This window comes from Hippopotamus amphibius, chromosome 2 (genome assembly GCF_030028045.1).
Source record: "Hippopotamus amphibius kiboko isolate mHipAmp2 chromosome 2, mHipAmp2.hap2, whole genome shotgun sequence".
Lineage (NCBI taxonomy): Eukaryota > Metazoa > Chordata > Mammalia > Artiodactyla > Hippopotamidae > Hippopotamus > Hippopotamus amphibius.
Window position 1 is genome coordinate 188,398,679 of NC_080187.1, and position 121,896 is coordinate 188,520,574.

A 121,896-nucleotide genomic window follows, 5' to 3' on the forward strand; every position below is an offset into this window, starting at 1 on the left:
GGATTCCAGGGAAGAAGCCTATGGGTAGTTGACCTCACTCTCTTTTTGACCTCCAAGGAGCCTTTCTGTACATGTGTAGTCGGAAAGGTCTCCTTGACCTAGAGAATGAGAAATATGTGGTCTCTATCTTTTATCTGATAGGGCTTAGCCTCTCCTATTATCCTCCTGCTGTTACCTTCATCTTGGAGTAGCTGTCCACAGGAGACAAACTCCAGATGCTCAGGCTGGGGCCCATCTATCTCCTGCCTTGGGAAAAGGCAGTAGGAAATAGAGGAAAGCAATACAGGAGGAAATAGCAGAGGAAATAGAGGAAAGAAATTTTCCTCTATTCTTCTGGGTTCTTATGGAGGGTTTAAGAATTAAATTGACATGAGATGGATTAACAGGAGAAAATCACACAGAAGTTTAATTACATGTATATATGGAAGAGACCCAGAAAAACCAAGTAACTTGCCAAAGTAGCCAAAACCTTCACCTTAAATACCATCCTCAGCTAAAGACAAAAGAGGGTGTTGAGGGTTAGTTATGGTATAATAGAGCAAGTGGACTCTGTTGCCCACTGCACAACAGAAAAGATCAAATACCAAGGCAATGGTATTTTGCAGAGGGCAAAAGCTTTTATTGTAGGGCAGCCAAGAAAGGAGACAGGAGGCAATGCTCAGATTTTCTTCCCAATTGGCTTTCTTTCTTTCTTTTCTTTTTTTTTTTTTTAAAGTGAAAGAAGGTTTACCTAGGGAGAAACACACTCCACAGACAGAGTGTGGGCCATCTCAGAAGGTGAGAGAGTCTCCCAATCGACTTTTTGGCTTTTTTAAGATTTTTTGATATGGGCCATTCCCAAAGTTCTTATTGAATTTGTTACAATATTGCTTCTGTTTTTGGTTTTTTGGCCATGAGGCATGTGGGATCCTAGCTCCCTGACCAGGGATTGAACCCTCACCCCCTGCATTGGAAAGCAAAGTTCCAGCCACTGGACTGCCAGGGAAGTCCCATCAAAAATTTGAGTGGGGTATTTCTCTTGAAAGTATGGAGAAAGAGGGAGAGAGAGCTTGGATTATAGTTGACTTTTTAATTCTTATTTTTATTTATTTTTTGGCTGCACTACACGGCTTGTGGGATCTCAGTTCCCTGACCAGGGATTGAACCCTCACCCCCTGCATTGCAAGATGGATTCTCAACAACTGGACCACTAGGGAAGTCCCTCCAATCAACTTTTGAGTGGGGTATTTCTCTTGAAAGTAGTGAGCAAGAGGGAGAGAGTGCTTGGAGATAATTGGTAGAAAGTAAGTATAAGTTTCAGCAAGTGTAATTTCAAGAATTCTCTGCATAGGCTGGACTGCCCTTCATGTCTCATCATGGGTCACATATGCAAACCCTACATGTAATATGCAATGGATTCTCTGCCCCAAATGTCTAAAGTTCACTATCAGTAATCCTGGTGTTACCTAACAGAAGTTTGTGTGCACAGTGAAGCCAAACAGTCCAAAATGTTGGAGTTTGGAGCAGAGAAAGGTTTATTGGAGGGACAAGCAAGGAGAATGTGTGGCTTGTGCTCAAAAAGCCTGGTTTTCAGGAAGAAGTGTTAATAGGCAAAATTTGGAGTGAGGGTTGGAGGGTACATGGCTTTCTTCTGATTGGTTGGTGGTGAGGTAACAGGGAGGTGTTTCAGGAATCTCAGCCATCAACCTTCTGGTTCCAGCCAGTGTGGGGTCTACACACTTGTGGTCTGCTGGTAGTTACCACCCTCCCCCTGTGTGGGGGGCTTAGTTCCTGCAAAACAACTTAAACGTATGTGTCCGATTGTTATGTGTATCCCTTGAGGAGGAATTAGGACTATGTTTAATTAATGTACTATTGTTTCTTGACCGCCTTTCCTTTGTTTCTGCATTCCCTCACTCCCCTAATTAGTAACTGCTTGAATCTGCTCTTTGGGACTCAGGGAAGGTCTAGGAGGCTGAAGACTTTTTCCTACAAACCAGAAATGGGGGACATGGTGGGGCTTTTATAGCCAGGAGAGGCCTGGCTGAGTTTATGGTTAACCTCTCTATCCAAAACTTTATTCCCTTTCTTGTCCTGCTCTCTGCTGCCCTCAGGATTGAGCAGTATCAAAGAAAAGGGGGGAATTGTTGGAATTCCCTGGTTGTCCAGTGGTTAGGACTCTGCATTTCCACTTCAGGGGGCCTGGGTTCGATCCCTGGTCAGGGAACTAAGATCCTGCAAGCCTCAGGCACAGCCAGAAAAAAAAAAAAAAAGATAAAAGAAAAGGGATTGTATTATAACTGAGCACGATCCTTCTGTAGCATGAGGTCTGTGTGCATGTGTGGCCACAGGGGCAGTTCAGGATTTTTGGAGAAAGTTTATGCTTTGGTGAAGAGTTGTGCAGATGACTTCTGAGGCCCTTGCAAATCTGATTTTCTAGAGCAACACTGTGCGACATACTTTCTGCCATGATGGAAAAGTTCTGTATCTTTGCTGTCCATTATGGTAGCCAGTAGCCACATGAAGCTATTGAGTGCTTGAAATGTGGTCAGAATGAGTTAGGAACTGAATTTTAAATTTTATTGAATTTTTTTACTCTTGTTTTTGATTGAGATATAATTGTGTGGATATATTCTTTCATTTTTCTTGTATGTATACCTAGAAATGGAATGACTGGAGCTTATGGTAGGTGTAACTTTACAGTGTTATTTAATTTTAATTAATTTAAATTAAAATTTAAATGACCAAATGTGGCTAATGGCTACCATATTGGACAGCACAGTTCTAGGATGTATTTATTACTCTAGTGATTCTGTACTAGGGAGAGATTGTTACCAAATGCAAGTTCATGTGCCTGGTGCACAGTGAGGCCAAACTGAAACGTTGGCATTTGAAGCAGGGAAAGGTTTATTGCAGGACCAAGCAAGGAGAATGGGTGGCTTGTGCTAAAAAAATCCTGAACTCCCCAATGGTTTTCAGGGAGAAGTTTTTATAGGCAAACTTTGGGGTGAGGACTGCAGGTGTGTGACTTTCTTCTGATTGGTTAGTGGTGAGGTAACAAAGGTGGTGCTCCAGAAACCGGGTGCTCAGCCTGAAGTTACCATTCTCTACCTGGGCAGGGCCTTAGTTTCTGTAGAACAACTCAAAGATATTGTTATATATATTCCTTCTGGAGGAACTAAGACTTTGCTTATTGCTATAGTATTATTTCTTGACTATTCCTCCTTCATTTCTGTATCTCCTCCCTTCCTTGATTAGCAACTATTTGAGTCTTCCCTTTGGAACTCAGGGGAGATCAAGGAGGCTGAATGAAGCCTATTTCCTACAAATAAGAAACAGGAGACACAGGAAGGACTTGTACCCAGGAGGGGCCCGCAGGATCCTTCTCCATTTCAAGACTTCCACTCCTTTAAAATCTAAATTTATTCATTCATCATTTATTTGGCAAAGATCTATTGAGGTGCACTTTGTGCCACTTATCATGCTGGACACTAAGGATGGGATGGGGCAAAATGGATGTGGGCCCTGTGCGCAAGGCACTTACAGTCTAGTGGACTCAGTTTGGTTGGGCTATGGGTTATTCAATGTTGAAATCCATTGAGGAAGGAGAGGAAGAATCCAATGTGATGATAAAGTGAGTAGTTCAAGTCTATTTAGATGCTCCTGACTTGGTCCCAGAAAGGGTGTAGGGTTAGAGAGAACCAGGTATAGGGATGGATGGTATGTTTGGGGGATGGGGGTGTAGTTGGTGAACTTGATGTTTCAGGTAGGGGGACATGTGTTGTGGCAGGGGGCAGAGATGAGGACACATGCTGTCCTAGTGAAACCATGCACCTCAGATTGGGACTTGAACCCATGTGCTGGGACTCGAACCCAGCCTAAATACATATTGGGACTTGAATCCACATGTCCGGGACTCAAACCTGGCCAAAACCCAAGATCTCCCAACTGAGATCACACACCTGGTTTCAGGTTCTTCATGATTCTTCAGGTTCTTCATGAAGCTCAGTTTCTTCATGTCTCATCACAGAAAGAATTCAGTGAGAGACAAAGTGATAGATAAGAAGTTTATTTAGAGATTTGTTTAGAGAGAAACACACTCTGCAGACAGTGTGGACCATCTCAGAAGGTGAGAAAGGCACCAGGGTATGGGGGTTGTCAGTTTTTGTAAGGGTGGGTAATTTCATAGGCTAATGAGTGGGTGGAGTATTCCAGAGTTGGGCCACCGCCCACTTTTGGATCCTCATGGTCAGCCTTGGAACTATCATGGCACCTGGAAGTTGACTTGTCTACCATCTTGGACCCATTTGGGTCTAATCAGTTTGTGTTATGTCCTCGGGCTATGTCATTCTTTCAAAGGTTGTGCCCTGCCCTCTTCCCTCCTGTTTCACTAGTACTAATTGTGCTTGTCCGAGGGACATGGTGGGGCACAGTTGGGGGACAGTCCCCTCATGGGGACTCCCCATAATCTGAGCTCTCATTCTGTCCCTATGATATGATATAGACACATCTCTACTTGGGTCTCCCTCTAGAGAAAAACTATTTTTGGTCCATGAGTTAGAGGGTGTGTGTTTATTGAACCCAGAGGCTTCCTGAGAACTTTTAGGTCCCTGTGCTCATGGCTTATCAGAGTCTGCTCTGGATACTTCCCCCAGAAGCAGCCCCAAGCACAGGATTTTGGTGGGAGGAAGGGGAAGGGTCTGGGATATGTTATCCTTGAGTTGATGGCATGATCTGTGCTGGGATGGTTATGAGTGACTTACTTGTGAAGCAGATCCTGCATCTTAATTGTATATTTAAGTCTGTGACTTTGAACCTGTTTTTAGGGTGTCAGGAAAGCTTTTGTGGGGCCAGGGAAGCTTGAGAAAATGAAATAGGAATAATGACAGCTGCAGCCTCCACTGAGTGAGCACTGAGCATTTGCCAGGCCCTTTGCATGCATCATCTCATTTAATTCTCACAACAGTCCTGTGAGGTCAGGTAATATGACCACCTCTTTACCAGTGAAAAATTGAGCCTGAAGAGGTCAAATAATTTACCTAAGGTCACACTGAGTGAACCTGGATATAAAGTCAGGAACAGTTCTGCCCCAGTTGGGAGAAGCTGGTATGTATGAAATGACCTGATGTAAAACCTCTGATAACAGTTTCTTTCCATCTTGAGATTGATCCCTTGATGAGAGAATCTGCCTGAATTAGACTAAGTTAATTATATGTGTCCAGCAGGGACACTTGCAATTTCTCAACCTGGAGTGGGGAGTGGAGGAAAGAGATGGCATTTTATTGAGAATCAAGCACCATGTAGACATTCTATATACAGTGTTTTAGTTCATCCCTAAAGCAAGCCTGTGAGGCCCAGGGTGTTATCCTCTTCTTAGTCCCTCGCTAAGATCACACAGCTATTAAGTTCGCAGAGCTGAATTTGACTATAGGCTGGATCCAAACCCTCTCCTTTCCACTGCACCACCACACTGTCTCTCCTTAGTGTCTCACTGACAACGTATACAAGAGAAGAGGCAGTAAAGCATAGCCCCTCAGGGTCTTTATTTGCAAAACCTGTTAGAAAGCTTCAGGCAGTCCTGGGAGACATGGGGGCAGAGTTAAGGTAACCTGTCCATCCAGCTGGACATTCACTGATGAAGCAGGCACATTCCTTCTGTGGCCCTGTTCACCCACATCCATCTCACCCACACAGCTGCACACAGGCAGGTTCTTGCTGTGGCCCAGGGTAGCCACCCTGGGCCCTCCAGGCCCTCTAAGAGCATCACGCAATACTGCACTAGATAACCCATGAGGCCAGTCAAAGCTCTAATCACATCATAAAGGGTAACAGCATGGACACTGGAGCCCGACTGCCTGGATTTGAATCCCAGCTCAAGGTTACTCGTCAACCTTAGGCGAGTTTCTTAACCTCTCTCTGCCTCAGCTTCCTTACCTGTAAAACTGGGGTTATAATAACTCATAGGACTATTTGGTAGGATTCTTAAAAACCTGGAAAGCTTTTAGAACAGTTAATTACCCCAAATGAAAAAGCTTTTAGAACAATGCCTGGTGTGTGTACAGCGCTAAGCACTCAATGTTTTTAAAATAATAATAATAATACGTATTATTATTATTAATTTTTTTTTTTGGCTATGCCACACGGCACGTGGGATCTTAGTTCCCCGACCAGGGATCGAACCTGCGCCCCCTGCAGTGGAAGCACGGAGTCCCAACTGCTGGACTGCCAGAGAAGTCATTATTATGATTATGATTATGATTATTATTCAGACAGCCAGACTGAGGTCCAGCAAAACAGAGTAACTTATCCAATGAGACACACATAGCAAAGCTGGGACCAGAACCTGTCCTCCTGCCTCTTAATCCAGTGCACTTGTATATACTTGGCTACATGCTTGAACACTGAGATTACTGATTTAAAATCCATCAAGACTTTCAAAGTAGCCTGAGCTGTTCCCCCATGCTAAAAATAATCACTTTATTAATTCATCTTTCAAAAAGAGTCTTTTATAAAAACAAAGACGCTGTCATCAAGAAGACTAGAATCTCTGCTTCACAGTTGTTCTGCCTTTGAGGGGTAGTGAACTCTTTGCTGTTCACCAGATGTAACGTTTTCGTTCCTCACAAACAGGCGTGGGGGGTGGGGGAGGGCGTGCAAAAACGAACACTGACATTGTGACACAGCAGCAGAGTGAGTGCATTTTAATTTTTGTTCATTGGTGGTGGTTTAAAAAAAAAATCCCCCCATGTAATTATTGTGAACACTTTGCCTTGTGGTCCCTGTAACATTTGGGGGGGGGGGGGACAGGGAGGAAAAGTAACAATAGTCCATGTGTCCCTGCCATCTATTCAGAGCAGTGTGCGGAATGTAATGCTCTTATGTAAGAAACATTTTATGATTTTTCAAATGAACTTAGTGAACCTATTTTTTGGGTGGTCATTTTTTTTTTTTAAGACGGTCATTTTTCAAATGGCTGAATTCCCCCTAACCTGCCCCCAAACGAAACACTAAGTTTAATTTTTGGTCTTCTGTTGGCCATAAATAAATGCATCTCTTCTTGGATTTATGCAGAATATCTTGACACATTCAGTTCCGGTGATTTGAAAGTCCATTGCTTGGGAGGAAGTTCCACCACACATTCATGCTTATAATAAGCTGGGGATTTTTGTTTGTTTTTGCAAATGCTTGCCCTTACTTTGCAATGATTTTCTGTTTGTAATCGTGAAGAACCAAGGTGGGGAGCAGTACAGCAGATGGAGTAGTTGGTATAAGTATATACCAGAAGCCTAATGGCAAGTTTTACCAATCAGAATAGTACTTGGTTATGGAAGTGACTGATGCTAAGTAAATTTCTGATTACTTTTTATTAGATAATTTCTCACCTATAGACTTAAACTGTCAGCTTGGTAGTGTCTATTAGTTAAACTTTGTAAAATATGTATATATATTCTTGTTTTTCCATTGTATGCAAATTGAAAGAAAAAGATACACCATTTCTCTGTTGTATGTTGAATTATGTAGGAAATGTTTGTGAACAATTCAAAAAAAGATGAAAAAAGTTCCTATGGATGTTTTGTGTAGTATCTTGGCATTTGTATTGATAGTTAAAAGTTCACTTCCAAATAAAACTCCCATAATGCTAGATACGATGTGTGCCCAATTTGAACAAGGGTTGATTGACACCTATAAGATTTGTTAAAACACTCCTCTTGTAAGGAAATACAATAATCTTAAATTATAAAAAAAAAAAAAAAAAAGACGAAGAAGACTAGAACTGAAAGGAACCAGCTCAGTCCTACCACTGGGCTCCAAGAGAGATTATCAGGTTCTATAAGTGATAAAAACTGCTGGCTGCTAATACCAATTTAGTTGCAATTAATTGCATACTTGTTTTGGGTGTTTCAGAAAAATGTTTAATTTCTGTTGCAATCTTAAAAAGGTAAAGAAAACCACTAAATACTTGCATAGCTATAGTATAATTACACATATCCTAAGTAGGAAAAAACCAGTTTGTCATTGGGAGATGGCCAATCTGGAACATTTTCCCAGAAGAGTAATTTTACAATAGGGTTTCAGTTACATTACAGGGAAGAGGTTAAGGCATTGACAGTGGGGGTTCTTAGGGCTCCTTAAAAAAATTTCTATTCATAGATATTTAATGACTGTATAGTTTTCAACTGTGGGGAACATTCACGCAGCCCTCCTGTATCTCCTGAATTGGAGATTCAAAGAGCAGACCTAGGTCCCACCCCAGGGGGCCTGTGGGTAATCAGACGGTGGTGGCTCTCCAAGGTGACGGTGATGAAATGAGGGAGGTGGGCACAGAGGAGGGGCTCCTAATTCACTTAGGGAGGCAAGGAAGGCTTCTTGGAGCAGATGATGCCTGAGGAAAGTCTTGAAGGATGAATTGGTTTTTGTGAGGTAAAAAAGTTGGGGAAAAGATCTTCTAGATGAAGAATGGGACAAAGGAGCACAGGATAAGAGTTTGTCTTGTTCCAGGAGCTGCAAGACTGGTAACGCTCAGTTAGTAAAAAAAAAAAAAAAAAAAAAAAAGGAGGGGGGGCATTGGTGAAGAAATTAACTTGTAATAATGACAGTTGACATTTGAGCTTTGTGTGTTCTTAATACTTTGATTATATGGTTCATTTAATCCTCGTAAAAGTCACATTAGGTAAAGACAATTATTATCCCCATTTTGCAAATGGAGAAACTGAGGCACAGAGAAGTTCTGTAACTTTCCCCAGTTCTTAGGGAGAGAGAGACAGGATGGAAACCTAGGCTGCCTGCCAGAGTCCCTGGCTCTGTGTGAGCTCACAATGAAAGCATCTATTTTGTTTGGAGGTATCTAGTAACTAACCCAGATATCAACTAGATTTTACCCACTCCCAACCAAGATGTGATCAACTTTAACCTGTACTTTCATGACTTGTGGGCAGTTCATTGTCTTCCTGGAAATTTCCATGAATTACCAGAGGCTTGTGTTTTGGTTTGTTTTGTTTCCTGTGGGTTCACAATCTCTCTGCAGCATTTCTGAGCTGCTTGTCTCTATCCTGCCTTGGTGATGGCTGAATGGTGAGCACAGCCTCTTCTTAATTTGGTCTTCCTTCCCTCCCCCCCAAACCATGCATGAATTGACTTAAGATCTGGGGGCTGCTGTGACCAGTAGGTGCCATGGTATGTTGACTGGAACATGGATTCTGCCCCACTCCCCTCCCCAAACGAGACCAGGTGTGGACTGGGAAATGCAGTGTCCTGGCCTTAGAGGAATGGCTGGCTGCAGAGCGAAGGCCAGAAGGAGTCCAAGCCCTGCGGCCTGGATCCCAACACTTCCCAGTCATGACTGTGAGGGCTGAGGAATAAGGAGGGGACGGGCCAATGAAGGGAACATGCTGGGACCCAATTAAGTGCCATTCTGGTACCTCAAAGAACAAGAACTCAAGAAACAGAGTAAACTTTTGGCTACTTTATTTTTTTTGCCAATCATGCATGTAATTACATAAGGTTGAATATTCCTAAACTATTATACTCTATTACTTTTATACATCTATTACTAAAATCTGTTGTGATTTTAACTACATTAGTCTACACTGCATCCCTTTTGTACTACATGTTTACTAGTTATAACTATATTCAAGAGTTGTGACTTCTATTCCTGCAGTACTGCTCTACCTATAGGACTTTGGGCAAGTTACTTAAACTTTTCTGATCTCAGTTTCTTCATTTGCAAAATGAAGATTATAATGGTCTTCAAAGTACCATCATGAGGGTTAAATAATATGTAAAAAGTGCACGGCACAGTGTCCAAAGAGCAGTAAAGGCTCAATACATGTTAGCAATTATTTCCCTCGTTAACCAAAAGTTGACTGTGGTTTGGTATGGCTGATGCGTGGGTGGTAGGATGGCTGTCATGGAGAGGATGGAACTGTGGGTGGAAAAGTCAGCAGTTACCAATTAGAAGGATTTTGTGTGTTTTTACCAAGAGGGTGGGCTTTATCCTACAGGCCAGTTTCTCAAGACATCCCTAATGGGATCGTGATCTGTATAGGGGTGACTGTACGGCTCAACATGCTCTCCAAAAACATAATATTGTTTAATTCCCTGTTTAATTTTAAAAGTACGTAAGAGTTTCATGTTCTATTCCATAATATGTTCAGTGGTAGGGAGGTGGCCTTCAAACAGCAATTCTTAGTTGAATGATTATAAAATCAGCATCTGAAAGTAGTCTCAAGCTACTCTAGAAAAAAAATATATTTCCAACCAATTGAACCAACTTTTTGAGATGTCCTGATTTCAATATCATTGTATCTTAAAGTTGGGAATGTTCCTAAAACCAAATATATATCCATGGTTAAAACACTATAAATTCTGTAATACTTTGTCTCAGGGGTTTTAGAAATATTCCGGGCTTTGGAAAATATTCTTACACGAAAAAGCAAAGAGAGGATGGAATAGGCTTGTGTTCTATTTATACTGAAACTCTGGTCAAGCTGTAACTGATTAAAAACCTGCTGGAACTAGGATTTGCCTTGTAGCCTTCATAGTTGAATATGATAATTAGTGAATGGAAGTGCAGGAAACTCTTATCTTCACCCCAGTTCTGAAGTTTGAGGCCAAACATTCAATGTAATCACTGTTCTGAGGTAAATATTACTGTTACCTTTATACGCTGTTAGCAAGTTTCTTCTGGAAAGGAAGGAGGGGAAAGTTGTTAGAAGGTGGGGACAGAGCCTCAATCCTAGGAAAGTCAAGGGAACAGAGGTGGTCTGTCTTGTTCTAGGGCTAGCCTTGTTTCATCGGGTCTCTAAAAGTTTCCTATTTAAAAAATCCTACTCTCCTAACAAGAAATACCTCAGTATATTTTGGAGAAAAACCTATCCTTACACATCTTCTCCATACTGTCAGCATTTTGTTAAAGTGAACAAAAGTGTTAAACAAAACAAAACAAAAAACCAACCCACAACAACCCACAAGCCAATGTGCAGAAACTGGCAAGTGAAATACAGATAATAGGAATTTGAAAGTCAAATGAGAACAAGTCTTTGCAAAGTCCAGGACAGGAGACATGGAAGCTATTTGGTAACTTGCAAAGTTTATCATCTTCATGCTTATTGGGTAATACCCAAAGGCCAAACTTTACAGTTTATGTTCTGTAAAAGTCACATGAGAGCCTTAAACCAGAATGCTGCTTGAAAATGATGAGCTATTCAGTGATATTTCACTGAACCTTATATTCTTAGGAGGTTTAAACATCTTAATCTTAAACACAATTCATGTAGAGGTATTGAGCCATCAGGCTTCATAATTCCTATTTATGCTTAGTTTATTTCATAGCTTATAGCAATTATAATAGATCATAGTTGGAATTGAATTATAACCAAAAAATATTATTCTAATATATTAAATAAAACTGAAAGTTTAGCATAAATTAGAGTTTGTAAGGCTGGTACCCCAAATTGGGATTTATTTTAGCATCTGACATGGACCCAAAAAATAACATATCAAAAATAGAAATAGAGCTAGGTATATTATCACAAGGAGTATGTAGCATATCAGTATTTACTAGTATAACATCTAAAACTGTATTTATTACTATTTTCAAAAATAGTTGTCTTTTATTAGCTAGGTAACTGGAAAACTTTAAAGAAGATACTCTTTTAAAAGCCTTATAAAAAATTTTCAACTTACTTAGCAGATAAAATGTTATTTTTTGTTTGTGAGCTCCCAACTGGCACCAAATACATAGGTATTCAACATACATACATTTTTATTTCCTTCATTTTTTTGGTCATAACTTAAGTAAAAAATTAAAAAATTCAGGTGAATAAGCTTTATGTTGAAAAATAGTCTTTTTTTTTTAAAAAAAGTATTTATTTAGGCTGTGCTGGGTCTTAGTTGCAGCATGTGGGTTTCTTAGTTGCGGCATGCATGTGGGATCTAGTTCCCCGACCAGGGATAGAACCCAGGCCCCCTGCATTGGGAACTTGGAGTCTTACCCATTCGACCACCAAGGAATTCCCGAAAAATATTCTTAAATGATGCTGGTGCTCATGGTGCTCTGGGGAGAAAATGACTTTGCTGCTGGACATTATGTAGAACATATGGTATGTAGATAATATTTAAAATCTTGCTACTCTTTCCTTATATTTTGGCCCCAAACTCCAAGGTGGATAAAGAAAAGAAAAAAAGGTAAAGGGAGGAGAAGACCTTTTGGTGACTCAGGTAGCTGTCATATCAATCAGTCACAGAAACTTCCAAACGGGCTCTATAAGAGCTTATGCTGTTATGGCCCTAAAATGGTACACAGGGTACACCAAAGGCCAGCATACTTTTTCTATAAAGGGACAGATAGTAAATATCTTATATTTGTCACAACTACTCAATTCTGCCACTGCAGCATGAAAGCAGCCATGGTTGAATGAGTGTGGCTGTGTTCGAGTAAGTTTATTTTAGACACTGAGATTTAAGGTTTACATAATTTTCACATCATGAAATATTATTCTGATTTTTTAACCATTAAAATATGAGAAACCACCCTCAGCTTTTTGGGCCATACAAACAGGATGTGGCAGACGAGCCTGTGAGGCGTGCTGTCTGACCTGTGGTCTGCACTGTTGGAGGCTCCTCAGGTCACTACGCTCACTTCCTGCTGGTCCTCACCAAACTTATTCCCGCAAGAGCATCTTTCTTTCCTTTCTGCCATTGTTGCTGGGGCTGCAGGGACATTAAAAGTGACTGATATAAAAAGATAAAGCTTCTTTTAATCTCTTTTTTATCCTATCTAGATTTTTTTTCAGGTTTATTTCTTAAATATCTAAGAGGGCATTACAATTGGAGATTCTAAAACTAGATAGTTTAAAATCTATTTCCCAGTGCTTTTCTAAGAAGATTATGTTTTTTTTAAATTTATTTATTTATTTTTTTTTAAATTTTTTTTGGGGGGGTACATCAGGTTCAATCATCTGTTTTTATACACATATCCCCGTATTCCCTCCCTTCCTTGACTCCCCCCCCTCAAGAGAAGATTATGTTTTAAGGCCTATTATTATTATTTACTCAATTTTAAAAACCTAGAAATTTAATTTAAGGCACTGTACATTTTCATTTTTTAATAAACCACATGGCAAAACAATACTTTATTTAATAAATGTACAGGAAATTACAATTTGAAAATTGCAAATACAGTACATATACATATACTATACTTTGATCTTTAGTTACACGGACAAACTCCAGCTTCAAAATCTTTCTAAAATCAATCATTATGCAAAATATCTGGTTTCTGAAGGTATATATGGAAAAGTATATACAATTTCTTAAACTGTGATATGGCTTACTTATTAACATATATTTATTTAGAGAAGCATAAGCTTTCCAGGCGCAAAGCTGACATACTGGCACATTTCAATTTTGTATTGCAGTTATTTCAGAATATACTTAATCGCAATGTTTAAATTTACACTGTCATAGGTTTAACTTGGAAAGTCTCCATAAATGTTTTCCAATCCTACCAAAAATCAGAAAATATTTGTTGGTCCTTACCATATGACTGGAAGAACGGGTTAAACCTTTTGTAGGCAAGAATTCAATGACAGGCTAGCCCGAATGTATAACCGAGCGGCACACACACAACTCAACACGGAGGAACTCCCACAATTCTTCTCTCCAATTTGCATGCTCCTACCAACACCAGAGCAATATCCCTGACTAGCAATCTGTAACACAATTCGGAAGCCCTGTCTGGTGGGATTCACAGGACACATCTGCAGCCGGGGTTTGCAAATGGTATTTTGGTTAGAGAGACATTAAGCTTCATCAACAATTTGGGGGTCAGGCTGGCCTCCCCTCAACACAGCATATAGTGAGGTGTCACTATTCATCTGTGACTAATACCCAACAGGCTCATAAGTGAAGCTCAGTTCAAAGACAAACTGAACCCAATGAACTAATTTTGTATCTGTGAACACGTTCTGTAACTTTGAATTTACTAGATGTAAGGTAGAGGCAACAGCAAAAGTGCCTAAAACCTTATTGCAAAGGGGCTCAAATTCTGTAAGAACGCCTTATTCATTATAGTGAACAAGTTAATATAAACGCATAAGAAGAAAATAAATTTAGCTAATTGTGCTTGTTTCAGAAGTGAATGCTTCTCTCTCCTAAAGTGTGTTTGAGAAACACAACCCCGAGTCTTATCAGCAGTGATCTTGGCTTTGTGGTTGTACAGTGCATCTCCTTCCACCACACTTATTCCGTAAAGCTCAGCGTGCAGAGAAATCTGGATCGGGAACAATCAGCTGTTTAAAAAAAAGGTTCTTTCCTATCCAGAAATACATTTATAAGTGGTGCTTTGTCTCTGAAAGACGGTTTTTCCTCACATTAAAATGAAAGGGAAGCTCAAGTATCTGATCCTGCCTGAGTCTATTCTGGGAAAATTCTACTAAAGACAAACACTGTCAGTGAGGACACCTGTGTTCAAGAGACAGAACCAGGATACTGAGGCTCCTAAGAGCAGAAAACTAGTTTTAGAAAATGGGAACAAAGCACCCAAAGTTGAAAACAGTAAAATAAGAAATCTAGTTATCTGGCAAATAATACTGATGGGAGCTGCAAGTTGTGAAAATCCGGGCTCACGTTACACAAGAAATAGCTAATGGAAAATGTATGGAGGAATTACAGTTGCTTCTGGGTCTGCATTTCAAAGCCTTCTGAAATATATCTTATTCAACTATATTCCCCACATTATATTTCTAAAGCAGCATGGTCATTAATGAAACAATAGGTCTTTTTCCAAAAATAAATCAAAATGCTGCATCTGGCCAGAGCTGTGAAACACAGGTTATACACACAAGTAACTCTGATTATTTGCAAATGTTAACTGAAATACAGCACAATGAAGAACTGCCCAGTTTTTATATTGTGATGTTTTCCCAGTGCAAAATTAACAATGCTAGGTATTTATACAAACAGCCACTGCCTTTCCCAGGACAATGGAAAGCCCTTTCTGAGGGCGGGCTGAGGAGTGTAACTCGGGGCTGTAACTAAGCGGGTGAAGGACAGACCAGCTGTGCAGTTCCTGGTCATATCTGCTAAGTTCACATCCTTCTCTGTGGTCTTGTGAAGTTATAAAAAGTTAAATCTATCAATCCTCAAATCTTACAGATCCAGTAGAGTACAAGTACAGTCTGTAGCCCTTGCTACAAAAAGCAAAGCACAGGAAACTTTATGTGTACCTCACTTTAAGGAGAACACTATAATTAAGATTTACAAAAGTTTTCAGTGTTTCTGCATTTTACAAAAGGATCCTTTCAATCCTCAAATGGATTTTAGACTGTTTCATCAAATAATTTCCCAAGGAATGGGTCATTATGAAAAGTCAGGTATAGCTATTTAAGATATAGGAAAGTTTACAAGCAACAGGCTCCATAGATATGAGGAACAATTTGCAAATACAGGAAAATCATTAGCATAATTAGCATATATAACGCACATTCTTTTCCTTCCTCTTGCTAGGTACTCAAAAGTCTGTAAATACCCAGATGTCCACTGAAATGCCTCTCATTTATTCTTACTTGCCCTCTATATTTTAATTTTATATTATTTTGATTTAAAGTTTACATGCTACTGAAATTTTTGAAAAATTCAAATCGTTATTTTAAATAGATTCATAAGAATCCCATAAAGTGAATTTTCAATTCAATTCAACAAACACTGAGTTTTATTAGGAGCCATTAATCCTTATCAACCCCTTTATTGGATACCACCAACTCAATAAATTTTTAGGTAAATCTAGGTTTTATCCTAGGTATATTACATAGTGAGGTTCTTAGTGGAAAGATGAAATCTGTTTCCTATTCTTCATTTAGATCAGAAGTCATCTGCATGCCCATCTAGGGTTTCAGTTCACAGCTTGTCTGGTACACTGTTACTCTGATTCTGAGGAGTCAAAGAACCATACCCATTCTTGGCATAAGAGACTTCCTCTTGAAAACGGATTTCTAATGTGCATAAAGATAATCTCAAAACCAACAGTTGCAAAATGAAACATGAATATTCACAGCTGTTTCTTTAACACAACTGTTATCAATTAGTTGCATTCGCTCTGAAAACTTTTATGCTTAGCCTCCCTACAACACAGATTTAATGTCCATCGCCATTCCCCTGCTTTAAAACACACACACACAAGGTCAAAAACCCTTGAAAATTTTGTTTTCTCAGAGTAATATCTTCCCCCAGTCCCTCTGTGGATTTCTGTTATGGTATTATTATTAGAAAAACTTCAAAATTATATCCTAGGGTTTCTGGAGTCCACAGAGAATCCCTAACCCACATCATCCAGCCAAAATTCTCCTGGAGGAACATGGTTAATCTACACATGAGTGGTGAAGGGCACACTGAACTTCAGCTCCCCAGAGTTTTACCCTGAAAGGGCTCATGCAGATTAACTGGTTTGGAAGCAGGAAGCAAGGTACCAAGCAGACTCCTCTGTACAAAAGGCAAGGCAGTTCTTAAAAGGACAGAGGATCACTGTTTACCTTTTGCAGTCTCTTGCTGTTCTTAAAATAATTCCATGAACAGTAAGTGATTTCAGGAAGACTTAAATCTGAAACTCCACACCCCATCCTCACTCCTATATTTTGTTTTAAATTATCATGTAGTAATTTGAGTTTGATTAACTTCTGCTAGTCAGAATAATATTGAAAATATTTCCCAAACAATTTAATGACAGTGACCACAATATGTAAAGATTTGGTTCTGATAAGATTACAAATAACCAAATGTTAACTTTGAGATTCAAAACCTTGTAACATCTGGAAAAAGCTGATTACAAATTATAACAATAGGATTAAGACTTATTTGTGAAATAAAACATTTCTGAAACTCTAGAAATACATGCTTATTCCACTCTCTAGATAATTAGTAGTACTTTCTGAAATCTGTTGAGAAATAATTTTGGTAAAAAGAGAGAGCTGGGTGTCAAATTCCAGAAGCTGGGTTCAAGATTACATATTAAAAAATTCAGTTTTCCCACACTGGCTTGATATAAAATGGTCTTTAAAAAGGATTTTTAAATGCAAATACTGAATTCTTGACGCTTCCTTTAAGACATGTACTGTCATAATTAATGAAGTACGGTCTTGGACTGTCTTCTGTGAGGTATCTGTAGAGTCATGTCTCATTATGTAAACAGTGTTCTAGAAACATTTTCATCTGAAAATCATGGTGAAGTCTCGTTTTACCATTAAACAGAAATTAGCACTGTCAGGCTGGAGTGACTGTTTTGAGAGACCGGTGCTTGATACTGACACAGCTGTCAGGGATTCCATTTCTCATTTAGGTGTGCATTTATTGCTCTTACATCTGTGACTGCAGGATAAATAAGGCAGCAGTCCCCAAAATGTATACAATTAGGGACTGGAACTCTGACAGTTTGCACAAGTTCTGTCCACTTCTTGCCTATAACTCTGAAGCTGAATAGTACATTTATACATGCCAAACGTGTTCAATAATAAATGCTTTGCTTTGGACTGTACTTCCTCCCATTTAGATGAACTTCCAGGAACTGCAATGTCAAGAAAATATCATTACTATTCATTGTATACAGTTACATGTTAGTGAACAAGACAAAGGGCAAAAACAATCTTACTATACTGTGAAGATATTTTTATTAGTTTGATTTCTACCCTCTTGAAGCTATTCTGTTAGAGACGTATTTCAGTTTACAAAGCCAGAATGACTTCTCATTATTCCATTTCTCTCCAGTCCACTCTTGGGTAGAGAAGGAATACTAGACATCAATTACAAGTCTTTCATCTTTAGTAGTTTTTAAAATAAACCATATGCATATATTATTTTGATAAAAAAATAAAAAGCATCAATCTGTGAAGTGATTTAAAGAAATAAAAATATAGTCTAGCTTTTCTTATATAGAAAAAACATGGTAAATACACTTTATGCCTTTCATCTGAAGGCAAAAAGTCAATTTGTAATATCTCATCAAAGAGATCAAAAATTATTGCTCTGCTATCAATATATTGACCTGCAACTCACCTTTTGAAGAGCCTCACCCTTCCCTTAAAACAAATCTTTCCAGCAGGAAAGTCTTCCTATTTAATCATAAGCACAGATGTTTAATGCCAAAGACATAAGTCCACCAACCCCAGCATTTACCGTCAGCAACATACTTAGCTGTATGTGTACTATGGCAGTAGGTTTTCCTGAAGTGAGAGACCAGATATTTAAATCTTCCACTGAATATACATCTTCTATTTTCATCAAAGCTTCTTTGATATAGTCTATATTCAAATGGCTTGGTACACCTATTCAGAATGTATCATTTATAAGTAAAGATTATTTTGAGAAAAAAGTTATATATTACTAATAGGACACCTAAAAAAAAGAAACCAAATGGCTTGACTAAATTCAGTTTAAATGAACATGTTAAAATATATTAAAACTTTAAGATAAACTATGCACACATATAGCAGGATATATACTAGAAGTTAATAAATACTTAAAATATGTTCATTCCCAGTAAAAAGAAATGTCAATCAAATCAGAATACTTCACCTAATAAAGACAAAAAAGAAAAAGGAACATACAATGAAGATAAACCTACTTTTGAGAACTTATAGTTAAATACTTATACTTAGTATCAGTGAGGCAGGGATGTTGGAAATAGAATAGCAAGTTAAATGTGAATTACAGACTTAATAAATAAATTACTAAACATAACTGCATTAAGAATCATGAATTGCATTCTTGTCCTAGGCCCACAGTTTATTAGCAGCATGACCTTAATGAAGTTATGTTACCCCTCTGAGCCTCAATTTTCTTGTTGGTAAATAGAGATAATAATGTCTGCCTTGCCTACTTTTCTTGGCTATTATAAGGATCAAATGGGCAATAGATCGGAGAGTGCATTGACTCATATGTTTTTACATGTGAGGTGGTATTATAGACTAATAGGTATCAGTAAAAAGAAAGGAAAGACATGGCTTCTACCCTAGAGTATTCCCACCCACCATCAACAGCCCCAGTCTGATTTAGGGAAAAAATAAACCCACAGTGGGGATACTAGAGATCTTACCTTCTAGTATTATAACTACTGTGTCCCATATGATTCGAAAGGTTGTAAAAGCCACAAGTAATGAAAACACATATGTACAGATGGGATCAGCAATCTTGTATTCTGGCTGAAAGGTGACAGATCAAAATTGTGATTAAATACAGACAGACATAAAACAGTCTGCAAAGCAAAGCAAGACATACTCTGTCCCCTGTTCTTTAGCAGGACTGGAGCACATCTTTAGAACTTCGATATTGCCAACTGAGAAACTTCTTCACTCTTTCCTAGACTGTTTAAATACCTTTCTTTGTGAAACCTCTTGTATTTCCAGAAGTTTAGTCATTTGTTCCACCATTTTCCTCTGTGCCTTCTCTAAATCTTCCACCCAGAACCACAGAATACCAGAGCTGGAAGGAGTTTTAGAAGCCATACATCTGGTCTAAGCCCCTCACATTAAAGAGGAGGGAACTCAAGTTTAGAGTTGAGGGATTTCCTCAAGGTCAAAGCATTAAAGGCAGAACTAAGACTAGAACTCAGATCTCTGGATTTCCACTCCAGTGCACATTCCTGTACCTAGCAGTTGAGTGACAAGGCTTAGAATTGAGTTCTTCAGTGAAGGCACCACCAAAGCCAACAGATAAGTTACCCCGTGAGATGATACTATTATGTTTGGTGCTAATAAAAGAGCTATACTGATAGTTTAAGTATACTTGCATAATGCAAAATGAATAGCACGGACACTGGTGTCTAGTATACCGATAAAAGACAGTCACCTTTAGTTTTAATGTTGAAATTAAATACTGTATATATTTTAAAATAGAAAAACTAGCAATCATGTTACCTTGAATCGTATGATGTATGCAGCTATCAGCACACCAACACTCTGTACCAGATCCCCCAAGGCATGTACAAATGCAGCTCTCACTGCCAAGCTATCGTGCCCATAGTTGTGTCCACACCTGGAACCTGTGGTAGGAGAATCTGAAGGCAGGGAGTGGGAATGGGCGTGATGGTGACCAGATTGGTTCAACAGAAACCCCATTCTGTTAAAAATAAAAGAAAAGATTATTCTTCTTCAAATAAAAATGTGTTACTAATTATAGACTAATGAGGCAACGTGGAACTCATTCATTTAATAAATATTTGCGCACCTGTTTTGTATCAGGTACTGCTCTAGGGGTTGGGGTTCTAAACAGTGATAAGGCAGACATATCCCTATCCCTATGGAACCTGTGTTCTAGTAGAGAGGGCAGAGAATTAACAAATAGATACATAATGTACTGGGAGGTGATGCAAATGCTTTGCAGAAAAGTAAAGCATTGCAAGGAGGTGGGGAGTGATGAGAAAATGCCTCACCAAGATTCTGAGCAGAGACTTGAAGGAAGTCAGGAAGCAAATGGTGGTGGAAGAGTGTTCTAGACAGAAGGAACCTCAGGGCAAAGGCCCTAAGATGAAAATGTGCTCTATGTGCTTAAAAAAGCAAGACAACCATGTGGCTAGAATAAAGTGAGCAAGAGTGCTAGGAGATGAGTTGGAGAGGTACACAGGATCTTAACAAAATGGCTATGATAAAAACTTTAGATTTTATTCTAAGTATGAATGGAGGCCACTAGCGCAGGCATTGGCAAACCATGGTCTGTAGACCATGTTTTTATACATAAAGGTTTTTGATTTTTTTATTTTTGGTAAATAAAGTTTTACTGGAACACAGCCATGCTCATTTGTTTACATACTGAATATGGCTGCTTTTGTTCTGTAGCAGCAGAGTTAAGTAGCTGCAAAAGAGGCTGCACGGCTCTCAAAGCCTAAAATATTTATTATCTGGGCCTTTACATAAAAAGTTTACTGACCCCTGGTCCAAATGATTAAGTATGTAACTTAAAGATTTTGTAGTTTTTAGGAAAAAAGTTGATAGTTTAAAAAAAATCTTATTAAAATAAAAATATACAAGTTAAAAAAAAACTTTGTCCTACTTAAATTCCTGATTGTTAGTCAAACTTCAGTATACCCGAGCAAACCCATGAGAGATTTATAATTCCAATAGTGTTTTATTAACATTTAGAAGAAAAATTAATGTACCATATAACTTCAAAATATATTAAAATATCACTACACATTACTGAATGCATACATAGTAGTTTCTAAGTTCATAGTACTTGAAAATGTTAATGTGAAAACAATATAGAGTGTATGATACTCTAATGTTGGATACATGCCATTATAAATTTGTCCAAACCGATAGAATGAGTTTAACACCAAGAGTGAACCCTCAAGTGAACCATGGCCTCTATGAGAACAACGTGTCAATGCAGGCTCATCATGTGTTACAATTACCACTCTGGTGGGGGATGTTGATAACAGGGGAGGCTATGCATGCGTTAGGGGCAGGGTATACACGGGAAAGCTCTGTACCTCCCCTCAAGTTTGCTGTGAACCTAAAACTGGTTTAAAAATAAAGCCTATTAAATTTTTTTTTAAAATAGAGCTTACATCATATTAACTGCAACTCCAACAGCTGCGGTAATGAGCATTATATCTCCATTTATTTCATATTTCATATGTATAGTTCTTTGGACAGCTTCATATAGGAGGAATCCCATAAGTATATACACCAACAGCACACTAATCATAGCTGACAAAACCTCTGGAGGGGAAAATATAAAAAATAAATATATTTGCAGAATGGTTATTATACTTCATTAATACTAAATACTGTACAATCTCTTATTTATATTTTCTTTCCTCTAAGGAGATAAAAGCATTATATTATTTTTGTCATGTAATTTTTCTTGAAGAGTGATTAGTAGTTTGCTTTGGATCCTCCACTAATTCACTCCCACCACTCCCCGCCTTCTCCTCATCTCTTTAGGGTCAAATTATGTATATTTACAGACTATACACATGGTTTAAAAAAAAAAAAAAAACTGAGGAAAAAAGTTGTAACACACTTGACCACAGACTAATTTCCCCATAGATGAGTATACTTAGAAATCATTAAAAATGTGAACAACCCATAATAAAAATGGGTAAAAGACACAGATAGTAATACACAAAAAATAAGTAGAAATGGCCAATTTATCAAAATCAATCATAATACAAGAAATTCAAATAAGAATTCCTTTTTGCCCCTTACTAAATTGGCAAAGATTAAAAAGTTTGATAACAGCCATAGTTAGCAAGGATGTACTGGTGGAAGTACAAAATAGAAATATCTTTTTGGAGAGCAGTTAGTAAAACTAATAAAATTTTAAAATGCATACATTCCTTATATTCTAAAAATCTATCCAATAGAAACACATCAAAATGTATGCAAAGATATCTACAGCTTTGTCTGTAGTATAAAAAAAGATCTGGAGACATCTTAAATACCCACCAAGGAGGAACTTAATGGATAAATTATAGTACATATATATGATGGGATACCATACAGTCATTCATATATATATATATATTTGTATTTTTAAAAAATTGAAGTATAGTTGATTTACAATATCATGTTAGTTTCAGGTGTACAGTACAGTGATTCAGGGGGTGATATATATATGTGTGTGTATATATATATATGTGTGTATATATATATATATGTGTGTATATATATATATATATATATATAAAATCTTCTTCAGATTCTCTTCCCTTATAGGTTATTACAAAATACTGAGTATAGTTCCCTGTGCTATACAGTAGGTCATTATTAGTTCATTTATATTTAAAAAAAGGAAAAAAAAAATCAGGCAAATTGATAATCACAAGAAAGACAAGAAAATGTTATACCTCAGAAGTGAAACTAAGAGCTTGGGGAATTCATGTTTCATTTTATTCTTTCTGGTAATGCTTGAAAAGTTTTAAGTTTTTACCATAAACACATTAACCTTTAGACTAAAGAAAAACAAACACATTTTTTAAGGCCTGTAAGTATGCATGAATGCACTTTGACTCAGGAATTCCTCTTCCAGGAATGATATACACACTCATGCCAACTGAGCTGCGCATGTGCAAAATGAGTAGGTTATGGAGCTATTTATCATTGTATATAATAGCAAAAAAGTGAAAACAATTTAAAAAAGTGATTAGTAGGGGCCTTGTAACAAGGAATACTATGCAGCTGAAAAAAAGCATTAGGCTCTTCATGTTCTGATAAGGAATCATCTCCAAAATACAGTGTTATGTGAAAAAAAGAAAAGTACACAACAGTATATACGATATGTTAGCCTTTGTGCAAAAAGAAGAAAGAGAATATATAAATAATGATCTATACATGGAAACTCTGGAAGAATATACAAAATACTGATAAAAACTGATTATGAAGAAAATGGGTGGCTAGGAGACAGTGATGACTTTTCACTATATATGCTTTTATACCATGTGAGTTTTCTACCATGTGAGTATGAAGTAGAAATAATTTTATATCTTCAAAATAACAAAAATGAGCAAAGTACATTTAAAAATAATTATATAAAATTAGTGTTGACACTCAAAACAATAGCAAGAAAACACATAACTTTTTTTTTTTCTTTAAAGAAACCAGATATTAAACCTTTAAGTGTTAAAAGTTAAAACAATCTGGAAAATTATTATCTGGGTCAACTCATTGCTCAAAGGTTCTGGACAGTTCAAGTATATTGGACTTTGATACATTTTCATTCCACCTCATAAATTACAACACAGAAAAACGAGCAGTAAAAAGTTGTTTCCCGGAGACATTTCATTAATGTAGCCAAAACTCTAATAAAATTCTGTGCATCAACAGATGTTGGAATAAGACAAAAAACATACAACTCCCATTCAAAACCATGATTCATCTATTCCGGACATACTAATTATCATACCTCATAGGGGACACAGGCTTGAAGAAGACAGAGGAAAAAAACCAACTGAAATATACAAAGCTGTGGAGAGACTACAGTATGTATCAAGTCTAGACTCTAAGCCCCTTAAGGATATGACCAAATTACATTCCACATCACATTTACTGTAGCACTCAGCAGAAAAAGTGGCATGTAGCATGTACTCACATATTTATGGGTGGATCTGTAGAAAGAATTTAGTTAGGCTGAGCAAGGGAAGATAAAAGGGTATATATACAATTAAGAAGGTTAAGCTAAATATGAACAATAGTTATTTACTAAATCCCCCCAAACAAGAATAGGTTAAAAGAAAAGAATTAAACCATATATAAGACTGAAAACACATGGAATTTCTTGTCTTAAATTATAACTGCTTATGGCAAAATATACATATATAAATAATATAAAGAAAGAAGAAATAATTAAAAAATTTTGAACTATAAAATCTCATGTACTAATGGTAGGCTCCTCATTTTACTCGTGAGGAAACAGAACTTTAATTCTCTTTAATACTGATATTTAAAAAATATCAATCCTTCTCAAATCCTTCCGAAAAAAAAAAGAGAACTTTAATCATGTGTCAGGCTTGACGCTAGCTAGCAATTAGGACACCATAGTTTGAAAGGTGCCTGAATCAGATTTTTAATATGAAATTATAAAGCAATATACTTTATAAATATTAACAGCTATACAAGTTAATGGCACAGAGATGTTACTGCTTATGAAAATCTAAAACCATAATTAAAAATTCTTTCAAAACCCCTTGTAATTAGGTTGACCATACTTTCCAGTTTTCCCAGATAGTCCTGATTTATGCCTGTTATCCTGGCATAATTATTAAAAGTGTCCCATTTCACTTTCAAAAGTGTCCTAGTTTGGATAAGATATATTGTTACCCTAGTAGGTCTGCCAGATAAAACACTGGATGCCCAGTTAAATCTACATTTCAGATAAACAACTAATTTTTCCATGTAAGTATGTCCCATGCAATATTTCAGACATATTGTCATCCTGAGAGAGAGAGCAAGCCAAATCTGCCAACAGCCACATCCCAGTGATAGTTTTCCTAAACACTAAAAATTAACTTTTTGTGAATTCTCAGATAAGGCAAAACCACATTCAAAATAAAGTAAAATGAAAGTCAAACTAAAGCATAAACAAAGTTCTCAACAAGGAGGATTCCCACCCTTAGAAGGCCCTAAGCCCCTGCAGCTGAAAACTCAGTTTTGCACCACACAGTTTTCACCCACATGAGTAGCACAATGGATCCTAATGCCTGCCCATCGTTAAGAGTAATGGAATTCAGCTGATTCCTAGAAATTCCCCAAATGACATATTAGGATACTGTAATCAAAGATATGCCTTATTTAGCAACTAATAGGAATGTGTCTCATATCTAGTTTCCCTGATGAAAAGCAAAGACATTCATCTGTTTTTTTTTTTTAATTATTTATTTATTTATTTGGCTAAGTTGGGTCTTCATTGCTGCGCATGAGCTTTCTCTAGTTGCAGCAAGTGGGGGCTACTCTTTGTTGCTGTGTGTGGGCTTCCCACTGCAGAGCATAGGCTCTAGGCTCACAGGCTTCAGTAGTTGTGGTTCATGGGCTCTAGAGCACAGGCTCAATAGTTGTGGCTCATGGGCTTAGCTGCTCTGCGGCATGTGGGAATCTTCCTGGAGCAGGGCTCGAACCCAGGTCCCCTGCATTGGCAGGCGGATTCTTAAGCACTGTGCCACTGGGGAAGTCCCCATCTGTTATTTTTTTATTCTAATAACCTGTCAAAATGTCTTCTAAACAGAATACTGATAAATGTAAAAGAAAAAAACAAAAAGAAAAAAAATTTAAGTAGATTTTTAGGGCTGAGATTTATAGTTGGGAAATATAAGGCACAGTAATACCATAGAGCTAAAATTCCTAATAGTAGTCATATGATCATCCCGATAAAACGAACAAAAAGCTCTTTCACTGTGAATAAATTAAACTTTGGTGAAATATCATGAATAGAACTAATTAGTGTTTAAATTTTTTTCATAATATTTTAAATATGATGGAATGCAGATAAATATAGGCAAGATATTTTTTTCTCCCACGTTTAAGAGAGAAGGAAGCTTTCAATCAACAACCAAATTATGACTTGCTCCAATCTCCTCATTCTTGCCTTGTTGCCCTGGCTTGGTATCTGGTGACATAACATACAGTAAAGTTTTTCAAGACAAAAGGAGTGTACAACATGGATTTTTCATTTTCTAAAGGAGACCAAGGAACTTTCACAATGGAAATCCTAGATTTCTGTGAAAGTTACTACCATATTCACTTTAGATAAACTTGACTAAATGGAAATTTAGCATAAATGAAAAACTCCTGAAAAGGATTTTTATGGAAATTATAGGAAACCTATTGTTATAGTAGTTCTAATATTTTGCTACTTTATTCTACACACAAATAATTGTATCACTCCACCTGGCTGAACTGCAGTATCGGAGTATAGAGTAAGATGAATATGTATTTTTTGTTATAACAACACTTGGGTCTTTTTATTCAGCTGAAGTATAAACAAACGTTTACGGTCACTGATCTAATAAAGACCAAAATATACTCTGAATTTCACATACAGAGAATAAACACTTTTGACTTGAATGGCTAATAAATAGTAAGAGCAAAAATTAAATGGGAGAGGACTTCCCTGGTGGTCCAGTGGTTAAGACTCCACGCTCCCAATGCAGGGGGCCCGGGTTTGATCCCTGGTTAAGGAACTAGAGCCTACTTGCCGCAACTAAGTGCCTCCACGCCAGCAACTAAAGATCCTGCACGCGGCAACAAACGTCCCACGTGCTGCAATTAAGACCCTGCACAGCCAAGTAAATAAATAGATATTTTTTTAAAAATGGGAGAAAATACAGATGATTATCAAGTCTTGATAGTACTATAAAATATAAAATGTTTACTGCACAGTTTAAAACATCTATAAATTGCCAAAACTAGAGATTTTCAAGGTTTATATGAAAAATATTGAGTCCTTCTCTGATATCCTGTTATTCTCCATCATAGTACCTTATTCTTCCTCTTCATCGCATTTAATACAATTTATGATTATGTTGTGCTTGTGTACATATTTACTGCCTGTCTCCCCACCCTATAATATCACTCATTCATCCAACAGGTAACTTTTGAGCACCTATTCTATGAATGTAACAATCTGCTTCAACTGTGTGAACCACACTCAACTCAAGCTTTTTTATGAGTGCTGCCTAGATGTACTGCCTATCATAACTGTTCTCTCTGCTAATGCTATGATGCCAATAATGCAGATTTCCCTTAAAGTATATAACACTTGTCTTTCTATTGCCTCAAAGAACTTACATAGCAAACATCTAAAGTTCAGGTTTCAGAGGTCTAGAAAAATGAATAGGGAAGGAGTGTGGAGATAATTCTCTCTTCCATTTCCTTTTATGCAATTTCTCTTTTCTACATTCTTCTAAAAACAGACAGGAAGGAAAAAGAAGGAAAATCAGTGGGCTCTACTGGATTTGCCTAGGACTTCCAAATTAGTATTTTTATTTCATCTCATCCACAGATGAGGATGCACCCAGGATAAAGACATGTAGGATTTCAGTGGCCCACTGTTGCCACCAGAAAGCTAAAGTTTGTCTTTGCACATCCTACTCTAAATCACCTCCTATATCCTGTCTTCACACCACTCCCTCTACCCCACACACCCACGGTGCCCAGGGCTCTCATGTTGACTTTTGGCTATTCAATGTTGACCACCTTACTCATGTCTTACTCCCGCCTCAGCAAAAGCTCCCATTTCTAGTACCTATTCTTTTCCTATAGATGTTCATGTGATATGAATTAACTCTAAGATGTGAATATAACTAATAGGCATAACTCTTGTCAGGGGTGGGAGGAAGCTGTTAAAATGAATCACCAGGGATAAGAGTTGTGGGGGTTTTCGTTTTTGGCTGCACGTATGGGGGAAGAGATATTTTAGCTGAATACTTTCTGCTCCTTTAGTAAGTATCAGGGGAAAAATAACAAACTGTGTAGAATGAGCATTATAACCATATACCTACCTCAGGACAGCCATCATCTAGTCAGATCTGCCAAGGTCTTTGCTCAATAGAATGACATGTCACTACAAAAGATTCCTGCACTGTCACTTCACCATTAACCTAGGCTGATGATCTGCATTACCAGAGTAAATCTTGCTTTTTATTTCAGACAGCTCTGCTTACTAAGTAAGTCCTTTCACATGGTCACTATCTTTATCTAATCCATGCAGACTCTTCAGTCCAAAACTGGAACAGCCAGATAAATAAAGTCAATCATACTCATAATCCACAGAGAAGGAAAAAAGTGAAAGCAAGCGAGGGGTTGGGCTGTTCTCTTTCGAATAGCATATTGCCTGAGACATGGTGCTATTCCTCCTAAGGATTTGTGGGATTTCTCCTACAGTGTGGCTTCATTAAGTTCTAAGTTTTAGTAACTTCCAGCATAAGAAGACATACCCAAAGTCAAATAAATTCAGGCATTTAAAAATAACTCACATATGGTTCCTACCCTGCTCTCCCTCTCCCCACAAAAGAGCTGCAACTGTAGCTCACTGTAATGTAATAAAGAAAGAAGAAAAAGGAAAAGAAAAACCTTGAATTATTTTACACAATCTGTGAGTTCACATGAAGGAAAGAAAGTACCAACAGAATGGAACTGATTCCTGGGACAGACAGTTTGGCTTACCCCTCAAATCTAAAACTATCTTTCCCTCATTTTGACTGAAGGATTTTTGCTAAATTTTGTTATATTGCCCCAAATGTTACTAAAGACCTGAGTTAAAAAGCACATCTTTAAAAACTGTTATTTAATCATCAGGATGAATCATCTTACTTTTCTTCTGCTACCTAGCTGAGACAGTTTTGCTAAAAGAACAAGAATTCCGATTAGGGGGAGGGGGGAAGGCAGGCAGTTTTGGAGCATGGAGCATTTTGAGAGATTTAAAACGTCTGGGTAAGACGATAAACTGGCAGGTAGAAGAGGAAAGGAAAAGAAGACTGGAACTTTTAATGAGAACTTACTCTGTGCCAGGTACCATGTTAGGAACTTATACCACATTGTCTTTTTTACAATTCTGCAATACAAGTATTATCATCTGTATTTTACAGTAGAAACCCACACTTAGATTAAATCATTCTCCCAAAGGTCATATAGCTAGTAAAAGTGCAGATCTCAGATGTGAACCAAAGACAATTTAACCACAAAACTCTAAAAGAGGTTAAACACCACAAGAGGGCAGACAGCAGAATCGAGCAGTATCAGCAGTATTTCGTCTTGTGGAACTGAAAACCACAGCCACAGAAAGATAGAGAAAATGAAAAAGCAGAGGACTTTGTACCAGATGAAGGGACAGGATAAAAACTCAGAAAAACAACTAAATGAAGAGGAGATAGGCACCCTTCCAGAAAAAGAATTCAGAATAGTGATAGTGAAGATGATCCAGGACTTTGAAAAAAGACTGGATGCAAAGATGGAAAAGTTTACCAAAGACCTAGAAGAATTAAAGAGCAAACAAACAGAGATATGCAACACAATCACTGAAATGAACAACACACTAGAAGGAACCAATAGCAGATTAACTGAGGCAGAAGGGCAAATAAGTGACCTGGAAGACAGAATGGTGATCATCACTGATGCAGAAAAGAATAAAGAAAAAAGAATGAAAAGAACTGAAGACAGCGTAAGAGACCTCTGGGACAATGTTAAACGCACCAACATTCGCATTATAGGGGTCCCAGAAGAAGAGAGAGAGAAAGGACCTGAGAAGATCCTGGAAGAGATTATAGTTGAAAACTTCCCTAACATGGGAAAGGAAACAGCTACCCAAGTCCAGGAAGTGCAGAGAGTCCCACGCAGGATAAACCCAAGCAGAAACACGCCAAGACATATAGTAGTCAAATTGACAAAAATTAAAGACAGAGAAATGTTATTAAAAGCAACAAGGGAAAAACAACAAATAACATACAAGGGAACTCCTATAAGGTTAACAGCTGATTTCTCAGTAGAAACTCTGCAAGCCAGAAGGGAGTGGCATGATATATTTCAAGTGATGAAAGGGAAGAACCTACAACCAAGAATACTCTACCCAGCAAGGATCTCATTCAGATTTGATGGAGAAATCAAAAGCTTTACAGACAAGCAACAGCTAAGAGAATTCAGCACCACCAAACCAGCCCTACAACAAATGCTAAAGGAACTTCTCTAAGCGGGAAACAAGAGAAGAAAAGGACCTACAAAAACAACAACAAAACAATTAAGAAAATGGTAATAGGAACATACATATTGACAATTACCTTGAATGTAAATGGACTAAATGCACCAACCAGAAGACAGACTGGCTGAATGGATACAAAAACAAGACCCATATATATATGCTGTCTCCAAGAGACCCACTTCAGACCTAGGGACACATACAGACTGAAAGTGAGGGGATGGAAAAAGATATTCCATGCAAATGGAAATCAAAAGAAAGCTGGAGTAGCAATACTCACATCAGATAAAATAGACTTTAAAATAAAAAATGTTACAAGAGACAAGAAAGGACATTACATAAAGATCAAGGGATGAATCCAAGAAGAGGAGATAACAATTATAAATATATATGCACCCAATATAGGAGCACCTCAATACATAAGGCAAATGCTAACAACTATGAAAGAGCAAATGCAAGGCAGAAATAGAGACACAGGTGCAGAGAACAAACACATGGACACCAAGTGGGGAAAGCGGGGAGGGTTGGGGGGGAATGAACTGGGAGACTGGGACACCAAATTGTACACTCTAAATATATGCTGTTTATTGTCTGTTAACTGTATCTCAATAAAAGTTCTTAAAAAAAAAAAAAAAAAAGAGGTTAAACACCAAAACAAATGGGATCAGCCCCTGACTGAGGTAAGGAAGAAGAAATTCCCTTCTGACTAGCTTCTTAATTAGTCCAAAGGACCTATGAGCCAGGCTATACAACCCAGCTATGTTACAGATCAAAGAAATTTTTATAGTTTGTGAGCATAAACAGATTCAGAATTATAGGTAAATGTTTTCAAGTCCCAAATATTTTTTGTCCCCAAATTTCAAATATACTCCTCCTCCCAGTTTGGAAATTGGTTTAATTTACCCCAAGCACAAATGATTTGAGGATCATGAGCTATATTAGATTATCTGTTTCAGTTTTCATAACCATATTTACTTATTAGTGCCAGATTCATGGAGTTTAATATTTTCTGTTCCTGTCCTTACTTAACTCATGGTCTAGAAGGAGACATTGTTTCATAAAAATATCCATAAAAATGTGATAAATGCTATTAGGCATGCATAAAGTGTTATGAGAAAACAAAAAGAAAATTTAGGGTATGGTACTACTAATATCTGACTGTCATTCACAGACACACACCTCCAGTATGCTGCCTCTGCATAAGAAAGGGTGGTGGGGAGCATGATATGAACATATATAATGTATTTTCTTATATTTTCAAAAGGAAATGCTGGAAGGAAATGCCAGAAACTAATTAAAATGGTTGCTAATTAGGAGAGGGGCAGGAGGATGGGTGGGAGGGGACAGAATGAAGGCAATGTTTCTCTGAGTAAAGCTTTTCTTTTAAAAAATAATTTTTGACTTCTGTGACATGTTTTACATATTTACAAAACAAATCAACAAAGAAAAAAACCAACTTCTGTCCTACCACCCATGCCATCAAAACAAAACAAAATTCAACAACACAGTAACAAACCAGAAGTTTCTTCCAGGTGATTCCGTCTACAATGTTCTTTAGGACCTGAATCCACCAGTCTTGGTAGCAGAGGTCATAAGAGGCACCCTATCCAAATATGTCCAATGTAAACATACCTTCCCCTACAGAACTTAGATTACTTGTGAAGCGGTGGAATTTTACAGCATACAAGGACAGCCATTTTGTTTATAGCTTTATTTAATTCCACATATCTTTGTTGTCTTTTTAATCCTCCCCAAATCATACATTTTTCTTCCATTACTTCAAAGAGCAGAATAAATGAAATAAGTCTTATCTTGATATATCCTTATAAGATTTTGGAATATAAAGAAGAAAAAGAAGAGCCCAAAAGGCCCTTCTAGTGTGAGGGTGTGATTCCCTCCTTAACTCTGGAAAATACTCACCTATCTATATCTTAACAATTCTCTTCCTTTTATTTTTTAGATGACTTAAAAAATTTTACATAAAATTCAAATAACAAAATTCACCACTTTAACAATTTTGAAGTGGACAAATTCAGTGACTTTTACTATATGCACAGGTTGTGCAACAATTACCACTATCTAATTCCAGAACACACTCATTGCCTCGGAAAAGAAACCCTATACCCCTTAAGCAGTCACTCCCTTTTATTTTTTAAATCTCTTTTTCTGAGGTTCTTAATAGTACAACTTTGAACCTCCCAGATTATTCTTCTACAGTTTTAAACTTTTTCTTTCTGTTTTTATTTTTTTGTTCTGTATTCTGGGAGACTTTTTTTTTAACTATTTAAAAAAATTTATTGAAGTATAGTCGATTTACAATGTTGTGTTAATTTCCTCTGTAGAGCAAAGTGACTCAGTTATACATATACATATATTCTTTTTCATATTCTTTTCCATTATGGTTTGTTATTGGATATTGAACATAGTTCCCTGTGCTAGAGTAGGACCTTGTTTATCCATCCTATACACAATAGTTTGCCTCTGCTAATCCCAAACTCCCATTCCGTCCCTCCCCTCCCCGCCCCTTGGCAACCACAAGTCTTGTTCTCTATGTCTGTGAGTCTGTTTTTGTTTCATAGATATGTTGATTTGTATCGTATTTTAGATTCCGCATATAAGTGATATCATATGGTATTTGTCTTTCTGGGAGACTTTCTTGATTATATTTTCTAGTCCTATTGAAAAAAACTAAAAAAAATTTAGTAATAATATTTCAATTTCAAAGAGCTTTTTCTGTATGTTTCTTTTTCAAAATATTTTACTGTTTTATTATTCTGAGTATATTAATAAGATAATTTAAAACATTTTCTTCTGTTTCTTAAGTCACCTCTCTTTCCTGTAGGACAAATTTTTGTTTTTTTTTAAACTTTCCTTCATGCTGCTGGTTTTTCCCATTTCCTGACAGATTCTTGGTTGTTTGTTCACATTTAGGGTAGTTGGATAGGGGAACTGTCCTTTGCAAGAAGGAAATGCTGGAGGGATAAGCCATAACTATTTAAAATGGTTACTAATAAGGGGTGTAGAGCAGGGAAGTAAGACAAGTGTATTACTTTAGTGTGAGTATGTGGGGAACCAGACTATAAGGCTGCAGAACCGTGAATTCTAGTATGAAAAAGATTTATTTTGAAACATCAACATTCACACCAAAAGCCTCAGCGTTCTCCAAACATTTGGTTCAATTTCTTTCTGGAAGAACTATCTGGTGACTACAGGGAGGAAATGCAGACTGCCTGAGTGGAGGTGGGGGTGGGAAGAAGGCAGGGACATAGTGGACTAGTAGGAGCAGTTTCCCATTTACAGTCATTCAGTTAATCTTGTTTTCAGCCCCAGTTCTCACTTCTGCCATCTCTGTCCCTGAGTCTCCTTTGGAGTTCTGTTGGGCTGGTCCAGTTCCTACCCAGTGTACTCTAGACTGCGGCTTCTTGGCTTATTTCTTTCTTCAACCAACTCCCATCTACTTTCCAACTTTCAGCAATTTCTGGAAATTTTCTGTTTATTGGTAACCCAACCATTTGCTTCTCTTTGTTGTTTTGGTACTTTTTATTTCAATGGACTCTTAAATGCTGACCTCTAGTTCACCATCTTGAAGCAGTACTTTTAATGAAAGGGAAAAATTTGACTTTCTATAGAAATGTACGGAAATACAGTAGGACTAGTCAGTTCTATTTTCTTTCATCTTTTCATAGTGCGTGTTATCTATGACTACCTAGATAAACTCTAAGTACTTCTCTGATATTTAATCGAATTTTCATGAATATGGGTTCTTATCATTTGTAGAACTTTCTATGTTCCGTTATTGCATGTTTTTGGGGAAGAATTCCACTGCTTTCATTAGAATTCCAAGGGGTCTATAATTTAAAATGAATGCACTCTCTCAAATAGTGTTAGAAGGTAAAAATCCCACTCCATGATGCTGTATTTGAGTTTTGATCTTAAATCGCAGGTGTTTAAATCACACAAAAAAATTAAAGTTTAAGAATAATTTTGAAGCTGTTTAAAAACTCCAAAGCAATCAGTAAACAAATGGATGTATAATATGTCAGCTAGCATCCAAATGCAGGAACACATCCAAATGCATTATGTGTTATAAAGTAGCTTAACAAATAACAGAAAGACCTTACTCAGGGCGTTACCTCTCTTGTACAGCAGCTGAGGGTGCTGAGAAATGGGGATGCCAGATAATTTCCCAGACTTATGACCTGGATAGCTACTTGGAATACAGCTGTTCAGGTACAATGTCAACTTTTACACTAGAAGACGCAGCTACTAAATTAAAGGTGACCTAGATGTTGAATTAAGATTAGGCTAAAAAGAAACAAAGAAGGGGGGGAACTGATTGAAAATTAGCCAAGATTGTCAGTGTCTTTACAAAATAAAACCACAAGATGTTAAATCTGATTCTTTAAGACAGGTTTTGCTGAAGCTACCTAAATGTCAATTTTTGAGCTCTAAGCAAACCCAAAAATTCATCATATGGCACTTCATATATTAATTCAGGTAACTGTTTTATATGTATTTTAAAAATAATTTTTAAAAAATCCACAGTAACATAGGAAGAAGAAGAGTTGTGTGGATAACAATGTATGATTTTAACCTCTCTTAATTAAATATTAATATCTGTTCAAAATAAGAAAATAAAAATGTGTGCCTTGTTAAAGAAAAAAGATTCAATGACACTTGTTAAAACATGGTAAAGAAGACTTTATTAAAGGTGGGGGGAAGCTGTCTAGATTGGTATAGGGAAGCCTTGCTGAAAACAGGCCAGAGTGATGAGACATCACCCGGGGATAACCCAACAAATGTTTAGAATGGAGGTTCTGTTAAGCTGGCTTGGCAAGGTGCTTCCTAAAACTAGGTTTTACAAGGAAGGACACAGATGGGCTTGGGAGATGGCTCAGGAGACGGACCAAAGTCTGGTCAAGCAAAGAATCTTTGTTAGCATTTACAGTTAATGGCCACAATGAAGGTCATCCATACAGTATGTTATACATACTACAGTAGTACCTAAAACCTGGGCTACAAGCAGCTTTGGTTGGAATACCTGAGGTGAAAGAAAGAAGCTAATGCTCATTGATGAATTAAATCCATGTGGTTTTGTTTGGTTCAATAAACTGAAGGTAAACTTTTTTTCTGTTAACACCTTTAGGACACAGGGAACAACATTTGAAGATTAATGATGACCATATATATATATATGTGTGTGTGTGTGTGTGTGTGTGTATATATATATATATTTTTTTTTTTTTTTTTGGCTGCACCATGAGGCATGTGGGATGCGAGATCTTAGTTGCCTGACCAGGGATTGAACCCATGGCTCCTGCAGTGGAAGCATGGAGTCTTAACTGCTGGACTGCCAGGGAAGTCCCTGATTACCATATAATTTTATATGTGTAAACTATTTAGCTGACTGAATTAAATGTACCCTGAAAGATATATATCTGAATGAATCTTGTTTATTTTCATTTGCTTTGTTCAAACCGACTATCACCAGAAAGATTTTAGTTAATCAAAGGTTATAGTTCATTGTAGTTTTACTATAAAATTTTATAAACCAAGGAAACGCCCAATTACCTACCTAAGCGATGAAATCCAAAGGTGAATCTTTTGGTTGGTGATTTTGAAGACAGCCACAAAGCAAGCAGGGTCAGTATGATGGCACTTAGGTCAGTTAACATATGAAGTGCATCTGTCATGATTGCTAGGCTATTTGCAATGTATCCACCTTAGAGCAAGGGTGACAGGAAAGAAAGAAAAAGTTAATTAAAATAATAAACATAAGCAATCAAACCCCAAATATACAGCATCCTACAAATCATGAACTTCTAACTAATGTTAACTAAATTCTTACCCTATTTGTAATTAAGTCAAGGTATCCTGAAATTTTATGCAAAATTTTAACTATGCATATATTTTTTTTGGGTGAGAATGTCCATTTCTATGAACAGATTTTCTGAGGAGTCAATGACCTTAAAAAAGTTAAGGGCCACTAAATGGGGGCTAACACAAAGAAAACTTTTGTGTTTTAGCACTGCAGCTTTTACTCAACCTACTAATTCTACTGTTAGTGAAATTAATAACCACCATATATAAATATTATAATAAAGCTGAATAAAAGGTAGGTATTCACTTTTGGGGGAAGGTTTGAACATAAAACTGAAGAAATTCATAAAATGTTCATAAAACTGAGAGGATGGAAATGTTCTATCTGTGCTGGCCAATGGAGTAGCCACTAGCCACACATGGCTTTTGAGAATTTGAAATATGGCTAGTACAACTGAGAAATTGAATTTACTTAATTTTAGTTAACCTAAAGAGCCACATGTGGTGATCACCAGCACAAACAGCAGAGTAAGGAACTCCGAAAATCATCTCCCTCATAAAGGCCATGAGAACACGGGCAAAAATTGTCCAAATCAGCTTTCTGAAAACTATGGAAATTAAACAAAGGTTGATACAGGTAGCATTTACTCAAGGAAAAAAAATTGAATCTTTGTAAGAAGCTCACCAGTTCTGTAGCATTTTAACTTGCCTTATACCCAATCTCCCCCTCTTCAGTTCTATGGTAGCCTTGAAACCTAACAAACAGCAACCACAGTGAAAACCTCAGTCTGGCAGCCACTGCAAGGAATAGGATGGGGTTATAGCTCCTTAAAAGCCCCACTGCCAGGAAATTGTCATTATTTGACCTGCCTGGTACTTCCCTGGGAGACTATACTTGCAAGGCTCTTTTTATTTGACTTGACTTGGAGCTTGGCCCTGGTGCAAACCCCGGTGAGTGTTTGTTGAAAACAACCAGAGGCAATTGTTTAACACAGCAGCTGCCTGAAGCAATAAATGTGTTTCCTGTGTTCTGAAATTTTACAATGATATACCTTGGTGTGGGATTATTTTCATCCAATTTGGGCTTTTATTGACTCTTTCTACCTGGAACTGTATATCCTTCAGTTCTGGGGAAACTTCTTAAACTACGTTGTTGGTAATTTCTTTCCTTCTGCTTTCTTTATTTCCTAGATTCCTATTATTTGGAATTTGAGCTGATACACTAATTTTCTTGTCTTTTTTCTCCCATTATCTTCTCTTTTTGCTCCATTCTATGAGCTATGACCTTAATTCACCTTCTAATTTGTTTGGAGTTAAAAATTTTTAAAAACATTTTTATTATTCAAAAGCTCTTTTTTCTACTGTGAATTTCTTTTTAAAAGTAGCCTATTCTTGTTTCATGGATTCATGATCTTATTCTATCTCTGTGGATATTTATTCTATTATTATACTATTATATCTGACTGGCTCTTAAACAGGTTTTAATGAGCTTTCCTTATTTTAGCCTTCCTCTTTACCCACACTTATAGGGGTACCTGGTACAACCAATTCTGGGCCTGCTTAGGATTCTCTAGTGCAGTTCTCAATTATAGTCCTCAGGATCAGTAGTATCAGCATCTCCTGGGAACATGTTAGAAAATTCTCAGGCCCTACCCTACCCCAGACCTACTTAATTAGAAACTCTGATCCAGCAATTTGTGTTTTAGTAAGTTATCTCTAGGTGTTTCTGATGCATTAGTGTAAACTGGACCGGTTCTTGGCTTTCCCCACTGCTTGTTTAGGAGTTGACATTTTTGGGTCTATTAAGTCAGTTACCTCTTTTACCTGATTCCTTTCTAGTTTGTGTTGCGAGTGTCTCCTTTCCAGTTTTCCCCGTCTGTGTGGATATATATATATATATTCCATACTTATGTATGTATATATATACATATATATGTATTTTTTAAATCCCTTTATTGTAGTTTAAGAGAGTACAACTAGATGCATGAGTTCATTTGCCATCTTTACCTGGAAGTCTGTTTGCATTCATTCTTTCAGCTTTTTCATTCCCAATAAAATGCAGCTGTTAAAGTAATCAATAACTGTTACTAAATCCAAAGGATATTTTAGTTCTCATCTTATCAGGTCTCTCAGCAGCTTTAACTTCTTATTTCCACTTTGAAATACTCTTTTCTTCAGTTCTAGGATACCTGTTTGACTTCTAAAGTTGTAGTTCCTCAGGACTTGGGCTCTCTAGATAATTTTTTCTATTCCTATGTCATTACATACTGTTTCCCTCTCTACTGTGACCTCCCTTTTGAATGACAGACATATATAACAACTCAGCAGATATCTTTACTTGGCTATTTCATATATATATGATACTTAACATGTCTAAAACAACCCTTGAGCCCATGCTTAAACCCTGCTCTGTATTTTCTCCCTGGTTCATATAACTGGCATACATTTCTATACACTCAGCTGCTTAGGCAAGAAACTTCAGAATCAGTCCTGATACTGCTCTGCCATCAACTCTCACATTCAAACCATTAGCCATTTTGTCACTGTTACCTCTAGAATGTATCTCAATCAGTACATTTTTCTCCATCCACTCTAGTTCAAGCCATAATCATTTCTCGTCTGGACTTCTGCAAAAGTATACTTGCTTCCACTCTTGTACCCTCCAATCCACTCTCCATAAAAGAGTCAAGAGTAATCTTTTAAAAAGGTAAATCCCATCATGTCAATCTTCACTCAAAAGCAGACACTGGCTCCCCACTGTACTTAGAATTAAAGACTAAACTCATTTAATATGGTCTGTCATGACCTCCCTGATCTGGTCCCCCTGCCTCTTTCCCTCTTTCTTACTTACTTCTGGCCAAACTGGTTTTCTTTTTAGGTCTTCTTAAAGAATTGAAGGTTTTAGGACTTCTGAATTTGCTGTTCTCTTTGCTTGAAAAAATCCTTCTCCATTCCCTTTGCTTAAATAACTCCTAATATTCTTTTTTTTTTTTTTTTTTTTGGTTTAATTGTATGTGGCTCACACATAAACCATGTCCTGCTGGTTACTATGTATTATAGTATCTTGTTCTTTTCCTTCACAGCACTTAAGACCATCTGAATTCTAAATTTACTTGTGTGTTTAATATCTGTGTCCTCCATTACAGGAAGATATAATGTTCTCCAAACATTAGTGTTTTAGATAGTAGGGAGCATAACAGTTTTGTTCTCCATTGTATATCTGGAACACCCATAGCACAGTGCCTGGTACATGATAAGTACTCAACTAATACTTGCTGAATGGAAAGAAGAAAAGAATTGATCTTGCCTAAGGTCTCAGAGCAAATCCAAGATTCAAAATCAAGTTTTCTCTTTCAGATCTTTAAAGTACTTCATTTAAAAAATTACTCCATACTTCCTAAATACGATGCTTTATTTCTAAGTGCTTTTGACACACTTTAGTAAATGCTCTACTGTATACAATTTAATTCTATGTAACATTCTGAATAATACTGTTAATGTCTATTTTAAGTACTAGCATCTCTATAGTGTTTAACAAAAGATTTTCATATTTGAAAATAAAGTTAGTATTTGAAAGGAAATACTTGTAGCTTTCACAAAACATCATTTACCAAGTAGGAGATTTAAAAAATGGTAAGTCAAGACAATTATATCTTAGTAATTTTTATAGGTGTTAACTCTAATTTTAAGGGGGAAATTGTGATTAATGTGATTTTAACTTCAAATATTAAATATTAACTTCAAGAATCACTAAGTCTGAATGATTCATATTCTAACTGTGTGAATTTGGGCAAGTCATTGACTCTTAATCTGCTGACCATGGCTTATCTGATCTCAGCGTCACTCCTGTCTTTAATTTCTTTAGAGCTTAAACATTTATAATTCTCTAACAGTAATTATTAATTAATTAAACAAAAGTTTATTGAATATTTACTCTGTGCTAGTCATTGTGCTAGGTGCTGGTAATTCAGCTTATATTTCAGTAGACACTGATATTAAACAAGTGAATATACAAACAAGATAATCTCAGGTGCTAAGGACTTTTAAAGTTGGAGAAGGAACAGGGGAGGAGAGAGGTTTACTTTAGGCAGTGGGAAAGGTCTCTAAGAGGTATTTTTTGAGATGAGACATGAATGACAAGAAGGCAGCCAGGAGAAGGTTTGGGAAAAGGCAGTCGACATAAAGCAGTATTTTCCAAACTGCAGGCCATGACCCATTTGTAGACCATGAAATAATTCAGTGGGCTGGGACCATAATTGAAAAATTAGTAGAACACAGCACATGAGGTAAAACTTTTGTTTCAGTTATACATACATTTATACAAATGTGTATGTGTGTGTACATACATATGTATGCGTGTATGCCTATACGGGTCACAACGTTAAGTTTATTTCTTACTATAGTGAGGTAAAAAATGTTTGAAAGCCAGAGGTAGAGGGACCACTCAGTTTGAAGGTCTTATGGGCAGGAAAAGAGCTTTGTGAGTCATAGGGAGAAAGAAGGCCAGCAGAGCTGAAGTGAGCACTGCAGAGGAGTGGTATGAAATGACGTAGGAGATGTATATAATTTTCCTGCATATAACCTCCAGCCAGCATCTGAAATCTGGACTGCCACCTCTGTTCTCACCATGGTTCATCATTAAGAGAACACAGGAGGGAATTCCCTGGCAGTCCAGCAGTTAGCACCCCGAGTTTTCACTGCTGAGGGGCCAGGTTAAGTCCCTAGTCGGGGAACTAAGATCCCGCAAGCCACACTGCGCAGCCACGAAAAAAAAAGAACACAGGAGAATAATCTCCCTGCTTTAATGTCACTTTATCAATTGTCACTAAAAGAAGTCATCAGTTACACTAATGTGACTCTTAAATTAATCTCTAAACTGAGAATTATTTTATAGTAAGACTGCATTACTTGAATAATTAAAAATGAAAAATAAAAACAAGTTCAGAAAACCCAGGGGAGGAGCCTTCTGGCTTTCAGATCCTCCTTATAATGAAAAACTTTGAGGTTTGTAGTATTTAGCTTCGCAAATTTCTTGGATATAAATACAAAAGGAAATAGTAAGAGACCTCTTAATTCAAATGTAGAGGAAAAAAAATCAAGACAATGGGACTGTAGATGTAGCTCTTCAATTACCCACTTAAGTGTCCTCATAATTTATTAATATTTAACCTCTGGGCCTTCAGATCTCTTAAAAAATAAACAGGTGGAGCAGGTGTTCAGTAAGATCCCTTCATACTGTAAAATTTTATGATTCTAAATAATTTTGGAATCATTTACTATTTTAAACGTTGCAAAAATTAACCTGTTTTATCAGATTTTTTTTTAAAAGAGGAAGTTACATGACATATACTGAAGATAACGTCCTTAGCTTTACAGTAGATGACGCAGTGTTTGGAGAACTAGAAGAAAAAGTCAAAGTTATCTTTAGAAGTTTATGTTGTACCTAGGTTGACCTGCACTTTGGAACCGTGAGGCCTTTTCACATCACCAGATCAGTATCTTGATAAGTAACAAGCTTCCTAAAAAGAAAGTTTAAACCCCAAAGCTTGACAAAGACTCTCCAGGCAAGGTAAATGGAAAGTGAGTTGGCAACACAACTCACCTACTAGTTCTCCAATCATGAAAAGCAAGTAAAGAACGGCAGCAATGGTCAATCTGGTTTTCACCTTTCTCTGCTTCAGCAACTCTCTCTGTTTGCGGCAGCTGTCACAGGGGTCCACCTTCAAACTCAGCTGACTGTTGGTCAAAGGTAAGTCCTGGTCCAGCAAGGAATCATCGTCGGCCTGGAGGGCCGGGTGCGCCCCGTTAACAGGCCTTTCCAGGGTTTCAGAACCGTCATCGGCCACCACAACTCGAAGTTTGTTAAACCGAGAAAGCCCCTCGTCCCCCACCTCGTCGGAGAAGTCAAAGGCGCTGGTGTCATTTAAAAACAGCGGCGCATCATCCTTCCTCAGCAGAGATCTGAGGCGCTTCCACGCGCCGGATCCGGCCATGGCAGAGGCTGAGCTGCCGCGGCGCCGAGCGGCTCGGTGCAGTCGGGCGGCCGGCGGCTCCTACTTCACCCGCGCGCCAGTTCCCGACGGCACTGCCGCGCGTCCCTCCCCATCCTGTGGAAGACGAAACACATTATAAATTCAAGGCGCCCCAACAGAGCCCACAAGTTCTGAAGCCCGGGGCGGCGGGGGCGCCGCGGCTCCGAAAGGGGGCAGCGCTCTACCTGCGGCGCCGCCGCGGGGCCGCCGCTCATCTCCCCGCCCCCGGCCGGCTCGGCGGGGCCGGCTCGCACCGCTCGGCCCGGGGCCGCGGGGGAGCGCGGCCGTCCTCGCGCCCGCGGCGCCCGCAGCTCCAGCCCGGCTCCTGGGGTCTGACAGGTCCGGGGCCGGGCGCCCGCGGCCGCCGCCCCTCCCCGCCCTGCGCGAGGCCGCGCGCGTGCGCCGGAGCGGCCGCCGGCGAGGCGCGCGAGGGAGGGGTCGGCACGAGGACACGCAGGCCTGGCGCGCCGGCCTGGGGCGCCCGCGAGGGGCGGAACGGGGGCTCGCGCCGCGTCCTCCGCCCCTCGCCGCGCTCCTGGACGCGGCTCCCGCGGGCCCGCCTCTGCCCGGGGGACACTCACAGGCGAAGCTCCCGTCTCCTGCGCGGCCCTTCCACTTCCCGAGGCTGGGAGGCACGAGCGGATGGAGCTGGAGTCCGCGGGCTAAGTGGGTAGATTTGAGCGGTCCCGCCCACCCGCGGCTGGGCGTTGCTGCCGGGAGTTCGCTCCACCGGAGGGCCTCGAGAATCTTGGGTTGAGATCTGGGTTTCGGATGCTCGGCAGAAAACGAATAAATTCGCTTTCTTGCCAAGTGGGTTGCTGAGCAGCTTTTCTCTCCTCGAATTGCTGCCCCTCTGGCAAATTGGCAAAATGTGCTGCACAGTCAGGTCAACTTGGAGAGGGCAAGGCTTGTGGTCTCAGCAGTTCTGTCACCTGCTTTATATTTACTATTTTTTTTTTCAGCAAATGTATGTTGTCCCCTGTGTGCACACTGCAACGTTCCTTTTGCCTCTGAGGTTTTTAACAGTATGGACTAAACCCAAGCACAGAAAATCTAGTAGAGGCATCTGTACTGGCCGTTGGTTCTGTTTAACAAGATTTTAAAAGAATTAAGTTTTTAGTAGTAGCTTCTAATTTAGATCTAAATGTTCATGATAAAATGAAGTGACAATAAGCCCCGCCTCCCGCTTCTCCAGCGATTCCCTGGATGGATCTGAGGGGATTCGGAGGCCTTAAAATTATGTGCAAAATTTTGTGGATATATGTATTTTCTTGAGTAAATGTTAGCCTTCTTCATATTCTCAAATGGGGACTCAAGATTTAAAACAACAGTAACACTGTTAGAAGACCTCATAGATCAAGCCCCTAGCTTCTACTTGGAGTTGAATTATAATGCAAAGTCCCATTTATCCAATGTTTATAAATATATTTTGACCACATGAATTACCAAATTTCAAGTTACAAAAAATACGATAGAAAGTTATATGAAACATCATGTTCCTCTGAAGATCCAGATGATACTTTCGAATCTCACATGTCTCTGGCATAAGAGCACCAACTGCTTTTGGAATCCAGGGAAGTCCCTCATTTTTGAATACCCACAATATTCCTATAGAGCTGCAGCCATGGGAGTCAGGTTAGGAAAACTGGATCAGAGATCCCCTACTTCCCTAGACCCAGAATATTCAATAACCAGGGGACCCAGAAGGGAGAATGTTTCCTGAAGTTTGCTTTCTTAATTCCAAATATCTTAATCTACCCAGATTGGGAGTAGTTTATTTGTTGTTTTTACTTTCAGTTTGTCATATTGCCTGAATTTCTACTAATGAGAGATACAAATGAATAAAGCAAGTATTTCAGGAATGTGATCACTTTAGTATACATTTTGCAAATGAGATTCCATTTAAGGAATGGGGATAGGTGTTTTTAAGGCAAGATGAGGCAAGAACATGGATTTTTTTTAGGTATTTACATTAAACTTTGTTGGGAAGGGCTTCAGATCTGCACCCCAATTTATTTTTACTGTTTTGTGTATTGAGTACCTAGAGAGAGTGATGGGAGGACAACAAAAACTATAGGGTGATTTTAAGGTACGTCCACAAATTCTGTGATATGCTTCCCATCAGTAGGTAGAGCTTAATCCCCCCTCCCACTGAGTGTGGGCTGCTCTTAATGAATAACTTGTGGCTCATTATGAACGGAATATGGATGAAGTGACAGTGTGTGACTTATAAGAGTAAATCATAAAAGGCATTGCAGCTACCTTCTTGCTCTCACTCTTGGATCACTTGTACTTAGGGAAGCCAGAGCTGCCATGTCATGAGGGGCTCAAGCCACCCCATGGAAAGGCTCACGTGATGAAGAACCAAAGCCTCCTGCCAACAGCCATATGAGTGAACCATATTGGAAGTGGATCCTGCATCCCCAGTAAAGCCTTCAGGTGACTGCAGCTTGGGTGATGCTGACTGAAACGTCATGAGAGATCCTGAGCAGAATCACCCAGATAAGCCACTCTCAGATGACCCGCAGAGACTATGAGATGATAAATGTTTATTGTTTTAATATGGTAAGTTTTGGGGTAATTTGTTACATAGCAATAGATGACTAATGTAGTCTATATAAATTTTCCTGTGTACCAGGAAAGACATCTTTCTTATTCTTTTATCACATGGGCTCTTGTTCCTAGGCCTGCTTGGGGCTAGTGGCATGATTTCCATCATGGAGGTTTAAAATGGGCTAAATAAATAGACATCTGTGAATAGTCTTGGAATGTAACTACCATTTTCACCCTTATGTCTATGTATTCAGAGTTTATAACAACAGGCAAACCACCTTTTGAAACACAACCCATTTATAAGCTGGGTACTGCCTGCAGTTCTGCTAGCTCTTGGTCAGGATGCCATTCTTTTATAAGAGACTTAATACTTCTTTTTAGTATGAAAAGCTATTTTGCATTGGCAGATGGAAAAAGTTGTCAACCATTTAGCCTATCTCTTAATCAGGTAAACCATAATACACAGATTGTTTAGGTAATAGCAGAGGCCTGTCAGTTCAACTGCAGGACACATATCTTGGGGCAGTTAACTGGAATAGATGCAAAATAACCTATGTCAAAACCTGTTTTCTGGCCCAGACATCTTTTGGAACAAATGACATTGCTGAAAATAATTCTACAGCTAATATTTACTTGAGGCTTGTTTATGTGCCAGGCACTATGCAGTGGACCTGATTTACCTGAGCTCGTTTAATCCTTACAACATCACTGTGAAGAAGGTGGTGATTCAAAGCATGGCTCTTGGAGTCACACTGCTTGTGTTAGAATCCTGGTTTCACCACTTAGAGTCATATAATCTCTGGGGAACTATTTAACCTCTTTGTGCTTCAGTTTTCTTACGTGTGAAGTGGGGATGATGATTGTACCAGCTTCACGGCTGTGGTGAGGATTAACACATGTAAAGCATGTAAAACTTAGCATACATCGTTCCTAGCACATAGTAAATGCTCAATCAATACCAGCTATTGCTGTTTTTTAAGTAGATGGAGACATGGAATCTCAGGGAGATTGAGTAACTTGGCCACAGTTGTGCAGCTAGCAAACAGCAGGAACTCAATTCCAGATCAGGTTGGTTTCAGAGCTCAAGCTCTTAGCCATCACTCTACACTATCCCTTGTGTTTTCTTTCTGCATAAAAATGGAATGATCTACAGAAAAGCATCTAGACTTCTTGGGGTATGTTAGGAGAGATCCCTGTCTCATGTGTCAAAGATTTGCCAGCACCTTAAGACCTCTGCATTGTCCTGTGAAATCCCTCTTGCGAATGGGGAGGGGGGGGGGGGAGTAGAAAAGTTTTTTTTTAAATAAAGTGTGGAAAAGGTGCTTCATCTGCTTAGTTGACAGGTTCAAATGCTGCATATTCCCCATCCTGAGAACTCCTTTCTCCATTGGAGTATGTGGCTATAGGAGGTTCCCATGGGATGTTTTTGGAATGTGTTCCCTTGTCTTTTTCAGGAGGGAATGAAAGCTGTTGGATGGGTATGAAACAAGGGTTAGTGATGTGATACACAACTATGGTGAATGTAATAATTTCTTCTTCTGTGGGTTACTCTACTAACAGAGTGGCTGGAGATTCCATTTAACCCCTCCTCCAGGGAAGAAGAAGAAATACCAGAAATAGATTTGCCTGAGGACAGGGAGTTGCCTTCTTGGACAGGGAGAAGATAAAGGAGGAGATCTGTGGCCCTGGAGACCATCTACCCTGTCACCAACCTGTGAGCCAAAACCTTCACTCAATCAAATTCATTGTTTTCATGTCTTTGTTTTTGTCTTTGCTTAGTTTTTAAATTAAACATTCCTATGGATTTCTCTAACCTGTCTGGCTGAAATGAGAGGGAATACGAGGTCCCAGCTGGGACGGTAATTTAAGAACTAAGCACACCAGTCCTGGAGTCTGGAGGTGGCGACTGGGCTGGGGGAGCTTGATGGTGAGGGTGGAACTTGGGGAACTTGGTTCAGCTTCTAATTTTGTCATCCATTCACCATGATCTCTAGCAGTGTGCTATTGCTGAGCTCATTTTCTTGTGTGTTAACAGTGGAAAATAATATTTGTCCTACCTATTTCACAGGGACGCTGTAAGAATCCAATGAGATTTTGTATGTGAAAGCATCCCCTTACCTACTTCGCTAGTGAGAACTATTAAAGACCGTGCAACCTGAACCAGATTGCAAAGCAAGGGTACAGGCACATGCTGGTCATCAAATATCTTCTACTTGTGCCAGTCCCTTCTTAGGATTGCTGCACTCCATCCTTGGTTTATTAACATCGTGTTTGGACTCACTTAGACCTCTAGATCACCACCACATATGTTTCACTGTTACAGTTACTTTATTTCTATCCTAGGCTCTGTTTGTGTCCATAGTCTAATATCGTGCTTAGAGCAGGAACCCTGTAAATACACTTGGATTCATAGATGAAAATATTTCGGTTGTAGACAGTTCATCCATGACTTTAAATTTGCCTCCAACAAACATTTCTATTTATTTAAGCTGATGTGTAAAGTCATTTGTAAGAAATTCTTATTGGTGAGGTCAATGGGTCTGATAATAATTAGGGATTATGAATACACTAGTAGTCAGTTTGTATTTACACTAGACTTATTTCAAAGACCATTATAACGTTTATGAATTAAGCCGGGACAGAGAAGCAACTGCAGACAAAGTGACTCTTTTGTGGCCTCTGACAACTGGTGGCTTTAAACAATGAATGCTATTGTGTAAGAACTCCCTCCTGGGGTTATTGGGAGGATTAATTAGATTAAAATCTACAAAGTGCTTTGACTTTTTCCCAGAATTCTTTTATAAGTAAAGATGGCATTAATTTTTTTAAAGTGTCTTTATATCTAGAATCAAATGAAACAAGTTCACCTACTATTTAACTCTCTGTATTCCCTGAAGTAAGAAACCAGACTAAGCCAACCTAAATTACCTTTAATGGTTTTAAGCTGGCTACCAGTGCACACATGACTGAGCAGAATTTAGTGCCCGAATCACAAAGATCTTGGTGTATGATTTACATGACACAATAATGCCTCGTAATTACTATGCTACATGATCATTAGATATAAATTACTGTGATTATTACAGCTGTTTCATACTGACCAACAAAGTTTTACTCCCCTGTTTGTTATTTATATTTTAATAAGTCACATTCTGCTCACTTACAAATAGGGTTTCAGGCAGCCTTCCCTTTAGTGGTTCTTCCCTATCTTCAAACATTGTTAATGTTGAAAGTTTCCCCTGATACCAGGTACTGTTCGATCCTCATTGTTTACAAAGAAACACATACAGGCACCAGATAAAAGACAGGAGTCCTAGATCCAATAGTCTAACATTTGAGGTTCCTTGGGAAACCCTCCTCCTCAGTCTCTTGGTCTCCTTTGTCCCTGGTGACCCACCTGGCCCGTGCAGTCCCTTTCCCTGACCCAGAAGGAGCCACTCTGCACATTCTGGGAGATGGGCTTGAGGCAGCAGACTCTCTGGAGCAGGCCCACATGAGGTCTGGGGAACAGTAGGACAAGAGGCCTCTTGGGGGACTACCCTGGCGGTCCAGTGATGAAAACTCCTCACTCCCATGTCAGGGGGCACATGTTCCATCCCTGATCAGGGAACTAAGATCCCACCTGCCACATGGTATGGCCAAAAAAAAGAAAGAAAGAAAGAAAAGAGGCCTGTTGGGTAGACCACCCCAAAATGTGCCTCAATGGCATATTATTTATTTTGAATTAAAGTTATGGCCAACAGAAGAAGGGACCCTCTGAATCTTCTGTCTACCTGAAAGCAGGAAATAAATCTCTCATGTGAAAGGTTCACTCCCTGCGTCTGGAGATAGAAGGACACCTTTATCACCAAAGATAGGGAATTTGGGCTGAGAAGCCTATATAAACAGACCTTACTACTTTAGCTTACTACCCCGAGCCCAAACTCTGTTGATTCTTCACTAATTGGGCACCCAGAACCTAAGTTTCTTTGTCCTGTCAATTCCTCACAAATTTGTCTAAAAAGTATAAAAGCTGCCTGCTTTGGCTACTTCTTAGGTCTCATTCCTATGGATCCTCCATGGGCATGAATTAAAATTTGTTTCTTTTTCTCTGTCAGTTTTATTATTAGTCCAGCCACACGAACTCAAGAAGGATAGGGAGGGAAATTTCCCCCTCGCCAGTAGGCCCGTTGTAAATGAGGAACCCGTCTGTCAGGTGACTAACTGTCCTGGTTTACTTTGGACAGAGGGGATTCCCAGGGCATGGGACTTTGTGTTTACTGGGATGAGTTTACCTCGCAGTGAGAATAGATTCTGGAAACCTGAATATTTAGATTCCTGAATCCTGGCTTTGTCTCTCCTGGTCAGGGAGAGTATCTTACCTGAGAAAGGCACCTTGTTCCTTTCCGGCCGGCAGCACACTGGGCTGGATGTTCTCAGGGAACTCTCCGGATGTGACTCCTGTTACATTGAAAGGGAAGAGATCAGAGGTGTCCAAGAGGGAGGCCAGCCACGCCAGGTAGGGCCCCCAAGGACCCTGTTAGAGCCGCCAAGGTCCCAGGTCAGTTCGATAAGCGTTGCAAGTGTGGAAACTACCCCTGAGGATCAGGCTGAAGAAATCGGTGTACGCCCTACTGCCCAGAGAGACTGAGGAAGTTACTGTGTGGCTGATAACTTAATTATCCTGGAGGTACACCTCTCCTGTTGCCCTGGGTGCCCCCTTCACAGGACCAGTGATATGAGAAACCAGGATAACCTTGGAGCTAGAGCAAAGGTGACAGGGAGTTTTATGGAATAGAGTTTCCAGGCCTCACTGGCTCTGCTGGCCTCTTTTGCTCCTGTTTTCCTGCTGGGGTGTTCTTTCTCATCCTTGGTGGCTGGCCAACTCCTGTTCAGCCTTCAAACCCAATAGATTCTGTCCAGTTTCCTTCTCCTTTCCCTCCTTCCTCCTCTCTCTCCCTGCTGTCTCCTTCCTCCTCTCCCTCCCTCCTTCCTCTTCTTCCTCTTATTCAACAGATATTATTTGAACGCTTGTATGCCAGTCATTAAACTATAAAGTTGAACAAGACAAAGTTTAGATGATAACCCACCCCAAGAGTCCTGTATACACACCACACCTTCTAAATCTTTATCACTAATTTTCCCAAGATTACATGCAGACCGTTGATATCTATATCTATATATAACATTTAAGTGAAAGTGCAAAATAATACAGCCTTTCTTCTCAGTTGAATTTTAGTTTAGTCTTCCTGAAATCACTCCCCAGGCCCCTATCCAAGGAAGTTATCAGATAACCAACTCCATCCATTGTATACTGATTCTTATAGTCTGGGGCAGGAAATTCACACAATATTACTCTTGCTGCCTTCAGTGCTTGCCATTGTGCTTAGTTCTGAGTTGTGACCTCACAGCTCAGAACCCTGTCTTCATTTTATAAATAGTTTGGATATTTTTATCCCAAAGTGCATTACTTTGCACTTGTTCCCACTAAAGCTCGTTTGTCAGTTGTCTGACCACATGCTCAGATTTATAGGCTCTTCTGACTAGCCCAGGGACCGGCAAACTTCTTCTATAACGGGCCAGATAATAAATAATTTTAGCTTCGCAGCAGTGCCCCAGTGTCAGCGGCCATTATCAGCTCTGCCACTGTGTTGTGAAAGCAGCCGTGGACGATAGTAAATGAGTGAGCAGGGTTGTGTTCCCATAAAACTTTGTTTATGGACACTGAAATGTGAATTTCATATAATTTTCATGGGTCACAAAACATTAGTCGTCTTTTGATTTTTTTCCCAGCCATTTAAAAAACGTAAAAACCATTCTTAGCTTGTGGGCTGCCCAGAAATAGATGCTGGTTGGATTTGGCTCTTGGGCTGTCGTTTGCTGCCCTTGATCTAGACCCGTGGCTAGTCAGAAGTGTTGTTAGAGATTTTACTGCATCCTGCCTCCACTTGATCACATACACATGTCAGTGAGCCCCTTCCTAACAAAGATGCTGGAGGATTCAGGCTCTTTTCTCGGGTCCACCATTCCCCGCTTCCCAGTGTTCTATTAAGGCAGCCTAACTGTCCTCGTGTAGGTGGGGTGCAGCTGGGATCTCAGAACCCATCACAGTGCTCTGCTTGTGGCTGCCCAAGCCTCCCACTGGCTCCTGTTAAAATGCATTGGTTGGACTTAACAGAATGGAAATCTGACTGTCTCCCCATCCTCCCCTCTCCCCCCGCTCAGTCACTCTCAACGGAAGACACATTGAACTTGCATTGTTTGAGGCTTTGGCCACAGCCCTTGTAAGTGCAGGTGCCTTATTTGGAATGCTTTTCTTCACCACTCCTTTACCTAATAAATTCTAGGTAAACTGTGGAGCACCCATTGCACCCCACGTCTAGATGAGTCCGTTTGTTACGTGCGCTAACATCTCACTTTGTAATTTTATTTTCATTAGTGGCATTATTTGACTAAGAGCTGCCTCCAACTCCCTTGTTAGACTCTCTGCTCCGTGAGAGTGGGGGGCTGTCTGTCTTTGCTCACGACTGCATCTCTTGCACCTGGCCCTCTGCCTGCCACATAGTAGGTGTTCCACAAGCATTTGTCGAACAGAGGAACCAGAGCCACAGCAGACCTTAGCCTGTCGGCTGGGGCATTGTGGTCTGTGGCAGTCCCCGCACGCCGGCCCCCTTACCAGCAGAGAGAACTGGCATGACCGCTGAGATCTCTCTGAGCCTCCGTTTCCTTCTCTGTAAAATGGAGGTAATAACTATCATCATTGGGTTGTGGTGACTTCAAGAGATAACGTGCCTGGCACGTGGCTTGCCCCAGTCATGGTGAGATTAATGTGAGTCCCCTTCCCCTCTTCCTCTCGTGGATGTCAGCTCCATGATTGCCTGAGCCTAAGTACCACTGGTCCAGATTCCCCAAGCGCACAGGACTCCACCTTCCTGAAAAGGTGTTTCCTCTGAGAAATCCAGAGTTGGAAATGTGAGTACCACGCCCTTCACACGTCTGCTGCCTTCCCAGGAGCTGTCACTGGGAGTCCCCCCCCCCCCCCCACTGGAATTAACACAGCCCACCCATTGTTTTTGCTGCTGAGCTAGTTCCTTATTGCCTCACAAAACATTCCAATCTCAGGCGACCTTTATTTCAGCCTCTCCTTTGGAAACTGTCAAAGGTTTTCTTAAGGTCTCAAAGTGGATAATATTAAGCAATTCCCTTTTAACTACATGCTATTTACGTCTCAAAAATTAACTAAATTTGTCGAGTTTTCCCCTTTAAGATACCATCTTGCCGTTCTTCTCGAAGTTAATTTTATGTGTTTAACCTGCCTATTTCACAAGTAAACCATGACTTCCCGGATTCCCTCCGAGATTTCTTAATGATTTTTTTTTTTTGGTTTTTTGTCATGCCACAGGGCATGTGGGATCTTAGCTCCCTGACAAGGGATCAAACCCGTTCCCCCTGCGTTGGAAGCACGGAGTCTTAACCACTGGACCCCCAGGGATGTCCCGGTGGTAATGAATATTATCAGGTAATAAAAATTACAATATTTTGAGCCCAGTACATGGCCATCACTATGTTAGGAGCCTTACATACCTCATTTAATTGAATCCTAATAACAAATGTACATAGTAGATACTGTTATCCCCATTTTGTATGTGGGATAAATGACATTTTAATTTGTTCAAAGCCTCACAACTAGGTGGAGTCAAGATTTGTCCCAGCCAAGCGTCCATCATCTTTTCACTCTGACATGTTCCTCCCTTCTTATGCTTGGTAGTTGGTGATGGTGATGGGGAAGGTGTGTATGTAACATTCTCACTTTTATAACCTTGTGGGTGAGCAGCCACTTGCTATGACTGGTGAGTGGTCCTTCAATATCATATTAGAGTTCCATCAAAACTCACATAAGTCTTGAAGTATTACCCTTTCATTTAAACCATTCATCACCTGTCTATCCAATCCGTATTTCTTAACAGGTTAGCATAGTCTGTTTGGACTGTTATAACAAAAACCACAAATCAAATGGCGTATAAACAACAGAAATGTATTTCTCACATTTCTGGAGGCGTAGAAGTCCAAGATCAAGGCACCAGCATGGCTGGGTCTGGTGGGGACCCTCTTCCTGGTTCCTAGCTGGCCCGTCCTCGCTGTGTCCTCATGTGGTGGAAGGGGCTAGGGAACTCAGTGGGCTCTCCTTTGTGAGAGTACTAATCCCGTTCATCCACTCCATGACCTAATCACTGCCCAGAGGCCCTACCTTCTTACACCATCACATTGGGCATTAGGATTCCAACATGTGACTTTTGGGGGGACAGAAACATCCAGACCACATCAGAGGTTGTAAACCAGACAGTGTGCTATGTGCTGAACATGCCTTAGGCCAAATAAATGTGTTCCTAGTTTTTAAAATTAAAATGTTGGGGAATTAGTGGAAGAGGCAGTTGTGGGGGAAGTATGGAAGTAGGGAAGTTGGAGAGAAAGGAAAGGAAAGAGAAGGACTTCCTATAAAGTTACTGCCCTGGGGACCTGTGGGTGAGGAGGAGGCCGCTGGGTATGATGGGGAAGGCAAGGGAAGGTTAATGAAAGTCTTAGACACCAAGATAGAAGTGATGAGGTGGAACCAGCAGAATTTTGTCCTGGCATGAAATACTGCTTCTGTTGGTAGTGCTTCACGGTTTTCAGTTCCCTTTCCAACAAACCAGTACTCTCCTAGCTCTCCTATGTTCTCATTTACTCTTTTCCAAGCCAGCATAGATTTTGTGTTCTCTGTGTAGGTAGCATCGCTACTTATCTTGATAGCCTACCAGGATTGCTACAGTAACTGACTATTTTATTGTGTAGAAGGGGTTTACTTTATTTCCTCCTTAGTTGTGTGTGTGTGTGGGCGTGTGCACACAGTTTGTGCATGTGAGCACACGTGTGAATAGACTCGTGCATGTGAGAGGTGAGGGACCTGGATTGTTGTGGTTCAGTCATTAGAGTCGTGTTCAGACAGAGGGGTCCTGGTGACTGGCAGAGTCATTTAGGTAAGGCATTTACCTTAGTGAATTCACTGTGCATCAGAATCAAAAACTTGATTTTGTTGGCATCCTAAGAAAGCATTAATTTCTCATTAACCTGGATCACAAAAACTAATAAATACAAAGCAGAATATTGTGAGTATGTAAGGAATTGTACATAATGTTTTAGAGATCCATAGTGAAGTCAATGGGGATGAAATAAGTTTGGTCTATCTTTGCTTTAAAATATTTTAGTTGTTTTTTTTTTTTTTAAGTTTTTTTTTTGGATGTGGACTGTTTTTAAAGTCTTGAATTTATTACAATATCGCTTCTGTTTTATGTTTTGTTTTTTTGGCTGCAAGGCATGTGGGATCTTAGCTCCCTGACCGGGGATCGAACACTCACTCCCTGCATTGGAAGGCGAAGTCTTAACCACTGGACCACTAGCGAAGTCCCCCTCTTTTTTTTCCTCTTAAAAAAATTTTTTTTTTAGTTTTTAAAAGTGCAGGAAGGATGGGATTTGATAATGATTTAACTTGGTTAATGAGTATTCTACATTATTCGTTATACATTATATAATGTTATACATATTCATTATACTGTTTTCTCTGCTTTGTGTTTGAAATTTCCTTAATATAAGATTTAAAAATATAAAGAAAATGATAATTTACAGAGAGAAATAAGTTACCTGGATGTTCAAGTTACCTTTACCAGAAATATAACATGGAAAGCTAATTTGATTTAAGACTGCTGGGTATACCTGCAGTCCTAGCCAGGGGCATTAGCTGGAGGGTCCCAGCAGATGGTTCCATATTCTGGGGTCATTTCCACCAAGGAGAGCCATCCATTGCGGGGCCCGGCAGGACTCCCATCCCTCAGACTTGCTTGAAAAGACATTGGCTTTCCCTGAGCCGCCCTAGGCCAGATAGAAGCTCAGTTGTCTGACTTGTAGGACTCTATCTGTGTTTAAATCCAGAAAATCACCTCACTACCGTATATCGCTAGAATTTCTATTGTTTGCCGAGACCAGCTCCGCGACTTGCGGCGAGTGACGGGTGCCGCAAGCTTAAAGAAACACAGACACAGATTTAAGAGAAAGATGGGACCGGGGGACTCAAGACCTCTAGGATCAAAAGCCCCTCTGCTTCACCCCACGTTGTTTTTATTGAGCTCTCGGCATTCCAGAAGCAAGATAGTATAAAGTTCTCACACTCCCAGTTTCGTCCCACAGTGAAGGTTTTACTTTGAAATAACCAAACAAAGGCCTCATATAATTGGGGGCAGTGATGTTTTGCAAAAACAGCAGAAGGAGGGCAGCTGCTATTAGCCAGGTCTCTGTTTGCCTCCTGGGTCCCGATCTGAGCTGGGCATGGGAAGCAAAGCAGCCCTGGGGGCAGGAGACCTCTCTCAGAAGTAAGGGTATGTGCCCCACCCCTGTTGGCCCCTCTGTGACTGTGCCTGTCATAGGTTGTTCCTCCCCTGAGGAATCTTACCGGTCTCTGGCTAACCAGCCATCCTCCAGGGCCAAACAGTGTGATATGAGGTGTGCAAGTGAGGAAGGGGCTGGGCCCCCAGAGAGGGTCAGTGTTGTTTCCACGGTAGCCTATGTCCCCATGGCCTCCACGCCCAGCACCCTTAGTTCCTCTGCTGCTCAAGCAGGACATCCTGCATGCAGTTGCTCGGCCCACATACTTTAATTACTTTTAGTAACAGTTTCAAAGTTTCAGAAAAGCTTCTAAATGTTTTCCCACAATTATTTTTTGTAACATGACAATGTGTACCACAGTGTGTACCAGATGACTGCCCTGTTACATACAAAATAACTGAATCATCCATTTCTGTTTTCCACGTCTTCCTCCAAAAATGTTTCTGCTTACTAAGTCACAACTCCTATATAGTCCCATCTCCGTGAGAATACAACCAGAGCATATTTGAGTGTCCCCGAACTCTTTGTTTACTCATTCACAGCTTCCTACTTTACTACAGCAGACAACTGATCCTCTCCTTTGTGCTTAACTTTTGCTAAAACATTTTTAGAGGATGGCTTAGTCTCTCATTTCAAGTCTTGAGGGGCCCCGCCACGTCTCCGATGGAGCTGTCCATTATCCAGCACAGTTAAAGCCTCATCAGCCCAAGACCAGCAAGAGCAAGCCTGTAGTCTGACAAACTCAGCCTCACGGCAGTGGGGCGCACTACAGAGCTGTGACCTGCTGCCCTCCACAAAGGACCTCAAGTGTTCTTTTTTTTTTCCCCACTGTATCATTATTTTTATTTTATTTTTTAATTGAATGAAAGATTCTTTAAATTCTGTAGTGCTTTACAGTTTTCAAGTTTTCACACATCTGATTTCGTGGAATCCCATAGTCATCTCTTTTTCCTATCTCCTGTCCATATATTGTCCCTCCTCCCTTCCCACTCCTCATTGGTAAGCACTGGTTTGTTCTCTGCATCTGTGAGTTAGCAGCGATATTCTTATGGGACGTTTGGATTAATCACAGAATGAACTTTCCTTATGTGTCTACAGATGAATTAGCACCGGAGAGATCATTTTTGCAGAATGACAGCTAGCTTCGAGAGCACAGAGTGAGGGCTCCAGGGGCTTCTGGGTCTGAGCTGTCCCGTATGACTCCGGTACCCTGGGACTGTGGTGGTCGCTCAGGCAGTGATACTGACCTGTCTGCGGCCAGGAGCACCTCTCTCCCCTTCTGCTCTTCTGTCCCAGGGTCAGTTCCAGGGACTCTCTCAGGACATAGACGTCCGACATCTACACTCATTCCACTCCCCATCCCCACGTCAGGCACTTAAATCCTATTCCAGGCTGGGCGGCAGGGGTGGGTGCATGTATTGCTACCCCAGTGGCAGCAGGCATCTATTTCTTCTGCTTCCAGCTTCCAGTTTTGCTTTAAGACCTCTTATTCTTGGGATACATGACAGACCCTGCTAACTCAACTGCTGGTTCAGCTTCTGCTCCTGCTGGCATCCCCATTCCATCAGATGTCTTAGTACCTGAAACCCGAGAAGCCTAAGGGCAAGGTGAGGATTCCTGGCCTTGCAGCCTGACCTGTCTGCCGGACTCTCTGCCTTGTTTGCCCTTCACCAGCTCCAGGAATGACAGAGGTGGCCAAAGAGGCACCCGTGATGCCTCCCTGGTTTACAGTGCATTTTCAGAGGCACGACTTCATTTGATCCTCTTTCAGATCTGTGAGATAGTTATTCCTATTTGAAGAGATAAGAAACTAGGGCACCATGAGGTTAAGTAATGTGTTTACAGTCACAGAGTTTATTGGCAGCAGGGCCATGACGTAAACTGAGGTATTCTGTCTCCTGGGAGAGTTTATCTGTATCTAAATCCAATTTATTACTAGACCACTATATTTCTATAATTAAAATATTATTCGTAGCAACCGAGTTGTATTACCCCAGAAGATGACTCATTATTAGCAGCAGGCTGAGATTGTTCAATAGCCAAATGCCATATTTCATTTTGATCCATGTGGTGAATGTACTATTTTTTCCTAATTTTTCATCACGAGGAGTTCAATGTTAATAAATCAGAAAAAAGAGGGATAAATATATTACGCACAGTTTCAGTGGTAATCAACAGTAGCACTTAAAACAGAAACTGCTAATGAAACCTCTGAGTAATGAATGTGAGAGTGGTGGGGTTGGTGGGGATGGGCGGTGGGAGATTTTTGTTTCTCATTTTAGGCACTTTTTTACAGTCTGAATTTTTAGAACATGTGCAAGTATTACTTCATTAAATTAAAAAGTTTAAAAATGGGAAAAAGAAATAAAAAGAATCCCACCAGTGAGTGATTGCTTAATCATATGTAATACTCGGCAGCCAGGAGAGAAACTGAGGTCCATCTCTACAGACTTTAAGTAAGAAAAACAAACTGCAGAATAGTATGGTTAGGATAATAACATTTATTTCCAGTATTGTGTGTGTGCATGTGCGTGAGTGTACGTGCACCCCAAACTGGGAGGATACATAGCAAAGTGAGAGCAAAGTGTAGGGATACATGGCCAGGTGGGGAGGAGAGAAAGACTTCTAAAATATTCTATACCTTTATATACTTAAAAAAATTTTTTTAAATTTTATATTGGAGTATAGTTGATTGATAATGTTATACTGTTCGCTTTTTCAAGGAGCATGCATTGAATATGAATGTATGGAATGTCCTGCAGGTTCAAAGCTAAAGTGATTCTGAGTGCCTGCCTTTTCTTTTTTGCGACGGAAGAGCCAAGCGCGACTGCATTGTGTTAGGCACGAGGGTCAGGATGTTACCCTGACTTGCTCCTCAGTATTGTTCCCAAAGGGGAGCTTGTGAGTCGAATCCCTCCACTGTCGTGCCTTAGTGTCACCGCAGAGCTGACCAAAAAGTCTGAGCCGTGTTTTTTTTTTTATATAGTCCTCTTTCCTTCCTCTGCTTGGTTTTGAGCAAATGTCACCAAGAGTGTGTGGGATTTAAATCCCCCAGTCTAGTGTCTGATGACTGTGGCAGAGTATCTGTCCTACACTTTGGGGTTCTGGACTTCGGGGTCTTGACTAACCCCAATACTTGTCAGAATCGTTTGGCAATTCAGTTATTTTTGTATTTTATTTTATTGTGGAAGGAGCACTTAACATGAGATTTACCCTCTTAACAAATTTTTAAGTATTCAGTATATTATTGTTGACTATAGGTACAATAGTTGTACAGCCTATCTCTAGAACTTATTCATTTTTTAATTTTATTTTTTTCTTCCAGTTTTATTTAGATAAAATTGACATACAGCATTGTATAAATTTAAGGTATATAGCATAATGATTTGACTCACATACATCATGAAATGGTTACCACAATAAGTTTAGTGAACATTCATCATCTCATATAGTTTAAAAAAATAGAAAAATAAGTTTTTCCTTGTGATGAGACCTCTTAGGATTTACTGTCTTAACAACTTTCATATATGACATACAGCAGTGTTAATTATATTTATCATGTTGTACATTTCATCCCTAGTACTAATTTATCTTATAACTGGAAGTTTGTACCTTTTGACTACCTCCATCCAATTCCCCCTCCTCCCACCTACAACTCTGATAACCTCAAATCTGATCTCTTTTCCCATGAGTTTGTTTTTGAAGTATAATTGATCTACAGTATTATGTTAGTTCCTGTTACACAACATAGTGATTATATTTTGCTATACACTTCAAAATTATTACCACAATAACTCTAATTACCATCTGTCACCATACAAAGATGTTACATAGTTATTGACTGTATTCCCCACCCTGTGCATTTATACCGTGACTCATTTATTTCGCATCTAGAAGTTTGTACCTCTTAATCTCCCTCACCTGTTTCTATCCTCCGCCCACCCCCTCCCCTCTGGCAACCACCCTTTTGTTCTCTGTATCTATAACTCTGTTTCTGTTTTATCTTGTTTGTTCATTTGTTTTGTTTTTTAGATTCCGCATATAAGTGAAATCATACAGTATTTGTCTTTGTCCTGTCAGACTTATTTCACTTAGCATAATACCCTCTAGGTCCATCCACATTGTTGCAAATGGCAAGATTTCATTCTTTTTTTATGGCTGGGTAGTATTCCACTGCATGGGTGGGGCTGAATCCCTGCCTAGCTAGCTGCTCGGCCTGAGGCATCCTGGTACTGGTGCCAAGAGGCTGGTAGGTGGGTCCAGTCCTGGTGCTAATAAGCTAGAGGGAGGATTCCAAAATGGCACTTGCCAGCACCAATGTCCTTTTGGTAGGTGATTCTCCAAAGTGGATGCTGCCAGCATCTGGTCCCCAGGGTGAGCTCCAGTTGCCTCCTGCCTCTCCAGGAGGCTCTCCAAGATCAGTAGGTGAGTCTGACCCAGGATCCTTTTAAATTACTGCTTCTGTCCTGAGTCTCAGTGTGTGTGAGATTTTGTGTGCACCCTTTAAGAGTAGACTCTATTTCCCACAGCCCTCTGGGTCTCCCGAAAGTAAGCCCCACTGGCCTTCAAAGGCAAATGTTTTGGCGACTCATCTTCCTGATGTAGAACTCCCCCTAATGGGGGGGGGGGATGGGCGGTGATGTGGGCTCAGACCCTGTGTTCCTTGGGGAGAGCCTCTGCAATTACAATTATTTGTGGGTCACCCACCCCCGGGGTATGAGTCCTGGCTACACCATGTCTCCGCCCCTCCTACCCTCTCATTGTGGTTCCTTCTTTATGTCTTTAGTTGTAGGAGATCCTTTCTGCTAGTCTTCAGGTCTTTCTCATCAGTAGTTTCTCTGTAAGAAGTTGTAATTTTGGTGTGCCTGTGGAAGGAGGTGAGCTTAGAGTCTTCCTACTTCACTATCTTGGCCACATTACCCCATTTTTCTTTTAAATAAAAGAGGTTACATTTATAAACACTTTAAGATAACTTGGGAAATATGCAATAAAAAAGAATGAATCCTTCAAATTACAAAGATTTTGCTAATATGCAAACTGCCAGTGCGTCTAATTTTGGCATATCCAATCCACTTAACTGATTTAAATAGTAATTTTTCTAACAAAATTCAGTTGGAGAACCAGTGATATATTTATGCCTTTGACAAAGATAACAAGTACGGTATTGCTGTGGTTGAGAAAAGAGAATGTAAATCCTGGCTATCTTACTGTTCTGGCTCATCAAACTCAAAAGTCATGTGAGGTTCTGCCGTTTCCAGTGAGGGTAGGCAAATGTAATAGCAGGCATACTGGGTTGACACATGTTTTATCATATAAATGGTCTGGTGGTTCCTCTTCATCTCCATTAGGAAAATATATAGAGAATAATAGGTTTTAATAGAAATCCTTATATGCAGGCAGTTTAGAACCTCTGAGCAACTTTTATGTCCAGGTACAGAGCCATTTACATAGCTTTTATTGTGCTTTTTGTCCACACTTTCAGTCCATATGCTGTCCTATCTATGCTTCCCATTTGTCCAGGCATTTTAGTTCCAGGTCAGACTCTGGCAATAACACTGGTTGAAATTGTTCTAGGTCTTCTGTGGACTTTTGTTTGACCATGCGTAGTAGGCTGGCCTTTAAATCCCCATGTTTTCATGATGCCTTGAAAACTTTTACCAGTATAGTTTTTGTTGTGACATTCATATACTGTCTGGGAGGAAATGAACAGCACAGCGAGGAGTGCCTGCTTTTATGACAGCCGTTGTCTGTTGCATGAAAGGTTTTAACTTTCCATACTGGCAGCAATCCGAGCTCTCAGTAAATTTCCAATATAGATGTAGATTTACAGAAATGTGATACAGTTTTTCCTCCTACAGTTAGGGCTGCCATTTTCCCCTTATGGTTTTCCTTTGGAGTATATTTTAGGATGTGACAGTTTTGTATCTGAAGTAATGTGACCATGTGCTTTTGACCATCCTTGGTCCATAAAGGCATCATGCCCAGCTTCAGTGTGATAAGGCCAACTTTAAGGAACCTGACTCCCAAGAAGGTAAAGGCCATGGTTCATCTTTCAGAGGACACAGTTTACTTACTAATTGGGCTTTATTTTTATCAGAGATCAACTGCTTTACAAATGGGACATTTTCTTTGCAAAGGTGCTTATCCCACCAAGTACAACTCTTGCTGTAGAGACTTCTAACCAAAAGCCAGGTGTTTCTTCTATTCCGCAAGCCTTGAGCAGCACCCAGGCTGCCTGTGCCTCAGCCCAGTACCTGTGCCGTGGTTTGTGTCTGCAGCCTCCAACCAGGCATTCTGTGGCTGGGGAGGGGTCCTCCTGAGACACTTCTGGGTGCCTCACCATTCTGTTTTCAGGGCTTCCCTGTCATGGGTCAGACATCTGGGAGCCATTCAACAAACAATCTGCCAATTAGAACTTATTCCTCTTGCTTAACCTAAACTTTATGCCCATTGTAGCTCTGCATATCCCTCACCTGCGAGCCCCTCACCGTTCCACTCTTTGATTATATGAATTCGACTGTTTCAGATACCTGATATAAGTGGAATCATTCAGTATTTGTCTTTTTATGACTGGCTTATTTCGCTTAGCATAATGTCCTCAAGATTCATGTATCTTATTGCATATTACAGAATTTCCTTCTTTTTAAAGGTGGAACAGTATTCCATTGAATGTATATATCACATTTTCTTTATCCATTTATCTGTCATTGGACATTTGTTTCCATGTCTTTGCTGTTGTGAATAGTGTTGCAGTGAACATAGAAGTGCTAATATCTTTGAGCTCCTAATTTCCATTCTTTTAGATAAATACCCAGAAGTGGGATTGCTGGATTGTATGGTAGTTCTATTTCAGATTTTTTGAGGACACTTCATATGGTTTTCTATTGCAGTTGTACCATTGAGCATTCCTACCAACAGTGCCAGAGTTCTAATTTCTTCTGGTTTATCCAGTTGGTGTATAGCTGTTCATAGTAGTCTTTTATGATCTTTTTTATTCCCATGGCATTAGTTGTATGTCTTTTTCTTCCATTTATGATTTTATTTATGTGCATCTTTTCTTTTTTTATTTTTTTTATTTTTTATTTTTAAAAAAATTTTTTTTAGGGGTACACCAGGTTCAATCATCTGTTTTTATACACATATCCCCGTATTCCCTCCCTTCCTTGACTCCCCCCCCTCGAGTCCCCCCCACCCTCCCTGCCCCAGTCCTCTAAGGCATCTTCCATCCTCGAGTTGGACTCCCTTTGTTATACAACAACTTCCCACTGACTGTTTTACAGTTGGTAGTATATATATGTCTGTGCTACTCTCTCGCTTCGTCTCAATTTCCCCTTCACCCCCCGCCCCCTCCCATACCTCGAGTTCTCCAGTCCATTCTCTGTATCTGCATCCTTCTTCTTGTCACTGAGTTCATCAGTACCATTTTTAGATTCCGTATATCTGAGTTAGCATACAATATTTGTCCTTCTCTTTCTGACTTACTTCACTCTGTATGACAGATTGTAGTTCTATCCACCTCATTACATATAGCTCCATCTCATCCCTTTTTATAGCTGAGTAATATTCCATTGTATATATATGCCACATCTTCTGTATCCATTCATTTGTTGATGGGCATTTAGGTTGCTTCCATGTCCTGGCTATTGTAAATAGTGCTGCAATAAACATGATGGTACAAGTTTCTTTTGGGATTATGGTTTTCTTTGGGTATATGCCCAGGAGTGGGATTACTGGATCATATGGTAGTTCTATTTGTAGTTTTTTAAGGAACCTCCAAATTGTTTTCCATAGTGGCTGTACCAACTTACAGTCCCACCAACCGTGCAGGAGAGTTCCCTTTTCTCCACACCCTCTCCGACATTTGTGGTTTCCAGACTTTGTGATGATGGCCATTCTGATTGGTGTGAGGTGATACCTCATTGTGGCTTTGACTTGCATTTCTCTGATGATGAGTGATGTTGAGCATCTTTTCATGTGCTTGTTGGCCATCTGGATGTCTTCTTTGGAGAAATGTCTATTTAGGTCTTCTGCCCATTTGTGGATTGGGTTATTTGCTTTTTTGGTATGAAGCTGCATGAGCTGCTTGTATATTTTGGAGGTTAATCCTTTGTCCATTGTTTCATAGGCAATTATTTTTTCCCATTCTGAGGGTTGCCTTTTAGTCTTGTTTATGGTTTCTTTTGCTGTGCAAAAGCTTTTAAGTTTCATGAGGTCCCATTCGTTTATTCTTGATTTTATTTCCCTGATTCTAGGAGGTGGGTCAAAAAGGATGTTGCTTTGATGTATGTCATAGAGTGTTCTGCCTATGTTTTCCTCCAGGAGTTTTATAGTGTCTGGCCTTACATGTAGGTCTTTAATCCATTTGGAGTTTATTTTTGTGTATGGTGTTAGGAAGTGTTCTAATTTCATTCTTCTACATGTTGCTGTCCAATGTTCCCAGCACCACTTATTGAAGAGGCTGTCTTTTTTCCATTGTATACTCGTGCCTCCTTTGTCAAAGATAAGGTGCCCATATGTGTTTGGGCTTATTTCTGAGTTCTCTATTCTATTCCATTGATCATCCTTTCTATATTTGTGCCAGTACCATACTGTCTTGATCACTATGGCCTTGTAGTATAGTTTGAAGTCAGGAAGCCTGATTCCACCAACTCCATTTTTCCTTCTCAAGATTGCTTTGGCTATTCGGGGTCTTTTGCGTTTCCATACAAATCATAAGATTTCTTATTCTAGTTCTGTGAAAAATGCCATTGGTAATTTGATTGGGATTGCATTGAATCTGTAAATTGCTTTGGGTAGTACAGACATTTTCACGATGTTGATTCTTCCAATCCAGGAACAATCCAATCCTCCATCTGTTTGTGTCATCTTTGATTTCTTTCATCAATGTCTTAAAGTTTTCTGCATACAGATCTTTTGCCTCCTTAGGCAGGTTTATTCCTAGGTATTTTATTCTTTTTGTTGCAATGGTGAATGGGAGAGTTTCCTTAATTTCTCTTTCTGCTCTTCCGTTGTTAGTGTATAGGAATGCAAGAGATTTCTGTGCATTAATTTTGTATCCTGCTACTTTACTAAACTCATCAATTAGTGCTAGCAGTTTTCTGGTAGAGTCTTTAGGGTTTTCTATATATAATATCATGTCATCTGCAAAGAGTGACAATTTGACTTCTTCTTTTCCAATTTGGATTCCTTTGATTTCTTTTTCTTCTCTGATTGCTATGGCTAAAACTTCCAAAACTGTGTTGAATAATAGTGGTGAGAGTGGACACCCTTGTCTTGTTCCTGTTCTTAGAGGGAATTCTTCCAGTTTTTCCCCATTGAGAACGATGTTGGCTTTTGGTTTTTCATATACGGCTTTTATTATGTTGAGGTAATTTCCTTCTATGCCCATTTTCTGGAGAGCTTTTATCATAAATGGATGTTTAACTTTGTCAAAAGCTTTTTCTGCATCTATTGAAATGATCATATGGTTTTTATCCTTCAATTTGTTGATATGATGTATCACGTTGATTGATTTGCATATATTGAAGAATCCTTGCATCCCAGGGATAAACCCCACTTGATCATGGTGTATGATTTTTTTAATGTGCTGTTGCAGTCTGTTAGCTAGTATTTTGTTGAGGATTTTTCCATCTATATTCATCAGTGATATTGGTCTGTAGTTTTCTTTTTTTGTGACATCTTTGCCTGTTTTTGGTATCAGGGTGATGGTGGCCTCGTAGAATGAGTTTGGGAGTGCTCCGCCTTCTGCAATATTTTGGAAGAGTTTGAGAAGGACAGGTGTTAACTCTTCTCGAAATGTTTGATAGAATTTGCCCGTGAACCCATCTGGTCCTGGGCTTTTGTGTGTTGGGAGATTTTTAATCACTGCCTCAATTTCCGTACTTGTGATTGGTCTGTTCATGGTTTCTATTTCTTCCTGGTTCAGTCTTGGAAGATTGTATTTTTCTAAGAATGTATCCATTTCTTCCAGGTTATCCAATTGATTGGCATATAGTTGCTTGTAGTAGCCTCTCATGATGTTTTGTATTTCTGAGGTGTCCGTTGTTACTTCTCCTTTTTCATTTCTAATTCTGTTGATTTGCATCTTCTCCCTTTTTTTCTTGATGAGTCTGGCTAATGGTTGATCAATTTTGTTAATCTTCTCAAAGAACCAGCTTTTAGTTTTATTTATTTTTCTTATGGTTTCTTTCCTTTCTTTTTCATTTATTTCTGCTCTGATCTTTATGATTTCTTTCCTTCTGCTCACTTTGGGGTTTCTTTGTTCTTCTTTCTCTAGTTGTTTTAGGTGTAAGGTTAGGTTGTTTATTCGATAATTTTCTTGTTTCTTAAGGTAGGACTGTATTGCTATAAACTTCCCTCTTAGAACTGCTTTTGCTGCGTCCCATAGGTTTTGGGTTGTTGTGTTTTCGTTGTCATTTGTTTCTAGATATTTTTTGATTTCCTCTTTGATTTCTTTAGTGATTCCTTGGTTGTTTAAGAGTGAATTGTTTAGCCTCTATGTATTTGTATTTTTTGCAGTTTTTTTCCTGTAATTGATATCTAGTCTCATGGCGTTGTGGTCTGAGAAGATGCTTGATATGATTTCAGTTTTCTTGAATTTGCTGAGGTTTGATTTGTGACCCAAGATGTGATCTATCCTGGAAAATGTTCCGTGTGCACTTGAGAAGAAAGTGTAGTCTGTCGTTTTTGGATGGAATGTCCTATAAATATCAATGAAGTCGAGATGGTCTAATGTGTCATTTAAAGCTTGTGTGTCTTTATTGATTTTCTCTTTGGATGATCTGTCCATGGATGTAAGTGGGGTGTTCAAGTCTCCCACTATAATTGTGTTCCTGTCGATGTCCCCTTTTTTAGCTGTTAGCATTTGCCTTATGTATTGAGGTGCTCCTATATTGGGGGCATAGATATTTACCATTGTGATATGTTCTTCTTGGATGGATCCCTTGATCATTATGTAGTGCCCTTCCTTGTCTCTTTTAATAGTCTTTACTTTCAAGTCTAATTTGTCTGATATGAGTATTGCTACTCCAGCTTTCTTTTGACTTCCATTTGCATGGAATATCTTTTTCCATCCCTTTCCTTTCAGTCTATATGTATCCCTTGGTCTGAAGTGGGTTTCTTGTAGGCAGCATATAGAAGGGTCTTGTTTTTGTATCCATTCAGCCAGTCTGTGTCTTTTGGTTGGAGCATTTAATCCATTTACATTTAAAGTGATTATTGACATGTGTGTTCCAATTACCATTTTCTGAATTGTTTTGGATTTGTATTTGTAGGTGTTTTCCTTTTCTTGGGTTTCCTACTTAGAGAAGTTCCTTTAGCACTTGTTGTAAGGCTGGTTTGGTGGTGCTGAATTCTCTTAACTTTTGCTTGTCTGGAAAGCTTTTGATTTCTCCCTCAAATCTGAATGAGATTCTTGCTGGGTAGAGTATTCTTGGCTGTAGGTTTCTCTCTTTCAGGACTTTCAGTATATCCTGCCATTCCCTTCTGGCCTGCAGAGTTTCTGTAGAAAGGTCAGCTGTGATCCTTATGGATTTTCCCTTATATGTTGTTTGTTGCTTTTCTCTTGCTGCTTTTAATATTTTTTCTTTGTGTTTAATTGTTGTTAGTTTGATTAATATGTGTCTTGGTGTATTTCTCCTTGGGTTTATTCTGTATGGGACTCTCTGTGCTTCTTGGACTTGATTAATTATTTCCTTTCCCATGTTGGGGAAGTTTTCCACTATAACCTCTTCAAATATTTTCTCAGACCCTTTCTTGTTTTCTTCTTCTTCTGGGATGCCTATAATTCGAATGTTGGTATGTTTAATGTTATCACTGAGGTCTCTGAGACTGTCTTCTAATCTTTTTATTCTTTTTTCTTTTTCCTGCTCTGTGGCAGTTATTTCCCCCATTCTATCTTCCAACTCACTTATTCGTTCTTCTGCCTCAGTCATTCTGCTGGTTATAGCATCTAGAGTATTTTTAATTTCAGTTATTTTGTTATCCATTGCTGTTTGTTTTTCTGAGTTCTTATGAACTGTTTCTTGTACTTTCTCTATTTTGTTATCGAGATTTTGTATCATTTTTACTATCATTACTCTAAATTCTTTTTCAGGCATTTTTCCTATTTCCTCTTCATTTATTTGGTGTTGTGGGTTTTTTTCCTGCTCCTTTGCCTGCATGGTGTTTCTTTGTTTCCTCATGGTTGCCCAAACTTTTGGGGTTGCTTGTCCTGGCGATAGAGGTGTTTATAGAAGACTGTCCAAGCCTCAGACTAATGTCCAAGTATTGGATTAAACGAATATTGAGTCTAGGAAACACATACATGTATAAGACACACAATTACTGAATCCGTTAGGACATAAGGCTCTAGAAAGACCTGACAGAACCCCAGTGTGCTATCAGATATTCAAAGAGAAACCCAGCAGAAATTGACAACTGAAACAGAACAAATCAGAGACAAAAGCAAAAGCAAACAAACAACAAATAACACCCTACACATACAAACATCAATCCAGGGAGATTTTGTAAGCTAGGATCAAATATAGAAAAGAGCTGGAGTACCACCAGAGAGAATGGAGATTCTCAGAATGTACTAAGAACTAAGATAAAGACAAAAGCCTAATATTAAATACCAAGGCAGTGCGTCATCTGGAGAATAGAGCAAGGAGTCTGAGCAGACCGATAGTGTTGCTTATAAGTATGTTAAAATAAAATAAACTTAAAAAGGCTGGAAGAAAGGGGAACAGAAGAGCGTAATGTGGTTGGAAATATGCAAATAAAAAGAAAGGAATAGAAATGTATAAAAGATAGTGATGAAAGGAAAGTATGAGAGATATTTTGTCTGTACTACCAAAAACTTAGCTAGATATAGAAGTATATAAAAAGGCAAAAAAAAAAAAAAAAAAAAAAGAGAATAAAAAATATCATTAAAAAATTATGTTATAAAACTTGTAGATCCCTTAGGGCTAAGATCGTATTTAATAAATCAAAAAAAAAAAAAAAAAAAGAGAGAGAGAAAGAGAAAGAAAAAAAAAAATCCAGAACTGATCCCAGAATGGACCAGTTCAGTAGGTATTGATACTACTATTTCTGTTTCCTTAGCATCTCAGCTGTAAGTGTCTTCTCCTTGCCTTGGGTTTTTTTTGCGTTATTCTGTGACCAGCAGAGGTTCCTTTATTGTTCGTCTGTAAGCGTCAGTGTGTGGGGAGGGAGAGGGTACAATAGTGGCTCCTTCTCCTGGGAGTGAGTGAGCAGTGGCGCACTGTTGTTTCAGTCAGGCTTGGAGGTGCCTGTTGCAGAGGGTGCTGGTGGCTCAGGCATAAACAGAAAGTCTTAGAGTTGGGCCTCTCTCGGGGTTTTTTTCTTTTTGATGCTTTTTTTTTTTTTTTTTTCTCTCGGCAGCCTCCCTGCTGCTGGCGTTGCAAGGGGTTTTAATCTAGCCCCGCCCGAGTGCCTGAGGGTGCTTGTTATCCCTGAGCGCCTTAGGTGGCCAGCAGGGCGTCTCTCCACTGCCTGTTGCAGAGGCGCCGAAAGAGAGGGAGAGGCTACGCGCGGCTCCTCCCCCCCGCCCATGAGCCTGCAGCCTCCAGCCGCCATCATGGCCGGGCAGCTCTCAGGGACGGGCACTCCTCTCCACGGACCCCCTCCCTCCTGTCCTCTCGGTCCATCACCCTACCGGCAACAATGTTTCTCACCCTGAACCAACTCTCCGGTTCCCACGCTCCCGCTCCTGGACCCTCCGTTCAGCTGCGGATCGATGTCTCGGTCCGGGAACACTGAGCTGCGCTGCAGACCCTCCGTATGTTTCTCACTCCCTCCTGTCTGCCACAGCTCCGCCGCTTCACCCTCTTTGAGCCCTCGTAGATGCCTTCCTACTGGCTATGTCGGGCTCCCCGCGGTCCTTTCTGGTGTCCGAGGCCATCTGCTGGTGTTCAGCTGGTTCTCTGTGGGAATTACTGCGTCCTTCCGTGCATTCCCAATGCATCTGTGGAGAGGGATGCACTCCACGTCTCTCTACTTCGCCGCCATCTTTTCTCCCCGGCAAGTCATTCTTTGCATCTTTTCTTTTTACCTTACTTAGTCTAACTAAGGGTCTGTTGATTTTATTTATCTTCAAAAAATCCATTCAGTTTTGTTGATTTTCTTCTATTTTCTGTTTCATTTATTTTTGCTATAAGTTTTGTTATTTCCATCCTTTTACTAACTTTGGGTTTAGTTTGTTCTTTTTGTAGCTCTTTGATCTGTAAAATTAGGTTGTTTATTTGAGATCTTTCTTCTTTTTTTTTTTTTTTTTTTTTTTTTTTGGCACACGGGCTTAGTTGCTCCGTGGCATGTGGGATCTTCCTGGAGCTGGGATCGAACCTGTGACCTCTGCATTGTCAGGCAGATTCTTAACCACTGCGCCACCTAGGAAGCCCCATTTCTTCTTTTTTAATGTAGATATTTATCACTATAAATTTCCCTCTTGGTAATGCTCTTACATAGTTTTGGTATGTTGTGTTTTCATTTTTGTTTGTCTTGAGGTATTTTGTAATTTCCTTTTTGATTTATTCTTCGATCCAACGTTCAAGAATGTGTTGTTTAATTTCCACATATATGTGAATTTTGTGGTTTTCATTTTGCTATTTATTTCTAGTTTTTTTTTTCATTGTGGTTGGAAAAAATACTTGGTATATTTCAATCTTCTTAAATATGTTTAGACTTGCATTGTGACCTAATATGTGACCTATCCTGGAGAAAGATTCACGTGCCCTTGAGAAGAATGTGTATTCTGCTGCTGTTGGGTGGAATGTTCTGTATGTTTCTGTTAGGTCCATTTAGTCTATAGTGTTATTTAAATTCTTCATTGTCTTGTTGATCTTCTATCTGGATGTTCTGTCCATTATTGAAAGTGGGGTATTGACATTTCCTACTACTGTTGTATTGCTGTCTATTTCTCCCATAAGTTCTCTCAGTTTGATTGATATATTTAGGTGCTCTGATGTTGGGTTCAATATATATGCACCCAGCATCATGCTGTTATGCAGGAATCCTGCTGCTATATAAGAAGTGCAGCTACCCTGGGGCCACTGTGCTAGAGGAGCCATGTGTAGATGCTCTAGTCAGCAGTGCCCACTTAGCCTTGTCTTCTATCCAAGATACTAGATATATGAGTGAAGCCCTCTTGGACCCTCCAGATCACTCCATTTGCCAGATGAATGCCAAGTGTCCTTTATCATTGCCTCATTGAACATATTTCTTCAGCTAAATCCTGCTTAAAATTACCCATAAAATTGTTTCGGGGTAGTTTGTTATAGAGTAACCAATAACCAGAACAGGGACCATAGACCCCTGTTATCCCTATTTCAGTCAAGTTTTTGGGCAAATTAAGCACAGTTATGGAGTCAGTTTATCTTCCTTTACTTCTTTCTTTTTTCTTTCTTTTGCACTGAACTTTAGATATTAAAATTTTTTGATCCTTTTGATTATTAACAGTAAATATACATGTAGTTTTATCTAGTTGTGATCCATTTATACCTATTATTTTCTTCTCCTTTATAATTTTATTTTATCTTATATTTTCATTATATTCATAGTTATCTGGTTTGTATTAAATGGCTATATCATATTCTAGATGCCATAGTAGGCTTAATGTCTCTATTTTATTGGGTATTGAGAGGTTCCTCCTCTCTAGTTTGGGGTGTTTCCACATAGACTGATCATTTTTGTCAATATCCGTGTCAGTATCCTTGTCCTCTTCCCTGGGGCTTATAGCTTGCGGTTAGGTGAGGGCTTCTGGCTGAGTTCTGGCCAGTAAAATGTAAACAAAGTAATATGTGCCACTTCCAGGCCTGTCCTATGAGAAGTATAAGTAATTGTCATTTTCCTTCCTGGTCTATCAGGGAGGTATAGAGAACTAAGTTTCTAGAGGAAGGCACAGACATACAATGGAAGGAACCTGGGTTCCTTCTCCCACCACATGATGACCTCTACAAGCTGTATGGTGAAGGGGAAATAAAGTTTTATTTGGTTAAGACTTAGAGACCTTAGGGTGCATTTGTTATAGTAACTTATTATTTACCTTAACTAGTATGGGTATTTTATTTTATTTATTTATTTTTTTGGCCACACTCTTTGGCTTGTGGGATCTTAGTTCGCCAACAAGGGATTGCACCTGGACCCAGGGCAGTGAAAGTGCAGAGTCCTAACCACTGGACCACCAGGGAATTCCCTAGTATGGGTGTTTTAAATGCCTCTGCCTCCATCGTTTACCCAGCTGGTAGAGTCAGTAGTACTGAGTCCTTCAAGTAATTACTACATCTTTGTCTGTTTCATTTTCAGTAAGTTAATTTTAGGGTTCCTGCTAGTATTTTAGAATTTTGAAAGAAAAATTTCACTGGCTTGTCAAAGCCAAAGTTCTGTAGTGTCTTTATGTAAAACAAAACAAAACTTTGAATTATAAGCTTATGTCTTAAAAACAGGGCTGCTACCAATAAATAAATAAATACATACATACATACATACATACATACATACATACATACATAATAAATAGGGCTGCTAGGGGACTTCCCTGGTGGTCCAAATGCAGGGGGCCCAGGTTTGATCCCTGGTCAGGGAACTAAGATCCCACATGCCACAACTAGAGAAGCCCACATGTCAGAACTAGAAAAGCCTGTGTGCCGCAACAAAGATCCAACACAGCCAAAATAAATAAATTAATTAAAAAATAGGGCTGCTAAGAATTACTGCAGCTGTTATCTTTTGAGGAATGTCTGTGCAAATTTACATATGTATTTTTTTTAAAGAACTTTTATTGAGATACAGTTAACATACAATAAACTGCATATATTTAGAGTGTACTATTTGGTATCCCAATCTCCCAATTCGTTCCCCCCCCAACCCTCCCCGCTTTCCCCACTTGGTGTCCATATGTTTGTTCTGTACATCTTTGTCTCTATTTCGGCCTTGCAAACTGGTTGATTTGTACCATTTTTCTATATTCCACATATATGTGCTAATATTTGATATTTGTTTTTCTTTTTCTGACTCACTTCCCTCTGTATGACAGTCTCTATGTATGTGTTTTTTTTTTTTTTTTTGGCACACGGGCTTACTTGCTCCGCGGCATGTGGGATCTTCCTGGAGCTAGGTTCGAACCCGTGACCTCTGCATTGGCAGGCGGATTCTTAACCGCTGCGCCACCTAGGAAGCCCTATGTATGTGTTTTTAACTGAACTATTTCTTGCTTTGATAATAAGGAGGCCTAAGTAAAAAAGGCCTTGTTATACACAGTAAGTGTCTCAAATGAGTTAAATGTGGTTTTGTTCACTACTCCATTAAAAGTGATAAGTTCAAGGAATTCCCTGGTGGTCTATTGGTTAGGGCTCGGCATTTTCAGTGCCTTGGGCCCAGCTGGTCAGGGAACTAAGATCCCACAAGCCACAAGGCATGGCCAAAAGAAAAAAAATGTGATAACTTCGAAAAAGTAGGGCTGTTAGTGCAGAATAGATATATTATTATATTCTGTAAGGTCAGATACTCAAGTCTTCCATCATTCACTACAATTTATATAATCATTATAATAATTTATATAGTCAATATGTGCTTAGATATTGGAAACCCAAAGATAAATGAGAGATACTTCTGTTAACCTTGGCATGTACAATCACGTATTTACCTGAGTGACCATGGGCAAGCTGCTAACCTCTGTGAGCTTTAGTTACTCCATTTGTAAAATAAAGACAATATTGCAGTTATATTCATTCTAGGGTTCTGGTGGAGCCTAAATGAGATTAACCATTTGATGCAGTGCCTATTGTATACTAAGTGCTCAATAAATATCAGTTTGTCTTTTTTAAAAGGTTTATTGACCATTCTTGGTAGCTGATAGTTAAAGATTTCCAAAGAGAAACGCTTAGCTTTAACTCTGCCCCTGAGTAGGCAGCAACAGAACTGTCTTGCTGTCATTTTGCTGAGGAACTTCCTTGCACTGGGGCTACTGAGTCAACACTATTCTCCACAAAAGGAATTTTATAAGAATATTCGTAAATATTCATCATTTCTCTTAGGTAAAAACCTAGGAGTGGAATTGCTGTGTTACAGGATAGATATATGTTTAACTTGATAAGAAGCTGTGAGTTTTCCAAAGTGCTTGCACCATTTTATACTTCCATTAGGAAAGTATGAGAGATCACTGTTATCCTTACCAACATTTGGTATTGTCAATTTTTCATTTAATTTTGATTAATTCCAATTTCTTTTTCTTTTTTTGCTTGTTTTGGTGTCAGATCTAAGAAATTATTGCCTAATCCAAAGTCATAAATATTTACACCTTTGTTTCTTTGTGTTTTATAGCTTTAGCTCTTACATACAGGTCTATAATCCACTTTGAGTTAATTTTTGTGTATGGTGTGAGGTAAGGGTCCAAAATGATTCTTTTGTGTGTATTTAGATGTCATTTGTTGAAAAGGCTATTCTTAGCATTGAACTGTCTCAGTCCTATCATGGAAAAGCAGTTGGCCACAAATATATGGGCTTATTGCTGGGCTCTCAGTTCTGTCGCATTGATCTATACACGTATCCTTTTCCATAGTCATTGGAGTAATCTATTGTAGTTCTAACTTGCATTTAATTTGCATTTTCCTGATGGCTAATAATTGCCCTAGAAGTTCCTTTTTGCCCTTTCCAGCCAGTCCCTTTCCTTACTCCTTAAAACTAACCACTCATATGACCCAGCAATCCCCCTATGGGGCACATACCCTGAGAAAACCATAATCCAGAAAGAAACATGTACCACAGTGTTTATTGCAGCACTGTTTACAATAGCCAGGACATGGAAGCAACCTAAATGCCCATCAACAGATGAATGGTTGAAGAAGATGTAGTGCATATATACAATGGAATATTACTCAACCATAAAAAGGAATGAAATTGAGTTATTTGTAGTGAGGTAGATGGACCTAGAGTCTGTCATACAGAGCAAAATAAGCCAGAAAGAGAAAAACAAATACTGTATGCTAACTCACATATATGGAATCTAAAAAAATGGTACTGATGAACCCAGTGACAGGTCGAGAATAAAAATGCAGATGTAGAGAATGGACTTGAGGACATGGGGTGGGGGGTGAAGGGGAAGCTGGGACAAAGTGAGAGAGTAGCATTGACATATATACACTACCAGCTATAAAATAGATAGCTAGTGGGAAGCTGCTGCATAACACAGGGAGATCAGTTCAATGGTGGGTGATGTCTTAGAGGACTTGGATAGGGAGGGTGGGAAGGAGTTGCAGGAGGGAGGGGATATGGGGATATATGTATAAATACAGCGATTCACTTTGTGGTGCAGCAGAAAGTGGCACAACAGTGTAAAGCAATTATATTCCAGTAAAGAGCTTAAAAGAAAAAAAAAAAACAAAAAGCCACTGTTTTGATTAGTTTTCACCACAGATCAGTGTTAGCAAATTCTAGAACTTTATGTAAAAGGAGTCACACAGTATGCACCTATTTAGTATAGACTTCTCTCACTCAGCATAATGTTTTTGAGATTCACCCATGTTATTGTGTATATCAGTAGTTTGTTCCTTTCAGAAGAAATTTTTATTATGAAGATTTTCTAAATTATTTCAACTTCTTTTTCATGCAATTCCTATGTGAAAAATTCTAGCCTGCTAGCTTAATTTTTATACTTCTCATCCACATGCTGATTCCTTTAATTTTTGGTACAGTTCTAAGTTTGTCCAGTTTTGGATCTCTAACTTTTCGCTTATTCCTGTTTTTTGTTTGTTTGTTTTTTATCATGCCCATGTAGTTTTCTTTTTATAGTCCCTTAAAGGCTGTACCATTTTTTTCTTCCTTTCAGTGCTCATATACATTGGCATCTTTTTACTATATCTTGCTTACTTAAGTGTATATTTATCCAAACATTTTATTTTTTCCAACTTAGATTATATTCTTGCTTTTGAGTTATTCAAATACATACTTAGTTTAGCATACTTATTAGTTCCTGGGAAACTTGCCAGAATTATTCATGATATTTGGGGAAACCATGCAGATACAGAAGGAGCCCAATTCCCTCTCTGGTCTTTTTTTTTTTCAGGTACCTTTGACTTTGCAGATGAATCTGGAAGCATTCGGTTGCAAAGGTATACATTTGCCTCTCTGGTTACATGAAAGAATAGAAATGTACAAAGAAGCTAAAGTGAACTTGTGCTGTTCTGAGGAAACATTTTCATGCAATCTGCTGATACTAGGTTCCATTAGAAAGTCAGTATTCCCTCTCTACCCCCACTGCTGCCAGTAACTAAAGCTGCTAAAGAAGAGTGAATTTGTGGTATGGTCTCACTACCTTTTCTACTTTACTTTGAACTCTCAGTGTCCTCTGAGAGTTTTCTGTCCTTTCTTTTATTTTCCCAATTAAAGCCTTCCTAGGGCAGGATTGTCAAATCAACTCTCCTGTCAGCATTGCCGTTGCTGCCTGCTCCTCTTCCTTGATTCCTTTGTGCAGGCCTCTCCCCTCTTCTTGCCCAGCCCCCAGTCCTCAGTCAGGGTTCAACCAGAGAAACAGAACCAGTAGGAGATATATTTAGAAATTTTTTACGTGGAATTGGCTTACTTGATTGTGGTGGCTGGCAAGGCACACTGGTAGGGTAGGCCATCAGGAAGGCCAGACTGGGACTCTTGGGCATCAGCTGAAGCTATTATCTACAGAGGAGTTTCTTCTTCAAAGAAACCTCAGTTCTGCTCTTAGAACCTTTTAACTGATTGAATCAGGCCCAACAGCTTATCTGGAGAATCTTCCTTACAGTCAACTGATTACGGATTTAATTCACATCTACAAAATACCTTCACTGTAACACCTAAATTAGCGTTTGATTAAATAACTGGGGACTGTGTGTAGCCAAGTTGGCATATAGAGCTGACCACCACACCCCATTTCCTTTAATATTTGCCTTTTGCGTACTGGCTTAATTGGTAACTAAAATGTTAATTGATGGAAGCTGAATGCCTCTCAGGGATATTTTCGTTTTATGAAGAAATCTTTATGAACGAAAGGAATGAAACAAGAATGATAGTCATGATAAAAAGCTAAGGTATGTGTGAGTTGTGGTGGGGCAGGGCTGGGAATGAAAATCACTGCTTATTCGAAAGGTCAGGACTGCCCACAGACAGAAGGGAAAACACTGCTGCTCTAGAAGATTTGGGGTGAATATTTGGAAGAGAGCTAACTCTTAAGAGATGAAATATCTGGTTACTTGGAACCATTATTGACTGTGACAATCCTGAGTTGTTTCTTAGGCCTGTGTGAATCCCATTGCAAGGCCCAGGTGACTTTGAAGGAGTCCTTGCTGAAGGGGGAAAGGCCATCTTATTGAGAGAGAGCTGGACCTCAGCTAGCCAGAGGCATCTGGTGATAATGCCGGCCAAGGAGCTGGGTACACTGATCTCTCTCTTTTCTCTCCTCTCTTTCCCACTCAGCAGCTATCTTGTTGCAATCATGCCTACTTTTTTCTTTTTCCTCTTTCCCAGTCTGCTAGCATACTTCTGTGCGTCAGGTGAATGCTTTTTAATGTCATTTTAAAAGCAGGCACCCATTGATTCTGTGGCAAGACTGCTAGTTGCTTTCCAACATCCACTTTCCCCTTCTTCCCAGTGTTTACCTGTATGCACGGCTGTCCTGTGAAAGACTACCTTTCCCGGCCTCTCCACAGCTGAGTGTGGCCTGTGGCTAAGTTCTGTTCAATGGGCTTTAAGTGGAAGTATATACCCAATTCCAGGTCATGGCATGGAGAGGGTGTGTCCTCTGTCTCCAACCCTTCCTTTCCATCCTGCTGCCTGACGTGTGGATGTGGTGGGGTTCTCTGGGTCATGCCGCTGAGGCCAACACTCAAGTGATGACTGAGTTACAAACTACAAAGAATCTGTGTCCTTGTGTGTGAGAGATAGACTTCTGTCTTGTTTGAGCCACTGTTGCCTTGGTCTTTGTTATAGCAGCTGAATATGTACCCTAACTAATATAAATCCTACCATAGGCAAAATAGTGAGCTAGGCAATGAATGTCTAAAGGTGAGTAAAGCAACTTGACAGTGTAAGCCTTGAGAAAGTTCACAACCTAGTGAGAGAGGTAAGGGTAGACTATGGTAACTATCTGATTGGCAGTATAAATAAAACCTGGCAGAAGAGATTAATTCTGATTGTGGTATTAGGAAAGATGTCTTAAATAAGGTGACATGCAACATGGGATTTGGACAGTGAGTTGAATTCTGATAAATGCAAGAGGATAAGTAGGGCATCTCAGGCAGAAGGAACAGTATGTATAAAGGCAAAAAGACTAAAAAAATGCATGTATATATAGAAAATAACCAGCATAAAAGGCAGAATGCCAATGAATGCAGAGGAAGAATAGCCCATTTAGATAGGGACCAGATTGTGATGGCCCGTGAATGTTATATCAAGGAATTTAGTTTTGGGCATGTTGAATTTGTGGTGGGATGGGAGGAGTGGCCAGCAGATTCTGAAACTCAGAAGTGAGGATCTCAGAAGAGAGGTGAGAGCTGGAGGTGTAGATCTGGGTGTCATCCATATCTAAGGGACAAAGTGAAATAGGCAAGAAAGCGCAGAGTGAGAAGAGGGTGAGGAGGAAACATAGCCCGCATCTTTGAGGTGTGGGGAAGGGGACATGGCAGAAGAGGAATCGGTGAAGGAACCCGGAGGGTGATCAGATAGGTAGGAAGAGGCTCGGGGAAAGGTATGGTCATGGACATCAAGGAAGTTGTAAATGATCTCAGTTTACTTCCTTGTAGTGTCAAAATTATTCTTTCATGATTAACCCATCATTTCCCCAGTATTCCTGTCTTAGATGCAGATCTCTTCAAGAATATGGTAGTTATCTACATTCTTTTGGACTGCTTCAATACATCGTCTTTTCTCTTGGCTTGTCCGTCTGTAGGGTGTGAGCAGAAACGAACGGTAGTGGATGCTGTGGTGTGCTGCCTGGATCCCTCCTTCAGGACGGAGGTGCTGATTCGCCTCGCCCTTGGGCATGTTGAGGCAGATAGCTCACACATCTGAGTTCCTTGCTGAAGGGTGCTCATTTGCCCAAATTTACACCTATTCTCAGGGTATGCCTGCATCCAGTGATTCTTTGAGGCAGGTGTACAAAAGTTCAGCCCCTTTCCTCTACGTGAGACAACTCCAAGGGTCATTTGTAGTTCCAGAGCACCCCACAGGATCAACTGACGCCTCTGATGCAACTCCTAAGGAGTTCAACTCATCTCCTTCCTACTTCCTTCAGTCTTACAAGTATTATTCCTGAAAGTACCTTCCAGGAAGCCTCCTGCATGGAAATTTATGCCTCAGAATCTGTTTCCCTTCCTGCAAGGATGGTTTTTGAGGAAGCTTTGAAAAAGTGGAATAGAAAATTCAGACTGCTTTGGCAGACAGTAAGGAATTAAAAGGCTCAGAGGTATATGCATTGTAGAGTAGATATATAAGGCTGAAAAACCTTCCTGCTGACTGTGTTCTGAAAAAGAATTCAGATAATATCCTGTTGACTAAAGTGATAAAGAATGTGCTGGTAAAAGGGGCACAAGGATCCCTGAGAAACTTAGCGGTAACTATCTCAGTGGTAACCAGGTCAGGGCTACAGAAGTAAGCAATGCTCTTATAAGAACAGCTTCCTGACAGCCATGGGGATGGTAGGATCCTAAAGTAACAGAGGCCCAGTGGTAGCACCAAACCCATAAGAAGCAAAGTGGATGCAATTATAATGATAAACAGAAAGGATAGAGTGGCCCTTAGAGAAGTCTAACACATAGAGAGCTATGGAGGTTAAGAGAGTGTGCGTCTAGGGTCAAGGTGAATGGACAACCAGTAAAGAGTTTTAGGTATCACTCAATCTGTAAAATAAAAAGAAATCAAGAATGAATGATTAGGGCTTCCTAGATGGCGCAGTGGTTAAGAATCCGCCTGCCAATTCAGGGGACACGGGTTCGATTCCTTCTCCAGGAAGATCCCACATGCCTTGGAGCAGCTAAGCCCGTGCGCCACAACTGTTGAGCCTGTGCTTTAGAGCCCGTGAGCCACAACTATTGAGCCCATGTGCTGCAACTACTGAAGCCCACACGCCTAGAACCCATGCTGCTCAACAAGAGAAGCCATGGCAATGAGGGGCCCACGCACCACAACGAAGAGTAGCCCCCACTCACTGCAACTAAAGAAAGCCCGCGCACAGCAACAAAGACCCAACACAGCCAATAAAAAAAAAAAAAAAGAATGATCATGGGCTCTAGGTGCTCGGGCTTCAGTAGTTGTAGCATGTGGCCTCACTAGTTGTGGCACGCAGGCTCTATAGCTGTGGTGCACGGGCTTAGCTGCTCCATGGCATGTGGGATCTTCCCAGACCAGGGCCCATACCTGTGTCCGCTGCATTGGCAGGTGGATTCTTAACCACTGCACCACCAGGGAAGCCTAGAGAAGCCACTGCAATGAGAAGCCTGTGCACCACAATGAAGAGTAGCCCCCACTCTCTGCAACTATAGAAGGTCCGTACGCAGCAATGAAGACCCAACACAGCCAATAAATAAATAAATAAGAATGGATGATCAGGAGGCTGAGGGCAGCCACCCAAATACAAAGTCGTGATTCTATGCCTACTTTCTGTATGTGAGTCAGTTTTCAGATCCAAAACCAGAAGGGTGAAGTCTGCTGTATTAGATGTATGCTTGCCAGAGAAGATTACTATGATCTCAGGTAGAGACTGTTCATATGATGAATTCATTTTCTTCTGCCCTGGTAAGAAAGGAGAATAAGAAGCAGTTTGCACACAGATGGATACAACAGTATACGTTTGTGTTCTTGTCTCAGGCTATGTTAACCTTCCGTCCTCTGATATAATATAGTACAGAGGGACCTGGATCACCTGGAGATGCAGAGTGTCACATGGGAATTAACTGGTGGTTACACATGGGGAGCGGGAAGGGGGAGGGGCAAGATCAGGGTAGGTTAAGAGGCACAAACTACTGTGTATAAAATGAATAAGCTACAAGGATATACTGCACAGCACAGGGAGTACAGCCAGTATTTTTTAATAACTTTAAATGGAGTATAATCTATAAAAATTTTGAGTCACTATGTTGCACACCTGAAACTGATATAATATTTTGAATCAACTATACCTTAAGAGTTCCCTGCGGTTTAGTGGTTAAAACTCCATGCTTCCAATGCTGGGGGTGCATTCACTTCCTAAGATCCCATACATTGTGCAGTGTGGGCCAAAAAAAAAAAAAATCAACTATATGTCAATTAATTAAAAAACAGATTTCAGTTCATCACAGTGAAGAACCTCCTAACAATTATAAATCCTAAAAAATAATAGGCCACTTAGTGAAGTGTGTTGTTTTTTTTTTTATCACTAAAAACTCTTCAAAAGAGGTTGACTGTAATGATTTCTGTATTGGAAATGAAAAACAGCAACAGAGTTGCAGACACAGAGAACAAATGGATGGTTGCCAGAGGGGAGGGGGTAGGCAGAGGATAGAAACAGGTGAGGGAAACTAAGAGGTATAGACTTTTAGATCAAAATAAATGAGTCATGGTGTGATATGTACAGTGTGTAGAATATAGTCAATAACTATGTAATATCTTTGTATGACAGATGGTAACTAGACTTACCGTGGTGATCGTTTTGAAATGTTTGGTAATATCAAATCACTATGTTGTGTAACAGTCAATTATTCTTCAAAAACAAAAAGCAAACTCATAGGAAAAGAGATCAGATTTATGATTACCAGAGGTGGGGGGTGGGGGAACTGGATGAAGGCAGTCAAAATGTCCAAACTTCCAGTTATGAGATAAATAAGTACTAGGGATTAAGGTACAATATGATAAATATAATTAACACTGCTGTATGTTATATATGAAAGTTGTTAAGAGCAAATCCTAGGCATTCTCATCACAAGGAAAACCTTTTTTTTTAAATTTATTTAATGTTGTATCTATGTGAGATGATGGTGTTCACTAAACTTAAGATAATCATTTCATGATGCATGTAAGTCAAATCATGCTGTACACCTTAAACTTATACAGTGCTGTATGTTAATTATATCTCAATAAAACTGTAAGAAAAAGAAAAAACATTGTTTAGGAGGGCCTGTGGAGGGGGAGACATGGCAAGGGCAGCCTCTATTTGTTGAGAGTGGTCTTCAGTTGACAGCCCACAAAAAAACAAAGACTTCAGTCCTACACCTGCAAGGAACTGAATTATGTGAAAAATCTGAATGAACGCTTCCTCCTGGAGCCTCCAGATGAGGATACAGCCAGTTGACGCTTTGATTTCAGCATTGTGAGACTCTGAGCAGAGAACCTAGACAAAATATGCCAGGCTCCTAGCCCACCGAAGCTGTGAGAGAATACATCTATGCTGTTTAAGTTAGTAAGTTTGTGGTAATACATTATGCAGCTATAGTAAAGTAACACAGGCCTTGTATCAATAAATTTCTCACTCCACGTGTTTCTCCTTTGTCAGTTGGCATGATATTAAGCTTTGTCAGTAGGAGGTGCTGGAGAGGCGTTGCAGGAGGAGGGTTTTTTCCTCTCTCTTCTTGATTCCCGTGTGCTTCTCTCACTGGTGCTCCTGAAGTATATGCAGCTTCTGCAGTGCCCGACTCCTGCAGTGCACGCAGCTTCTGCAGTATCTGCTACTGTGTGCCAGAGGTGCACAGGACCTCCCTGGGGGCAGTGTCCTCCAGCATCCCCTAGAGTGGCTTTGCAGTTACGAGGTGGAGCATCTCCCTGTAGCTCAGTAACTCAGCAAGTTCTGCTGGTATGGTGCTGTAGCAAACGTCACCATGCGGGGAGCCGAGATCTGTCTCCAACAAGATCTGGATCTTAGTCTTGGCGAGGGGGGAGGGTCGTACGTGCTCTCTCTGAGCCCCCGAGTTGTAACTGCCCCTTATATTTGCTGTTCTTGTGATCTTTAGATTTCTCTTCATTTCTTACGGACCAATCCTGCATTACTCCAGTGTCTACCATACTAAATAATTTTTTAAAAAGAATTAAGTGATTTATTGGCTGCATTGGGTCTTTGTTGCTGCCTGCAGGCTTTCTCTAGTTGCAGTGAGCAGGGGCTACTCTTCATTGCGGTACGCAGACCTCTCATTGCGGTGCCTTCTCATGTTGCGGAGCAAGGGCTCTAGGCACGTGGGCTTCAGTCGGTATGGCTCACGGGCTTAGTTGCTCTGCAGCATGTGGGATCTTCCCGGCCCAGGGCTCGAACCTGTGTTCCCTGCATGGGTAGGCAGATTCTTAACCACTGCGCCACCAGGAAAGTCTGTGAATAGTTCTTTATGTTAAACCTTCTCCATTCACATTACTGTATGAGCTTTCTCTCCTGATTGGACCCTGACTGGCATACCCGACAAAGCTGGAATCCTTGTAGGACTCTCCAGTGGGGAGCTAGGACCAGACAGGAGAGCCAGTTGCTGCTGCGGTTGCCTCCTGAGATAGAGAGGAAGGAGGGAAAAAGACCCTGATTTCTTCTTTACTGTCCTTTCAATATCCCAGTCTCCCATTTCCCACTATCTACCAGGCCCCCTTCCTCCCCCGCCATTGACCAAACCTGTCTGGAAGCCAGCTGACACAGGGGCCAGGGAACCAGGTGCCTGTGATACAGAGCAGGACAGGGAAAGGTGAGGAGTGGGTCTGAGGGCCACCAGGGATGCAAAAATCCTGCATAGTCACTGACATTAAGGAATTAGTTTTACTAGGCTAATGATGAAATATAGACAGATTATATTTATCTTTTAAAGTAAATAACAGTGTAATTTTCTCCTGGGAACATATAATTAAGACTTTTATGAAATCTTAAAAGGAAAAATAACATTTTGAAATCTTTAGCTGTTAAAAAAATAACACTTTTAAATGTGCTCTTTTGTTTAGTAAATTAAGTGAGCAGTTAAGAAAAAAATACTTTAAGATGAAGGTAAGTGAATAATTAATTTTAAAGGCAGCACTTTCATAAAGTAATTCAAAAGATGTTGACAAAAAATTTATAGGAAGGACAAAGACTAGAGCAGTAATTTAAAAATAAGTTGATCCACTGGAATTTTTAAATTGAAAAAGGAATTGGAGACTGAACTCTTTGTATTATTGAGCTCATCATATTACAAAGAAGTGGAATTTTTATATATCATCTCACCATCTGGTCTGAAGAATCTTTTGAAATTATTCTTATTTAGTAACAGAAATACTTTGAAGAGAACATTTAAAGTAACAAGGACTATTTTGGAAAGCTGCTGTATGTACTACTTTAGCAATTTTGAATGAAGCATGATTAATATATCCTAGCTAATTAAAATAAATCTATCCTAAAAAGAAAGCTGTACTGGAATAATTTATGCTGCCTCTAGTCACTGAAATTCCACTTTCTGCATCACATAGAGAATAAAGCAGTAATGGTTGGTGGCTACTGTGATATCTACACACACTAAGATAATAAATGAATTTTGTGAAAACACCAAAGTGGAAGAATCATTGTCTTTTGAACCTATATAAGCATATGAAAACAGAATGTTAAGATGTAAAGTTCTTCAATGAATAAAATTTTCGCCACTAGTTTTACTAATAGTCCAAAAGCACTGATGATATTTCAAAGGATTACCACTCAATATTATGAATATGCCTTTACTCCTGAATAACATTGTCAGACATCATAATGCTAAAAAGAAGAAATTAAGGCACTTTGTCCCCTCCCCCTGCCCCCCAATAAAAGTAGAATATTGACAGTGGCATTTAAAAAATGTATATATTTATTTGGCTGTGCTGGTGATCTTTGTTGCAGAGTGCAGAATCTTTTAGTTGTGACATGCGGGATCTAGGTCCCTGACCAGGAATGGAACCCTGGGCCCCTGCATTGGGAGCTCAGAGTCTCAACCACTGGGTCACCAGGGAAGTTCCTTGACAGTGATATTGTTGGGAAAGAAAGCCTTGGGTATTGGTAGTGTTCTCTATACTTGAAGACTTAATCATCTCACTCTGCAAGTCTGGAACTTCAGTTGCCAGCTTAGCCAGTGGAGATTTACCCCTAAGAAGCTGCTTTATTGTATGACATTGACTTGTGCAAAAGAAGTGAGTTTGTAATAAAACATATAATTGCCAAGCCCTCTGATATTCACTTAATTCATTTAGTCTCCCTTATCTCACCATGGAAGTCTACTTAAGAAGCCAAATTAAGAACTTCCTAGGTGGTGCAGTGGTTAAGAATCCACCTGCCAATGCAGGGGACACAGGTTCGATCCCTGCCCCAGGAAGATACCACATGCCACGGAGCAACTAAGACTGTGAGCCACAACTATTGAGCCCATGTGCTGCAACTACTGAAGCCCACACACCTAGAGCCCATGCTCCATAACAAGAGAAGCCACCACAATGAGGAGCCCGTGCACCACAAGGAAGAGTAGCCCCTGCTCGCCGCAACTAGAGAAAGCCTGCTGCAACTAGAGAAAGCCTGTGTGCAGCAACGAAGACCCAAGACAGCCAATAAAAAATAAATTTATTAAAAAAAAGACAAATTAAGGTTGGAGGGTTACTTAAACCCAAAAGCTATTAAAGAAACCTAAGGTTGGTGAGTATATGTAACTGATAAAGTTAATTTGTATATGGGGATCCACAAAATGGAAGCCACCCCAGTGGCCTGGCCCATGTCACATAGCAAAACCTAAGTCAGCCTACATTTACAGAAACATCTGTCAAGGAATCTTAACATATACCACTCACAATCCTCCAACTCAGCTGTAGCTATCTTACCTTATGCTAGAAAAACAGGACCTGCTAGCCTTATAAGAAAGCCCCAACTTTCTAGCCAATCATGCCCTGTTTCCACATTGCCTCTTTTTTATTTTACTTGTAAAGTTTTTTTGTTTTGAGATATAGTTGATTTACAATATTGTGTTAGTTTAAAGTGCACAGCAAAGTGATTCAGTTATACATACATATATATATATGGATGTGTATATATCTGTATTCATTTTTTGGATTCTTTCCCATTATAGTTTATTGTTAATACAAGATACTGAATATTGTTCACTGTGCTATACAATAAACCCTTGTTGTTTATCTTTTTTTTTTTTTATTTTTAGTTGTGGCATGCAGGATATTTGCTGTGGCATGCGGGCTTCTTAGTTGCAGCTTGCAGATTCTTAGTTGTGGCATGCATATGGGATCTAGTTACCCGACCAAGGATGGAACCCTCCCCCCCGCCCCCCCCCAACACACACATTGGGAGCATAGAGGCCTACCCACTGGACCACCAGGGAAGTCCCTTGTTTATTTTATATATGATATGATGCTGCTGTTAATCCCATACTCCCAATTTATCTCTCCTCACCTTCCTGTTTGGTAACCATAAGTTTGTTTTCTATGTCTGTGAGTCTATTTCTGTTTTGTAAATAAGTTCAATTGTACTATTTTTTAGATTTCACATATAAGTGATATCATATAGTATTTGTCTTTCTCTTATTACTTCAGTTAGTATTGGGTTGGCTAAAAAGTTCATTCTTACGGAAAAACCTGCACGAACTTTTTGGCCAACTCAATATGATAATCTCTAAGTCCATCCATGTTGCTGCAGATGGCATTAGTTCATTCTTTTTTATGGCTGAGTAATATTCCATTGTGTATATGTACTATATCTTCTTTATCCATTCCTCTGTTGATGGACATTTAGGTTGCCTCCATGTCTTGTCTAATGTAAATAGTGCCACTATGAACATTAGGGTACACGTATCTTTTTTAAAAAAATTTTTATTGGAGTATAGTTGATTTACAATGTTGTATTAGTTTCAGGTGTACAGCAAAGTGAATCAGATATATATATATGTATATGTATATATACACACACACACACACACACACACACACACACACACACATACATATATCCACCCTTTTTTAGATTCTTTTCCCGTATAGGCCATTACAGAGTATAGAGTTCCCTGTGCTGTACAATAGGTACTTATTAGTTATCTATTTTCTATATAGTAGTGTGTATATGACAATCCAAATCTCCCAATTTATCCCTCTGTCCCCTTTCCCCCGAGTAACCATAAGTGTTTCCTACATCTGTGATTCTATTTCTGTTTTGTAAATAAGTTCATGTGTACATTTTTTTAAGATTCCACATATAAGCAATATCATATGGTATTTGTCTTTCTCTGTCTGACTTACTTCACTCAGGATGACAATCTCTGGGTCTATCCATGTTGCTGCAAATGGCATTATTTCTTTTTTTATGGCTGAGTAATATTCTATTGTATATATGTACCATATCTTCTTTATCCATTCCTCTGTTGATGGACATTTAGGTTGCTTCCATGTCCTAGCTATGGTAAATAATGCTGCAATGAACACTGGGGTGCATGTATCTTTTCAAATTATGGTTTTCTTCAAATGCATGCCCAGGAGTGGGTTTGCTGGATCATATGGTAGCTCTATTTTTAGTTTTTTAAGGAACCTCCATACTTTTCTGCATAGTGGCTGTACCAATTTATATTCCCACCAACAGTGTAGGAGGGTTCCCTTTTCTCCACACCCTCTCCAGCATTTATTGTTTGTAGACTTTTTGATGATGGCCATTCTGACTGGTATGAGGTGATACCTCATTGTAGTTTTGATTTGCATTTCTCTAATAATTAGCGATGTTGAGCATCTTTTCACGTGCCTGTTGGCCATCTATATGTCTTCATTGGAGAAATGTCTATTTAGGCCTCCTGCCCATTTTTTGATTGGTTTTTTGTTGTTGTTGAGTTGTATGAGCTGTTTGTATATTTTGGAAATTAAGTCCTTGTTGGTTGCATCATTTGTAAATATTTCCTCCCATTTTGTGCATTGTCTTTTCGTTTTGTTTATGGTTTCCTTTGCTGTGCAATGTTGCCTCTTCTAATATTCTACAAAACTTGCCCTTGCCCTAAATCCCTCAGTGTGCAAAAGGCTCTGTACTCCCCCAATCTGTGGACTGTTTTCCCTTAAAGGACATCAAACTTGTTACTAACTTGTTTTAGTTTTGTCATTTGACATAAAGAAGGCATTAATAACAGAAATAATACTGTTTCTTCTGGCACATAATACATACTTATGGACTGCTTTTATTTGCAATAGTGCTTCACATCTTATAGATCCTTTTCATGTCTTATTGAGTGATTCTCGCAAGAACTATGTCAGGTAATGGGTCTGGTATTATCATCTCCCTGTCTCTTTTACTGACGGGAAAAAACAGAGAGATTAAGTGACTTGACTAAAATTTCATAACTGATATAGTTGATATCTGTTGCTTTGGTTGGGCCAATTTCCTTATTTTGGTAACATGACTCTGATTTTCCGTTAAGGATCTACACCTGTACCTTTCTGTAACTCCTGGCAGGGCTGTCAATCAAGGGACTTTGCCTCTTTCTGTTACATATGACCCACACTAGCCCATCAGATCCCCCTGTATCCCCCAGGATGCAGAGACTGGTGCACAGGCAGGCATGTGATCCAAGTAATTTGAGGTTTTTTAAAAAAGAGATTGAAATACCTGAATTCTAGGAATGAGTTGGCTTCACCTGGGAGCTGTAAGGACCATGAAAATCTAGAGCTATTTTCTAGAGAGAGCTTCTGGAGTGAAGCCAATACAGAGGAAAGCTGAGTGGAAAACCAAAGAGAGAGAGAGAGAGAGAGAGAGACATTCCTGACTTTATTTGAGGAAATGAATATAGCTATAGTTGATCCCTGAAGCTGGATCAACTCCTGGGTTTTGCTTAGGCAGGTTTGGACTTCTTCATTTGAAACCAAAAAAATCCTAACTGATACAGCTAATAAATGTCTTAGCTGTGATTGAAACATGTCTTTTGGCATCAAATCCTTTGCCATTTCCACTGCTGCATACTTCAGAAAGGTGCTCCTACCTATAAATATCAAAACTGATCAGGTGACGTTGTGGGAGATTTGAGAACCTGCCCTCTATACATGGAATCATACTGTCCTAGGCTCCTTTCTAAGTTTTCATTTAAAAAATTCTATCACGAGAGTGAGAAGACAAACCACAGACTAGGAGGAAATATTTGCAAAAGACATATCTGATAAAAGACTGTTATCCAATATATACAAAGAACTCAACAACAAGAAAACAAGCAACCTGATTTAAAAATGGGCAAAGAGCACTATTTACAATAGCCAGGACATGGAAGCAAGCTAAACGCCCATCAACAGATGAATGGATAAAGAAGATGTGGCACATATATACAATGGAATATTACTCAGCCATAAAAAGGAATGAAATGGAGCTATATGTAATGAGGTGGATAGACCTAGATTCTGTCATACAGAGTGAAGTAAGCCAGAAAGAGAAAAACAAATACCGTATGCTAACTCATATATATGGAATCTAAAAAAATGGTACTGATGAACCCAGTGACAGGGCAAGAATAAAGATGCAGATGCAGAGAATGGACTTGAGGACACAGGGTTGGGGGGTGGGGGCGGCAAAGGGGAAGCTGGGACGAAGTGAGAGAGTAGCATAGACATATATACACTACCAAATGTAAAATAGATAGCTAGTGGGAAGTTGCTTAAGAGCAAAGGGAGATCAACTCGATGATGGGTGATGCCTTAGAGGGCCAGGACAGGGAGGGTGGGAGGATGTCGTGGGAGGGAGGGAATATGGGAATATATGTGTAAATACAGCTGACTCACTTTAGTGTACCTCAAAAACTGGTATAGGAGTGTAAAGCAATTATATTCCAATAAAGAGTCTAAAAAAAAAAAGTGACCCTTTCTGTACACATGAAACAATGTCTAGCACATAGTAGACCTCAATAAATGTTTGATATAAATGAATGATATTTATTAAAATGTAGGAAACAGATATTCACAATTCACTTCGAAATGTATCGAAAATATATTGATATGTGGCTAAACAGGTACATGATAAAGCAAGTACAGTAAAATGTTTTTTCCTGTTTTATTGAGATATAATTGACATATAACATTGTATATGTTATATACCTATAACATATATATATGTGTGTGGTATACAACATAATGATTTGATATATGTATATACTGCAAAATGATTACCACATAAACTTAATTAAATCCATCGGTTCACATAAAAAATGGGCAAAGGATCAGAACAGACATCTCACCGAAGAAGATATACACAGGGCAAATAATCATATGAAAAGATATTCCACATCATATATCATCAGGAAATACAAGTTAAAGCAACTATGAAATACTACTACACATTTACAAGAAGGCCAAAATTCAGAATACTCACAGTACCAAATGCTTGCGAGGATGTAGAGCAAGAGGAACTCTCTTTCATTGCTGGTGGGAATGCAAAGTGGTACAGCCAGTTTGGAAGATAGTTTGGCAGTTTCTTAGAAAACTAAACACACTTTTACCATATGATGCAGCAATCTTGCTTCTTGGTATTTACCTAAAGGAGTTAGGTAAATCTGCACCTGCATCTATACAGCAGCTTTATTCATAATTGCCAGATCTTGGAAGCAACAGTGATGTCCTTCAGTAGTAAAAGAATAAACTGTGTTACATCTAGACAATGGATTATTACTCTGTGCCAAAAAGAAATGAGCCATCAATCCACGAAAAGACATGGAAGAACCTTAAATGCATATTGCTAAGTGAGAGAAACCAATCTGAAAAGGCTACCTACGATATGATTCCAAATATAAGACATTCTGGAAAAGCCAAAACTATAGAGTGAAAAGATCAGTGGTTGCCAGGGATTGGAGGGGAGGAAGAGATGAATAGGCAATGCACAGAGGATTTTTTAAAAAAGTTTTATTTATTTTTTGGCTGTGTTGGGTCTTCACTGCTGCGCGCGTGCTTCGTGTGGGCTTTCTCTATGTGTTATGAGCGGGGGCTAGTCTTCATTGCAGTGCATGGGCTTCTCAGGGTGGTGGCTTCTCTTGTGGCACATGGGCTCTAGGAGCGCAGGCTCAGTAGTTGTGGTGCACAGTTGCTCCGAGGCATGTGGAATCTTCCTGGACCAGGCATCCAACCTGTGTCCCCTGCATTGACAGGCGGATTCTTAACCACCGTGCCACCAGAGAAGTCCACACAGTGGATTTTTAGGGCCGTGAAACTACTCTGCGTGATGCTATAGTGGTATATATGTCAGTATATTTGTCCAGTTTTATAGAATATACAACATGAAGAGTGAACCCTAATGTAAACTGTCAACTTTGGGTGATAATGATGTGTTAATGTAGGTTCATCAGTCATCACAAATGTAGCACCCTCGTGGGGGATGTTGATAATGCATGTGTAGGGGTAGAAGGTATCTTTGCACCTTTCTCTTAATTTTGCTGTGAACCTAAAGCTGCTATTTTTTAAAAAAGTCTATTTTAAAATGTCAAAAGCCATTGCTTTTGACCTCGGCATATGTTTTACAGACTTTTTGGTGGCAAGGTTAGGAGAATGTGTTGGTGAAATAGTCCGTGGAAGAATATGTTTTTTAGATAATACAAGAAAGGAATATGGAAGTGTAGCAGAGTTGTACTGGGTGGAAGAATTTTAGTAGTTTGCTAATGTGAAAGAATACTTCTCATGTAAATATAAGAAAAGTGGTTAAAACTGCTTGAGATACCTTTTCAGGTTGGTTAACCATAGACAAAATGGTGAACTATTTTTCTTTAACACCCCAACTTCTCTGATTTTCTACCTTCAGGTCCCTTCTTTCCTTTTTATTATTTTGCAAGCACATCACCCTGTATGAATGTTTTCAAATTTTCCATACTTTAAACCAGTAGAAGGATAAGGTCATGGTCTGTAACATCGTTCTCCTGTATATCTTCCCCTTTTCCATCCCTTTTCTCTGCAGCCCCTGGTCCCTGCATCTTTCTTGCTCAAATCTTTTTTGTCCCCCCATCTCCTTCTTTCTTTCATTTTTGGAAAAGGATGGAGAGAGATGAGGGGAAGGGACAAGCAAATCCCTTGAGAGAATTAGGTCAAACTGGGATCGATTTTTAATAAAATCTTAGCACATTCTGAAGTAGGACACCCTGATCAATAGAAGGAATAGAAAATATTCATGTATTAACATATTTTTTTCTTTACTTGAGTCTCCTATCTACCTACTCCTCTTTTGTTAGCAAAAATAAAGAACGTAGGAAATTTTGGGAAAACAGAAAAACTGAAAAATGGATAAAAGCTTTTGTATATTTATTGCATTAGATTTGCTCTCCCTCTTTTGAATTTCAACGTTCTTGAAATCCAATGGACTTACTTTCCTCTTGCTATGAATATATACAGCATTTAGTTCTTTCTAGGTATCATTTCTTTGGACTAACTTCTCCAGAGCTCTGTGACTACATTTTGTGTTATCTTTTTTCTTTGTAAGTTCTTTTGATCTAAAAGATTATACAACACCTTTCTCCATTAGGTTCTTTCCTTAACCATTTAATCTATGTTATTCTTGTCTTCCCGAAAAGACAGCACCTTGAGGTCCTTGAGTCTGAAGTATATTTTTGCCACTTATGGCATTTTTGTTTTTCCTGTTGGGAGGCTTTACTAGTTTTTGCCTGCATATTACATTGACGTATCCTTCAAGGTACAGCTTAGATTAATTTCCTCAATTAGGTTTTTAAAATTTCTCTAGTTACTTCCCAATCGTGCACTACACAACTGCACATCTGTGGCTTACTGAATAATGGCCCCCCAAAGGTGTCCACTTTCAATTCCCCAGAATCTGTGAATATTACCTTACATGGCAAAAGGAACGTTGCTGATGTGGTTCAATTAAGGACCATGAGATGGGGAGAGTATCCTGGGTTATGCAGGTGGGCTCAATGTAATCACAGGAGTCCTTATGAAAAGGAGGCTGGAGGATCAGAATAGGAGAGGAGACGATGCCACAATGGTAGTAGAGGGAGAAAAGGCAATGTGATGTGGTGCCATGAGCCAAGTAATGTGGCTGCCCTCCAGAAGCTAAAAAAGGCAAGGCAGGGGAATTCTTCCTCAGAGCATCCAGAAGTAACTAGCACTGCTGACACCTTGATTTTAGCCCACAGAGACTGATTTTGGACATTTGACCTCCAGAACTCTAAGGTAATAAATTTGTATTGTGTTAAGCTACCAAGTCTGTGGCAATTCGTTGCAGCAGCAATAGGAAACCAATATGACTTCACTATGTATTTTATGTTCTTCTAGGCCTGTTCCACATAATTTAGTATTTTACTGTCATACTCTCTAATTCTACTATGTGTAATTGGTAGAATATAAGTTAATGGTGGACAGAAACAAGAATTTTTACCTTTTTTTTTTTTAACACCCTACATTGCCTAAGTCCAGTCTTAGGTACTCAGCTGTTTGAAGTGGAGCATAACTTTGGTTCATGAAAGAGAGTGGCCACTAGCAATAGGGAGATGCAAGCCATTTCAAAAGAAGTACATAACTCAATGAAATGTGTTTACTTCCTTGGTATCAAATTCCAACCTTTTGATTTTGAGTTCTGTGTCACATGCAGTGCTAGTTGCACAGTATTTGATTAATGGAGGCTGGAACACAGAGTGTCCTCAACAAGCACTAGATGCATTGAGCTGAAATCTGTGGGAGTAAAGAAGGAAAAGGAGAAAGAGTAAAGCAGTGTGGGTCTGGCAGAAAGTCCTCCTTGTCTGTTTGCCTGATTCATTTTTGTCACATTAAGTAAAGTTAAGATGCTTTAAAAGAACATTCATTCTTTTAAATGTTCTTTTTTTCTTAACATTTTAATGTTTAAATAATTTCATCCATTAAATAACCAGCATTTAAAAATCCAAGTAATATGCTTAATACTGTGCTAAGAGATAAAGAGGTTACAGACCACCCGTAGAACAAGGGTCTATTCCAAAAGGTCTTAGTATCTAGTTCAGAGATAGTACTAACAATCAAGTAAGGTTACCAGGCATTTATCAAGTGCCATCTTGTGTGATTCAGACTTTGGAGATTACAGATATTTGGAATCTGGGGCTTGAGAATCAATACTTTATTCAACAAATATTCATTGAGAACCTATTTTGCTATCTTAGAGTTCTGTAGGTCAGAAGTCCAATACAGCTCTCACTGGGATAAAACTGAGGGGTTGGCAGGGCTGAGTTCCATTCTAGAAGCTCTAGCAGTGAATCTATTTCGTTGTCTTTTCCAGCTTCTAGAGGTCACCAGTAACCCTCTTCCTCTACTTTCAAAGCCAGCAATGTTGCATCTCTTTAGTCATTCTTCATATTCACATCTCCCTCCTGACTCTCTTCTGCCTCCCTTTGCCAATTTTGAAGGCCCTTGTGATTACATTAGGCACACTCAATAACCCCAGATAACTTATTTTACAGTCATGGGACTATCAATCTTAATTATGCTTCTGCAGTGAAACAACATATTCACAGGCTCTAGCGATGAAGTCTGTGGGCATCTTTGGAGGGGGCATTATCTGCTTACCACAGGGAGTAAGGAGCAGCTAATCTTGAGAGGAAAGAAGGCCAAAAGAAGAAGGGGTGTGAATGCACTCACAATGAGGAGCAGGTGCAAGTTTCTGAAGCTTGACATAAATTCTCATTTTTTTGAGAACAGCTTTGCCTGCAGCATAGAAAATTGTCTGGACAGGCACTTTTCGGGTGCAAAATTAGGAGGCCACTATTACAGTCTAAGTGAGAGGGTCTAAGGTAAGGAGGGCATAGCTGATCACTTTATTTGGTCTGAGGCTCCTTCTGCCCATTTCTAAGTGTTTTTCATCAAAATTCATGACATCATCCCACAGGATCTCAGCAAGTGCAGTTTCCGGTTATTTGGCTGAATTTGTTCAGTACATAGATGCTGCAACCAGGGGCTCAAATCGTTCACCTACATCAACAAGAGGAGAGATGAATCCTGGCAAATCCCCAATTAGCGAGGCTGAAGAGAGAGATAACATTGAATTTTTTTATGGGTCCAAATCGCAGGGAAAGTACGCAGTCCTTCTTCCTAAGGTGTTCCCTTAACAAGGATACAGAACTGAAAAGCTACGCCTGGGCCACTGAACAAAGTCCGACTGCTCGCCCAGGCTCAACACAGAGCTGGCCCGTCTTCGAGACCCACCTGGGAGCAGTCCCTTTACCGTCACTGCCCCTTTTATTCAGCCCCCACCATCAGCGGCGGGGACGCAAGCCCCGCCCAGCTGACTCTATTGACACCCACCAACCCGACTAGGACTTCCTCGCGGAATCCGCGCGGGAGGCGGGTGGCTGGAGGAGGCAAAATGGGGGCGGGGCGGGCCCGCGGTCACGTGCCCGGAGCCTGCCGTCTTCCGCTTCCGTCACTTCCGCGTGCGACCATCGCTTATACATGGGTGGGCTCTGGACGCGTCGGGTCCTTCCTCACTGCGCCTGACAGTCTGTACAACTACCCCTTCCCTGTTCCCAGCGGGAGGGACATGAGTGTCCCTGGGCCGCCTTCCCTGGACGGGATCCTGGCCGGTCCACCCGACGGCCCGGAGGCCGGAGACCCGACGCCGGGTAGGTGCTGTGGGGCGGGGCGGGCGCCCGGGACCCGAGTGGGTGGGTCTCCGGGCCGCCCCTTGGGAGTAAGATGTTTTCTGCAGCTGCGGCCGGGGGGCTCTGGCCCCTGCGCGGAACTAGGGAACCTCGCGGGCCCTCCTGCCCAGAGGAGGGAGCCGGAAACGAGACTTGGGGGGAGCGGTGTTTGGGGTGCTGTTGGTAGGGGTTGATGGTGACGGTATTCTGAGTTTGTGTATTGACTCCAGCACACTGTTGGCTATTTGTTAGTGGTTACACGTTAGTGGTTGAGGATGAATTTTCAAGGAGGATGATTGGTTTGTAATTCAGAGAATTGATGTATCCAGTATTATTGACCAGTCACTCATGATATGCTCGTCTTGCTTGTTGACCTTACTGCGTCCCTCTTCCAGCAGTCTTTCTCAGCCCGAGTTCGAGGAGAGATTTAAACCCTAATGGCGTAGAGTATCTGTTGAATGTAATGGATCGACTTGCTCTGCATCCATAATGGTGCTATATATGTACCTTCTTTGGGAGAATTGAGAAGATAGTCACTCAAAGCAGTTTCTGTGTTCTGTGGTTCAGATGAGAAACCCTAGGTGAGAAAGGCTGCAGGGCTTTGGATGTACCTTTACTTGTACTTCCTGTTCCAGAAATATAGGAGTTACCCCAAAACAGTGCTCTCAGCCTTTCTTGGTCATGCTTTTCCTCACTGATCTCCCTCTCTTCACACCTTCATAAGTTGCTTCTATAAATATGACTTCCTTGTATATAAGTGCAGGTTGGGTCCCTCTCTGCTTGCTCCTCCATCTGCTTGCTGGGTACTTTGGCATTGTTATCTTGCACCAGTCTCACGTAAAGTATGTATATAAATAAAAGTAGATGTCTGATCCTATTAATGCTGCCAAGTCACTATCACTTGAAACTTTGGCATTGCTCTTGACTCTTTCCTCCCACTTGCCTTCTACCTCTCTTTAGTCCAGGGGATTCTACTCTACAATTTCCATCTCCTCTTTGTATTTTCACCTTTACAACAACAGTTGTAAGGCTAGCCCACCTCCAGTCTCTTACTCTTTTTTAAAAAATTTTTTTACTTTTTTATGATTTATTTTTTATGGTAAACTGCATATATTTAGAGTGTACAATTTGGTATCCCAATCTCCCAATTCATTCCCCCCCAGCCCTCCCTGCTTTCCCCACTTGGTGTCCATATGTTTGTTCTCTACATCTGTGTCTGTATTTCTGCCTTGCAAACCAGTTGATTTGTTCCATTTTTCTGTAGTCCACATATATGTGTTAATATTTGATATTTGTTTTTCTCTTTCTGACTCACTTCTCTCTGTATGACAGTCTCTAGGTCCATCCATGTCTCTACAAATGTCCCAGTTTCATTGCTTTTTACAGCTGAGTAATATTCTATTGTATATATGTACCACATCTTCTTTATCCATTCATCTGTTGATGGACATTTAGGTTGCTTCGACGTCCTGACTATTGTAAATAGTGCTGCAATGAACATTGGAGTGCATGTGTTTTTTTGAATTATGATGTTCTCTGGGTATATGCTCAGCAGTGGGATTGCTGGGTCATATGGTAGTTCTATTTTTAGTTTTGCAAGGAACCTCCCTACTGTTCTCCATAGTGGCTGTATCAATTTACATTCCCACTAGCAGTGCAAGAGCATTCCCTTTTCTCTACACCCTCTCCAGCATTTGCTGTTTGTAGATTTTCTGATGATGCCCATTCTAACTGGTGTGAGGTGATACCTCATTGTAGTTTTGATTTGTATTTCTCTAATAATGAGTGATGTTGAGCAGCTTTTCATGTGCCTTTTGGCCATCCATATGTCTTCTTTGGAGAAATGACTGTTTAGGTCTTCTGCCCATTTTTGATTGGGTTGTTTGTTTTTTTGATATTGAGCTGGATAAACTGTTTATATATTTTGGAGATTAACCCATTGTCTGTTGATTCGTTTGCAAATATTTGCTTCCATTCTGAGGGTTGTCTTTTCGTCTTGCTTATAGTTTCCTTTGCTGTGCAGAAGCTTTGAAGTTTCATTAGGTCCCACTTACTTATTTTTGTTTTTATTTCCATTACTCTAGGGGGTGGATCAAAAAAGATCTTGCTGTTATTTACATCAAAGAGTATTCTTCCTGTGTTTTCCTCTAGGAGTTTTGTAGTGTCTGGCCTTACAGTTAAGTCTTTAATCCATTTTGAGTTTATTTTTGTGTATGGTGTTAGGAAGTGTTCTAATTTCATTCTTTTACATGTAGCTGTCCAGTTTTTCCAGCACTACTTATTGAAGAGGCTGCCTTTTCTCCATTGTATATCCTTGGCTCCTTTGTCATAGATTAGTTGACCGTAGTTTATCTCTGGGCTTTCTATCCTGTTCCATTGATCTATATTTGTTTTTGTGCCAGTACCATACTGTCTTGATCACTGTAACCTTGTAGTATAGCTTGAAGTCAGGAAGCCTGATTCCACCAACTCTGTCTTTCCTTCTCAAGATTGCTTTGGCTATTCGAGGCTTTTGCATTTTCATACAAATCGTAAAATTTCTTGTTCTGGTTCTGTGAAAAATGCCATTGGTAATTTGATAGGGATTGCATTGAATCTGTAAATTGCTTTCAGTAATATAGTCATTTTCACAATGTTGATTCTTCCAATCCAAAAACATGGTATGTCCCTCCATCTGTTTGTGTCTTCTTTGATTTCTTTCATTAGTGTCTTATAGTTTTCTGAATACAGGTCTTTTACCTCCTTGGTTAGATTTATTCCTAGGTTTTTTACTCTTCTTGTTGCAATGGTGAATGGGATTGTTTCCTTAATTTCTTTCTGATCTTTCATTGTTGGTGTAGAGAAATGCAAGAGATTTCTGTGTGTTAATTTTGTATCCTGCAACTTTACCATATTCATTGATTAGCTCAAGTAGTTTTCTGGTGGCATCTTTAGGATTTTCTATGTATAGTATCATGTCATCTGCGAACAGTGACAATTTGACTTCTTTTCCAACTTGGATTCCTTTTATTTTTTTTTCTTCTATCATTGCTGTGGCAAGGACTTCCAAAACTATGTTGAACAGTAGTGGCTAGAGTGGACATCCTTGTCTTGTTCCTGAGCTTAGAGGGAATGCTTCCAGTTTTTCACCATTGAGAATGATGTTTGCTGTGGGTTTGTCATATGTGGCCTTTATTATGTTGAGGTAGGTTCCCTCTGTGCCCACCTTCTGGAGAGTTTTTATCATAAATGGGTGTTGAATTTTGTCAAAAGCTTTTTCTGCATCTATTGAGATGATCATGTGGTTTTTATCCTTCAGTTTGTTAATATGGTGTATCACATTGATTGATTTGCATATATCAAAGAATCCTTGCATTCCAGGGATAAACCCCACTTGATCATGGTGTATGATCCTTTTAATGTGTTGTTGGATTCTGTTTGCTAGTATTTTGTTGAGGATCTTTGCATCTAAATTCATCAGTGATATTGGTCTGTAGTTTTCTTTTTTTGTAGTATCTTTGTCTGGTTTTGGTATCAGGGTGATGGTGGCTTCATAAAATAAGCTTGGGAGTGTTCCTTCCTCTGCAATGTTTTGGAAGAGTTTGAGAAGGATGGGTGTTAGCTCTTCTCTAAATGTTTGATAAAATTCACCTGTGAATCCATCTGGTCCTGGACTTTTGTGTGTTGGGAGATTTTTAATCACAGTTTCAATTTCATTACTTGTGATTGGTCTGTTCATATTTTCTATTTCTTCCTGATTCAGTCTTGGAAGGTTATACCTTTCTAAGAAACTGTCCATTTCATCTAGGTTGTCCATTTTGTTGGCATATAGTTGCTTGTAGTAATCTCTTATGGTGCTTTTTATTTCTGCAGTGTCCATTGTAACTTCTCCTGTTTCCTTTCTAATTTTATTGATTTGAGTCCTCTCCCTCTTTTTCTTGATGAGTCTTGCTAGAGGTTTATCTATTTTATTGATCTTCTCAAAGAACCAGCTTTTAGTTTTATTGATTTTTGCTATTGTTTTCTTTGTTTCTATTTCATTTATTTCTGCTCTGATCTTTATGATTTCTTTCCGTCTACTCACTATGGGTTTTGTTTGCTCTTCTTTCTCTAGTTTCTTTAGGTGTAAGGTGAGATTGTTTATTTGGGATGTTTCTTGTTTCTTGAGGTAGGATTGTATCGCTATAAACTTCCCTCTTAGAACTGCCTTTGCTGCATCCCATAGGTTTTGGATCATTGTGTTTTCATTGTCACTTGTCCCTAGGTATTTTTTGATTTCCTGTTTGATTTCTTCATTGATTTCTTGGTTATTTAGTAGCATATTGTTTAGCCTCCATGTGTTTGTGTTTTTTACAGTTTTTTTCCTGTAATTGATTTCTAATCTCATAGTGTTGTGGTCAGAAAAGATGCTTGATACGATTTCAGTTTTCTTGAATTTACCAAGGCTTGATTTATGACCCAAAATGTGGTCTATCCTGGAGAATGTTCCATGTGCACTTGAGAAGAATGTATAATCTGCTGTTTTTGGATGTAATGTCCTATAGATATCTATTAAATCCAGCTGATTTATTGTGTCATTTAAAGCTTGTGTTTCCTTATTAATTTTCTGTGTGGATGGTCTGTCCATTGGTGTAAGTGGGGTGTTAAAGTCCCCACTATGATTGTGTTCCTGTCAATTTCCTCTTTCATAGTTGTTAGCACTTGCCTTATGTATTGAGGTGCTCCTATATTGGGTGCATATGTATTTATAATTGTTATCTCTTCTTCTTGGATTGATCCCTCGATCTTTATGTAGTGTCCTTTCTTGTCTCTTGTAACATTTTTTATTTTAAAGTCTATTTTATCTGATATGAGTATCGCTACTTCAGCTTTCTTTTGATTTCCATTTGCACCGAATATCTTTTTGCATCCCCTCACTTTCAGTCTGTATGTGTGCCTAGGTCTGAAGTGGGTCTCTTCGAGACAGCATGTATATGGGTCTTGTTTTTGTATCCATTCCGCCAGTCTGTGTCTTTTGGTTGGAGCATTTAGTCCATTTACATTCAAGGTAGTTATCGACATGTATGTTCCTATTACCATTTTCTTAATTGTTTTGTTGTTGTTTCTGTAGGTCCTTTTCTTCTGTTTCCCACTTAGAGAAGTTCCTTTAGCATTTGTTGTAGGGCTGGTTTGGTGGTGCTGAATTCTCTTAGCTGTTGCTTGTCTGTAAAGCTTTTGATTTCTCCATCAAATCTGAATGAGATCCTTGCTGGGTAGAATATTCTTGGTTGTAGGTTCTTCCCTTTCATCACTTGAAATATATCATGCCACTCCCTTCTGGCTTGAAGAGTTTCTGCTGAGAAATCAGCTGTGAACCTGATGGGAATTCCCTTGTATGTTATTTGTCATTTTTCCCTTGTTGCTTTTAATACCTTTTCTCTGTCTTTAATTTTTGTCAATTTGACTACTATATGTCTTGGCGTGTTTCTCCTTGAGTTTATCCTGCCTGGGACTCTCTGCACTTCCTGGACTGGGGTAGCTGTTTCCTTTCCCATGTTAGGGAAGTTTTCAACTATAATCTCTTCCAGGATTTTCTCAGGTCCTTTCTCTCTCTCTTCTTCTGGGACCCCTATAATGCGAATGTTGGTGCGTTTAACATTGACCCAGAGGTCTCTTAGGCTGTCTTCAGTTCTTTTCATTCTTTTTTCTTTATTCTTTTCTGCATCAGTGATGATCACCATTCTGTCTTCCAGGTCACTTATTCGCCCTTCTGCCTCAGTTAATCTGCTATTAGTTCCTTCTAGTGTATTTTTCGTTTCACTTATTGTGTTGTATATCTCTGTTTTTTAATTCTTCTTGGTCTTTGGTAAACTTTTCTTGCAACTTTTCAATCTTTGCATCCAGTCTTATTTCAGTCTTGGATCATCTTCACCATCATTATTCTGAATTCTTTTTCCAGAAGAATGCTTAGCTCCTCTTCATTTGGTTGTTTTTCTGTTGTTTTATCTTGTCCCTTCATCTGGTACAAAGTATTTTGCCTTTTCATTTTCTCTGTCTTTCTGTGGCTGTGGTTTTCAGTTCCACAAGATGAAATACTGCTGATACTGCTTGATTCTGCTGTGTGCCCTCTTGTGGAGGAAGCTGTCTAGGAGGCTTGTGGGTGCTTCCCATCAGGAAGCACCCACTGATGGTGGGTTGGGCTGGGTGGACGGAGCTCAATAAAACTTTAATCTGATTTGGTCGGTGGAGCTCAGTGACACTTTAATCTGCTTGTCTGCCGATGGGTGCATCTGTGTTCCCTCCCTGGTGGTCGTTTGGCCCGAGGTGACCCAGCACTGGAGCTTACAGGCTTTTTGGTGGGGCTAACAGTGAACTCTGGGAGGGCTCACACCAATGAGCACTTCTCAGAACCCCTGCCACCAGTGCCCCTATCTCCTCAGTAAGCCACAGCTGCCCCCACCTCTGCAGGCAACCCTCCAACACCAGCAGGTAGGTCTGGTTCAGTCTCCTGTGGGATCACTGCTCCTTCCCCCTGGGTCCTGGTGAGCACACTTTTTTGTGTGCCCTCCAGGAGTGGAGTCTCCATTTCTCCCAGTCCTGTGGAGGTCTTGCAATCAAATCCTGCTAGCTTTCAAAGTCTGATTCTCTGGGGTTTCCTTCTCCCATTGCTGGACCCCTAGGTTGGGAAGCCTGACGTGGGGCTCAGAACCCTCAGGACTTCTGTGGTATAACTGTTCTGCAGTTTGTGAGTCACCCACCCAGCATTTATGGGATTTGATTTTAATGCGATTGTGCCCCTCCTGCCATCTCATTGCGGCTTCTCCCTTGTCTGTGGATGTGGGGTGTCTTTTTTGGTGAGTTCCAGTGTCTTTCTGTCGATGATTGTCAGCAGTTAGTTGTAATTCTGGTGCTCTTGCAAGAGGGAGTGAGTGCATGTCCTCCTACTCCGGCATCTTGATCCAGTCTCTTACTCTTTTATCCCATCTGTCCCACTGTCACATCACTGCCCCAAGATAAAACTCCCAACATGTTATTTCCGTGCTTGGAAACCTTAAATGGCTCCTTTCTAAACTAAGGGCCGAACACATTAGCTTTGCACTCAGGGTCCCCCTAAGCTGGCCACATGGTCTTAGAGCTCACTACTGCATTATCTCTCGTGCTCCAGACACCCCAAACTAACCTCTCTCTCCAGAGCAATCCTATATTCCCACCTTTCCTCTCACTGCTTCCTTTACCCATATTACATCCCTTCCTCTCCTGCCTTAGAATTCTTACCAGTTGGAAATAGTAGCCTTCATAGGTTGCTGATGGAAGTATAAATTGGTGCCATCTCCTAGGAAAACAGTTTTGTAATGTCTATTAAAAATGCATAAACACCTTGTCCCATTAGTCTATTTCTAAGAATTTATTCTACAGAAACAGTGACATGAATATGCAAAGACAGTGATATAAATATGCAAAGACAAGTAAGGAAGCTCACTGCAAGCTTGTTTGAAATAGCAAAAAGTGAAATAGTTGTCTTATTTTATGTAGGTGTCTTAGTCTACTCAGGCTGCTATAACAAAATAACATAGGCTGGTAGCTTAAACAACAGACATTTATTCCTTGAAGTTCTGGAGGCTGTAAAGTCCAAGGTCTAGGTGTGGGCAAAATGTGTTCCTGGTGAGGACCCTCTTCTGACCTTGCAGATGGCTGCCTTCCACTGTTTCCTCATATGGTGGAAGGATAGAGTTCTGATCTCTCTTCCTCTTCTTGTAAGGTCAATAATCCCAACATAGGGACCCTACACTCAGAGATCATCTAAACTTAATTATTTCCCAAAGACCTCCCCACCTCCAAATACCATTATATTGGAGGTTAGGGCTTCAACATATGAATTTTGGGGGAGGACACTAACACTTAGTCCATAACAATAGGAAACTGGTTAAACAAAATATGGTTGAATTCTATTCTGTTAAAAAGAATGGAGTAGGGCTTCCTAGGTGGTGCAGTGGTTAAGAATCCGCCTGCCAATGCAGGGGACACAGGTTTGACCCCTGCTCCAGGAAGATCCCACATGCCACGGAGCAACTAAGCCCGAGCACCAGAACTATTGAGTCTGCGCTTTAGAGCCCGTGAGCCACAGCTGTTGAGCCCATGTGCTGCGACTACTGAAGCCCACGCACCTAAAGCCCGTGTTCCGCAACAAGAGAAGCCATGGCAATGAAGAGCCCGCGCACCACAACGAAGAGTAGCCCCCACTCACCGCAACTAAAAGAAAGCCTGCGCACAGCAAAGAAGACCCGACACAGCCAATAAAATAAATAAATAAATAAATTTATAAAAAAAAAAGAATGGAGTATTCATACATGTTGATACAGATGATATGAGAAAAGTTGCAGAACAGTATAAGCAATATTTCATTTGCTATAAAAACAGGGTTTAAGCATGGGTATGCAAAGACAATTTCTTGAAGGCTATGTAAGAAACTCTAGAGTGACACTGTCTGGAGTAAGGTTGTGAGAAGGAGTTTTTTAATTTTCAAGTTATCCCCCTTCTTTTGTATTTTAAGTTTGTACAATGAGTAACACTTGAAAAGCAAAAAAAAAAAAAGAAAGAAAGGAAAATTCTGTCCATTCTTCAAGCTTTAGCTCAAATGCCCACACCTCCTTTAGGAGTTGTTCCCTGATATCCCTGGTGAAAGTGATCTTTCTCTCATCTATGGCACTTCTCACATTCTCTGATTCCGCTGTATTGAGCCCTTTTGGGGAAGGGGACTTGCCTAATTTATTGTTGTAACCTCAAAAACTAGGACATAAAATGTACATGCAGCAAATGTTTCTTGTCTCCAACAATAAAGTACCTTGAACTTAGCGAATAAATGTGTGTAAAAACACAAGTAACTTAGACTCTTCCAATAATTTAACCAGAAGACTGGAGCAAGGTAAGGAGGGGTGGTGTCTGTGAGTTAAAATGTATATATAGTTTAAGGAAGATGTGTTGGTTGTTATTCCTTGAAGTTTAAATATCTTTATTTGGTTGTTTCTGTTTATCTGTAATACTTATGTTTTCTATATTTTTTAAAGAGAGTTGCTGCTGCTTGCACTGTTATCGTAATCAAACATTTAGCAATGGCATTAATCATCAGGTATATTTAATTCACTTCCCATCTGATGGAGCATCAATGGCAATATCCATAAATGCTTCACTTTTCCCATCATATTTTTATTTCACTTGTGGAGTGCTTCAGTTTCTAGTTAGCTGTTACTTGTTTGAATATTGCCTTGCAACCTAGAGAATTCCAAAGTTTGTTCATATATTTCTCAGAATCCAAATAAGAAGCATACTATTTTATTTTGATCTCAAGCTAATTTTGAATATGACAGCGTGTTGTTTTCCTCAGTCTTGCCGAAGTTTAAATCTGTGGTAAAAACTATACTTGCAAATGAGCTATAAGCAATTCTATATAATGATCTAATTTGATGTTACAGATTATTACCAGATTATGATTAAAGAGATGTGTTTCAGAGTTTAATATTAGTTTAAAAATGCTTTTGGAGTACAAATGTAGTAGTGTGACCGTTTCACTTTTTTTTTTTTTTTTAAATTCTAAACCAGTGATTCTAAGATCTTACAAACCAGTCATTGAACCCTGTTTAGAAATTGTACTTTTCTTTGTAGGAGTAGTGATTGGTGGGTATTCATGTTAGACATTTTTGAATGCCTGGCACAATGCTTACACTGTTATTATTCAAAGGAAAATATGAATAAAATAGTTCTTGGCATCACATCTAGATTTACACACAAGATAATTATTAGACACTATTTTTTATGGTAAATTAAGGTTCTGAATCTCAAGAGAGGAGAAATTCTTAGAAAATCTTTTTCCTGCTCTCTAACAAATGACAAAACAGCCCTCCTTTTACATGTAATTAATATGTCAAAGTATATGCAAAATAATGTTGACCCATATTACTTCCATAGAATTGAAAAAAATATTTTTAGGCATTGCATTTAAAATATATGTAATTTCTGCAAGCTTTTGGAAAGAAGAATTTCTTGCTTCCATTCGGTAACTGTTCTTTCCTTTTAGGCCTCAGACTCCTTTAATAATTCATTGAAAACTCTAAATCCTTTACTCTGAAAAATACATACACATATGGAATTTTGCATGTGTTAATGTTCTTTTAAGCTAGACTTTACCTTGTACTAGTAGCTTAAAAATATTTTTTGAGTGCTCATAACTTGATTTTTAGAGGATACTCAGAAGGTAAAAGTTAAAAAAAAAAAAAAAAGATACCTGTAGTTTCCTTCTGTATGTGTGCTCTGAACTCCACTGCCAGCATCCTTTCCTCCCTCGCTACTACTCTCTTACCCCATGTCAATTTAAAAGCTTCCTAAATTTGATTTTTTGCTTCGGGACAGGTTTAAGTGACACTTCTCCAGATGAAGGGTTAATAGAGGACTTGACCATAGAAGACAAAGCTGTGGAGCAACTGGCAGAAGGCTTGCTTTCTCACTACTTACCAGATTTGCAGAGATCAAAACAAGCTCTCCAGGAACTCACGTGAGCTGAAAAAAACCATAGATGCACTCATTTCTCCCCTGCCATAGTCATAATTTACAGTATAAGTAAAGCATATACCGTATTAGGGATAATATTTTGTAACATTTAATGCAATGGAGTATTTCTCTATCTTTTGTGATAACAAATGGGAATGGAGTAATCTAAATTACATAGTATACATGTAATTTAGATTACAAAGTAATCTAAATGTAAAAAGTGAAATGAATCTTCCTAGAGTGTTTGATCTCTTCTAAGAAGTACCCCTAAATCTTATTTAGACTCTTTGATTAGTTTTGGTGTTTCACCACTAGTTTAGGAAAGTATCGCCTCTTGGGAACGTTGGGAATGGGTATACACCTGTCTCTGAGTAGAGTTGCAAAATTGCCTCCATAAGAGTCGCATTTGTTTTCAGTTGCTGGTTCACATGAGTTGCCAGAAATCCCTAATTATCTTTTTTTGAGATGACCCATTTCATTCCTAGTTTATAACTCTACTAGCTAAATAAAGGATTGGAGAATAAACTAAGAGAGGAACAGAATAAGGAAGAATGCAATCCATAAGGTGAATCAGTGTGCAGAAATATACACTCTGACTTTATCAGTTCTCACCCAGAAACAGCAGCCTGAGCTTCTGCTTCCTCCTGGGTCAGGACCTCTCTGGATTGCCCAAGCTGGCCTATTATTTCTTTTCTGTGGTGGTCAGCTTTAACTGGCTGTGAACCGCTGCTGCTCTAAGACTTACTCTTTGAAAGCTGGTCTCAAAGGGCTTTATTAGAGCAAAAGGAGAGGAATAATCAACAACGAGTCCATTTTATAAATCTTAGTAACTAGTGTAATCCTTGGGTTTGAAGATAATAAATGAATATAAAAAAGTGATACTGTGTTCTACTACATGTGGTACCTGACTGTAGTTAAGGGAGTTGGTAACATTCTTAGTTTTCTGTTAGTTCCAAGTAAGATTTTTTTATCCCCAGTGTGTGGTATGTCTTATATTTTAACACCAGTCAGTTTTTGTGGCAGAAAGTCAAAGATTTTGTGGGTGAGTTTGGGTGATGTATGATAGACGGAAGGAAGGTAAGAAACTCTGCAAAGAAAACATATCTGGATAACTATTTATAGGAAGTTGGGAATCAAAGTTTAATTGGAAAGTTTAGTTGATGAGGACATTGGCTAGAATTTAGTATTCAATAACGCCATTTATCTTCCTAGGCGTGCAGACAGTGATGACGATGGTGAAATCAGCTACTGTTTATAACAATTGAATGTGATGAATCAGCAGTTGTTAGAAAAATTAGAGTGTTAGGGAAGTAAGAGTATTAGGGAAAGATAAGTAAACTTAAAGAGAAACAAAAAAGAGAAATATGTGGGTCTTGTTAAGAGCTTTCTACCCTGTCCCATTGATCAATATATCTGTTCTTTCACTGACACACTGCTGTCTTGGTTTCTGTAGTTTCTGTAAGTCTTGAAATTTGGTAATGTAAGTCTTTCAACTTTGTTCTTCCTCCGTATGTGTTGGTTATTATAGGTCTTTGCCTTTCCATGTAAATTTTAGGATCAATTTGTTGATATCTACAAAGTAGCTTGCTGGGATTTAAATTGAGATTGCATTGAACCTATAGATCAAGTTGGGAAGAATTGATATCTTAGCAATATTGAGTTTTTTATTCCATGTGCTTGGAATATACATTATTTAGGTCTTTTATTTCTTTCATAAGAATTTAATAGTTTTTGCTTATACATCCTATACATATTTTGTTAGGTTTATAACAAAGTATTTCATCTGACAGGGATTACTGTAAATGGTATTGATTTTTAATTCTAACTATTCATTGCTGGTATATAGGAAAGCAACTGACTTTTGTATTTAAATCTTGTATCCTGAAACTTTGCTATATTCACATATTTGTTCCTGGGTTTTTGTTGTTGTTGTTGATTCTTTGGGATTTTCCACATAGGCAATCGTGTTATCTGTGAACAAAGACAGTTTTATTTCTTCCTTTCCAATCTGTATACCTTTTATTTCCTTTTCTTGTCTTACTGCATTAGCTAGAACTTCCAGTACAGTGTTGAATAGGAGTAGTGAGAGTGGACATCCTTTTCCTTGCTCCTGATCTTTAGGGGGAAAGCATCTAGTTTCTTACCACAAATGCGGTATTGGCTGTAGGGTTTGTTTAGTTATTCTTTATCAAGTTGGGTAAGTTCCTCTCTTTTCCTAGTTTGATAAGAGTATTTTTAATCATGAATGGTGTTGGACTTTGTCAGATGCTTTTTCTGCATCAATTGATAAGACCATATGATTTTTCTTTTTTAACCAGTTAATGTGGTGGGTTACATAGATTGATTTTTCAAATGTTGAACCAGCTTTGCATACTTGGAATAAATCCCACTTGGTTGTGGTGCATAATTCTTTTTAGACATTGTTGGATTTGATTTGTTGATATTTTGTTGAGGATTTTTGCATCTATGTTCATGAAAGATAATGGTCTATAGTTTTTCTTTCTTGTAATGTCTTTATCTGGTTTTGATTTTAGAATAATGCTGGCCTCATAGAATGAGTTAGGAACTACTCCCTTTGCTTCTGTTTTATGAAAGAGATTGTGGAGAATTGGTATAATTTCTTCTTTAAATGTTTGGTAGAAATCGCCAGTGAAGCCATCTGTTCCTGGTACTTTCATTTCTGGAAGGTTACTGCTTATAAACATGGGCCTACTTAGATTATCTGTTGTTTCTCCTTATGTAAGTTTTGGTAGTTTGTGTCTTTCAAGGAATTAGTCATTTCCATCAAAGTTATCAAATTTGTAGGCATAGAGCTATCTGTAGTATTCTTTTATCATCCTTTTAATGTCCATGGGATAAGTAGTGATGACCCCTCTTCCATAAATTACGTTAGTAATTTGTGTCTTCTCTCTCTTTTCTTTGTTAGTCTAGCTAGAAGTTTATCAATTTTATCAATCTTTTGGAAGAACCAACTTTTGGTTTCGTTTATTTTTTATCATTTCCAGTTGTAACAGCCTGTTTTTTTTTTGTTTGTTTGTTTGTTTTGTCCTGCTTGTCTCAGATCATTGACTTACTGGGTTCTCTTCTCATACATTCGGGTTTCACCGTCTGTAGTCTCCAGTCAGAGCTGAAGGGACACTTATGACCTGTGGGATATGCCTTACTCAGTGTTGGATGCTGGAGACGTTATAACTGCCCTTCAGTCTCTTCATTGCTGTTTCTTTTTTTCATTGTTGTTCTTTGTTTAGCATAGTTTTGCAAGCACATCATGTCATATTTTTCTTTGTCTATAGTATTCTTTAAAATATTTAATTAAGTGACCCACCAGTGTCACTTATCCCGTGATCCTAGCATTGGTTGATCTGGAGAATAATATCAGAGAAGTTGGCTTCTCTTTCTCAATAGCAGGTTTTGAATCAGATTTTAATGAGGAGTCTTAGAAATTACCTAGTCTGACCTTCTTCCTTTGTAAATGAAGAAATTTAGGTCCAGAGAAACAAACTAAATTTCCAGGATCACACAACTGGTTATTATCCCTTGATATTGCATTTTTCCAACTCTAATCTAAAAAGTCACTGCTCCTCTTCCTTTATGGTAATGTTACAATTTTAATATTTATAAAACATCAAGTTTCTTGGGCAAGATAGTATAAAAAAACTTTTTGGGGGATAATACAGAGAGTTGTTAGAAATAAGTTGTAAAGTAATTTACAATGGTTTGATGTTATTCAAATCTGAAATTGAGGCAAGAATAAAAGACATATTTAGTTATCAGAATGTTGGAATATTATTTTGGCTTTGGAATGTTATTTTGAAAAATATTATGATAAACTAATAAGCCTTGGAGAGTCAATAAATTTCCAACTTAAGTTCTACTTTTATCATTAAACCAAGGTGAATGTGTTTCCTTTTAATGAACCATCACTTAAAGTATGTAAAGTTTATTTTGGCTGTGTGCTTTTGTTTCAGACAGAACCAAGTTGTATTATTAGATACACTGGAACAAGAGATTTCAAAATTTAAAGAATGTCATTCTATGCTGGATATTAATGCTTTGGTAAGTATGATTTAGTTGACATAGCTTAATGACATCTTGTTTTAGAAATAGCCTGGTTTATCCTCCCGACATTTTACTTATGTATACTTGAGATACTTATGTATGTTTTCCTCTAATTTTTAAAGTAGAATTTAACAGGAAACTTTGATTTACTTTATTAGACCTTCTATTGTCTTGAATTGTTAGCTTTCAAATATTGAACTTGTGATAGGAAATTGAACTTACGTATGAAAGTCTGGAATAGATCTAATTATTATAGACGAATAAAAGAGAAGTAAAAGTAAGGAACTTTGGAGGTACTGTTTTTCCCTTTAAGGAAAGCACGTCTCTCTTTATCAAGTATATGGCTTTTAAAATTAGCATTTATTTAATTGTATGGCATTTTCATAATGCCATAACAAATTAATGCTGAAACACTGTTTGAGGATCCTTTATGGACCCTTTATATCTTTCAGTATAAGTGACAATAGTTGAATTTCATCAGAAACTTTATAGCTTTTTGCTGAGAGGAACTAATACTCTTTATTTTAGGAAATGAGAAATTAACAGAAATAAGGAACTTGTGGCTATTTTTCTCTTTACCCAGAACGTTAGAAATAGCGTAGTTTGCATGATTTTGTGGACTTTCATACATACGTCAGAAAATGGACTTTTCATTGGAAAAATGTGGCTTATTAATGTTTTCCTTTTATAGCAATCAAAAATCAAGTCCACCTTCTTTAGTATTAGGCAGAAGCCTGTGGTAGTAAATACAAAGTCTCTTACTCAGTAGTTCCTGATTTGTGAAGGAGGTGAACTTTGTCCCCACTGAGTTCACGTTGCAGCAAAACATGTATTTGTTGAATGAATGAATGATAAATGAATGAACCAAGCATAAGTAATACTGTTGCTTTCAACTGAAGTGGCAGAAACTAAGCCTTCCTCTTTTTCCTTCTCTCAGCCCACGAATGGTCTTGATTGTCATTTAGGAACTGAAAAATAGAAGGCCCAAAAAGAGAGAGAGAGAGTCTGTAAGCTCTGGAGCTCATCAGACGCTGACTTTACTTGTAGCTACGTTAAGGCTGCTCATCTCTCTACTGACATTTCTTTCATTTTTGTTACCTCTTTCTGTTACCTTCCTTTCTGAGATTGAGGTGCTTTTTTTCCCTTCTCTCCCATCTCTGGCTGAGATGGAACGTTTATACTTACGACTCCTTTAGAAGAAAAGTGTCCTTGTAGAGATTGCTCTCCTTGGTCTGACTTCAGAATCCTAAAGAATATGACCAGACTTGTCCACAGCCTTCTCAGGGCTCTCTGGCCACAGCTTGGTTTTCCTGATGGGCAGACACTTCACTTAAACTCTTCTATGTACCCTGGCTCAGTCTCTCCCTTGTAAAGGCAGCAGAGAGTGTTTTACTTTTCTTAAATGAAACTGATAGCATTGTTGGATAGTCTTACTAAAATTTTAGGATTATATTGCATGTTTTTAAGGCAAAATGTTACCTGTATAGAATATAAATGTCTATTTTATGTTTCGTAACTTTTTAAAAAAAATTTATTTACTTATTGGCTGTGTTGGGTCTTCGTTGCTACACATGGGCTTTCTCTAGTTGCAGAGAGTGGGGGGCTACTCTTTATTGTGGTGCGTGGGCTCCTCATTGTGGTGGCTTCTCTTGTTGCGGAGCATGGGCTCTAGGCTTGTGGGCTTCAGTTGTTGCGGCACACAGGCTCAATAGTTGTGGCTCACAGGCTCTAGAGCACAGGCTCAATAGTTGTGGCACACAGTTTAGTTGCTCCGCGGCATGTGGGATCTTCCTGGAGCAGGGATCGAACCCGTGTCCCCTGCCTTGGCAGGCGGATTCTTAACCACTGCGCCACCTATGAAGTCCCACATTTAGTAATTTTTTAATCAATCTGAACTGAGTCAGGTATTTTCAAATGCCTACTAGTGGTTTAAATTAAATTTGATTTTTGGAATTAAGATGTGGAGATAATTAAAGCTTTAAAAATTTTGACTAAATTAGGCAGAATGAACTGTAATTTAGATATTGATTTATTTATCCATTTTGATATTTCAGTCTGTTTTAAATTGACTTTTAAATTTACTTTTCCATCTTAAGTTCACTGAAGCTAAACACTATCATACCAAGTTGGTGAATATAAGAAAAGAGATGCTGATGCTTCATGAAAAGACATCAAAGTTAAAAGTGAGTTGAAAATCCTTTCATAGTCTTTATAGAAGTAGAGGTTTAATTGTCTGTTTTTCTTCAGTATTCATTTTCTGACTTCTTATATATTCGTATACAATAGCATACTTAATTCATGGTACATTGTTTTCTTTTAAAACACATTCTTATGAACCCCACTCTGGGCTGGTGGGCTCACATTCTCTGAATATGTCACTGTAATTCTCATTTAATAAGAGTTTTGAGTAACAGAATTTTTGTATCAAGGAGAAATTAAATTACCCAGGGCATTAAAAATTGTGAATTACTGTATTGTACACATGTAACTTATATAGCAACTATACTTCAATAAAGAAAAATTACCCAGAGCAAATTTAAAAGTTAAACATGAAATTTGTTACTGTGTTGATTACCTTAAATCAATGCACTATTATTTTAAAATTTAAAAAAATTTTTAATTTAATATTTAAAGGTCACTTTCCATTTACAGTTATTACAAAATATTGGCTCTATTCCCCATGTTGCACAATCCATCCTTGAGCCTGTCTTACAGCCAATGGTTTGTACCTCCCGCACCCGCTCCCCTATATTGCGCTCCCCTATAAACCACTAGTTTGTTCTCTAAAAGCACCACTGCTTTTAAATTAGGCCATAACCTATAAGCCTTTTGTTCTCTTGGTTTTTAAATTTTTTTGACTTAGAAAAGAGCACTTAAACTGCAGCAGAAGAGGCAAAAAGAAGAGTTGGAACGGGAGCAGCAACGAGAGAAGGAATTTGAAAGAGAAAAGCAGTTAACTGCCAAACCAGCTAAAAGGACGTGAGAAGTTGTATGTTCGTGTTCTTCCTTCCCCCATGCATGTTCTGGATTTAAGGTGACCCAGTGTAGACTGAAGTTAAGGTAGTGCCTTACACCATCGTGTTAGGTTTTGAAATCCTTTTCCCAGGAGTGCTGTCTCTCTACCTGCATTTCAGCCATTCAGAAAGCTTTTTTCCCTAAGTAGAAGATGTAATGTCACTTGGTTTGGATATTTATATGTAATTTTTCAACTTCATTTTGCTTAATTTTAAAATTCATTATTTTGGCCTTAAGTCATTTATAAACTGGAAAATGGTTTGATTGTGTTAATAGTCTAGACTCTAAGTGGTTAAAAATTAGCATGAATTACTTAGTTTCTTAATGAGTGTGGATATAAAAGTTATAGTTTCTTATTTTATGAGATGACTTGCCTTTCTGGCAATACAGTGCTGGGTTTTGGCAGTTGCCTTTTCATTGCTTGGTTAGAAGAAACGCCAGCTGTGTAATCACATATGCCACTGGCAGAGAGGTGGTATAAGCCTTTGTGAAGAACATGATAGAAAAACGTGTGCACAGGAAATATTAGCATCTTAGACATAGGATAGGTGAGCAAGATGCCATGTAGATTCCGCTAACCATGTACTCTATGTGCTTCCTCGCTTTGTTGTTGCTGTTTGGTTCTTATGCAGCTTCTGGGTTCTAAGTAGATTATATCTATTCCTAAAGTTTGGCAGGGGTGGTGTAGCTTTCACACACTCAAATGTGCTTAAACATTTACAATTCTCAGTAACAGTCATCACACACTGTGAGATACAGTTGTCAAGTTGATAAGATAATGAACCCAACTTTCCAAGTGGGAAGTCTTACTGCTAGTTCTAGCTAACTTCTGATTTGCTGTATGGTCTTACATGTGGTTTACTTTTTCTGTGTTTTTAAAAGAAATTCTTAAAGTAGAATGATACATACCAACTACCCATTTTATAGATAATGACAAGAATGGTAGAAAAATTAGTAAATAGCTTCTTCACAAAAGAGGCAGCATGATACCTTTAGTGTTTTCTAGATCCCCCCCCCCACCCAGTATTTTATGTAGAAATTTATTATGTGAGGGAAATATTATGAAGTTTCATTGTTTTAAGTTGAGAGTATATTATTCACTGTTTTGGTATTATTTAATATCTGTGATGTCCAATCTCTCTTACATAGAGACTGTACAGATTAGATCAGATTACAGTTTATGATTAGAATGTGTATCTTTTATAATCTACATTACATTTGGTAAGCTGGAATCACTACCTCTGATCACATATCAGGCTAACTAGTGATGGAGAAGGCATTAGATTTATGTCGAGTGCTAAGAACTGGGCTGTTTAAAGGTTTAAAAAGTTTGTTTGAAAGCCTTTCCCTTCTTTAGTGACTGAATTATGATCTCACAATTCACTTGACTTAGACCTTATGTTTAAGAGTATAAATATATTTTATTTTTAAAGGCTATGTGTTGCCCTCAAACACTAGTTACAACTCCTGGGGCAGGATCATTAGTGCTGGCAGGACAATGTCACCTAAACTGCTGAATGTACTCATTTATAACCTGACAAAGGCTGTGCATTATTGCTTAGAGTGGTTTGTGATCCAGCTGCAATGATTGTTTAAAATGCTGGTTTCTGGACACCACTCTCAATCTACTGAAGCAAATCTGTTTTTCTCTTTTTTTCCCTTTTTAAAAAAGTTTCCTCAAGTGATTCTGATGTACCTTTTAAGTTGAGAACCGCTGGCCTAGTGATCTAGGTCAGAGGCTTCCACCTGGGCTGCATATTAGCACCTGGAAACTTTTAAAAAATATACTCTTGAAGATTTTTACTCATTAGTTCTTAGGTAAGGCCCATGCACATTTTAAAGAGCCCCCCAGATAAGTCCGATGCAAGGAACCACTGTTCCAGACTTTCTAGTGATTTATATTTATAAGGAGTGAAATAGTTTGAAAGCTACCCAGTAACTCTTGGGATTAATCTTATGAAATAAATTCTTAAACTGCTGCTTTTGATATAAAGTCAGATTTAAGACTGAAATAAATAGCAGGCAGGAAATAGGTATAAATTCTGGTTAATTGAACTTTTGTGACCTGTATTAAATAAACCAAGTTTATTGAATGAATGGCAAGGCACAAGTACTTTTACAAATGTGTTATTTACATTTTGAAGATTTTTTTTTAAATGTCAAGAATATATATTAGCATTCACTACTTTTAGGTCAATCGTAAATCAGAAGTACTGTTACCTTGGTAATTAAAATCTAAAACTTTAGCTGTATTTAGGTAGCATACAAACGTATCTTACTGACTAAAACTAAATAGAACCTTTATAATTAGTCTTGCTGTATTTTTGCACAAAATAATGAATTGGTACTTGAGTTGAAAAAAATTGCCTTTGGTGTTTTGGTTGAAAAAAAATTGCCTTTGTTTTGAAACTATGTCACATATGTACTGAACTATAGTGGTGGGAGTGAATTTTGTGTTTACTTGGTAGGAGGCATCATGTAAATAGGCAGACATTGAATGTAGTATGGATTGTGTCTGCAGTGAGTTTTTGGGTGGATACAGTTTATAAATATGCCAATTGTACACCCTCATATACTTGTCTGACTTTGAGTTTGTAAAATGAGGACTCCTTTTTACACATTTAATAAAGAAAAAAGGTCTCTGAATTATCCAGTATCATTTATCAAGCACTGGTGTGTACACAGCACTGTACACTTCCCTTTATGTACTTTATTTTGGACATTCCGTTCCTTTGCTTTCCTGTCCTGTCATCTTCCTCTTAATGTTCTCTGTAGGTTGTATCACAAAATGACTGGTCTGCTCATGAAATCCTTTTTGGGAAGGTGATAGAAAGTGTTATGAAAAGATTCTAGCTGAAATAACTTCATAAAGTTCTTCACTATTTGAGAGTAAGAATAATAGTTGCTACTTTTAATGGTTTGGTAATAAGTACTTCATGAGGACCTTGCGTAGCCTATGGAAACTTCCAACTAATAGAATATTTTAGGTCAAGTTTTTTATTTTTTTTAAGCTGGTAGTTTTTGGACTCCGTGGGGGAGGGGCTGGTGGATGGCTTTTGGAGGAGACATGAACTCTCATAAATTTCTCACGGAGATTTGTATATATTTTGTATATATGTGTTTCTCAGGATGGAATCTATAGATTTCATTAGATTCTTTTACAAATAAATTGTGTGTGCGAGCGTGTGTGTGTGTGTGTAGATGTAATTTCCTTTAAAGCAATGATTCTTAATCATTAAACCTCCAGACCTCACTGTGCATATATTTTAAAAAGTTACTTAGTTTCTAGGCTTATCCTTTTGGATGAAGATAGTTTCTGTTTTACATGTTTGTTCAGATATTATGCTTGTGCAGTTGAATCAGATATTTAAGATTTGTTCTATTGATAGCTTATTCATACTGTATTAGATCTGCTTGCATGTATGAGGCCAGGTGCCACCTAGTCTTAAGGTTAACATTAGGGTAAAATTAGGTTTATTTTCAAAGCCGTTAAGAGAGTGAAGGGAATAGTCAAGGGAGATGGTTCTGATGACTAGTTTAAAAAGCACTGAAAGCAAAAATTCCAAAGAAATACAGTGTGAAGGAAGGGCAGTCAAAGAGAAGACAGGTAAACTTTGGGCTGGGTTGGGGATGGTAATAGAGAAAGAGAAAAGGAAAGGCCAAGACTGAAGTAGAAGGGAAAGATGATGATGTATCTTGTGTACCTGGAAGGAGGGAGGCTTATAGGCAAGTGAAGAATAATACATTAATAATATCCACCTGTTTTCAGGTAAGGTCGTCCCCTACTGTCACTTCATCGTAAACTGGTCTCGATCATGTATGTTCCTGAAGTGCTTCAGGAGGCCTGCAGTGCTCGAATTCCGATAAGCGTGTGCGGGTGCTGCCCTCTCCTCTCCCAGGTTTGACTTTTCTTAGGACTTTGGAAAAGGGAGTCAAAAAGTATATTGAATACTTAGTACAAGAGAGTAAATACTAAGAAATAAAAACATGTATATAGACCTGAAGTTTCCTGGCCTCTGCTTTGATCATAAACCTTTAAATTTTAAAGTATATAGGACCTTAGTAATATGTGGTTTATATTCCTGCTTGTTTAGGGCCTTAGACTTGCTTAAACCCTGTGTCCCTCTCAGTTTCCTAAACTGTGAATTTGGGATAGGTGTTTCTGGCTTCATAAGATTATGAGTTTTATGATATCCATATAAAAGCCCTTAACAAAATAGGAAGAACTCTTGGTATCTTGAAGTCACATATTCACATGTGCGGGTGGTGCTTATTTTGCCCCTTTGTGCATGTCTGCTTTTGCTCACAAGGTTTCCACTAGGATCCTTCATTCTATAATGTCTTCCTGTTAGACACCTGTTCTTTCTTTGCAACTCAGATATCACTTCTTTATGGTTTTTCAAACCACTTTCCAAAGAATTTCTTTTTTCTTGTATTCTACAGTGCTTAATACATTTGCCCTAGCATTTACAGTATTGTTATGTGTTCACATGTCCCTCAAGATCAAGAATATTTCTTTTCCATGGTGTAGTACTGCCTGCCCTAGTTACTAATCAGGATTCTCCAGAGAAACAGAATGAATTTGTGTGTGTGTGTGTGTGTGTGTGTGTGTGTGTGTGTGTGTGTAAATGGAGTAGGGGAGAGAGAGAGGTAGAGAGAGATTTATTGTAAGGAATTAGCTTATGTGATTGTGATTGTGGGAGCTGACAATTCAAAAATCTGCAGGGCAGGCCAGCAGGCTGGGGACCCAGGGAAGAGTTGATGTTGTAGCTTGAGTACAAAGGCAGTATGGAGGCAGAATTCCCCCTTTCTTAGGGGACCTTAGTCTTTTTCTTTTAAGGCTGAGCAAACTGGTTGAGGTCCACCCACGTTATGGAGGGTAATCTTAAAGTCTGCTGATTTAAATGTTAGTCTCATATAAAAAATACCTTCACAGCAACATCTAGACTGGTATTTGCCCAAATATTGAGGTACCATGGTCTAGCCAAGTTGCCACATAAAATTAGCCATCACAGTTGAGACTGAATTGAATCTAGTAGGAGAGATAAAGAGATGTTAAAAATAGCTTTAATAAAAATCTGCATTACATAAATGCCAGGTAGGGAATATTACAATAAAAAGATTAAGTTCCTGAAATCCAGCCATGCTTGGGAGCCTATAATCCTTGGATAATCCAAGCCACTGCTTCCATCCCTGATTATATACTCAGACTTTAAAAAAAAAAAAAAGAAGAAGAAAAAATGATAGCCAGTCCCAAGATCTTGGGAATAAAATGAGCTCAGAGATAATGTGTGTACTGGATTTTAGAAAAATAGGTGCTACATCTGTTGTAGCTTTAACCTTCTCTATTAACTAGGGGCTGTTCAGTTTTCTTAAAAATGGCTTCAAGGAAGAAGTGGGCAGTTTTAGAACAGGCTCAACAGATGAGCACACCTTAGACTTAAAACCTGATGAAGCACAGAAGGGACAATGCTGCTATCTTGTGTCTACAAATTCTTTATGGTCTCAACTAATTTGATGATGTTTGGCCTAAGTGTTTTCAACTGTAGTGTTATTGGTAAGACGATTTTCCATATGGTCTGAACATTTGTTTAAACAGTGAGTGATCTGTGAAAGTGCTCTGTGAAGCATTTGATAAGGTTTAAAGCTACATTTTTTCTAACTTTTTGAATCTTTTAGTTTGATATTGGGCTTGAGGGTTTTTTTTTTTTTTTTCCCCTTCTCCAATCATGTAATCTGTCATCATCCACCATGCTCAGAATCCTGTTCTAAGAAAAACATTCCAGGCTAAAAATCTTGCTGTGGGCAAAGGCCCTGGGAGTTCTGTGCTTTTATTCACTTGACTCTCCCCATTGGGCCTTTGCTGATAGGATCTGGGGTGAGCACCTGGCCCAAGGACAGCCAACCCATGGGGTCAGTGGTGGAAAAATTTGCCTGGCAGGAAAAACTCTTGCCTAGATGGGGACATATAGCATCTCATTGGCTTAGTCAGTTACTGTCTTGGGAATATGTATTAGAATACTCACTTGGAGAGAATCAGCCCTTCAGTAATTGAAGGAGAAATGAGAGGACACACGGAAGCAGACAGAGCAGCTGAGTGTTATGTGAGGAAGAGTAGGGATCTATGAACTTCTACTTCTGAAAGGGGACAAGGTCACAGACCCCTCAAAATGTCTTGGATCCTGAGCTGTTTTCCTGTATAAGGCTCTATGTGACCTGGGTGCTGGGCTTTTCTTAGGTTCCAGTGAAATTTGATTACTAGGCTAAGATTCCTGTTTTCCACAGCACCCACCTTCTCGTCCCCTACTTCCCTTCTTTATGAGATAACCTTAACAATTCTCTCTTTATTGCAACTTTAAGCATCTAACATTGTCATTGTCTTTTAGTTGCTCTAGCATGTTATATTTTTCAAAGTGTTTTAATATGCATTATCTAATTTAATAATAAGGATGCTATTTAGGAGATTATGTGTTTTCATGCTTGCTAATCCAGGAATTCAAGGAAGAAGATAATACTGACCAGCACACTGACCAGTACCCAGGTAGGTGCAGTCCTGCTGCCAGCCACACACTTATTCTCATTGCTTGCTGGGGTTTTTCTCCTGTTTTGTCCAGTTTCTTAGAGGAGTCTCATCCCTAGCTGGATTTCTAATCCCAAATCTACTTCCAGCTCATCCCCAAGCCTAAAGTTCAGAACCCTAGCTCTGTTGAGCATCTGTTATATGCCAGGTGCTTTATACACATCATCTCTTAACAGCAACCTTAGGAGTTATCACCCTAACACCACATCCTTATCAGCATTTTATAGATGAGGACGTTTTACAGATGGGGACAGCTGAGACACATTGAGTCTGAGTAACTGCCCAGATCACACAGCTGGAAGTGGTGGAGCTGGGTTTAATTCTGGGAGAAGCCCAAAACTACCAGGTTGCTGGGGAATTTTCTTGGGCTAGAGACCCTAGGACTAGGGATAGAAATAGACTTAGGAATTTTACTTTAAATCTTTTGATAAAACTATGCCAATGATAGGGAATTATGTAGATGCAACATTTCCTCTGCTAATTCATTTAATCTAGTCTGATTAATACTGGAAGAAGTGGAAGAAGCATGGGTTTCCCTGTTAGGAGAGAGCCTAGTGGGAAGAATGCACGGAACTCTTTGATCTTCCTGCAAGGCTCTTTTAATTCCAGACTGACTGTGAAGCTCCACATTTCTCCAATGGAAACAAGCAACAGTGAGACTGGCCCCGGGTGATACGCGGCTCAGGAGCCTTCTCTTGAGATGCTGCAGCTGCCGGAGTAGACAGAAGAAGGGCAGAGCTGCTGGGAGAAGTGAGCGATTTCAGAAGGGCCAGGGCACCCTATGGCTGTTTTGAGACATTTCACCACCACCGCCACCTCGAGAAAACTGTCATGGATGTTGCCTTGCTGGGCCTGCATTTCTGGGTCTTTATGGCTTTGGGGGAAGAACACAGATTTCCTCACTGGGGGCCCCTGAGCAGTTCAGTTTCCCTCAGGGGTAAACATGCAGACAGGAGGTGATCCTTGAGACTATTCCAGCATTAACATTTTGAGATACCTTGTACCCCATGGCTTTCAAGGAACATTGGCTTATGGGCTGTTGTTTTCACCTAATAACGGCACCAGTCCATCTGTTCAGTGCAGCGGCAGTATCCAGGCAAAAGCATGCGTCTCAGATGAGATGTTTCTAGATGTTTAACTACCTCACAGCCTGGGTCTCAGAAGAACCCATGAATTTACCCTCACACAATAAGGGAGCTGGGAAGAGGTCGCTTCTGAATGAGGGCAGATGTGCTTTTCCTGTCTGGATCGAAAGAATAATGGCAAGGAGAGAGGAGGGGAGGCGTACTTGAGTCACCTTGCCTCTCTGCAGTCCATCCTGGAGCCTCGTGTTCTACTGATTCACCCTCCTCTCCCAGGAGAGGTGTCAATCTGAGCAGCAGTTTGTGCCCCCTTAGAAGTCAGACCTGTTATTAAAGATGCAGACTGGCGTGTAAATCAGGCTTTGACCCTAATCTTCATCCTGTGCTTCTGTCCTCACCATGAGACTGGCTCACACACCTCTAACTAGAGGGACCACAGCTGACCAAGGGCTCCAGCCACAGTGCTCTGAGGCCCATCTGCATTTGCACTGAGGCACACTTCCTACAGACTGCCTCCAGCCAATGGTCTGTTCCCTGGGAGACATGCGACTTCTAGGATGTCAGCTTTGGCTCAAGGACAGGACTCCCCATTGGCTTTGAGGGAACTGCTCACCAGGTTAGGATGTTTCTCCCCCACCTTTCCTTCTCTCCTTTACTCCAGCAGACAGTCCAGGAAGGAATAAAGAGGTTGAGGAAAGTGGACGTGCTGGAAGGGCTCTGTTATGTAAGCTAAAGAACCCACCAGAGGATGCATCCCATGAGAGGACACACCAGTCACCAAGCCATCAAAATATACTGATGAGAGGGGCACCAATGTCACTAAGAAGTTCTGCAGGCTGGGGATGATGGAAGGAGAGACGGTTACAAACTGAGCTTGTTAGCATCTACGGGGATGATAGAGGCCAAGAAGTGGCACTTACCTGCCAGAAGCCGGGAGGCCATGGTTAGCTCACTCACCAAAAGGCACGGTTGGAGGGCAGTCAGTGGGCTTTACCAGCAGGGGGTTGTGGAGATGGCTGATGGGGCGTGGTGTCGATTTTGCACCTAGGGGCAACATAGCAGGCAGTTGACAAGGGTGCTGCTTAGCATCTGTAACGGGGTCAGCAAACTTCTTAGGCGAAGGGCCAGAGAGTAAATATTTTAGGCTTTGCAGATCACATGCTCTGTGTCACAGCTGCTCAACTCAGCTGTTGTAGCACAAAAACAGCCATAAACAGTATGTAAACGAATGTAGCTGTCTTTCAATAAAACTTTATTTACAAGAACAGGTGGTTGTCTGGATTTGGCTCACGGGGCCATGTTTGCTGATCTTTTTTCTATTAAAAACAAAAATTTGAAGCAAGAGGCTGAGAGCAGTTACTCTAGTAGAAAGTCATGATCTCTTGCTCAGTTCCCAGACTTGGGTCAGTTTTGAGATCTGGAACCCACTGACTGAAGAAGTGGCTGGAGGAGGGACCCTGCAGCACCATGGCAAGTATATACTGTGGCAATTCCTCCAGTCTTTCCTCAAAAGAATCTACCTATGGCCATTTACTTGGGTGACTATACACTGGGACTGTTGGATAAAGGTTTGGGTTGACACCGATATCTAGAGACCCAAGGGAGCATCCTAGCCCTCCTATTGAATTGGGGGCCCATGAGGACCAGGTGAAAAGTGAGGTCCTGGATGAAGTTCAGCTTTTAGTGGACCCACTGGTTGCACAGACCCACGCAGTGGTCACACTATCTTTCCCCACCACTGACCCTGCCAACACCATGGGGGTCGGCTGGCAGGGCTGCCTGCACTAGGCTTGGACCTGTTGCAACACCCTTTCCTGCTCCAGCCCTTCTCAATGCTGGTAGCCTCTGTGTCACTCAGTGTGTGGGCCAGAGAAGTATCCCTGGGGAACACAAAGAGGTCTGCAAGGCACTGTGCCTCCTTCTTTGTGACATGGTTGTAAGATGCAGCAATTTGTCTTCTACTTTAGAAGGAGCTGTCCCAGAATGCCCTTGACCACTAGACTTCTGAAAACATCATTGAAACAGCCTGTTTCTGACCCTCGGTAGGGTTTATTCCCCATCCTCTGAAGCACAAGTGTCTTACTGGGGCCTCCTCTCGCTTGTCCTGTCCAATCAGGGAGGTCATCAGTGTAATGGATCAGTGTGGTATTCTCTTTGACATCTAAGAGGTCCAGAGTTCTCAGACTACATAGTATGGTAGGAGGTGGGAGAGT

General features: G+C 39.4%; 2 protein-coding genes, 1 long non-coding RNA gene and 1 pseudogene across 14 annotated transcripts; 2 read left to right on the plus strand and 2 right to left on the minus strand.

Moving 5' to 3' along the window:
* Positions 1 to 13,074: 13,074 nt before the first annotated feature.
* Positions 13,075 to 42,626, minus strand: SLC30A4 (solute carrier family 30 member 4). 4 transcript variants are annotated; one of them, XM_057723397.1, is made up of 8 exons: positions 42,584 to 42,626; positions 41,573 to 42,077; positions 35,726 to 35,872; positions 21,533 to 21,686; positions 19,884 to 20,085; positions 19,064 to 19,169; positions 18,159 to 18,293; positions 13,075 to 17,536 (listed from the first exon to the last, which is right to left on the minus strand). In XM_057723397.1, exons 2-8 carry the CDS (start codon positions 41,961 to 41,963, stop codon positions 17,382 to 17,384), a joined length of 1,290 nt encoding a protein of 429 aa, XP_057579380.1. In that variant the 5' UTR covers positions 41,964 to 42,077; positions 42,584 to 42,626; the 3' UTR covers positions 13,075 to 17,381. The 4 variants fall into 4 exon arrangements, with proteins under 4 accessions (XP_057579380.1, XP_057579379.1, XP_057579381.1 ...); XM_057723396.1 differs by lacking the exon at positions 42,584 to 42,626 and adding an exon at positions 42,188 to 42,383; XM_057723398.1 differs by lacking the exons at positions 18,159 to 18,293; positions 42,584 to 42,626 and adding an exon at positions 42,188 to 42,384.
* Positions 42,446 to 46,264, plus strand: LOC130845746 (uncharacterized). Its single transcript, XR_009051454.1, has 3 exons — positions 42,446 to 42,668; positions 44,300 to 44,567; positions 46,116 to 46,264. It is a non-coding gene; the product is annotated as an uncharacterized LOC130845746 (long non-coding RNA).
* A 12,979-nt stretch (positions 46,265 to 59,243) lies between these two features.
* Positions 59,244 to 121,113, plus strand: BLOC1S6 (biogenesis of lysosomal organelles complex 1 subunit 6). Of its 9 annotated transcripts, none has more exons than XR_009051354.1 (8): positions 59,244 to 59,375; positions 104,810 to 104,951; positions 108,916 to 109,003; positions 111,103 to 111,189; positions 111,870 to 111,995; positions 115,791 to 115,920; positions 118,514 to 118,562; positions 119,211 to 121,113. XR_009051354.1 is itself a non-coding variant. In XM_057722151.1 (7 exons), exons 1-7 carry the CDS (start codon positions 59,249 to 59,251, stop codon positions 119,213 to 119,215), a joined length of 630 nt encoding a protein of 209 aa, XP_057578134.1. In that variant the 5' UTR covers positions 59,244 to 59,248; the 3' UTR covers positions 119,216 to 121,112. The 9 variants fall into 9 exon arrangements, 5 of the variants coding, with proteins under 5 accessions (XP_057578134.1, XP_057578132.1, XP_057578131.1 ...); XR_009051357.1 differs by having other exon boundaries at positions 111,870 to 111,985; XR_009051355.1 differs by lacking the exon at positions 115,791 to 115,920 and having other exon boundaries at positions 119,211 to 121,111.
* LOC130846683 (39S ribosomal protein L3, mitochondrial-like) lies at positions 60,184 to 61,243 on the minus strand (annotated as a pseudogene).
* Positions 121,114 to 121,896: the final 783 nt, after the last annotated feature.

Coding starts and splice junctions, on each gene's coding strand:
- BLOC1S6 (XM_057722148.1), top strand. CDS start 59,249: ATGGCACTTGCCAGCACCAATGTCCTTTTGGTAGGTGATTCTCCAAAG. Junction 59,376..104,809: donor AGGCTCTCCAAGATCAGTAG/GTGAGTCTGACC, acceptor GCTTCGGGACAG/GTTTAAGTGACACTTCTCCA. Junction 104,952..108,915: donor CAAGCTCTCCAGGAACTCAC/GTGAGCTGAAAA, acceptor CTTTTGTTTCAG/ACAGAACCAAGTTGTATTAT.
- SLC30A4 (XM_057723397.1), bottom strand. CDS start 41,963: ATGGCCGGATCCGGCGCGTGGAAGCGCCTCAGATCTCTGCTGAGGAAG. Junction 20,086..21,532: donor GGAGTTGCAGTTAATATGAT/GTAAGCTCTATT, acceptor TATTTTTAACAG/AATGGGGTTTCTGTTGAACC. Junction 17,537..18,158: donor CATAGTACACATACAGCTAA/GTATGTTGCTGA, acceptor TTGACATTGCAG/TTCCTGGAAGTTCATCTAAA.